General features: G+C 43.8%; 10 protein-coding genes and 1 long non-coding RNA gene across 19 annotated transcripts; 6 read left to right on the forward strand and 5 right to left on the reverse strand.

Annotated features, from left to right (window-relative positions):
* Positions 1–5,052: 5,052 nt before the first annotated feature.
* xpo7 (exportin 7) lies at positions 5,053–28,055 on the forward strand. Of its 2 annotated transcripts, none has more exons than XM_084486627.1 (28): positions 5,053–5,103; positions 7,959–8,105; positions 8,669–8,762; positions 9,262–9,428; positions 9,888–9,956; positions 10,069–10,173; positions 11,246–11,411; positions 11,734–11,807; positions 11,966–12,085; positions 12,274–12,420; positions 12,812–12,984; positions 13,490–13,683; positions 14,437–14,542; positions 15,439–15,574; positions 18,330–18,403; positions 18,743–18,823; positions 19,683–19,746; positions 19,951–20,059; positions 20,527–20,633; positions 20,936–21,024; positions 21,474–21,581; positions 22,066–22,148; positions 23,061–23,275; positions 23,816–23,954; positions 24,247–24,404; positions 24,846–24,950; positions 25,063–25,190; positions 25,901–28,055. In XM_084486627.1, exons 1-28 carry the CDS (start codon positions 5,071–5,073, stop codon positions 25,992–25,994), a joined length of 3,285 nt encoding a protein of 1,094 aa, XP_084342753.1. In that variant the 5' UTR covers positions 5,053–5,070; the 3' UTR covers positions 25,995–28,055. The 2 variants fall into 2 exon arrangements, with proteins under 2 accessions (XP_084342753.1, XP_084342752.1); XM_084486626.1 differs by having other exon boundaries at positions 5,062–5,103; positions 24,846–24,944.
* A 57-nt stretch (positions 28,056–28,112) lies between these two features.
* pbdc1 (polysaccharide biosynthesis domain containing 1) lies at positions 28,113–30,116 on the reverse strand. Its single transcript, XM_084486633.1, has 6 exons — positions 30,076–30,116; positions 29,526–29,591; positions 29,286–29,345; positions 28,993–29,133; positions 28,676–28,787; positions 28,113–28,583 (listed from the first exon to the last, which is right to left on the reverse strand). The coding sequence occupies exons 1-6, from the start codon at positions 30,103–30,105 to the stop codon at positions 28,489–28,491; spliced, it is 504 nt and encodes a 167-aa protein (XP_084342759.1). The 5' UTR covers positions 30,106–30,116; the 3' UTR covers positions 28,113–28,488.
* A 5,142-nt stretch (positions 30,117–35,258) lies between these two features.
* On the forward strand, positions 35,259–44,103 carry dmtn (dematin actin binding protein; the record flags this gene model as incomplete). Its single annotated transcript, XM_084486348.1, has 13 exons — positions 35,259–35,267; positions 35,374–35,454; positions 36,034–36,177; positions 38,138–38,179; positions 38,936–39,041; positions 39,641–39,685; positions 40,038–40,169; positions 40,681–40,778; positions 41,329–41,431; positions 41,887–41,897; positions 43,015–43,080; positions 43,424–43,504; positions 43,803–44,103. The coding sequence occupies 13 exons, from the start codon at positions 35,259–35,261 to the stop codon at positions 43,914–43,916; spliced, it is 1,032 nt and encodes a 343-aa protein (XP_084342474.1). The 3' UTR covers positions 43,917–44,103.
* A 2,970-nt stretch (positions 44,104–47,073) lies between these two features.
* On the reverse strand, positions 47,074–67,992 carry LOC311367802 (serine/threonine-protein phosphatase 2B catalytic subunit gamma isoform-like). Its single transcript, XM_084486628.1, is given in 15 exon segments — positions 47,074–47,283; positions 47,285–47,403; positions 48,280–48,306; positions 49,194–49,291; positions 49,698–49,782; positions 51,783–51,860; positions 53,730–53,855; positions 54,130–54,224; positions 54,461–54,538; positions 55,836–55,975; positions 57,280–57,425; positions 58,110–58,221; positions 60,068–60,192; positions 61,546–61,743; positions 67,252–67,992. Coding segments are annotated over 15 exon segments (1,542 nt in total). The 5' UTR covers positions 67,304–67,992; the 3' UTR covers positions 47,074–47,220.
* A 2,132-nt stretch (positions 67,993–70,124) lies between these two features.
* hpse (heparanase) lies at positions 70,125–78,027 on the reverse strand. Of its 2 annotated transcripts, none has more exons than XM_084486503.1 (12): positions 77,736–78,027; positions 77,234–77,382; positions 76,844–76,969; positions 76,472–76,645; positions 75,464–75,635; positions 74,981–75,028; positions 74,536–74,629; positions 74,224–74,330; positions 72,622–72,736; positions 72,287–72,420; positions 71,908–72,057; positions 70,125–71,364 (listed from the first exon to the last, which is right to left on the reverse strand). In XM_084486503.1, exons 1-12 carry the CDS (start codon positions 77,951–77,953, stop codon positions 71,205–71,207), a joined length of 1,647 nt encoding a protein of 548 aa, XP_084342629.1. In that variant the 5' UTR covers positions 77,954–78,027; the 3' UTR covers positions 70,125–71,204. The 2 variants fall into 2 exon arrangements, with proteins under 2 accessions (XP_084342629.1, XP_084342628.1); XM_084486502.1 differs by having other exon boundaries at positions 76,844–76,972.
* Positions 78,028–78,494: 467 nt separating this feature from the next.
* Positions 78,495–89,286, reverse strand: helq (helicase, POLQ like). Of its 4 annotated transcripts, none has more exons than XM_084486152.1 (18): positions 87,925–89,286; positions 87,133–87,829; positions 86,839–87,017; positions 86,128–86,328; positions 85,621–85,693; positions 85,404–85,501; positions 84,974–85,072; positions 84,048–84,193; positions 83,482–83,721; positions 82,953–83,094; positions 82,492–82,596; positions 81,840–82,047; positions 81,385–81,542; positions 80,805–80,903; positions 80,039–80,212; positions 79,558–79,671; positions 79,203–79,337; positions 78,495–78,720 (listed from the first exon to the last, which is right to left on the reverse strand). In XM_084486152.1, the coding sequence occupies exons 1-18, from the start codon at positions 88,114–88,116 to the stop codon at positions 78,637–78,639; spliced, it is 3,144 nt and encodes a 1,047-aa protein (XP_084342278.1). In that variant the 5' UTR covers positions 88,117–89,286; the 3' UTR covers positions 78,495–78,636. The 4 variants fall into 4 exon arrangements, with proteins under 4 accessions (XP_084342278.1, XP_084342279.1, XP_084342280.1 ...); XM_084486153.1 differs by having other exon boundaries at positions 78,503–78,720; positions 79,203–79,332; XM_084486154.1 differs by lacking the exon at positions 78,495–78,720 and having other exon boundaries at positions 79,076–79,332.
* Positions 89,287–94,671: 5,385 nt separating this feature from the next.
* LOC311368065 lies at positions 94,672–98,417 on the forward strand. Its single transcript, XR_014639865.1, has 5 exons — positions 94,672–95,246; positions 96,783–96,976; positions 97,062–97,203; positions 97,315–97,965; positions 98,162–98,417. It is a non-coding gene; the product is annotated as an uncharacterized lncRNA (long non-coding RNA).
* A 13-nt stretch (positions 98,418–98,430) lies between these two features.
* On the forward strand, positions 98,431–104,398 carry LOC311368066 (uncharacterized protein). Of its 3 annotated transcripts, XM_084486949.1 has the most exons (14): positions 98,431–98,461; positions 98,658–98,767; positions 98,952–99,058; positions 99,140–99,187; positions 99,300–99,374; positions 99,517–99,582; positions 99,799–99,849; positions 100,012–100,045; positions 100,125–100,189; positions 100,440–100,512; positions 100,693–100,824; positions 102,714–102,767; positions 102,970–103,087; positions 103,197–104,398. In XM_084486949.1, exons 10-14 carry the CDS (start codon positions 100,462–100,464, stop codon positions 103,649–103,651), a joined length of 810 nt encoding a protein of 269 aa, XP_084343075.1. In that variant the 5' UTR covers positions 98,431–98,461; positions 98,658–98,767; positions 98,952–99,058; positions 99,140–99,187; positions 99,300–99,374; positions 99,517–99,582; positions 99,799–99,849; positions 100,012–100,045; positions 100,125–100,189; positions 100,440–100,461; the 3' UTR covers positions 103,652–104,398. The 3 variants fall into 3 exon arrangements, 2 of the variants coding, with proteins under 2 accessions (XP_084343075.1, XP_084343076.1); XR_014639866.1 differs by lacking the exons at positions 102,970–103,087; positions 103,197–104,398 and having other exon boundaries at positions 100,693–100,846; positions 102,714–102,795; XM_084486950.1 differs by lacking the exons at positions 98,431–98,461; positions 98,658–98,767; positions 98,952–99,058; ... (6 more) ...; positions 100,440–100,512; positions 100,693–100,824 and adding an exon at positions 101,568–101,623.
* A 5,499-nt stretch (positions 104,399–109,897) lies between these two features.
* mrps18c (mitochondrial ribosomal protein S18C) lies at positions 109,898–111,219 on the forward strand. Its single transcript, XM_084486225.1, has 6 exons — positions 109,898–109,993; positions 110,243–110,295; positions 110,382–110,465; positions 110,591–110,648; positions 110,734–110,793; positions 111,080–111,219. The coding sequence occupies exons 1-6, from the start codon at positions 109,909–109,911 to the stop codon at positions 111,160–111,162; spliced, it is 423 nt and encodes a 140-aa protein (XP_084342351.1). The 5' UTR covers positions 109,898–109,908; the 3' UTR covers positions 111,163–111,219.
* On the reverse strand, positions 111,208–114,601 carry abraxas1 (abraxas 1, BRCA1 A complex subunit). Of its 2 annotated transcripts, none has more exons than XM_084486223.1 (9): positions 114,507–114,601; positions 113,954–114,044; positions 113,824–113,860; positions 113,533–113,599; positions 113,255–113,451; positions 112,359–112,478; positions 112,030–112,114; positions 111,685–111,796; positions 111,208–111,546 (listed from the first exon to the last, which is right to left on the reverse strand). In XM_084486223.1, the coding sequence occupies exons 1-9, from the start codon at positions 114,585–114,587 to the stop codon at positions 111,371–111,373; spliced, it is 966 nt and encodes a 321-aa protein (XP_084342349.1). In that variant the 5' UTR covers positions 114,588–114,601; the 3' UTR covers positions 111,208–111,370. The 2 variants fall into 2 exon arrangements, with proteins under 2 accessions (XP_084342349.1, XP_084342350.1); XM_084486224.1 differs by having other exon boundaries at positions 111,362–111,546; positions 112,030–112,081.
* A 598-nt stretch (positions 114,602–115,199) lies between these two features.
* Positions 115,200–121,507, forward strand: gpat3 (glycerol-3-phosphate acyltransferase 3). The gene is made up of 12 exons (XM_084486222.1): positions 115,200–115,715; positions 115,881–115,947; positions 117,133–117,430; positions 117,876–117,950; positions 118,152–118,241; positions 118,482–118,575; positions 118,674–118,789; positions 119,136–119,191; positions 119,418–119,503; positions 119,906–120,034; positions 120,432–120,511; positions 121,260–121,507. Exons 1-12 carry the CDS (start codon positions 115,572–115,574, stop codon positions 121,396–121,398), a joined length of 1,374 nt encoding a protein of 457 aa, XP_084342348.1. The 5' UTR covers positions 115,200–115,571; the 3' UTR covers positions 121,399–121,507.
* The last annotated feature ends 5,865 nt before the right edge of the window (positions 121,508–127,372 follow it).

The raw sequence follows: 127,372 nt of genomic DNA on the forward strand, positions 1-127,372 counted from the left end.
TCTATAGGCCTACATATTTAAAAAGATGCCTCTTGTGTATATTTAGTGCTCTATATTTTTATACAACCTGTTTTATGTTCTATACAGTCTATTGTGGTGCATGAAAAGTGAAGGGAAGACACTGGCAGCGATCCACATTAACAGACCTATTTCCGACATCATCTTTTTACATTTACTTCCTCTGAATGTCTTTTCGACTCATAACGTTCTCCACTTCCTTTTCCATAACGTGTAATCTTCCCGTAGTGATTGGTTGCCAGGGACATCTGTGGTCCCACTGCAGGTCTGTCACTGTGCCCCCCCCCCCAGTTCTGATAACCACTAAGGCACTCCATTTTCCACACGGACTGAGCGCGTGCGGGCGGGCCGGTGTTTATTTGCGGGGGTAATACCCACAGCGGTAATGGCGGGTGACCTTCACAGGGAGATCAAAATGGCCTCTTTAAATAAAGATTGTGCCGGTCTTTCTTTTCCGCAGGGTTGTTTTTGGAAAGCGATGCAGTGTGCTCTCTCTGCTGCGGTGGAGTATACTTATTATAGGAACGTTTGCTCCCCTGTTCTCTCTGTTGAAAGGCACGGAGGAGCTTGGGTATTTTCGGTTTCTCTTTCCACCGTTTTCGTGTTCAGACGTTGAGGTGTGGGAGGGCTTTGCGAGTTCAAACGGGGTGCGCCACGTGCTCGCGGGAATGAGATGTAATATGAGTCGTCATCCATCGCATGCTTTGCGATTTAGAGGGAACTCAGTAGGCCTAGGCCTACAAGTCATGTGCCTATAGGCTATATATTTATTTATATATTTATATTTATTATATAACACATTATACACTTTATATATTGTTTTGATTAAAATACAATATTCCTTAATAATTTCTTTGTTTGTTTGTTTATTTGTCATTATGATAGGGAACCATATTCACGCAAACGACGGTTAGCAGAGTTTGTTCCTACACTGCCCTCCCGTGGCAGATATCTGCTACTGCTTGACATCATAAAACTTGAAGACCATTTGTTCAACTTTTGGGCTGAACTGTTCTGTGTTAAAAGGAAACCGCCGAGTCTTTAATTGGAATTTGATGTAGGCGAAGCTTTTAACAATGTAAATAAAATTTGTTTTGAGCTGCAATGTTCTGAAATCCTTTGCGAAGACATGCTGCTCTCGACCTATCAGAATCTGAATTTCACCTGGCGGCAAACAGAAATATCTTGAAATTAGGAAACTGTGGATTTAAAGCAGCACCATATGAAAATAGATTCAACAAATCCTTCTTCGTCTTTACATTCATTATCACCCATGCAAGACTTGTCCTTCCCTCTACTACTCACTCCACATTGTCCCACTGTGGGTAACCTTTCAATAAATCATGTAGTAAACTGTTTCCCCGGTGGCTTGGATAATATCAGGTTTTAATTAGTTTCTGTTGCAATCTGAAAAAAGCCCTCCCTGCCTTGCTAAACGGTGTTCCACACAGACTCTCCGATGATGCTGAGGGAAGGCGGGTGGTCTTTTATACACTCCTCATCAAAGTAGAAAACCAATTAATATGCAATGAAAAGAAAAAACGAAATTGCTCTTCACCGGTGGTGGTGACAGTAAATGATAGTGGGAACGGGTTGTGTGTGGCGGGGTTGTGTGTGATTTTTTTTCAGAGGTCAAGGTCCCGATTTATTAAACAAAAGACCCCCACTTTAGTCAGCCTTCTGAATTTCACAAATAATATGCAATAAAAAGCTTTTTCTGAGGGGAATGTTTCTGTTTTGGGAAGAAAAACAACTTTATCTAAGTTACTTAAGTTGTCCATGAATTTCAAAATGGTTGCATTAACACGTATTTCTTTTCCCTCTTCACCAAACACAGATATATGTTCCCTCCCTGGTGTCATCCACACCCGATGGTGTTGGTGTATGTTACTGTAAAGAACAGCCTATTTTAAGGGCTGCCATTGCACCTTTAATTCTTATGTTCTTATTGAAATCTTTTCTTTCATCAAGCGGTAGAAACAGTTTTTTTCCTGCCTAATGTATTCGACTAATTGCCTGGGCTAAGAATAGGCAGTTTAAGGGGAAGCTGAAGTCTATTGAAAACACTTTGTTAGCTTAAGTAAGTTTGAGCAAATAAACTTTAATTGAGCCTTTGCTCATTCTTTTGTTGTGGATAAATGTGTTTGGATGCCCTCCTGGTGCTCCACCTGTGTTGAAACAATTATGCCAGCTTTGATTGCTGTTGTTTCATCCGTCTTTCACCTTTCTCTTTGTGCTAAACACTGTGCCATTTTATAACTTAAAGTTGCAACATGTAACCTTTAAACTGGCCTACAGCTTTATATTATGTGGAAGTATCATTGGCCAATGCTGAAAAATACTGATTTCAATAATGTCAATAAAATCCCATCCTCTAGTCTAAATTATATATTCTACAAATAACAAATGCTGGCCAGCCCATACCTCTCTCTTTGTTTACAAGAATCTTACTATCAACCCTCCCAGAACCTGTTCCACTAACGCCATCTAGCCAGCCGAGCTACGGTACTTTGTGTCTCACAGTTGCACTCATAGTTAAAGTGGTCAGAACCCTTTTATTGAGTTTTTGCAATACTTATAGTCAACTGCCTACCTGGCAGGGGCTAAATCGTACACTAAATTGTAACTTAAATTTACCTCAACACATTTCTATGCATGTATGCTTGTGATTGCATGGTTGTGTGTGTGTGTGTGTGTGTGTTTGTGTGTACCTGCATGTGAGTGTGTGCATGTGTGTGTGTGTGTGTGTGTGTGTGTGTGGGACAGTGTGCTTGTATGTGTGTGTGTGTGTGTGTGTGTGTATGTGTGTGTGTGTGTGTGTGCGTGTGCGTGTGCGTGCGTGCGTGCGTGTGCGTGCGTGTGCGTGTGTGTGTGTGTGTGTGTGTGTGTGTGTGTGCGCTCGCGTGTGTGTGCGCGTGTGTGTGTGTGTGTGTGTGTGTGTGTGTGTGTGTGTGTGTGTGTGTGTGTGTGTGTGCGCGCATGCACCATGTGTGTGTACCATTAGACTGCAGAATGAAACCTAGCCCTCCAGGGCTGCATGATGTAATTACTTTGAGCCTTTTGATGTAAAAACTACCTAAGCTTTGAACAGTCTTGAACAGAGCCTGATTTATTGCTCACGTATTTCATATTCAAACATTTAAAATGAAATGAATGTTCAATATGTTCCCATGACCCAATTTCATCCGTGGGTGGCCATGTTGAAAGGAACCATTTGCATCAAGATGATCCCATTGCAGTACAACTCTTAATACTTTGGCCAAAAGGGACATGATTGTCCGTTTGAAATGCTAAACTGGAAAGAATATAGACATTCAAAGCAGGAAGATTCAAAACTTGTTGTAATTCTTATCAGGTAAATTATACTTCTGTCCAAAGTGAATTACAAATACTGTGAGTGCAATATGTGCCCTGGTGGTTCTGAATCCCTGACCCAGGCAGTGTTAGCACCTTGCTCTATGAGCTACACAGGACCACATAGATACATAGAGTGAAGGCTTAATGGAGTACCATCTCCCATAGTTTCTCTCTCCCTGTTCATCTACATGTGTCAGATACAGCCGTCAGGGCTTCTGCCACTGTTCTTTTCAACGTCTGCATGGTTATTTCATAAGAAAAGGAGGACAACTTTTATGCCCTGAAGGCGTGGTGTATAAAAAACACTAACAACTTTTTTCTTCCATCAAACCTTTACCCCCTCTTTTTTCTATTGTTTTACGGTGTTTAGGTTTCATTCTTTTTTTTTTAATGTGATTATGGAATTATTTTGTCTATCATAAATTGCTTCTTTACTACTTCATTTTCCCCTAAGCACTTTTCAGTTCCGATTGTTTTATTGCCTGTTCTATATGCCAGTTCTATCGGGGGTGCAAATTCCGTATGAAAGGCGCAATGACAATAATATTTAAGTTTTTGCAGTAACTGAGGTTTTATTTATTTGTGTAAACATATAAAATAGGTTACACCCATATGTTTATGTCAGTGGGTCACACGCTTAAAAACATTACGTACCGGTATACATAGGCTGCAGCATGCGTTGCAGAGGCACACCGCCCCTGCGACATCTACACCAATCACAAGATGTCACTATTATCCCTCATCGTATTGAATGCGCGCAAATCATGCATGTGTTCTAGTAGTTGCCAGGTAGAAAACGCTGTTTCGTCATAACAAAATATTCCCTACGTTATATTACTAAGAAATACAACTAGAGTTTAAAAAAAATACATTCAAGGTAATATAGATATTCCAGGTTATTTGTGCGCTACAACTGCAGGATTTTTTGTTCCGACAACACATGGAAACATCTCTGTTCGTGTATTATTTTTTTATATAGTTAATGGAACCAAAACAAATTAATAATGTAATTATTTGTGTTATAAGTTTGTATTTAATTGCCATGTACTACTATCATGTTTCATACAGCGATGATCCTTCTTCTTTGCATTTTCCGGAATAATAGAGTCGTTGTGTTTACAAGGAGGGAACGACATCGCCACCTGGTGGTGTATTCTAAACACAGTATAACGTTATCTTTACAATATTGGGAATACAGAAAAAACACCTACCCTATACTACATATTAAATGTTATTGAACAGAACTCTGGTGAGATGTTATTGTGAATACAATGTAAAATGTTGCTCACTCACTGCTGGAATAATAACTAATTGCTTTGGGAAATCTTGATTTCAGGTTTCAGAGATTCCGATTCCGATTACATTATTAATCCCAGGAAAAATAGTTGCTGTTACTGTTGAAATGCTCAAGATATAAAAATTATAATGGAAACTAGAACATTCAATAGAAAACAAAATACTACATTGACAAGACAATGCAAATGTATATTTAAAAAAAGTATGTAAAACATGATATGATGCATTTATGAATGAATATAATGGAATTAACAATTGATACAAATCATTCACACTGAGAAATATGATTATTCTGAAAGGAAAGTAGACTAATATTTTCCTAAAAAATGAATAAACAACAACCGACCGCTAGAGGCGCTGTTCCCCTCCTCCTCCCATAAGCGGGGGAGTGAGAGGTGCATGAAATGGAGAAAAATGGCGGATCATGTGCAGGTAAGCAGAGCTATATGTTTTTGTAATCAACCAACGATTGCTGAAGGGCAAAGTGTACTCGCACACGGACACGGACGCATCATTTTCTATTTAAAATATAACTTTTAAAGCATGCACAGAGCAGGAAGTCTCCCCGTGCCTGTCCACAGTAAGGATGTGTGTGTGTGTATGTGTGTGTGTTGTGGCCTGTCATCGTGCAGGCGGCTTATTGCAGCAACGTTGTTAGCCGAAGCTATCATGCTATAGTTGTTGTGGAACCACAACAAACCACTTTTGTGGTGTAACGTGATGCCTTTTAGTCCCAGAGTGTTACGGTCGTCCTAGTCCAGACCCTAGTCCTATAACAACACGGTTTATATTCACATTATGAGAGAGGAGAAACAATGAAGCTTCCTGATGATGGACGTCGAGGAGGATGGAGCTGTCAGGGTAGCAGAAGCCCTGCTACAACATAGTCCACTTTACACAATTAGGCGGACGTTATCCATGCACGGTGCTGGGGATTTGAGGTTATTTAGTGGTGTTTGTGGAGCTCTGGGAGGGTTAGGGTTAGGGTGAGGGTTATCCAGGCTAGTCTCGTTAGCTTCGCTCTGACACCAACTTCTCCCGCGCTGCCCCATTCAAACACATGTGGTCTTTATCAGACTCGACTAGTCTCTTATTTTACCTGCGGTCCTGCAACCGAATGTCTTCCTAATGATTCTACACAGACGGGTTTAACGCTTGAGCAATATAACGTTGGGAATGCAATGATAGCGATCTACGGTACCATTGCATTGTCTGTATAGCCGCATCTTGTAAACCAGCCCTGCTGGTGTGACCAGTTCAGGGTTTCTTAGCTGGACTCAAGTTGTGACTTCTTAATTGTTTGATGTCCACAGTTTAAACTATTCAAAAGTGTTTTAATTACTATTTGTTATTGCATATACACCTTGCCTAATGAATGTATTGCAGCCAGTTAAATATATAATTATATATGCATATATGAAGTCGATCTATTTCGATGTCATTATTGCACTGTCCACACCATTTCCTCCATTCGATTGCAGAATTTAGACAAATTTTGTTTAAATGTGACTTCATCATTTATTATTCGTTTTGCCATTTGTCTTGAAATTCCTTTTATGTTTGGAACTAATGCATTGGATAACCTAATAATTAACAGTATAAACTTGTTATAGTAACTTCTTAATAACACTACCCAACATTTTACATGTGCTAAGAAAAGTAATCTTGTGGAGTGAAGATCTAATGTCCTATTTTAACCTGCTACAGACGGATGGCTTGGCACCTTTCACATTTGTATTTATTTTCAAAGCAGATGGGGATGGTGTTAAAATATTAAAGGGTAACTAATACTTTTCAATGGCAATTGAAGGTGTGTAATGGAGCTGTCATAATTTGGTCATTTGAATGTTGATATGAGGCCAATAGAGGTATTTGTGTACAGACCTAAAAACATTGGATTCGGAGCTTGTGATTAAAATGAATTGGTTGTATTGCTTGGGCTTGAGAATTGGTAGATTCTGTTTTATAAATTCCCCCCAGGCTTCAACACATTTTCCATGGTCTTATATCAGTAGCTTATGTAAATGGTTATTATGTAAAAGCTTGCTATTGATATTGACTGTCCCTCAGCAGAACTATTATGGAAAAACAACATCCACTACACTCCCCTCCTGTCATTTTTACATGAATGCCAGAAAAGGCTGCTGAATAATTCGCCAGCTCGCCTGTAATTTAAACCGCTTTGCTAAAGACCATCTGTGGGTGCAAGTGGCCCTACGCATTGTGTCCCCACCCCCACCGTCCAACATATTGAACAAAAAAAACAACAACAAGGACGGTATTTATATTTGTTTTACTCTATTTCCATATTGAGCTTGACACGTAACCAGACCCAAAATGGGCTGTCCTCTGGGTAGAACCTGATTTGTTGGACCCCCCCCCAGTGACGGTTCCTTCAGGAGAGCAGAGGCCAGATGTGTGCGTTCTAGAAGGGTCCCTCTGGTCAACCCTTATCTACTCCCGGCAGAGTTGTACTTTCAGGCAGACGAGTGTTATCTGTGACAATAACTGGGCGTTCCACTCCTGGTCTTGTTCCCCGGCCCATCCACTGGTGTGTGTGTGTATGTGTGTCTGGGAACGCTGTCGCCTTTATCATCAGTCAGCTGTTTAAAAAAAAAACGCTTGTACTATTACTTATGCTACAACTAAATGTTGTTCTGCTCGACAGCCAAATCCTGAAACAAAGAGATGCTAGAACAGTTGTTCCTTGTGTTCATTTGCTCATCAAATGTATATTATTATTATTATTATTATTATTTTTATTATTAGTTTATTATTTGCAGGGGTGTTTATGGGTTGCATCAGAGACATCTCTCTGATGCAACACAATGACTCTGCAATCTTCACGCTGCTCTGCTTCTAGGTTGAGTAAAACTTAGTGGAAAGGACGGCATGTTTGTTACCTATTAATCAGTATACACATTTGAACACGGAAGAAGTCGGTCACGTTTTTCTCACAGTAATTGGGTTTGTTTCCTGGTGCTTGCCTCACATTTGGTGAGGTGTCATCTTTCATGGTGTAACAAGTTAATTCTGGGATGATTCTTTTGGTAGAGCGTTGACGGATTCCACAGGCAACCTGTTTTCTCTGTTTCTTCAGATTAACATAACTTTATATGTTGATCACTTGTTCTTAGAACATTTATTGTTTACTACTTGGTCGTAATATTTGATATGGGGCATACTTGTGACAAATCATCAAGTTAACAACTCTCTACACACTACTCGAGTTTTCTTATAAAAACCATATACATCTTTCTCTAATATGTGTGTGTATGTGTGTGCAGGGCCTTGCCCAGCTGGAGATCCTATGTAAACAGCTGTACGAGACCACGGACACGGCCGTCCGGCACCAAGCGGAGAAAGCCCTGGTCGAGTTCACCAACAGCACCGACTGTCTCAGCAAATGCCAGCTACTACTGGAGCGAGGCAGCGTGAGTAGTACCCTCCCTCTACCTTTCGTTGGTCCCTCATCCAGTTTGCTATTGGTCACCGGGCTGGGGCTCGTGACCAATAGGAGCCCTTCGCCAACTGTAGTAACATAGACCGAGAACAGCCAATTGCAACTAAGCATTGCAACTAAGGTGTAGCCAGTATAAACACTCCAGTAACCAGATCAGGAAACAGCCACAGTGAGTCATAAAATGTTTGTTTTTTAATGTAATTAATAACGTGTATGTCATAGGTGCCCCCTACTACAACCCCCCTCAAATATTAGTTTGTCCTTTATTGTAGGATTATGTGGAATGATAATGGCGGCAAAATAGAATAAATACATCAACACTTCTGTATGAAAAACATGAGACCACATACTGTGGTTGGCATGAGCTCATGAATGCTGATGTACTAGATTTATCTATTTCCAGTACGATGATGCAAGTACTTTATTACCTCTTGTTACATTTCTGTGCTGACACCTTCTCTCTCTCTCTCTCTCTTTCTTTGTCTCTGTCTCTCTCTCTCTCTCTCTGTCTCTCTCTCGTTCTCTGTCCCCCAGTCTTCGTATTCCCAGCTGCTTGCAGCCACCTGTCTTTCTAAACTGGTGTCTCGAACCAGCAACCCTCTGCCCCTCGAGCAACGCATCGACATCCGTAAGTACTCCCCCGGGTACCGAAGCTTCCTCCAATCTTCTGCATACAACTCATTCATATTGAAATGATGCAACGATGCTTGGGAAATGCAACAGAATTATTAGATATGTTGTGTGCTCATTACTTCACACCCGGGCAAGCAACATTTTGGCCAGGTTTGAAACGTCCTGTATCAGGTAATCTGTTCCTGGCGAACACAGCTGGTAGAACGTGGCATTGGCACTGCTAACCACTGGCACTGCAACTGCATGGCATTGTTTTATGGGTTTGATTCCCACTTTTAATTAACCACCCCATGCAGGGTCAAATATTAGCACCTGCCACTGCAATGGCGGATGGATCGGACGATTAACATGTGGTTAAAGATAAAAACCCAAAGGACATTTTGGACACTCCACCCATGCTAACAAATGGGTGCAGTCCCTTTTGTTTTAGTCCACCATGGGTCATAGCCTAGATTCGCTGTGTTTACCCGGTGTCTGCTGTGCTCTTTGCCCAGGGAACTATGTGTTGAACTACCTGGCCACGCGGCCCAAGCTCGCGGCGTTTGTGACCCAGGCGCTGATCCAGCTGTACGCCCGCATCACCAAGCTGGGTTGGTTCGACTGTCAGAAGGATGACTACGTCTTCCGGAACGTCATCGCTGACGTCACGCGCTTTCTACAGGTAGCTGTAGTAGTGGTTTGGTGTGTGAGTGAGTGTAGAATGTACCAAATTTCAAAGGCGGCAACTATGCAAGCCGGCGTTCGCCATAATCATGGCCCTCGTGCACGCCCCGTGAGCAGAGTGTGTGAACGGCCCACTGTCCCCAATAATGTCACGCTGAAATGACTGCTGGCGACTGTAAATGCCATGGCCGTGTGTGGACTGCCTATGTACTTCACCAACGTTGCATTCCAGCAACTCTGAATTCGGACTGTTTGTCTGAGTCTGAATGATCGTGTGTGAGTCTGTATAACTGTGTGCATGTTTGTTTGTGTCTGTGGGTGATATTTCTATGTTACTACCCATGTAGGTGTCTGCACACTGTGTGTGAGTTTACATTGTATGACGGATGTCGGTGTAGTTTCTTCATGCTGATGGTTTGTGCTAAAATCTGCCAACCTATGTGCTCACGCATTGTAGCAGGACAGTGTGGAGCACTGCATCATAGGAGTGACCATTCTGTCCCAGCTGACCAATGAAATCAATCAGGTGAGCCCTCCTGTCCCCCCCCCCCTCTCCATTGGTTCCTACTGAGATAGAGGTGTATCTACTGATCGACTTGATTGATTATTGATCCCTACTGTGTGATATCGATGTGCAGGCGGACACGACGCACCCCCTCACCAAACACAGGAAGATTGCGTCGTCGTTCAGAGACTCATCGCTCTTCGATATCTTCACCCTCTCCTGTAACCTGCTCAAACAGGTACGACGGCTGGTGGGATTGGGTTTGAAGCAAATGCCTCTAAAAGGAGAGTGTTGGTTTACATTGTCATTTCGAGTGAGGCACCAATCAATCATAGACATGAGGGCAAAATAGTCTTGGGGTAATCATCCTAGATGTTCTTGGTCTACCTCAGCATACTAGAGCAAGCGGCCTAACCCCTACCTGCTCCTTAATGACCTGTCTGTACTGTCTAACCCCTACCTGCTCCTTAATGACCTGTATCTCTACTGTCTAGCCCCTACCTGCTCCTTAATGACCTGTCTGTACTGTCTAACCCCTACCTGCTCCTTAATGACCTGTCTGTACTGTCTAACCCCTACCTGCTCCTTAATGACCTGTCTGTACTGTCTAACCCCTACCTGCTCCTTAATGACCTGTCTGTACTGTCTAACCCCTACCTGCTCCTTAATGACCTGTCTGTACTGTCTAACCCCTACCTGCTCCTTAATGACCTGTATCTCTACTGTCTAGCCCCTACCTGCTCCTTAATGACTTCTCTGTACTGTCTTACCCCTACCTGCTCCTTAATGACCTGTCTGTACTGTCTAACCCCTACCTGCTCCTTAATGACCTGTCTGTACTGTCTAACCCCTACCTGCTCCTTAATGACCTGTCTGTACTGTCTAACCCCTACCTGCTCCTTAATGACCTGTATCTCTACTGTCTAGCCCCTACCTGCTCCTTAATGACTTCTCTGTACTGTCTTACCCCTACCTGCTCCTTAATGACCTGTCTGTACTGTCTCACCCCTACCTGCTCCTTAATGACCTGTCTCTGTACTGTCTAACCCATCCCTCCTCCTTAATGACCCGTCTCTGTACTCTCTAACCCATCCCTCCTCCTTAATGGCCCGTCTCTGTATGTCTAACCCATCCCTCCTCCTTAATGGCCCGTCTCTGTACTGTCTAACCCATCCCTCCTCCTTAATGGCCCGTCTCTGTACTGTCTAACCCATCCCTCCTCCTTAATGACCTGTCTCCTTGTAATTGTAACTGTCATATTTAACTAACTGTCCCATGTGGATGTCGCCTGCTCCCCCTCTGGTCCTCAGGCGTCGGGGAAGAACTTGAACCTGAACGATGAGTCCCAGCATGGGCTCCTCATGCAGCTGCTGAAGCTCAGCTACAACTGCCTCAACTACGACTTCATAGGAACCTCCACAGACGAGTCCTCGGACGACCTCTGTACTGTCCAGATCCCCACCTCCTGGAGATCAGGTAACTGCAAGGCTTCCACCAATAGGAAACAAGCGCCGTGAGCTGCGCAAGTTTCATTGGCTCATTGGGCTCATTGGAATGTATTGCATTTTGATAATGGATTAATTACTTAAGTGATTTATCAGGCAAAACGATGGCAACTCTTGGCTGCTTTTAGTTTCGGAAAAGCAAATATTTGTGCAAATATTTATTTTCTTCACAGCAGTTTTACCTCGTTAACAATACCAATTGGGAACCAGTTAAATCATTGTAAAATAAGGTTGCATACCATGTGGAGTAAAATTTGTGACTCTAAAGTTGTTTTTCTTTTATAATCTTTCAGCATTTCTCGATTCCTCGACGCTGCAGCTCTTTTTCAATTTATATCATTCCATCCCACCGTCCCTGTCCCCGTTGGTACGTAAACTCTCACTACATCGTAACAGACAAATCGGATTTGGTTTTACCGAAACGCTAAAATCTATCATCTTTTTGTTGTGAAAACTTTGTTGTGTTCCTTTTTATGTGTTGTCCCTGTTTGAAATGTTAATGTTTGTGTGTCTCTCCGTTGTCAGGTGTTGTCATGTCTAGTTCAGATCGCCTCAGTTCGAAGGTCGCTCTTCAACAACGCAGAGAGGGCAAAGTTCCTGTCACACCTCGTCGATGGAGTGAAGAGGATACTGGCCAACCCTCAGGTACACTCACGTACACACAACTTGTATTTGAAATGTCCAAATGTAATGTCAAATGAAACATTTTCTGATTTTATAAATGATTTTGCAGTAATGCAGAACAATTATTTACAAAATGACTGTCTGGGACCTCCGTGGTCCATCCCTCTGGTGATCTATGCGTTGTGACCCCTGTGCACTCTGTACTCCAGTGTCTGCCGGATCCCAACAACTACCACGAGTTCTGCCGTCTGCTGGCGAGACTAAAGAGTAACTACCAGCTGGGTGAGCTGGTCAAGGTGGAGAACTACCCCGAAGTCATCCGCCTCATCGCCAACTTCACCGTCACCAGTCTTCAGGTATGTGGGGGCCTTCTCTGTCTTGTCTTGGTGACCCATGAGGGCCAGGCTCAGTTAAAGAGTAAACACTAAACGCTACGGTCAAACCAGGGGTTTCTTTAGCCTGGTATTGACCTGTGGAAAGGGTACGTTCAATCCAAACCTACAAAACTGAGCCAATTTGAATAATCTATTAGAATTCTCATCTAATAATCTGATGGATTTCCACCGTTTTTTTATATTGATTAGATTGATCTGAACCAGATTTAACTAGTTCCGATTTAATAATCGGAACTAGTTTAATCTGAACCAGATCTAATAACATGAAGCAGAGTTTTTGATGGTAACCTCAACCAGTTTCATGTGACTCAACTATCTCTCTCTCCCCCTCTCCCCCCCTCCTGTGGCTCAGCACTGGGAGTTCGCCCCCAACAGTGTCCACTACCTGCTGAGCCTATGGCAGCGTCTGGCGGCGTCGGTGCCGTACGTCAAGGCCACGGAGCCCCACCTGCTGGAGACCTACACCCCGGAGGTCACCAAGGCCTACATCACCTCGCGCCTGGAGTCCGTCCACGTCATCTTGAGGTGAGGCTGGGAGGCGTGCTCAAGAACTAGCACTATGTGAAATAGTGCAAGACAGAAACCGGTATTTCGGAGTAAAAGATTACAGATTTATCGGTTGTTGATATATCTGCCAATATTCCAAATATAGATATAGACCTCTTTTTGATTGGGGTGTCTTGGGATTTGCTGCTCACCCTCCAGCCATGCTTCTGGCCACAGCAACATCGCCCTAAAACCATGAGTTACTGGAACCAATAGTATGGGGAGGAGCTACTCACCTTCAAACAGAACAAGATCTAAAACTGTTAGTGTTGGGAACGTTTACGTGGATGTGCTCTGGTTAGAGGTTCAACCACCACAGTAGAGGATTTATAAAGAGGTGATTACGTCAATAAATGATCATTTATTCCCGTCAGACTTACACACATTATCAGTCCTATGATATCTCGGGTGTCCTTGGACAAGTCCACCAGCGACCCGGTGGAGATCCACGTCCTCTATGTAACCCCCCGTCCTCCTACCCCAGGGACGGTCTTGAGGACCCCCTGGACGACGCGGGCCTGGTGCAGCAGCAGCTGGACCAGCTGTCCACCATCGGCCGCTGCGAGTACGAGAAGACGTGCGCCCTGCTGGTGCAGCTCTTCGACCAGGCGGCACAGAGCTACCAGGAGCTGCTGCAGTCCACCAACTCCAGCCCGGCCGACGCCACCGTGCAGGAGGGTACGTGCCCCTACACACACACGAAAACGCGCGCTTTTTATGCGTGTGCGTTGTTGGTGGTGTTTTCTATTATTTTTTGGGGGGCTGTCCAAAAAAAATATTTAAAGGACCTTTTTAAAGGTCTCGGAAATGTGTGTTTATATTCTCAACTCGTGTTTAGTTTTTTTTAGTTTCTTTTTTCTATTTAATTTTCTTTGTTTTCCCTTGTATTTAATCTACCTTTCTAAATATTTACTCTTTATCTGTGGTTTCCTTATCTTGAGCGAAGAAAGTGGTGACCAAACAGTTTTCCTCCGAATTTAATCAACTACTCCAAAATTGACTTCAAACAATGTTTTGTTTGTAGAGAAGAATTAGCTCACGCAAAACAGGCAGGAAGTGCCCATGGTTGGGGATTTGGGGGTCAGACCCGTGTTATTAGAAGCTATGCATGATGGGGGAGGACGACCCAGCAAGGTTGTGTAGAATGCACCAGTGTTGCAAAAGTTGAAATCTTCCCACGTCCTATGTGACGTCACAATGTACAACCTTCCGACCATCTATTTAAGGAAAAATGATCATATCTAAAAATCATCATCTAAAAAGAACCTCACTCACTAAACCAGGTTAAGGCGAGGGTTAGTTGGGTCCACCAGCTGCATGCATGGAGAGCTGTCAACCACACACCACTACTACTACCACTGGCTGGATTTGCTACCACTACCACTGGCTGGGTTCTCACTATAGGCCTGTTGCTATGCGGTTGCTATGCAGGACGGTTGACATGGCTGGTGTACATCATTGGCGCGGTGATCGGGGGCCGAGTGTCGTTCGCCAGCACGGACGAGCAGGACGCCATGGACGGCGAGCTGGTGTGTCGGTAAGATCACTACGTACTACGCTTTGGATTTCTTTAAGGGCCCCCGTTTGTCCCACCGGGTATGAAGATGTTGGCCTCGAGTTTAATTAGTCAATTAATCAATTTGTGACATCACAAGTGGTCGAGCGTCCACTCACAATTTATCCATTTGTGACATAACGAGTTGTGTCCACTCGCATTATTTCCATTTGTGACATCACAAGTTGTGTCCACTCACGTTATTTCAATTTGTGACATCACAAGTTGTGTCCACTCACATTATTTCAATTTGTGACATCACAAGTTGTGTCCACTCACGTTATTTCCCTTTGTGACATCATAAGTTGTGTCCAATTGCATTATTTCCCTTTGTGACATCACAAGTTATGTCCAATTGCATTATTTCCATTTGTGACATAACGAGTTGTGTCCTCTCACATTATTTACATTTGTGACATCACAAGTTGTGTCCACTCGCGTTATTTACATTTGTGACATCACAAGTTGTGTCCACTCGCGTTATTTACATTTGTGACATTACAAGTTGTGTCCACTCGCGTTATTTACATTTGTGACATCACAAGTTGTGTCCACTCGCGTTATTTACATTTGTGACATCACAAGTTGTGTCCACTCGCGTTATTTACATTTGTGACATCACAAGTTGTGTCCACTCGCGTTATTTACATTTGTGACATCACAAGTTGTGTCCACTCGCGTTATTTACATTTGTGACATTACAAGTTGTGTCCGCTCACTGTATGATGGGTCCGATCCGAACCCCGTCTGTACCAGTTGGTACAGTTCACCAGGGAGTTCACTGTGAGGAGATGATCTGTGTCCTTCAGTACTTGTGATGTAATTGTGTGTGTGTGTGTGTGTGTGTGTGTGTGTGTGTGTTCGTTCCCTCCTAACAGGGTGCTCCAGCTGATGAACCTGACGGACTCCCGGCTGGCCCAAGCCGGCAACGAGAGGCTGGAGCTGGCCATGCTCAGCTTCTTCGAACAGTTCAGGAAGATCTACATCGGAGACCAGGTGCAGAAGTCCTCCAAGGTAACTCAAACCATCCCCTTACTGCCGTACAATGGCTCTACATTGGAGACGAGGTTCAGAAGTCTTAACCTTGCGTGGTGGCTGAATTCAAGGGATTACGACCTTGCGAGGAGACATCTTGCCAGGCTTCAAGTTATGCGTTTGTGTCTGCAGCCATCATCCGTTCCCACCAATCAGCTTCCTATGAGTCACTTTGTGATGGACAGATGGTTCATCCATTCACCTGCCAAGTATTTTTGGACCACGCTAGGCACTTTACAAAGCACTTTCCAAGGTTGACTTCCCAGATGGTTCTGTGTTACAAACCATCTTGCGGGTCAGGCTGCAGAAGTCCTCTAAAAGTGGTTCAGCTCATTCTGTGCATTAAGAGGCTCCTGTGGCCAGGAGGATGACCAGGGAGGATATACTTCACAGCAGGGGTTCAGTGGGATTTTTTTTTTTAAAGTATTCCAATGAGCTGAAAACACAGTAGACAGCTAGACCTCCTGGGGTCCAAACATAACACGACAGTCCCAACAACGGATGTCAAACACATTCTGTGAAAGTAGTGAGATCTCATCAACAAAAATCGAAAAAGATGGCTCCTGACAATAAATAAAGAGATGAGGATGATTCATTTGGCATCGCTTCATTTGGCAAAACAGACACTGTTGTTGTCATTATGACACATTTCCTTGGCTAGCAGGACTTCTGGTGCCGCCTGAAGTCCTATTTGACTCATCAACAACAAGTGTTGGTCGGAGACGCCCCGGGCCTAAACTACGGATCCCAGTGGGGGTCTTGAGAGGCTGACCCACCGAGCGACACCATTTTACACCTGATGCGTCACCCCTAAACTAATTATTAGTATCTTACGAGACGTTAACTGGAGCATTGTTCCACACTAAAGGGGCTCTGATGTACATTAACGTTCCTCGTGAAAAGAGAGTTGGATGCTGCTAATGGGGGCAGGATATCTCTGACGGGATCTCTTGTGTCCCCTGGTTCCGGTGTTTATGTTCGTCCCTCCCCCACCTCGACTCTCTCTCTCTTTGAACGCATGGTGACAGACAGAGGGGGGCCAAGTGGACGGAGATGATGAGGTCCTTTGTCCCGCGCCTTGCGCCGGCCTCTGTATACACTGCTGACGGCCGTGCTTTTGTAGAGGACCCCCTATGCGGTGCCTTTACCCCCTCCCTGTTGTTTCAGCGCTGTGTTCTTTGCCCCGTCGACATGACGCGGCGAAGTTCATCACGCCCTGCTGACTGGGCGCGTTCTCCTATGTAGGACGAGTGCGGCAGAGTGCTGACGGTGCACATCAGTGGTGGAGGTCCATCATACATACATAGATATAGATGGATAGATATGTCTATAGAGATGTAGATATATAGACAGATATAGCGATGGATGAATAGATAGATGGATGGATATATCTATAAATGGATAGATGGATATATCTATAGAGATGGATAGATAGATGATATAGCTATAGAGATGGATGGATAGATAGATGGATGGATATATCTATAGAGATGGATAGATAGATGGTATAGCTATAGCGATGGATGGATAGATGGATGGATATATCATTAGAGATAGATAGATGATATAGCTATAGAGAGGGATGGATGGATATATCTATAGAGATGGATAGATAGATGATATAGCTATAGAGATGGATGGATATATCTATATCAACAGATATATCTATAGAGATATAGAGATAGATCTATAGATTGATAAATGGATATATATATAGATGGATAGATATCTTTAGAGATATATAAATATCTATATCTCAATGGGGGGTGGGAGCCAATAATGCATGAATGAGTCCCTAAATTGTATAAAAAACCCAAATGTGACTTCTATGATTCTTGGCTGATGTCCTGGAGAAAACTTAGTTTAATGCGTGCACGGAATGGAAAAGCTGTGTTGACAGTGAACACATCTGTTGTTTGTTTCGCAGAATGCTACCCAAACCCATCCATTTAAAATGAGGATCCTTCGTATGTCACCTGCATCTCAATGCAATGATATGGGGGAAAATAAATAAGTGATTTTGTTGTATTTGTTATTTGACCCTATGCATGAAATTGCACCTCTGTATAAAATCTCAATCCCGGTTAAGATGTATACAAAATGAAACAATCACACAAATCTATGTTCTCCTCCATTGGGGAAAGTAGGCATCTATTGTAATGCTTAGCATGGCTAATGCTAAATAACTGCAATCAAGTAGTGCTTCGGCACACCGAGGAATTATCCCATTGAAATCTAAGCGTATGTACCGCAGTGTCCATCCACCCTCTGAAATGCTTTCAGGGTTATTTATCAAAAGGTGTCTCGTCTCTAGAAAGTCACTCGCGTCTCTTCTGAATTATATGTCTGGTGACCTTGATATTGTGTGGTTTATAGATCTCTTGATAATGGCAGATCTCAAATAATGACGATAGAAATATGCGTATGGGTTAGATATAAAAAATAGCTCGACCTTGCTAGATGCTGTGGTTTGATTCACTTCCCTTCCAAAGACCTTTACCCTAATATTATATTTATTGTTCCGGTGGATTCAGAAAGGTCATTCACGGGCAGGTAGAGGACATTTTCCAAAGATGCACACAGGTAGAGTGCGGACATGGGCATGGAACCAAGTACCTTTCAGCCGGGAGTTAAACACCCTGACTGCTAGGACAGCTTGCACTGATGTAATGGCTGCCTGCTATTTTTAAATCATAAAGGATCAATACACATCTGTCATGTGTTCCTCCTTCAGCTTTACCGGCGCCTATCGGATGTTCTGGGGCTGAATGATGAGACCATGGTGCTTAGTGTCTTTATTGGTAAAATGTAAGTAGGAACCCCTATTGTCTGTTTATTTACTATATGTTGTGTGTTTAATTGACCTACCAACTGTGTTTGTTTGGAAATGTTTTGTAGACTAATACATGAATTGATGCTGCATTTTTGATTATACAGTATTTTAAACCGTAAAATGTTTGCTATATTGGGATGCCACCGCTCTGAACCGAATGTTGAAAAACTGAAAAAAGCTTTGTTTAATTACTTCGGTAATTATCCTTGTCACAGTGGCTCATTAGCTTATGGTGGTGTTGTTTTTTTCTATTTTTGTAAAATGTCTTCTTGTTCCACAGTGGTTAAGTAAACATGTGTTTGTTCTTTCAACAGCATCACCAACCTGAAGTACTGGGGTCAGTGTGAGCCAATCACCTCCAAGACGCTGCAGCTCCTCAACGACCTGTCTCTAGGATATCCTTCACCGCCCGGCCCCACTGGGAGCGGGAACGGTCACGTGAACGTTCACGCGCTGTGTGTATGTTCACGCGCTGTGTGTATGTTCACGCGCTGTGTGTATGTTCACGCGCTGTGTGTATGTTCACGCGCTGTGTGTATGTTCACGCGCTGTGTGTATGTTCACGCACTGTGTGTATGTTCACGCGCTGTGTGTATGTTCACGCGCTGTGTGTATGTTCACGCGCTGTGTGTATGTTCACGCGCTGTGTGTATGTTCACGCGCTGTGTGTATGTTCACGCGCTGTGTGTATGTTCACGTGTTTGATTCAGTTTTGTATAAACTTTGCATAATGGCTAGGTCACCTACTATTGTTCTCCACATCAGTTCAGTCCGACTTCTGTTGTGAAAAAGTAACTTGACACAATCACGCCAATGTAACGATATAACGAAACAACCGTGTTCTAGTTAAGGAGCCGCCCCAGTGGTTCACATCTGGCCTAGCCTAACGACCCACATGGTTCATTAGTTATTAAGTCACAACCTAAAAATAAATATAATTTACTTGTATTGCAGCAATGCAACAATGCATTATGTATTGTTAAAGACATAGAGCGACTGAATATCTCCTGCAATTGGGCCAAACTCTAAATAAAAGCCATTGAAACATGAACTTACTTTGAAACTTTAGTTAATTCAAGGGCTTCTTTCGAAGATGACGGTTTTGCAGATGTTCTGCGAACCTCTCAAAAGGCCCTTGCGACCCATTTGGGTTCTGACCTACTGAACCAAAGGATGAGGATTGTTGATTATTTAATGGATTTAAAAGTGATTGTTTTCCTCCATACTGTTGTTCTCCTTGACGCCATTTTGCACATACAGCAGTGTGAGGAAGTTGGTCAAGCTCACTGCGGTCCAGTTCATGTTGAACAACCACACAGTGAGTACAAGAGTACAAACATCATAAAGTGGACTAATTAACTAACTACGATAATACAGAAAAAAAAAAATCCATATTCTATAAAACCTATCATCGTACTACAATGGCTGAAGTTTGTAGTTAAGATTATTTTTGATTGATTTAGAACTGAACTGTAACATGTTAATGATATTTCTAACGTTTTTCAAATCTCTTCCTCTGTAGAGTGAGCACTTCTCCTTCCTGGGAGTGAACAACCAGTCGAATCTAAGCGACATGCGTTGTCGCACCACGTTCTACACGGCACTTGGGCGCCTCCTCATGGTGGACCTAGGTAATTACAACACTGGTCAAGTTTATCAGCGCTTTCTAGTAACCACTGGTTCAACCAGCTTTAGGTGGCAATATATGCTGAATGGAAATGGATACAAGAAAAGTGAAATTATGTTATTTATTTTTTATATATTTATTGTTACTGTTAAAAAAAATCATGTTTCCATGGTTTTAACCAATTCAAGAAGAGGGCAACAGTAAAATCTGATTACAAATATCAGCCGATTTATAGAGATGTCACGATTTCTCACTGTCTCCAAGTTTAGCAATGCATATTGGATTTGGTCATTGTGGCGGTGATAGGGATATCTGATGTGTGTTTCTGATAATTGTGGTGGTGGTGTTTGATAATTGTGTTGTGGTGGTGATGTTTGATGTGTGTGTCTGATAATTGTGATGATAGTGATGTTTGATGTGTGTGTCTGATAATTGTGATGATAGTGATGTTTGATGTGTGTTTCTGTGCAGGGGAAGATGAAGACCAGTTTGAACAGTTCATGCTGCCCTTGACGGCTGCCTTCGAGACCGTGGCCCAAATGCTCAGTACCAACACCTTCAACGAACAGGAGGCCAAGGTCACACACACACACACACACACACACACACACACACACACACACACACACACACACACACACACACACACACACACACACACACACACACACACACACACACACACACACACACACACACACGTTTGAACAGAGTAAAGCACACGGTACGAGTACGAACATTGTCTGTATTATTCACCTGCCTCAAACAGGATTTTGGATGCGAAAATTCAGTCAACATTCTCCGTCTGCCCAGACGCGGCCGTGTGCTTTGGGCTTAGCTGTAACCACAACGTGTGGCCGTGTTGTTTTTCCCCTTGCAGAGGACTCTGGTGGGTCTCGTGCGTGACTTGAGAGGAATCGCTTTCGCCTTCAACGCCAAGACCAGCTTCATGATGCTGTTTGACTGGATGTATCCTCACACCCCCTGCTATACGGACCACCCACCACCAGGGGAGCCGTTGGTTCTTAGAGTCTGTCTTTAGATTACATTTTGTTTCAAATGATATACATGATCTGATAGTATTAACTGTAGTCCCGCTCATACGGATTGGATTATATAGAGTGAGTGTATACGGATATGAAGGCTAGGTTTATAAACGCTTCGAAATCCTCTGAACTTGCTATACGTTACCTAGTATTTAGCAGACACTTGTATCCATGGCAACTTCAAAGCAACACAGGTGAATCACAAGTGATTAAGGAGCCGGTAGGGGTGAGGGCATCTTGCTGTGGACTTCCCACAGGGAGGATGTAGTCATGGGGTGTAGGGGGGATGGGGATCGAAACCCAGAACCTTTCTGCGGGGACTTGAACCCCTATCATGTTATGTCGAAGTCTCCCCTTGACCCAGTGCGTCAGATACCCGGCCTACATGCCCATCCTGCAGAGAGCCATAGAGCTGTGGTACCACGACCCAGCATGCACTACACCTGTCCTCAAACTTATGGCTGAGCTCGTCCACAACAGGTGAGTGACGCCTGATTGCCAGGCGGTGGCGTGTTTTCAATGTTGCGTGGATGTAGATTAAAAAAATTAATTTATCGCCATTTTGAAATCGTCTAAGTCTTATTCAGAATGTTAATTTCCCTTTCTTTGATAAATACTCTTTCATTGACGGTAATAAAAGGAATTGAAAGTTCTGAGGTCTAAGCTACTGCTGAGGCGATTATCCAATAGACTTGAGATGGAGAGTAAGATTTGTATAAAGTTGATGATTCTTTGATTCATCAAAAATGTCCCTGGATCTAAACTAATAAGTAATTATCCACTAAACTGTCTGGTGTACTGTTCTTCATGGTGTTCCTGGAGGTTTTGTAGAAGGTGTTGGTTCTCAGGTTCTGTGCTCCACCACTCTGGTCTGTACTGAAGTCATCTTCTCGTATCTCCTCTCCTCTAACCCTCTAACCGCCCTCGGTCGCCTGTGGGGCCCACCCCCCCGCCCCCCACCCAGGTCCCAACGGCTACAGTTTGACGTGTCCTCGCCCAATGGGATCCTTCTGTTCAGGGAAACCAGCAAAATGATCACTACCTACGGTACCTGCACCAGACCATACCTACCCCTCCCTGCCCTGCCATTCCTCTTCCTCCACCACCTCCTCCTCCTCCCCACCCTTACTCCAAACCCTCTCCTCCCACCACCACCACCACCAACCACCTCCTCCTAACTTTCACCTCTGACCTTTTGACCCCTTTCGAGGTGAGCTCCCCACAGTGTCAGTGTGTCTCAACAGTTTTTCGTTCACGTTTGTTCGTTGACACGTTTGTTTGTCTGTGTTTGTGTGCTCAACCGTTTTTCCAGTTTAATTTTTCCGTGGATGAAAAACACATTATACAGATAACCAACCTTAGAGTGAAAGTCTCCAAGATCTCTGTTCCTCTTTGGGGACACCCGTGGCTAAAAGAGCAACACGCCGCTACACACAAGTGAGCGAGTGTGTCATCCACCGCTGGGTGACAAAACGCCTCGTTAACGGCACCACTCGTGATTTGAACGCACCGTGGGAATATCTCCATCGACACCCATTTAGTAATATTTACAGCGCTAATGTAAGGGCTTTCATCAGTAGGTCGTAGGCTCAGTCTCCATGTGTGTTCGCTCGTTCAGAGCTACGTAGGGGCTTAACTGATCTTTTAATTGACGTGAAAATCTTTCGAGATGTTCGAGATTACCACTTTGAGTTGTCAGTGTTATCGTCAGCTTTCTGTTTTTGAACCACTCAGAGTGAATCTGATTGTTCTGCCATCGCTTTCGCCTCTTTCCTTCATTTCCGGAAGCATGTTTCCATGCCTAATTTCATCCATTTCTTTGACACGTTTTCACATAAACAGCAACATGTTATTGTGTGGAAACACAAAATGTTTATTTTTTTTTTAAACAAACCAGCGTTTGTTTTTTTCGCTCTCTAACCCCACCCGTTGGTCCTCGTCCCTGCCCCCGTTGCCCAGGTAACCGCATCCTGACGCTGGGCGAGGTGCCTAAGGACCAGGTGTACGGGGTGAAGCTGAAGGGCGTGTCGGTGTGCTTCGCCATGCTGAAGGCGGTGCTCAGCGGCAACTACGTCAACTTCGGTGTCTTCCGTCTCTACGGCGACGACGCCCTGGACAACGCCCTGCAGACCTTCATCAAGCTGCTGCTGTCCATCCCCCACAGTGACCTCCTGGTCAGTACACTACTGTAATACTACTGTAACACTGATACTACAGTAAGCTGCTGCTGTCCATCCCTCACAGTGACCTCCTTGTCAGTACACTACTGTAATACTACTGTAACACTAATACTACAGTAAGCTGCTGCTGCTGTCCATCCCCCACAGTGACCTCCTGGTCAGTACACTACTGTAACACTGATACTACAGTAAGCTGCTGCTGCTGTCCATCCCCCACAGTGACCTCCTGGTCAGTACCTAACCCTAAACATACTGTATCACTAGGATTACAATACTGTAACACTAGTACTATAGTATTCATCAAGCTGCTGATATCCCCCACAGTGACCTGCTGGTCAGTACACTGTAACACTACTGTAACCCTAATACTACAGTATTTAGCAAGCTGCTGTTGTCAATATTGTATGCTACAATACTACGGTCATACTACTAGAGTAATGAGATACTACTACAACTCTCATCAACTGCTGCTGTACATCCAATATAGTGATGTGATTCTCCTCCCTGATGTGCTCCGGGCTTGTGTTTTTACAGGACTACCCCAAGCTCAGCCAGTCGTTCTACTCCCTGCTGGAGGTGCTGACCCAGGACCACATGAACTTCTTCGCCAGCCTGGAGCCTCACGTGGCCGTGTACATCCTGTCCTCCATATCGGAGGGACTCACCGCGCTGGGTAACACACTCTGTCTGATCCCCATGTAGACCGTGTCCACACTCACACAGATGCATGTGAACACTTTTTCCGGTGTGACGATGCCCCCGGCCACACCCCATGACTACTTCCTACCAGTGGAAATTCCACAGCAAGATGCCCCTCACCCCTACCGGCTCCTAAATGACTTACACCTGTGTTGATTTGAACACAAGTTTCGTCCACCCCTAAAAAATAACATTTTCCCATAGTTTGTACCTCTGCTACTTGTACATGTTGTGATGATCGTGTGTGTGTGTGTGTGTGTGTCCAGATACGATGGTGTGTACGGGATGCTGCTCCAGCCTGGACCACATCGTCACCTACCTGTTCAAGCAGCTGACGCGCTCCACCAAGAAACGGCCCGCTTCCATGGCAACGGACGACCGCTTCCTGCACATCATGCGGCAGCACCCGGAGATGATCCAGCAGGTGGGTAGTTGTTGGGGATGTGATGGAGTTCAAAGGGTCGTGTCTAGGAAACTGACTGCTAGTGGATCATTTAAGACTCTTCTATACCAAATTTGTTTATTTCTTTCTGGATTTGGTAGATGGCCTTTTAAATGTATATGACCTTGCTTTTACTATCCCTCTTTATTCGCTTATTTAATCGTTCCTCTCCAAGAGACTCAAACTGGGAGCAGATCAGAGGGGATTTCAAAGTGTTTTGCAGCAGCGTGCCTTAACTCGTGAATTAAATATATCATTTGTTTTATTATAATTCATTGAATTTTATACCGTCCTTTTTATTTCCCCCCCCTTTATAAATGTTTTGGTAGTCTGTATACTTGGCTGTCCCCAATCTATTTTCGGGAGCTCCAATATGATGCATGGAGGCCTGCTCCTCACACTCCCCTGTCCTCCCGTCCCCAGATGCTCTCCACGGTCCTGAACATCATCATCTTCGAGGACTGCCGTAACCAGTGGTCCATGTCCCGGCCGCTCCTCGGCCTCATCCTGCTCAACGAAAAGGTACAGGTTAGAGACATCGTTTTCCTCTCTCCACTCAGCGGACATGTTACGTGTAAGGTCGATTCGCTCGTTCACATTGTGTGTGTGCGTGTGTCTGTGTGTGTGAACTCGGCGACAGTATTTCGCCGACCTGAGGAACAGCATCGTCAACAGCCAGCCGCCGGAGAAGCAGCAGGCCATGCACTTGTGTTTCGAAAACCTGATGGAGGGCATAGAGCGCAACCTGCTTACCAAGAACCGGGACAGGTAGGGCGCACACACACACACACACACACACACACACACACACACACACACACACACACACACACACACACACACACACACACACACACACACACACACACACACACACACACACACACACACACACACACACACACACACGTCGCCCCTAACCCCTCCACCTGACGACGTACCGCAAAAGATGGGAGGTCATTTAGAGGGTTTTTTTTGTGTGTGTTTCGTCTCTCGTGTTTTAAAAATAGTCTCTGTGGTGGGTCTGGTTGACGTAAACTGTGAACTGAAAGTCCGGAGCAATGGCGTTTAAGCGGGGCCGAAATAGAGGGGATCGTGGTCAGGGTCCAGCCGTCGACCCCCGCTAGACCCACGGTCAGACCGCTGAGTGTCTTTCGATTGCAGCTTGAGTAGCTTGATTGCGGAGCGTGCATATTCATTTAATATTCCTCGGTTCTCGTGTGACGGCTGTGACAGTCAACTTGTTCCCTAACCCATAATAGCCGGTAAAACTGTAACAAAATATCTATAGGTATAGATCGATGGCTAGATCGATTTGTCGACCCTTTTTTTCCTGTTTGCTTGCTCCGTTCCATCCCTCTGAATCATTTAGTGGACTACATTTCATCCTGGTAAACGGCGATGCTCGGCAAAGTGCCGATCATCTGTCTGTCCGACGCTAACACCGGCGCTATGCTGGCGCTGTGCTCGCTCCCCAGGTTCACGCAGAACCTGTCTGTGTTCCGCCGCGAGGTCAACGACAGCATGAAGAACTCTACGTACGGCGTCAACAGCAACGACATGATGAGCTGACATTCCACACCCCGAGAGTCGGACCCCTGCGGACCACCACAGTCTCCCCTTCCTCCTTCACCCACCTCCTCCCCCTCCTCCTCCTCTTCCTCCTCCTCCTCCTCTTGGTTATACCTCTGCTAGCGTTTTCTCCCCCTCCTCCTCCTCCTCCTCCTCTTCCTCACCCTACTCACACCTCATTGGCTGTCGCAGTCTCCAACATTCTTTTTTTGTTTGTTTTTTTGCTCACCTTGGGCCCGGACGCCCAGAGGACTTTTATCTTTACCCCTGGCCGGGCGTAGGAGGGGGTATCGATCAATAAAAACCAACGTTCACCACACTTTTTACGTTGTACATGTCCCAATTTCCTGTTTATGGCCCCCCCCCCCCCCCCCCCCCCCCCCCTCACCTCACCCCTTGGTCCCCGACTCCCTCGCCCCCCCCCCCACCTTTTTTGATATGAGCATAATATAAATATATACAGATCTATTTTAAAGCCAGTCTGCAGAGGCTTCCATAGGCAAAGTCCTCTGGCGGGGGGGGGGGGAGGACGAGGTTTTGCGGGGGAGGGAAAGGGGAGAAATCATGGAGGGAGGGAGGGGAGGGCGCACTTCTACGCATTCTGGACAGAGGAAATGATAGTGGAGGAATGGGTGAGCGCGATTAGAGAGCAAGCGAGAGAGAGAGAGAGAGAGAGAGAGAGAGAGAGTGAGGTGAAAGTTAGATTTGAAGAGCGAGACGAGAGAAACATAAAGCCGGTAATCGTAGTGATCTGCTTCTGCCTGCCTTGTATAGAAAAAAAAAACACCAGTAACAAAAAAAAGTGTACATTTTTTTCTTTTTTTTCGTAACATTTTGAACAATGTTTATAATGAAAAAAAATACACAAGCATAATTGAGTGTGATTGAGTGAGCTTTTTTTCAGTAATAGTGAGTTAGTTCAACAGTGTCTGTTGGGGGGGGTTTTCCACCCATTAGAGGACAGGGAACAATAGTGTAAAGGAAAAGGGGGCGGGGGGGGGGGGGGGGGGGCACCTGAGCTCTGGATTGGGTAGAACATCACCATGTCAACACAAAAGAAGGTTAAAAACACTAAATGGACGCTGTGGATCCAAGCTCCATCTCTGTACATTTTACCCTCAAGTGTCGAGGTGTGGAAAACGGCCGCCGTCCTGTCCCGCCCGCAGGACTGGGAACAGCGATGACGACAGTCCTCCCGGGTTCCTCTTCTTCCTTCCTCTTCCTCCTCCTGAACCGTCTGTACACACCGGACCCGCCCCAACCCCTTAACGGCGAGGGGTCTTCAGTGGGACACCTTCCCCGGTCCCACTCTGCTACGGTTGAGTCAGGGTCGTGTTCGGGTGTGTAAGCAACGTGGTGTGGGCTATGTTCTCACCCTCTGGTAGGACATGTATGGGTGTAGCTTCCCGCCATTTTGTTTGCACTCCTCCTGTGGCGTAGAGGTCCTCCGTGTGGAGTCCTTTTTTGAGTGGGCGTGTTTGTGTGCGTGTGTGTGTGTGTGCGGCGTGGTGTGGTTTCGGAGGATCGGCGTAGTGTTCTGTTGCCTGGTGTGCATGTGGCGTTTCATGGTGGTGAGACTGTCGGGGTTGGGGGGGCTTTGGGTCGGGGGTGGTCTCCGATAGGTCCTCATTGGACCACCCGAAGACCACCCCCTCCTCCATCCCCCCCCCCCGAAGCATCGCATTCGCAGTGTCTGGTCATCCATGCTCACATGAAGGAAATGTTTTAATTTTTAAAGAGATAAAGAAAAAAAAAATAACATCGAGCTGTGGTAGAGATCGGAAAAGTGTAAAAAAAAAAAAAAATAGAAATGGAATACACAGCAACTTGGTATTAACCCTGCAAAGTTGCGGCTAACTTGATTTTTTTTGCGACGACTAGCGAATCTCTAACCAGTGTCCGCACCCATGGATGTTCATTTCGAGTTCCTTTTTTTATTATTTGGTTTCTGTCCCTGATGTGAATGTGTGGGGTCCATAGTGTGAGTAGCTGAATTGTTTGGATGTCTGCTGCATATAGTGTAAGCATTGTGACTGCAAATAAACCTCATCGGTTTATACAGGTGCTGCCTGTGTCTTTTTATTCTACGGAAGGAAAATCAATAAAGATGACAAAAGGTTTCGTAGATTGTAAAATGTTTTTCATTTCAGTTTTCCGGGGAAATCTTGGGAGGAGGAGAAGGGAGGTGGGGTGGAAAATGTTACCACAAAAACAAGCTGCTATGGTTGGCACAGTGTAATGTACAATACATAGAAATAATTGGGAAAATATAAATATCAAGATTTATGGATAACGTTGGAGGGGAAAACCTTATGATTCCAATAGTATTCTAGGGCAGTCACCACTGTCAAATAAAAAGGAGCAGTTTCAAATTAACGGATTGGGGGGGGGGATAACCTTAAGACATTACTTAAGTTTTTTTTTTTAATATTGAAGTCCATGAATTCTTGGGAAGGCTTCGGGGATGGTCTGTGTGTGCAGGGTCAGTCAGAAGCTAACTCTTATTGTTGGTCTTGGCTGTAAAGACGGGGGTGTTGAGTCCCTCTCTGTTCCGGGCGATTTCAATGGCGAAGAACTGGATCCGGGTGGCTGAAAGACACAAAAAAGGGTTCACCGTTAATATCACCATTTTAGCATGGATATAATGGATTATTTTTGGGGGTCTGGTGGCAGAGACGTACCGAATATCGTGTTTTCCTCTGTGTAGTCTTGCTCACAGTTCAGACGGAGGAGGGTTCCGTAGTTGAAGTCTTCGATGACGTCCTCGAATTTGTTACAGAACGGACGCCAAGTCTGTACAGAAACAAGGTTTGAATGTACGATCAGAAATGCTCCAGTTACCCAGAAGTAGGGGCTCTGCACCATGCCCATGTAGTGCATGACAAAAAAAAAAAAAAAAAGGTGTGTGTGTGTCTACGTGTAGACACACACACACACACATTCCCCTTGTACGTGTAGACACACACGTACACCCACACCCTTGTGTAAGCACACACACCTCCTTTGCTTCGGCAGACTTAAGCAGGTCTGGGTGGAGCAGCTTAATGTCCATGTCCTTGAAGGTTTCCCTGAAAGCTGTGTAGATGGTGTCATCCACCTTGGTCAGGTTCAGGAACTTGGGGTCCACGGAGGAGATGAGCTGGAGAGAAGAAGATGAGGATTCGGTGATGGCTATGTTTTGAAGGAAACACGTCACAATAAGGGGTAAAAGGTCAGCTGAAAAAGGTCCTGAGTTGGATTCCCTCTACAATGTGAGCCGTTCCGCTTGCAGAACATTACTTCTACACTTACGTTGAAGTAGACTTCTGCGTGGTTGTAGGCCTTCATCGCCCACATAACCTCCACTTGGGGCTAAATGGAACAAAAACAGATTGGTTCCATTTAGCAAGTATGATGTGAAAACAACCATTTTCAATACTCATGCCATGATATTTTGTAAACGTCAATTCTATTTTAACACTTCTGGTGGATAATCTGATACAACACACACAGAAAACTAAACATCTGGACAGGTTGCTTATTGACACTTACGTTATTCCCAAAGGAGTCCGCCGGAAGAGACAGCACATGTGCCGCTGAAGCTGCACCTTCAACCCCCTGGGACACAATAACAAACACATCGTTTCAATATTAAAATACTATATCGATTTCACAGTCGCTTTCACTATACTATCGTCTCGAAATGCAGGTTCTGCAGGTCGCTGGATCCCCCCAGTGTCCCTAAATACATGGACGTCTCCAAATGATAAATAACCAGCAATGAAAAATTCAGTCATATATTCAAACACCGTCTCAGAGTTCAATATTCCCTTACACCACTGTACAATATGAACTGATATGCAATGTGACTGCTAATCAACTGAATCGATGGTACCGATCAGGGATCACCCTGCACCCTGTGTCTGCGGTATTATTGCACGTGTTTACCTATCACCGTACGTCTACCCACAAGCGACGTGACGGTCGTCTACCGGTGTCACTGTTTTTATACAACTAACCGGCTATTAACACCGATAATAAGAGTTAGCAGAGGATCAGTTGCATTGGGTTGACGTGATATGTTTTGTATTTAGACTCTTACCAGAGACGCGATTCCACTGTCCGACGCCATTTCTCTCGATTCTGCTCTACGCAGAAACAGGACGTCATGAGATTTAAAGAGACAGTCCCGGGACGCGCGTCTCAGCCAGGTGTTGCCAGATTGGGCCAGATTTCCCGCCCAATCTTGCAACACTGGCTGAGACGCGCATGGTCCCAGCGCGTTTATTAGATGATGAAGGCAGAGAGTATGACTTATGCCCATTTAAATTAGGGAAAGATGTATTTGATGCCATTTTGATGACCACACAGGAATAGTGTAGCAGTGTGTCTGCCACCAATGATATATAGACTGCTTTGTAGTCGTATAGAGGTGCTACTTGCATTTTAATGACAATGTTATCTGGGACTTGTCCTCCCCTTGTAAATGAGCACTCTTCTTCCTTTATGTCTTTTTAGATTTGAAATAAGGTTGGTTCAATTATTTTGGTTACAGTTTGTTACATTCCGCCTATTTGTGTTTGTTGTTATAGAGTTCTAATGGGGGGGGCACACCGTGGCTCTTGTCGCCCATCCACTAACACCACCTTTTATACTTGTAGGCCTAACGTGCACCTCCCTCCCTCCCTACCCACCCCGCCCTACCTCTCTCCCCACCCCGCCCTACCTCTCCCCCTCCCTCCCTCCCGCCCTACCTCTCCCTCCCTCCTCCCTCCCCTGCCCCACGCATCGCAAGGAGCGTCATCGACGGTCTTCATGTCCCGGAGTGATGTTGGCTTTTCGGATGCTCTTTAACCGGATCCGGAGCTGAGCCAAACACGTTATTTTCCCCGTGGTCTGAGGGTAGGACTGTCCTCTTATTGTTGTTGTTATTGAGAACGCGTTATTTCAGCGCATTACTGGTATCCTTAGCGTATTTTTGTTATTGCTGCGGATGCACTCTCTCCTCCTCTTCATCCGCGCTGTGAAGATATCGATAGGCCATTATAGCTATATTGAGCTATATATCTGAAGCTATATTCCTTCCGAGAACCAGACTGCTGGCCCTACAAGCTGCTCGTAGCTTAATATATTGGTACATAATAATTAGGCTTCATACGAATTGGACACAGACTTGTGTTATTTTGTAGGCCTAAGACCTATTTGTATCATTCAATTATAGTTGTGCATATATAGCCCAGTGTGTAGTATAGGTACTCCTACACCTCAAGGCCTGCGGATCTCGCCTACGGTGGACAGGCCCTCTCCCTTGGCCAGATATAGCGCCACTAAGAACCGCGATGGATCCTACCAGTTTATCCATTAAAAATCAGATTAAATGTTTCCCAAGCTGTTACACACTCTTATTTTGAACTCCTTGATGTGTGGGACATCTTGGGCTAATTATCCACTAGCCCAATTAAATGATGATGAATGAATGGACATCATACCATGTTTTGATTTCCACCCTGTAGGCTATGTGGATTTAGCAAACCACCCCTTTGCTCGTAAAACATTTGCATAGCTACTCTATTTAAGAAAAATCCATCAATTTCAGACAGATATCAATGTTGCTGAGTAGCCTATAGATATAGCAACAAGTCAATTTGTCTCCTCCATCATTTATAAAAGCAGCTAGGCAGACTTATAAATCAGTACTTAATGGGATTATTAGGCTATTGTTGCTCCGTTGACCTGGCCCGTGTTGCTGTGTTTAAAACCAATGGATTCTGCAGCGGTTTGGCAGTTAAAAGCTCTTAGCGATAAGAAAACGGCTCCGTCTCTGTGCCGCGGTCAGACACACGGCTCCTCCCCCACAGACAGGCGGACACACTATCCCCCTAGCGCCGGATCACTGTCAGGTTCCACCCCGGCCAACGACAGGGCAGTGGAGGGCTTGTCAGTCCAGCTTGCACTATCCTATAATCCCCGCTGCCTGCCGTAGTGACGTTAAGGTGGTGCCGAGGTGTGTTTTCTGTTTTTGTTCTTACCGTTTATGCTTCTCAGAAACAGAAGTTTGGAAACAATATATAGTGAAAATGTATAGGGTGTCCTGGCTTATCTATTTTGTCAAAAAACGTACTTGCATTGCCTCAACCTTTCAAGGTCTATCAAAATAGTGTTGTTTTTGGACAGCAGCTTTGTGCTCAACACCCATGTTAATACGTTTTGATTTGCTGTATTTTCAGTGTGCACTCAATGTGATGTTACCGCTATAAACTGCTTCTGAAGGGTTGGATGTGAAAGTGATAGGCCTGTTTCTCTGGCCTGGAGGGGGTATTCTCCAAGGGAGGAGCGGTGTAACCGTAGCAACAGCTGTGGAGCCCTGGCTGGGCGTCAACCTGACTGGGCAAGCAGATAAACAGCAGAGAGGAGGAGGAGGAGGAGAGAGGAGGAAGACTCCAGACTGAGAGGATGGAGGGGGGGAGGTGGGTGGGGGTATGAACACAAGAAGACAGGTTTTGAGAGAGAAAGAGGGGGGGGCACTTTAAGGGGAGGTGACTGCCCACAGGAAGTTTGCATTATTCAGCAGAGGATACATCTGTATGAGGCCCGCCATGTTGTCTGAGCACATGGTTTGGTTTCCCGCTGGTTTCCGGAGAGTTCCTCAACCAAAAGACACAAAAGAGCACTTCATTTTTTAGCTACACTACATTTTTAAGAACGCTTGTTTTTCAAGCACACTTCAGAGTAATCTGATTTGTTTAGTGAGTAGAATCGAGTTAGACTTTGGGGATTTACATTCCTATTTAGGCTTTTATCCAAAGCGACTTACAATAACTACATTTGTCAGAAAGAAGAAAAAGAAAAGAGAGAGAAACAACAATATGTTGCTGTCGGTACAGTAAGGATGTTGATAGAAATGCCAAGAACTAACAATTGCTAGGTTCATTCCCCGTAAACAACAGAGATAGCTAGGATAAGATGCTACATGATGCTTAGCACAATTTTTAAGTGCCAGGACGTACAACATACAATAAGTGCATATGCATACACTAAGTGCCAGGATGTACAAACATATACAATAAGTGCATACGAGGAGTGTTTTTAGAGTAAGGGAGGATGGGGGTAAGGAGGGAGGCTATGCGGAGTCCAGGTTGACTGAGTCTTCATTGAGCTACACTGCTGTAGGTAAAGATTTGAGAGTTGTAAAGAGAAAAATAGCAGAAAATAGCAGTGGAGAGCGAGATTATGAAACTAAACAACCAAAAGATTTCCCCTCCCTCTCTGCCCCCTCCCCTCTCTACGTTTCTCTGCCGTTGAGAAGTTTTGCATTTCCCACACCTGTGATTGATAGCCAAGATGGATTCCCTGAGTCAATCAAAGAAAGGATAAAAAACGAGCCAGGAGCTGTCTAAAAATCGAAATTGGCCCATACAGAGGCAGGCACAGTCCACCTGAAACATATATTTTCACAGCGCATTTCACTCACTAGGCCATTTCTAAAAAGACACACTCAAATAATAATAGCTCTTAAATATACAGCACCCTTAATACCTAAAATGTTACTCTATCATACATGTAATTTATACAGAATAGGAAATAGAATGCCTTACGTAATTACTTTTCCAAGTTTGACTTCCAATGTCCAGACAAATCCAAGTGGGATTTGGGACTTATTAAACAAGACCTATCACATCATGACGAAGTGTACTTCAATTGTAAGTTAACAGGAGTTCATTTGGGAATTAAACTTGCTAACTTCCGATTGGGAGTCAAACACACATCCACTAGGCTATCATTCAGTTTAGGCAGAGCTATTATAGAGAGCTGTGTCACTCCCATTGACCAAAATGTGACAGGAAAAGGAAATATATATATATATATATATATATATATATATATATATATATATATATACTGATATATATATCAGTAGAGATGCTTTGCTCTATGAAAAAGAAGAAACAAACAAGATGGCGGTTTCAAAGGCCACAGCAGATGGTGCAGAGTTCAAGTTCTGGTGAGGGGCATCTCCATGGAAACCAAACGTACCAATGAAATTTTGGAAGAATAACTATGTCACATGAATTGTTTTGCCAAATATAACTTCTGAACAGATTGCCGCGGAACTTCAGTGGATAGTGTCGACTTGTTGGTTATCAGCTGGGGACCCAGGTTCAAGACCCCTTATTTCTACGTTACGTGAATAGTAATGTTATATACATCATTTCCAAACAGCTCCTAACAGATGTCCTGGAGGCACAGCAGCGAGAGCTGTTGCTTTTCCACTCCTAACTCACGCCCACCTCTAACCTCTGGACCTTAAAAACTGAAAAAGTGATATGGGAGTCAACAGAGCAAAATTAAAAAAAGTCTTGATTTAATTTCAATCTCCGGCAGGGTTTGTCTAATTTACAAAGAAATATGTTATTTGTTTAAAAATTGGCATGGGTTGCACATAAGTCAGTAACTCTTATTCATGAAAGTACTCACTTAGTTGGTTTGAAGGTTTTATTTTCAGTTCTAGATTCAAGGTAAGGGTTAGGGTTTATTTCAGATGGGTTTGAGGTTTGGTTTTTGGTTCAAGGGTTAGGTTTTCAGTTCTCTGTTTAGGGTTTCCTTTTAGGGTCAGGTTTTAGTCTTTCTTCTTTTTGTTGAGGTTAGAATAGACTTGACTTAACAACAGGAGGATTCCTCTGAGGCCATCCTCAGTGGGACTCGAGCACGGGTCTCCAGAGCTCATCGGTAACGAGCGGAGCCACAAAGGGAGCAGTTAGGCTTAGGTGTCTTGCTCAGGGACAGCGTGACACTCGGCTAGTAGGAGCCAGGGATCGAACTAGGAACCTTCCGGTTGCCAGTCAACCTGCCCTGTCTCCTTTTTGTTAGGGTCATGTTTTCAGTGTTTGGTTTTGGTCCTAAGGGTTGGTACTAGCGTAGGGTTAGGTTCAGGTTTTAGGGGTTTTGTATTTAGTTGGAGGGTTTGGTAGTAGGGTTATGGTTTCTTCAGGGGTCAGTTGTCAGGGTCATGGGTTAGGGTTAGGTTTGGTAGTATTGGTAGGGTTTTCTATGGGTTGGGTTTTAGGGTTTTGTTTTTCAGTTATAGGAGTACGACTTTAAGGTTGGGGTTTGGTTTGCTTTTAGGGGCCAGCTGTCCCCCCCCCCCCCCCCCCAGAGTGTGTTTTTGTATCTATCTGAAATAGTACTTGCACATTATTTAAAACTTTATTCTCAGTCTCTCTGTCTCTTACTTCCTCTCTTTCAGAACATTTCGACCCAACTAAGAGTACAGATTTTCCCCTCGTCATGCAGAAGGTAATGAACAACGATTAACACACACACACACATTGATGCACCGTCAGACAACGGCTGACAGTCCACCTCTGTTGAATGTATTTCCTAAACAGTTTATTATTCCCAGGTGGAGGGAGGCGGCACCCATGTTAGCCTCACTTCTTCCCAGGGTCCTAGTGCTCCTGGATCACCTGCCACCAGCATCACGGTAAATACACAACCCTTTTGTTTTGCACCTCATTTAAATACAAGTAGCAGTAGTGCGAGTGTTCAACCTAGGAAGACAATGACAACTTATGTGACATCGCAAGTGGGATTGTCCACTCGCAGAGTAATATGATGTATGGATCCACTCCAGCCTTCAGTCCACCAATCATATCCTTCCAGCCTGTTGGACACTTCCACAATGGGATGTCACAAATTGTGATTTCAAGTTTGTAACTGTGTTTGTGTGTGTGTGTGTGTGTGTGTGTGTGTGTGCATGTGTGTGTGTGTGTGTGTGTGTGTGTGTGTGTGTGTGTGTGTGTGTGTGTGTGTGTGTGTGTGTGTGTGTGTGTGTGTGTGTGCATGTGTGTGTGTGTGCGTGTGTGTGTGTGTGTGTGTGTGTGTGTGGGCATGCGTGCGTGTGCGTGTGTGTGTGTGTGTGTGTGTGTGTGTGTGCATGTGTGTGTGTGTGTGTGTGCGTGTGTGTGTGTGCGTGTGTGTGTGCGTCTGGGTGTGTGTGTGTGTGTGTGTGTGTGTGTGTGTGTGTGTGTGTGTGGGCATGCGTGCGTGTGCGTGTGTGTAGACCCGTGTGGATGACGAGGTGGTGGGCTACCGGGACCTGGCAGCCATCCCCAGGGACAAAGCCATCCTGGAGGTGGAGAGACCCGACCTCATGACCTACCGACCCCACCTCAGCTTCTCCTCCCTGGACCCCCCGCGCAGAGAGGTACCGGTCCAAAAGGTTCTGGGTTCGAGACCCAATGTCCGCAGTCTGCCTGTAGGCATCCTTCAGCGAGATGCCCTTCTCCGGGCATCTAAGGTTGCATCAGCGATGTTGGGTGACGTCACTTCTCTTTGTATTTGAAGCGAGATCCCAAACAAACAGAGCCGGCTCGCCCCTCCCTTCCGTGTTCCGTGCATCCAGTAAAAAACGATCATGAACGCAGCGCAAACCCCCCACAACACCCACCCCTTGTCGGTGATTGGTTGGAACACTATTTCTTTTGGTTTTGAGTGGTTGGTAGTACCATTTGTTTTTGTGTACGATCTCGGAGCACAGGCTGCCTACAGAGACGTGGTTTTTGACGGCCTGCTTATGGGGCGGGAAGCTGGCGGAACGTGAGGAAAGATCAGATGAATGTGATCATTTATGTTTCGGCCTAGAATCGCTAATACAACCTTTAAGGACACAAAGTCACTGTATGTTTAAAAACATCTGCTGAATTAATAAATAGTTCAAACGTAATAGTACCAACTAGTATAAGCACCTATGTTATGTACTGTATTGACATAGGGAATGAACCAACGCGGGCTGTATCCGTCTTGGAAATTTCATCATACATTATTTCCAACAATGGGATGGCCCAGAGTGGTTTATTCCAGTAATTCCACAGTTCCCAATAATGATTAGTTATGGCTTACTTCATCTATATCGTTGCTGTTTTTTTATCTAAAAATTCAGCTGACATGTTCTTCTGCATTGCCAGAGAAACATCTGGTCGATTGTTGTATTTGAGCATTGTCAATGTAGAATGCATTGACTCATAACTTTTAAAAGGCAGAGATGTGCTGTTGTAAAAAAATAAGCATACCCATGGAACTTTATTGACCAGGATAGAGCAACCTGATCTCCAACCTTTACGACCGAATATGTCCTTTGGCAATAAGACCCCGGACGACCCAATTGAGCTGGTACAGCACCGCCTATTGACTGGTGCCAGAAACAGCAAGACAACTAAATAAAACATTGGTTTTATTCAGAGTGTAAAATTCGACATTTTAAGAAAGTTTCGGCATTAGAAAGTTGTTATAACATTTGTATTTTTTTTTTTCATAATGGTCTTCTATAGTTGCCATGGGGATGATTATGGTCGCTGCTACCTCTGAAACCATGCAGTTATGGGTTAGGGTAACCCTAACCCTAAATTCATCTTTATATGTATTGTAGTGCCTATTTATTTCCAATCCATTTCCATGGCACATTTGATTATGTTTTTGAGTCACTTCCTGTTGAACTAGCGCCCACAAATCAATCATCCTTCATGTCATTGAGGCCCTCTGTCATGTCAAAGAGACCCAAGGCCGCTAGTTCAAGTGTCCTTGAGCCCTAGGTCACCTCCCAAATATATCACTTTGAGTAAGGATAGAATCTCCCAATTGATAATTCAGCCCTTAATGCCCTGATTCATATAAAAGAGACCAGGCGTCTCTATCATACTTCATAGTCCTCATATGACCCCATTAATGGTGTGTTTGCACCACTGCCTATAGGTCTACTACCCCCATGTTGGTAATTTTAGAAAACCCATTTTGTGTGCCTTACTTAATAAATTTATTTATAGGGTTATGAGTCTGTGGAAAACTACTGGGATGCCCCACAAAAACACATCGGCCGGCCCAAAGAAGGAGAGGAAATATCAATTAAATTCAGTTTTCTTTGTATAGCCCTTAATCACAGGTGCAGTCTCAAAGGGCTTATATCATCCCTGGGTCACTCTAAAATCGACATTTGAATCAAACAACATGCGAGCTGCAAGGTTTAAGGGGTAACAGCGTAATATCGTTTGGCAAAGATAGAAAACGTTGCATTAATAACAGACACACTTAACATCAAATACCGTACATTCACTGAACACTAATGCCATTGCAATGACATGTGGGTTCCTTTTGTGTCATGTGACCTCCAGAGATCCCTGTCCCCCACGTCCTCTCCACCGGCATCTCCTGAGGTAATACTGCTTCTTTAAAGGTCCCATGACATGCCACCAGGTGTGAGCGTGATTAGCCATTACAAGCCGTTTTGAAAAATCTGGCTCTTATGACATCACAAGTGGGCATGTCCACCTAGATGGATGTGTTGATGGATAGATAGATAGATCTTGGTGGACACGCCCACTTGTGATGTCATAAGAGCCGGATTTTCAAAATGACTTGTAATGGCTAATCGCACTCACTCCTGGTGGCATGTCATTGGACCTTTAACATGTCGGAAAACCTCACCTACACTCCAGTACTGCTCCTTTAACATTGTCATTTGGTTTTAGTCTGACCCATTGTGTTGCTTTTTTTTTATTGATTAATTGGCCATTGGTCCGTCAAGCTGCCGTTACGCCCTTTGACTCGTGTCAAGACCAATTGGCTCAATCACAGTTCAAGCAATGATTGGTCCAAACTGTTAAGGTCCTCCTCCAGGCCCCCTTGTAAAACAGAAGTTTCACAAGACAGTGCTACTTCAAACACGGTTCAAACCTGGTTTGCCTTTTAGCTAAATTCTATATGAATCAAATACATTTGAGGCTATTTCAGTTTCACTCGTTTTAACTTACTTACGTACTATATACAGATAAGACAAAAACTCATATCATAAACATATATCCTCTGCGCTCATTGTGTAGAGTCTAGTGTAGTCCCAGATGTGTAACCATTATTTAACATCTGTTGAAATGTTGAAATGTTTAAAGAGAATGAAGGTGAGTTGTGAAGAGGTTCAACTGAAGAGCAGAGCAGAGAGTGAGAGTGGCTCCCCTGGTGGCTCATCACTGCAACTACACCAGGGCCGCAAGATCAGCATGCAGCACTTTCACACACCAGGTACACACACACACACACACACACACACAGACACACATCATGCAGGTGTGCAGACATATACTCAGACACATACACCATGCAGGTGTAGGAACACACTGACACAAACATGCTCGCACACGCACGTATACACACACACACACACACACACACATACACACGACCATGCAAGCATACACAAACATTTGAACTTCTTTATTTATGTTCGCAATTCATAATAAATGTTCATAAGGACACAAATGTTACAGATACAAAACCTTGTTCAGGCATGATACAGCAGTGGGTCTGATCACCTTCCCCTCCAAATGTGGCGACTTCAAATAATGGAGGATATTGAGCAGTATTTGGCAAGTTGTTTTGCCCTTGCTTTTGTAAAGCCAACTATCCTGAGACCCCTAATGACAAGCTTATGCACGCACACACACACACACACACACACACACACACACACACACAAATAAACACGCACAGAGGACAATTCAGCATTGCTGAAGTACACACATAGAAATGCATTACACCATTGAATGATTAATGAAATAACACACATGTGCGTTACATTAATATATGGCTTCACCTCTTCACCTCTCTGCTCTGTTCTTAAGATAATGGCTCCAACATCTATAGGAAACCACCCATCTATAAACAAGGTATGCATCTCTCTCTCTCTCTCTCTCTAGCTATAACCCAGTGTATCTCGCCCCTTCTCTCTAGCTATAACCCAGCGTCTCTCGCCCCTTCTCTCTATCTATGACTCAGTGTTTCTCTCCCTCTCTCTAAATATAACCCAGTTAATTTCCCCCCCTCTTTCTTTAGCTGTAACCCAGTTTCTCTCTCGCCCCATCTCTCTCAAGCTGTATCCTAGTGTCTCTCGCCCCTTCTCTCTCTAGCTGTATCCCAATGTCTCTCGCCCCATCTCTCTCAAGCTGTAACCCAGTGTCTCTCGCCCCTTCTCTCTCTAGCTGTAACCCAGTGTCTCTCGCCCCCTCTCTCTCTCTCCAGAAGGGGCTAAGCATGGTGAGGGGAGCATCATCCAGTCCTCTCAGTTCCCTGCGGCCCAGCGGCCGGACCCCAGCCTGCCCTCCAAGATAGAGACTGAGTACTGGCCCTGCCCCCCCTCCCTGGCCTCCATGGGTAACACACAAATAGACACACACACACAAACAAGCATGCACACACACACACACAGACAGACACCAGAACGCACAGACAGACGTGTTTTGCTTTATAGTCTACCTAATTGTATGATCAGTGTTGACCGGCTAATACAAACAATATATTATTATTGTTTGTATTTTTTACTTATTGTATATTGATGTGAATTAATGTATATTCAATTATGCAATTGAAGTTTTTGCATGTAGCATGTAATTGTGTGTACAGAATGTCAGCTGTGGACCCCAGGAAGATGAGCTGATTTCCATGGCATAAGCTTATTGGGATCCTTTAAATAAACAAATAAACAACCAAACACACACACACACACACAAACATACAAACGCAGACAAACAAAAGCAATAGGAAATCAATACTCTGGATGGATAGTACATAGTACATATAGTAGTACACATGGACATATAGATAGTACATATGTCCCGCTGCAGCAGAAGATCCCGCGTTGATCGTCTCTCTCCGCTTTTCCCAGAGATCGAGTGGAGCAAGAAGAAGCTGGAGGAGGAGGATGACGAGTTTGAGGACCTCACTGAGGAGGCCAAGAAGCTGCAGGAGCAGGAGCTGGAGAAGGTGTGTGTGTACACACGCACGTCTCCACATGCATGTGGGGAGAGGATGTGAGGCCGTCTCCCAGATCAGACTTTAGATTCATATCGAAAGTCTGGAGGCGGTGGAAGCTGTGTGAAATTGGTTAACACAAACTCTCATGAATATACATATATCTTCATAATGCAACAGGAAACAAGGTTTAATTCCACCCCTTGCAGTTTCTCCCCCCCAGAACATCTGCTATAAAATAGTAGGACTGCTGTATCAGAAGTTCTGCTATGACATAGTGGGACTGCTGGATCAGAAGTTCTGCTATGACGTAGTGGGACTGCTGGATCAGAAGTTCTGCTATGACGTAGTGGGACTGCTGGATCAGAAGTTCTGCTATGACGTAGTGGGACTGCGGAAGCTGTGAAGTGAATGACGTGTAAATACGATACGATACAACTTTATTAATCCCCCGTAGGAGACATTTGTTTGTTGCAACAGCCAAGCAGCAGCATGAAAAAACACAGGATAAAGAATACAATACAAACAGAAGAACAATATTGTGCCTCTCTCTGTTTCTCAGATCAAGTCTAACCTGGGCCGTCTGATCCTGAAGGAGGAGAAGGAGAAGATCTCCTTCAGGAGAAAGACACAGTCTCTGCCAGACAGAACACACATGCACACCAGTGAGTCACCCTGGTTTCACGCCAATAACACACACACACACACACACACACACACACACACACACACACACACAGACACGCACACACACACACACACACACACACACACACACACACACACACACACACACACACACACACACACACACACACACACACACTTCATACTGATTCCTGTCTTGTTTCACTTTTTTTTTTACAACATTTTCTTTGTTGCTCTGATATTGATCCCTCTCAGCCTCACTTGTAAATGGTTTGTCTCCCCTCCTCCTACACTTTCGAAATACAATGTTTCAGTCAAAAGGTCAAAATCCTTTTTGCAGACAGGAAAGTATCAAAATGTCCACCCCACCTTAATGATGCTTCCACCACCCTTGCACTCTTCTAACAGCTTGTCAATTTGTCAGGTCTATCCTCCGGGATCGCACAGGGATCACACTCTCCCTGTCGCTCAGGCCTGACCAGGGTAAGCACTTCTTAGCTTCTGGTCGCTAGGAATGAATTGACTGAAATGAATTCTGTATAATTATATATCTTCTTTTTTTTATACCTATTATTAATATATATAGGCCTATACATTTTTTATATTCAATTTTTTTTATTGATATATCCTTTATATTATTCATGTAGTTGTTAAATTGTACATTGTGATTTTCCTGAATAGTTTCTATATTTTGAAGTAAATAATACATCGGATCATTATTTCAGATGCAGTCTGCCGAATTTCCTATAGAGAGCGACAAAGGACCACTAGGTATGTGCTTTTCGTGACAGACGCTGCATTAGAGAAACATATGTCTAAAACAGTAAAATGTCACTTTCAAAATACAAAATGGTGGACAGTCGAGAAATACAGAGCTGTGTGGAGTAGAAGGGCAATGCACCAGGCCTCACTGATGAATCTATCTATCTCTACCACTCTTATTTCACAGCAGCTCAGGTGAGTTCCATGGTTTAACTGTTAGTGTGGCATGCGCATGGCAAATAACCTGCTTTTGCTGCACTCACTTATTTTGACATGAACATTCAGTGAAAAAGCTTTGTTTATTTTTGCTTTCTTGATTTTCTTACAATCCTCATTTTTTCCCAACTGGGATGAAATAAGTGCAAAATAGGCTAAGTCTTATTCTGCATTATCACTTTTGGTGCACAATCTAACATTTTTTGGTTTGCATCTCGTGCAATGCATGCACAAGCACATGCCCAGTGTATCAATAGGGATATACTGTGTTGCTCTGCCGGTCTGCTTCCTGTTGTGTTCAGCTATCTCTATCTTTGCTGTTCTGTTTATATGACCCTGTGTGTGTGTGTGTGTGTGTTTGCTTGTGTGTGCCTGCTTGTGTGTGCCTGTGTGCCTCTGTGTGTGTGTCTGTGTGCGCGCCTGTGCCTGTGTGTGTGTGTGTGTGTGTGTGTGTGTGTGTGTGTGTGTTTGCTTGTGTGTGCCTGCTTGTATGTGCCTCTGTGTGTGTGTCTTTGTGCCTGTGTGCCTCTGTGTGTGTGTCTGTGTGCGCGCCTGTGTGTGTGTGTGTGTGTGTGTGTGTGTGTGTGTGTGTGTGTGTGTGTGTGTGTGTGTGTGTGTGTAGGATGGGGAGTCAAGGAGGGAGAGGCTGGACAGAGGGAACTCACTCCCTAGTATTCTGGAGCAAAAGGTGACTGCAGTCTTCCGGTCCTCTCGACTATCAGGTCATCTGAGGACTTTACAGAGTTAGGACGTCCTGCTCAAACGCCTCTATGCTTTGTCATGCTTGAATGAACTGTGTTTAGCAATAAAAAATAAATAAAATGTAATCTGTATATTACAATATATAAATGTAAATTGTTACTGAAATCTGTAATCCTTTTAGAAACAAATAGTTGTATTTTAAATGAACGTATTTTTAATTCGACTTTATTATAAAATGTAACAAAGCCTTGATAGTCTGAACATTGGCTTTTAAAACGGTTGACCTGTCCTCCGTTGGTGTTCACGCGTGTGTTTGTGTCTCCGTCCAGATCCACCCGTATGAAACGCTCATCGTGACCCACAGAGGGCGCACTAAGCTGCCGCCGGGAGTCGACCGGACCCGACTAGAGGTATGAGTCTCACCGCAGGAGGAGCAGGGTGTAGCCTAGTTAAAGAGACAGAGGGTGGGGTCGGGGTGAGAGAGAGAGAAAGAGAGAGAAAGAGAGAGAGAGAGAGAGTGGGGAACAGAGAGAGATATCAAAGTTTGACACGTATGAGCGGGATTGTGTGTGTGTGTGTGTGTGTGTGTGTGTGTGTGTGTGTGTGTGTGAGAGAGAGGTAGAGATAAAGAGATCATGAAAGAGGTGGGGCGAGGGAGGGAGAGAGAGAGAGAGACATACGATACCAACGGTCCTTCTCTTTCTTCAGAGGCATCTGTCTCCAGAGGATTTTCAGCAGCTGTTCGGAATGCCCATCGCCGAGTTCGACCGCCTGTCGCTATGGAAACGAAATGAACTCAAGAAGAAAGTCTCACTTTTCTAACAGGAAGTGACATCATTCCTTGAAATAAGAGAACCACTGGTGTGTGTAAACCAAGGACCACTAAAGGGTAACCAATCGCACCCATCAACCAAACGTCAGGGGCGATCTAATTGGCTGAAAGCGTCACCCGCAACTTGTGGCAATCACGTGGCAACCGAATAGTGTGTGCTGATGTCTGCTTGCTGGGGATTGGTTAACCTTTTAACCCAAATACTAAATGGAACAACTATAGTATAGTATCTGCCATATTAGTCTATACTACTAACCCAACCAAAACCTCCCGTCTGTGATCCCATCCTATAGGCCCGTATCTGACGCCTCTGCAGAGTGGACTATATATAGTATGATTGGAATATGATTATTATATCCTCTCTCTCTATATATATATATATAGAGAGAGAGAGAGAACGCCGGCTCTTACTAACCTATGACTCGGACACTAACGAACCTCAACTGGTGCACTGGCAGTTGAGCGGTCAGCATTCCAAGGGGAGATGCGCAACTCCGACATCACTAGTGCTGCACTAACAATCACCATAGCTAGCCGTTAGCCTCTCATCTCGTAGAGTACTCTGTGTTTTGTCCGTATTCACAGCGCGCCATCACCCTCACACATACATTTTGATTCATTAAAAGAACATGTTTGGATGTTATTACATACTGCCCTTGGGCGAATATCGCTTCATCGCTTTGGAGGGAACAGGATTGTAAAGTTTTGATTAAAGGGGGGAAATGTCATCGATATCCAGTAGGACTCGTTTTTCAAGTTTGGAGTGTGTTCAGTATAAGTTGCCATGGAGTGAATGAGGCTCTGAGTGGGAAGTTATTTATTTAATGATTGTGTTTGACTCTCATCTGCCCTAGGGATGCTGTTTGTAACGACATTGTTATTACGTTGCTTTTTATATTGTAAGGAGAAAAACTTTCTGTACAGATTTTTTTTTCATTTTTCCCCATGAGCCACAGTGAGTGGGGGTGGACCATTCCCAGGAAATTGCTTTTTTTTTTCATTTATAAAAAATATATTTCAAACAAAAACGTACTGCTAATCAATTAGGTGTTCAATCATGTGATGAGGTAGCTTATCCAATAACTGAAACGCACTATGCCTTCGTCGTTTTGTGGCGTGTGTTCATTCATTATCCACAATGATAGCTGCATCCTGCTTGCTTTGCTCTGCCAAACATCCACTCTCCTTTCTGTTGGTTGTACAATAAAGCAAATAAATTAAATACGACAAAAAAAATTAAAAAGGTTAGGATTTGGTATGGTTTCCTTTTTTTCTTTTCACAAAACAATGGAGTATCCAATGAAATTCATGAGTATGAAGAGCCTCTCAAGCAGATAACAAAACAGTGCGCCTCATGAAAATGTGAGGTACACTTCATTCAAAGCGCTGCATAAATTACCTCTCCATTTGTCTACCGCGGGTCCCTGCATAGTGTTGCTAAGCACCGCTTGCTCTGTACATAAACCGTGCCATCTTTGAGAGTTCTCCCCGTCATTGGCCGACCCTTACAAGTGGATCCTCCAATGATATCACCTGCCACCCACACGTCAGTGCAGAGCACGGCCAATGGGTGCATGTCAGAAGTGTAGGAGCCCGAATATACACGACAACGCAACTTCTTTTTAATTTTTTTTATTGAATGGAGTGAAACATCTACATAATTGAGAGGCCTTGCGGTACAAGTACTTGACAAAAAAAAAAAAAAAATGTATTTCCCCTCACCCCCCCCCCCCCCCCCCCCCCAACCCCTCCGCATTTTAGCTATAAAGAAAATCTTGATTATCCATTTCTGTACATTCTGTGAGATATGCTCCACGTACTTAACAGAAGTCCGAAGAAAAATGACCTCAAAGCGTAAACACCCCCCCCCCTCCCCCACACCCAAACATAAAGAAATGTCAAACCCACCCTCCCTATTTGCATCCTTCAGCATCATACACTCACACACACGCACACACCTGAAAAAAAAAACGAAAAAAAAAACACCTTCTTGCAATTACAACCAATAACCGTCTTAGGCTGTCGTCACCTGACCAAGGAAGTGAGGACGTGAAACTAATCTCCGCTCTTTGTGTGTACCTTGGCCCCGCCGATCACATTCCTCCTCCCCGTGACATCACTTCCTGTATACCATCCTCTCTCTCGCCCTCTTTGAATGGCCATTGTGGTCCTGGAATCACCCCACAACTTTACAACTAATCTCTCTCTGTAATAATTCAGCCGTTCCGTCCGCTTCTTCTGTTCTTTTTTTTTTAAGAATTGTAAAAAAAAAAAAAAAAAAAATGAAAAGAAAAAAGGAAATAAAATAAAAATGAAGTCAACGTCACATTGAAAAAAAAAAAAGGAAACAATTATAAATGTACATGGAGAATATAAATGTCAATACTCGCTCGGACATCGGAGCTGTTACACTATTATTGGCATAAGAAAAAAAGAATGGAGTCTAAGCGATGGTGGGGGAGGGGGGGGGAGGAGGGGGGAAGGCAGGGCGCTCGATGCGTTGCGTGGGTTTCTCCGAGTTAAGTGCTTCTCTGCTTTGCCCTTTATAGCGTGGACACAGACACCGCTCTGGTAGACAAACGGGCAGCGACGGATGGTTCTTTTTGGATCCAAAAAACAGGTGTTCAGAGCATTGTCCCAAATAACCAAACTCATATCTAGAAAACGTCGGAGTCGGAGGGGCAGTGACTGCCGTCAGCTCCAGGTCCCGCGGCGGAGCGAACCGTTTGAGATTCCCTCGCGTCCCCGCGTGTATTTAGCTTTTTTTCATTTATTCATATATATATATATATATTTTTTTATTTTTTAGTTTATTCTTAAAACAAGATATCACATATTTAATGATATATTAATAATAATAAATAAGCATGGAGGGGGGGAGGGGGGGGTTTGGGGGAGCGTCTGTCCGTCTGACCGACACACTTCCTGTACCCTGCCCTCACTTCCTGTTTCCTGCCCTCGCCCAGCGGGGCGTGGCTACACTGCACTACGAGGAGGCAGGGGGCGGGGCATGGAGGTGGAGGTGGTGGAGGTGGCGTCGGGGTAGGGGGGGGGGGGGGGGGGGGGGCAGTACCAGCACAACCTCAGAGACCAGCAGGGGCAGTGGGGGGGGGGGGGGGGGGGGGGGTGAAGGCAGCAAGGAAGGAAGCAAGGAAGGAAGCAAGGAAGGAAGGAAGGAGGAGCGAGGAAGCAAGGAAAGAAGATCCCTGGAGAGCATTGGTAAACCGTTGGGTGGAGAGGGCGGGTGGGGTGCGCGGGGGGTGGGTGGGGGTGTGGGGTTGGGGGTCCGCGGCTCTAGGCCTGGGCGCTGGTGCCGTTCTTGTCGGGTGGGGGTCCGGGGCTGGCGGGCAGGTTGTTTAGGGAGGGGCTTGGCCTCGGTCATCTTGCTGTCACGCCGCGGCGGCATGCGCTCGTTGATGCGGTCCAGGCCGCGCGCCTCGTCGAAGCTCTGGATCTTGTGCTGGGGGCCCTGGACGGCTGCGGGGGGGGGGGGGGGGGGGGCACAGAGCACAGGGTGAGACCGGGCGAGGAGGTGGGAGCCGACACCGCTAGGGTTAACCCTAACCCCCCCCCCCCCCCCCCCCCGACACAGGGTTCATGGGGTATGTAACCCTCCGCACCAAAACATGACATTCTGTGGGGGACCCCAAACTTTTGAACGGAAGTGTATAGTCTATATACATATCATACTGTGATGTGTATATAGATTCAGGGTACACCCTAGCCCTACTTTTATTTATATTCATAGCTATAGAATCAAGGCTTTTAAGCCTTTATGTTGTCGATTTCGTTTTTCTTTTAGAAATATTGCCCATACTTTAGGAAGTGATGTCATAACAGCACCATTGAAGCAAGCACTGTGAACCAATACCAGGATATATCTTATCCTACTTTTCTATCACGGACAAAGTAATTGTGTTGACTCACAAGTCTCCGGGCGACACTTCTTTTTATTTTTATCAAGTAAGTTTATCTTCCTCCTTTGTGGGTTTTATCTCAAACAATTAAGAGTTAAACACAGGGGGGTAGCCTGGTAGACACACGTGCACACAGACACTGTTTGACTAAGTAAGTTAAACAGTGCCGGGTTAAGTAAAACAAAGAGTGTTGAGAGGTCAAAACCACAGGCCTCCCTGGGATTAACTCTGTCAATTTGGTATAACATTCCAACTCTGTTTGGAGGGAACACTACATAAAGAAAGAAGAGAGATGTATGCTACAAATGGCAAAATATACACGTTAATAAAATGGTTAGTTATAGTCAACACTTCTTTAAAAAGAGGACAGTGACACATGACTTGAAGTCAAGGAGGAGGAGAGGAGAGGGAGAGGGATTAAGGATGAGTTGCATACCTCTGGCCTCCTCGGCCTCTACGGTGGCTGTGTGAGGGTGAGAGGAGGGGGGCCACGCCCGATACCGACCGGGGGTGGGGGGGGAGAGAGAGAGAGGGGTATCGTTATCAATGTATCAGTCAGTCCTGTCATCAGTCCTGTCATCATGCCTGTCCCCCCCCCCCCGGTCAACCTTCTCCACGCAGGTCGAAAAGTAAAAAGCATAAAACATTAATGATGGATTCTACACGCCCCCTCCTGTAGCAATGATGATCATCAACGATGATACTAAAACCAATACTACTTCTAATACTATATCGCCGATACGACAAGACCCAACGGACAGAGAGACGCGCCGGGGACTCTTCCTAGACTGCAATGGATTGAGAGGACTTGCGTCACTCCACGAGTTATCACGCTCGCGCTCAAACTCAAGGGGGGGGGGGGGGTCGTTGCGCTCGGCCGTGCTCCGACGTTACATAGCGTTGCCTCATTGCGGCGGTGGGGTTGAGATAATGGAACGGCGCTCTTCCTGTAGTTATGGCTGCGGAAGCGGAGTCGATGGCGCGGAGCGTGCCGGTGAAGCGGTACTGCCACTGCCCCCCCCCCCCCCCCCCCCCCCCCCCCCCCCCCCCCCCCCACCGTGTTAGAGAACAGAACAGGCCAGTGCGGAGTTTCCCCCTCTCAACGAACGCCAACTCAGAAGGCGCCGCTAGACAGAACGTCATGTAAAGGGTGAGAGGGTTTTGAAACCATGGTAACCGTTCTCTGGGGAGGGGAGGGTCTCTAGGGGGGTCGGGTCCCAACTGACAAAAATGACAAACATTACAGAACGTGTTGGTTTCTTTTTCATAGTCACACAGATTCAGCTGCGTGCGTGCGTGTCTCTAATCGTCACATGCATCAGTTTGCGGAATGGCGCGAGCCGAACATACCGTTCTGCAAGGTCTGGCGGCCTCCGGACAGCACGCCTATAGGTAACGTCCCGGTGGGGGTCAGCCCCTTCAGCTGTAACACACTCTCGTTCTCCTCTCTGTGACACACACACACACACACACACACACACACACACACACACACACACACACACACACACACACACACACACACACACACACACACACACACACACACACACACACTTTCAGAAAACAGTAAAAGATGATTTCATCGCATGAACCAGCCCAATGGCTGGGCTGAGATCCAGCGAGGTATGCCATTCATCTAGACTTAGGCAAACCGGCTTACAAGTTATTTCAACAAGCTTCTCAAAATGGCGGTTACCACCTCAAGTGAACAAAGTCGTGCGCGCTCCAAACCTCAGCACACAGAGGAGGCACGAGACCCCTAACGTGAACACACACACACACACACACACGAGACCCCTAAAGTGAACACGGGAGCCTCCTAAAGTGAACCCAGGGGTGCACGGTCCGTACCTCAGCACAGAGAAGACGCGAGCCATCTTCCCAATGGCCCTGATCTTATTCCGGATCACCTCCTTCCTCACAGCGGGGGTCCCACCTGGGACACGACAGGGGAGGGAAAGTGTGTTTAAGGTTAGGAGACCACCAAATATTCCATATTGGTTTATTGCCATGCGCACAAAAATAGAAGAATGAGCAGTAGTCACCGTGGGCAATATATTCATATTTAAATAATTAAAAAAAGAGTATTGTATTGTGCAGTCACACAAGGGTATTTCAATGTTTTGTAGTGGTTATGTTCTGTGTCTGTCTTTAATTTGAATTGAGCAAGATGCATAACCCCTACATGGTCTTTAATAAGAGGAGTCTGTATTCACTGCAAGTTGTTTTAGATAGAAAAGCGACTCATGAGTAAATAGCAAATGTCTATAAATAAAGTGAACAGTAATATTCAACCAATGGGCAAAGGGGACATTTACTCCAACACCAGCCACCGGTATAATGACTTAACTCTGTTCACTTAACTGACTTAAAAGGTTTCAGGTTTGATCCCTTGATCCTATCCACAATTTACCATCGCTGAAAGAGATTAAAACACTCACACCCAAATCCTAATCCACCCCAAATGAGCTCTCCCCCCATCTCCCAAAGAGACATGAGTTGTAATCTTTAACAGATTGCATTGTTCCTCAGCGCATTTTCACAACCAGAATTCCTGCAACTATAAATATCCCCCCAAAAAGACGTGCCGGTGCAATTAGCTTAACTCAATAAAACTATCACACTTGTCACAGGACCAGTCACAGGGAATTATACTTAATAAAAACAACAACCATGAAAATACCCTTTACATATCATCAGTCATTTTACAGGGGGGGAGGAGCCAAACCCTCACGGCTAAGCCACTCTCTCTCCGTGGGCCCGACAGACTCAAAAAGAGAGCGTCGCTCACGTGACTCGCGGAGGACCAGCAGGGAAGGAGACTGTCCTGCTCCCGTTCCGCTAAGCTGCCATGTAGCACCAAACCAGCGCAGAACTGGCCCACCCGAACACTCCCCGCAAGACCCTGAGACAATCATGTTCTCAGACCAGAGGACGAGCCGACGCAACACCACCCAGAGCCCCTTTAGAAAATGGTTGCCTCAGCTTTTGTTTCGTTCCTCTCACTCTTTCGTTCTCTCTCTCTCTCTCTAGGATGAACTCTGCTTGAACACGTTATCTGTTCAAAGAGATCCAAGGCAGAGGTAGTTGCCAAGACAACTTGAATTATCCTTTTTTCTTTTTTCTCCTCGTGTTGGCTGGCCGGCCTGACTGAGTCACTCTGCTGGAGAGCAGGGGGAGGGCTCCAAGGCCAGCAGAAGAGTCTGCCTCGTAACTATCTGGATGTGGACTGATCCCTGATTCATGGTTTTCCATCGTTTGTCTCACCCCGTGTCATCAGAATGACGGGGATGATGAGGGTGACAAAGCATTCTCCCCCACCCCCCCAACTTCGGCGTGATTGAAAATGTGGGATTAGCCGCGTTGCCGATAAGCATGCGGCTCCGCTCTCTGTGTTACAGGACTTATCGCCATAGTTACAGAGGTGGAAAACGCGGCCCCGTGCCGTGACCACGTCCCAGGAACATCCCATCATACTAATAACGACACCGGTGATGGCAAACCTTGAGCAATGCTGGAAAGTCGCTACTTTCAAACTCATCTCCTAAACAATGTCCTTAAAACTTTTGCATGCAGTCATTTAGCAAAGATGAGACAAAACCACAGAAAACAGCATACAAGTCAATAGTGGAGCAACTCCAAATCCAAGTGCTGCCCAACTTTGTAAAAATACCTAAATAGAGTGCACGCTATAGGGCTTTGACTCAGACACAATGGTCAGTCGATGGTTCTGGTTGGGCAGTCAGTGCTTTCCCACATTGTCGCACGTGGTGTCAAAATCACTGACCTCTTGGCTCCAACAGAGCATCTGGTGTCTATGAAAGAAACTAAAGCCAGAATGCAGAGGGACGTGTGCATTCAGACGTGTGCACAGACACACAGACTGTGTGTCTGCGTGCGTGCGTGCGTGCGTGCGTGCGTGCGTGGCAGTCGTACCCTCGCATGTGTCGTCGCCCTCCGACATGAGCTCGTCGTCGGAGCAGATGTTCAACACGTTGACCAGCATCTCCGTCACTAGGGGGAGACAATAAAAACACATGTTTTAAAGACACGCGTCGCACCCTGGGGCCACTTGCAATGACCGGAGGGGTATTCCATCAACCAGGCTAAGCGCAAAGCCGGGCTTATTTCGCTTCGCCTGGCTTCTTTCAGCTAGAGTTGCGTTCCATTAACATGACTTAAGGGAATCTCCGCTAAGTAACCATGGCAACTTATCCGACCAAACTAACCTGTAGCAGGTTAACTGTCGGGCTAACTTGAGTGGTGTTTCAGAGAAATCCATCTGTCGGCAACAATCGTACCATCAGAAGGTTCCGCCAAGCCTAGTCCTCACGATTTTGTCATAAATGTACATATATGAAGTTAAACAGCGTATATTTTCACTAAGGGTCTCTAGTAATCCTTCCTATATTACTAATTGCGTGGGGGGGGGGAAAAATAACACGTTTTTTTAAATAAAATAGTTAACAAAAATAAAAAATAAAATGAATAAAATAAAATAGTTAAAATATTTAACAAGATAATTGTTGACAAGTCATGCTGAGACTAGGGGTGGGAATCTCTTGGCACCTCACGATTCGATTCAGATGTCAACGACTCGATTGTAAAACGATTATCGATGCAACAATTTTTTTTATGTAGATCTCCATGCGGGATTTTCCAAAAAAATTATATATATATATATATATATATATCTGAGTTTGCAAATCACTTCCTACTTGTATGATGATCATTAAAGACAATCAACAGATGAATTACCTTATCTAATATTTTATATTAGATAAAGTCGGTTCTCTGCGCAGAGAACCCCCAGGCAGAAAGGAGTTTTCTGTAGCGCTCTGCAGCAGGCGAATAAATTTAATTAAAAAAATAATAATATATATATATATATTTTTTTTTATTAAATTTGTTTCAGATTATAAATTTTTCTGCATCGAGACGGAATCGTTCTAGAGAGAATCGCGATGCATCGAAGAATCGATTATTTTTCTCACCCCTAGCTAAGACCATAGCATAAGTAAGTAGGCGTGACCAATGATGTTTATAATGGTTTCCCAATGCAAGCACTACATATTTATGGGAAGGAACAATTCATGAATAAATAAATAGCCACTTATAGATAAATAAATATCACACCAGTGGAAATAATAACACCACTTTGTTTGGGGATTGGAAGAACAGAGGAAGGAGTTGAAGTCTACTGGTCTGCAGCACAGTGTGCTGAAACACTACTGGTCTGCAGTAGAGGGACTGGGATAATGTCTACAGCAGAGACAGGGTGGTTATGGTACTGGTCTACAATAGAATAATGGTTAGGGTACTGGTCTACAGCAGGCCGTGGTTATGGTACTGGTTTATAGTAAAGGGTGTTTAGGATACTGGTCTACAGTAGACTGGTTAGGGGGTACTGGTCTACAGTAGAATAATGGTTAGGGTGCTGGTCAACAGTAAAGGGTGGTTATGGTACTGGTCTGCAGTAGACTGTGGTTAGGGGGTACTGGTCTGCAGTAGACTGTGGTTAGGGGGTACTGGTCTGCAGTAGACTGTGGTTAGGAGGTACTGGTCTGCAGTAGACTGTGGTTAGGGGGTACTGGTCTGCAGTAGACTGTGGTTAGGAGGTACTGGTCTGCAGTAGACTGTGGTTAGGGGGTACTGGTCTGCAGTAGACTGTGGTTAGGGGGTACTGGTCTACAGTAGACCATGGTTAGGGGGTACTGGTCTGCAGTAGACTGTGGTTAGGGGGTACTGGTCTACAGTAGACCGTGGTAAGGGGGTACTGGTCTACAGTAGACCATGGTTAGGGGGTACTGGTCTGCAGTAGACCATGGTTAGGGGGTACTGGTCTGCAGTAGACCGTGGTTAGGTCCAGGCGTTTAGCTCTACCTTTCTCGCCTACGAAGGGCAGGGACCAGGTGAAGACGTCCATGAAGTTGGGCAGCCAGTATGGATGAGGAGAGCAGTTGAACTGGCGGATGTTCATCACGTTGTTCTCATACTTCAGCACCGCCGCTATGGTGGGTTGAGGGAGGGAGGGAGGGAGGGAGGGACACACACACACACACACACACACACACACACACACACACACACACACACACACACACACACACACACACACACACACACACACACACACACACACACACACACACACACACACACACACACACACACGTGTATATTCACGAGGCCAGGAGAAGCCCTTGTTGCCAAGGTTTCCAATAAGCGTTGCCATGGTTTCCATTGCACAAAAAAAAAAAAAAGAATAATCTTCTTCTCTTACCTTTGTTATTGTATACGTCCAGGTAGTTAGGAGCAGAGAAGATGGTGATTAAAGATGGGAAGCCTGTTGTTTGACTTTTTCTGTACATTCGATACCTAACGAGAAGGCAGAGAGGACAGTAAGGGCACTGTATGGGCAAAATGAAAAACTTTATTCAAATACATTCAAAACCTAATCGAGGAGAGACAATAAAAAGAATAATGGTACAGTACATATGGTAATGCACTGATAAGAGAGAGAAGCCAATGTTGGCAGTGTACTGAAAACAGATAATATATATATACACATACACATTATCAAACTGTACTTTCGGACAGTGTTGGGTACGTACCCAGCGTCTTGCGCCTCGTGAGCTCGTATTACTGACAACAGATTATTGTTCATCAGGAAGTCACATACTGCAGGGTAACTGAGGAACAAACACATTGATGTAGAATCAAACTACCAAAGCTTTATACAAACACGGCACATTTCATGAAAAAACACAATGGGGAAAAAAGCACTCAAAAGTAACAAGAAATAAAATTTGTTTAACATAATAGAGATACATCGGTTGAAGAGGTCATCCAAACAAATCTCCAGATAAACAAAAAAAAAAAAGTACGCTTTAAGAATACGTTCAAAAATATTGCCAGACTCTACGACGCCGTCAGTTCCTCTGGCAGACTATTCCGGAAGCCAGGACCATAGAGCTGTGCGTATTGTATTAAATATATACAAAATCATGAAGAGATCACCATTCACTGGTCTGCCCGTGTTTAGTGGCTTTGCTGACAGTATTTTCCGGTGGACCAAGGCTAATAGAGAGAGCGATTCACTGGGATATTACATGGACGAATATGCAGGTCAAACCCACTGCAAGCTCTTTCCAATGACCTTGGTCCTCATGAGAGTGAAGGCTTTTAGAGCTGAATGCCATATGGAAATCATGGCAACAGAGAGGAAAATAGACCTCAATTGCGGGGAGGTTGACACAGAATATATAAACCGTGTTTCATACTAAATGCAACCTTTACAAGATATACACAATATAAACATGCGTTAGCTCTGGTCTGGAAACGACTGAGCCAGCTCGTGTGAGAGGATTTCACACAAGCTGCCAGCCTAAGGGTACTGGGTTCAATCCCTGATGTCTGCAGCCTAGGTGTTCGCATCCGTAATAACGTAACGTAATAAGTAAATGATGACCGCAAACTGCAAAAGACTCAAGACTCGTCCAGAGTTCACCTAGACTGTGCATAGCCTCCCCCCTTACCCCCCCCCCCCCCCACCCCTCTTACACACTTATTGTATGTTGTACGTCCTGGCACTTAAAGTACGCCCTTGTACCTAGTCCTTAGCATTGTGTAGCAACTTATCCTAGCTGTCTTTGTTGTATACTGGAACCGGTTAACCTAGCGATTGTTTGTGCTTGACATTTGGTTCTATGAACATCCTGTACCGACAGCGAAATATTGTTTCACTTCTTCTGACAGATGTATAAATATATGAAAAGTGTCCTCTTCATGCCCTAAATCCAAATCAAGCAGACCATGAACCAGAACGAAACAGATCGCTCTCTGTAGTTTGGTACGGGGAAGAGGAAGAGGACGAAGAGGTGAAAGAAGAGGAGTTGCTAAAGGAGGAGGTGGTGAAGGAGGAGGAGAAGAAGGAGGAGGTAAAGGAAGTGAAGGCAGAGGTAGAGGAAGCGGTGGAGGAGGAGGTACCTGTAGAAGTAGGAGCAGCCCCGGACGCTGTTATGGCAGAAGTGTTCCTGGGTCTTCTCCGAGCCGTAGTCCTCCCCGGGGTCCGACCACAGCAGGTCGCACATGGGCCCGAACGCCGGCGGCTCTTTGAAGCGGTCCAGCTAGGAAAACAATAAGAGGATTTACTGTGAAACCCAATTAACAAGGAGCTTTCCACGCGGAACAATAACCGCTCTAAGCCGATTAAGACGATTAGACGGCCTGTAGTAATTAAATGGTTATACATCCCAAGTCAGGTCACAGCTTACCATACCGGATCACTTTGGCAACTCAACAAACTCTCGCCAAAGATAATTCCACAACGGTAAAACCTAATTTAGTTGCCGTGGGTGCACAGAGCCGGCCAGGCGTGAGTAAAACTGTCACAGTAATCACGGCCCCCTTTGCAGCTCTGCAATCGGGGGTGTGCAAACCGCCGTCCACGGCAACGTTATAAAAGCCATGGAGACGCATGGACCGTCCACTCAATTCACCAACCACTGCAACTTTAAATGTCGGTCTGTATTTATGAGGCGATTCTGCAGCCAGTAACACAATTCTTGCTTGTTTTTGAAAAACACATTTTCACATTCCCACACCAACCGTAGTATCAACCAGCTCTTCAATAGAATACCGGTCAGGGGGGGTTTGACTCATGAAACCATCCCCTAAAGCCCTAGCTGCTCAATAATAACAAACATCTGATGTTGACGGATAATAATAATGCTTTGGTCAAAAATGTGTTCTGCTAAATTACTAAATAATAAAATGAGGGACCGAAAACACCTCAACAGTATCGGGAAGGCATCCAACCAGCAACCCACCAGTCCACAGACCTGGCTCTACCGCCTTTGCTACCATTTTCACAATCTAACACAAGTAGCTTTGAACCAAGGCCAACAGTGAATTAAGAGGCCTGTCACTCATGAACCAGTAGGGCGCTCTTGAGCGGCGGGCCATCGCAGTAGGGGCAGCCTACTTACGGATGCCTGCGAGCTTAGCGTACATTGTGAGATTGAACCCGGGACTTTTTCACCCTAACCCCTAGAACTATCCTTCCGACCTCCATACAATATTTTCGTTCAACCCCTTGAATTAAAAGGGCGACATATTATACTACCAGGTGTGAGTGTGATTAGCGGGCGTTTCCACCTAGATGTATGACGGATAGATGTGCAACGTTTGCTACAATCCACTGGGTAGGCCGGTAGACTGATCTATCCAGCACACATCTAGGTGGACACGCCCACTTGTGATGTCAGAAGAGGCCGATTTTCAAAGCGGCTAATCACACTCACACCTGGTGGTACAATATGTCACCTTTAAAGCTGAAAGACGGCAATTCAATTGCATCTTGATTGTCTTTGTTTCCAATCCATTGCGGTGGCGTACAGTAACTATGTGTGCACACAGGTGTGTGACCGACCTTGCGTATGTCATCCAGACAGGTGATCTCGGGGCTGAGACCCCCGTGGACGCAGAGGAACTGCTGGTTCAGGAGGGCGGCCAGGGGCAGGCAGTCGAAGGCCTCCATGCAGGCGTCGTACACTCGCTCAGAGTACTTTATTTTACCTGCAGAGAGTGACACACACACACACACACACACACACTTTATGAATGCCTGAACTATGTGCACATACCATAGAACCCTGCAGGTTGCAACAAGTTTCAGCAACACCTTAAGATCGAGAAGAACCATAGTCTGCGGGAGTCTTTGATACTAGCGGCAGTGAGAAGCCGCTACATAGAACTTTGGCACAACATGATGAGCAAAAAAAAAAGTTTGTATTATCAAACATAAAAACTTGCACAAATAAATGTGATACTTTTTCATACCTTTTAAGGCCTTATATTAGTAATTTGGGAAGTTAATCCTTGTCAATACCCACGCAAGGAGGGACCCTGTTTATATTAACAAGAGCAGGAACTGTACAACACAGAACCATAGTGGGTAAAACTGGAGGAGGAACATGTAAAATGGGAGTTGGTCATAAAGCAGGATGATTAAGCCACAACCGCACAAATTGTGCATGCTGCAAGGGTCATCCTTAGGCTAGGGATGGGACATTAACAGAAGCCTCAACCCTGGGAAAATGTAAACTGATGCAGTTCATACACACTTCACAATTAACATAAAGCCTTAAGATATTTTGGAAATTCTACCACAGGCACCGTGACAAATATTACGGTTGCCTTGCCACTGATATCACCGCGACGTTGACCCCATGAACGCGTGAGACGACCACAGCCACTCACATTCCTGTTTGAAGGTGAAGTACTCTGTGAGGTGTCTGCACTCGTGGTTCCCCCGCAGCAGGAACAGGGTGTTGGGGTGGTTGATCTTCAGGGTCCATAGGAAGAGGACACACTGCATAGGAGAGACACGGACAGAGAGAGAGGGACAGACGCAGAGACAGAGAGAGACCAAAACAGAGAGACATAGACAGAGAGCGGAACAGAGAGACAGACCGAAACAGAGAGAGAGAGAGACAGAGAGAGACCGAAACAGAGAGACAGAGAGAGACCGAAACAGAGATAAAGAGAGAGACAGAAACAGATTGAAACAGAATGAGAGACAGAGAGAGAGAGAGACAGAGACAGGTAGAGCGTGAGAGGACATTGATTAATATTTGATTTATTGAACTACATGCTGGTTCTCTTTTATATTATGATCGTGGGTGGGACATGGGTGGCCTTAAAAGGTAAGAATTGTGAATTGTTAAAAAAAAAAAAGATGCTGTAGGCAAGATTAAAGAGCCATAATTTGAGTGTAATTTGTTAGAAATCCCATAGCAATCCGTCAGCCATTAGTGAGTGAACTGCTCTGTGACAATATAATTTCTGGTTGACTGCGGCTGCCTCCGTATGAGACCGTTTAGATTTCAGCCCACTCCCTACTGATTTCTGAACCAATCAGGGCATCTCTACCCTGATTGGTTCAGAAATCCATCTTGCCTGTCTGTCACACGCCTGCCCACAGTGTTACCATAGCTCCACCACAGGTGCATGAATGCACCACTACTCAATATCAAGAGAAACTAGGGAGGGAATAAAGCAGTGGAGGGTTTCTTTTCTTTTTTAACTCTACTCCTTGAGCCCTTTTCCGCTCTCTCCCTTTACAACTCTCAAATAAGCTTTAAAAAAAAAAAAGGTTGGTTTTTTCATTTGCCACCACATGGAGACAGACTTTGCAAGAGCCAGACCTCAATACAGTCAAATTGCGGTTTCATTTGAAGTGCAGGGATCAGCAAAAAAAACGTACGGGTTGAAGTGCCAATGTCCCCAAAGTCTGACCTGAACAAGAAAGCTGCTCAGCCCTACCTGCTCCCTAAAGACACAACTATAGTCTCTGCTAAACGATTAAAACAAATGGCAGTCATTTGTTCCACTCGTCATCATCATTCCACAACTCTTGTTTTTAATTCCTAGTTAGTGTCCGGTACTTTCGGCTGTGACACAATCGTCTCCCATCTGGGATTAATAAACACCTTATCCAAGGGATTTTTTTTTTAAATCAACAATACGCAGGAGAAAGACAGAGAGACCCAGAAAGATAAATCATGTTTGTGCAGCGCGGCTCCAGCACTCCTCACCGCGCTGCCCTGAGACGCTCTCAAAGTGGGACAGGGGAGCCAGGAGGCAGCATCCAAGGCTGATGTGAAGACTTATTAATAGGCTTGTTTCTGTGGAAACAAGCCTGGCATGTGGGGAGGACAAAGACAAACCTGTTAGATCTTCTCCATCTTATTTCCTATTCCCTTGCACTAACCAGTTATTTCAATATTTTTCGCTGTTCATCGGTTGATCCAGTGAGTCACGGCGGTATTTGAACCAACAACATCTGGCGCCCGAGGTCAAAGTCAAATGTTGGAAATTGGGATTATGAAAGCATTCGTTGGGGGAGAAGGGGAGGGCAGTTTCCTGCAGCACTTTGGCCTCCCAAAACCAGAGACAACAGACTACTTTATAAAGTGACATGTCAAAAAAGGTATGCAGAGGAGGAGAAAGACCACACACAACAAATTATTCCAATATTCCATCCCTACCCTGACTGAATTGCGGTACCGAGACCCGCCCGGCCTTGGTGGGATTCGAACAGACAACCTCCTGCACTCGAACACCAAGTCCAAATGATTGCAATTGTTTGCATCTGCGATTACACAAAATGGTATTGTGGGGGGGGCCAGTGCCCCTTTTCTGCAGCAGGGTCTTACCTCGATGCTGAAGTAGCCCCGGTCTACGTAGTCCCCTAGGAAAAGGTAGCGGGTGCTGCTGGGGGACCCGCCCACCTCAAACAGCTTCATGAGGTCGAAGAACTGCCCGTGGACATCTCCACACACTGGGAAAACACACACACACACACACACACACACACACGATGAGACATAGGCATCACAGCAGGGTGAAGCAGCTAGGTCCATCCTGCTCCTAGGTGATTTCTCCAAATTGCCTTCCTATCTGTAATAATGCATCTGAACTGCGAGCCCCTTCGGATAAATGCAACGGCTTACAGACAAAACGGTACATACTGAATGAAATACAGATAAACTGGAGGTTAAGACACCCTAAATGCCTAGATAAATATATCTACAATATACATCTATTAATTTATCCATACATACATACATACATAACAATACAATTCATTCTCTGCATTGATAACAGGCCATAAATATTTGGCCTGTTAAGCCCTTAGTGTGTCATGGTGATTAAGGGCTATACAAATAAAATGGAACTGAATTTAATAAAATATATATTCAAGTCTGTACTGCAACAGCAGCTATTTATGAAGAAATGCAGCATGCAAATAAATGTGTTGCTCAATGTGCAGTCGAATCCTGATAAGACCAGGATGAGGAAACGCTGGCCGTAACTAACAACAAGAAAACAGCCAGATTGTACTGCTCTATTTAGTGATAAGGAGAACACTGCGGTACTGTACTACGCTAACCGGAACCCAGCCAAAGCTAACCAGACTGCAGAGTGCTGCTGCTGTTCCAGAACTCATGTACGTCCCTGCTTTTCAACAGGCATGCAAAACACCCACACCGCACATTATTACCCACTCACTGCCCACACTGTACTCTATCACTCTGCTGCAATCTTCCTCCAGAATACCAGTTCAACTAGATTTTTTTTTTGCCGCATTGTTGCAGCCCGTCCTGATGTGAATTAACAAAAAAAAAAAAAAAAGGGCCATCATTGTCTCCAGAATAGAAAGGAGGCACCCGAAAATACAGTAAAAGTGTAATTTTCCCCCACTGTGAAGGAAGCCAGACTTATCAGAGCCTCTCCGATAACCACCACCAGCAGCTCGCTGTGGCCCAGGGGTCGAATCCCGGAAGGGATTGAACCCAAAACCCATTGTGTTGGGCGTCGAACACCCGATAGTCACTAAAAAAACCGACTAGATCCACTCCATTGATCCCAGGTAGTACATTCAGGTGTTTGCTCTGCCACCCTGTTCCATTACCCCGCCCTGACACTAAAGGCTTAATTATGGTTCCCGACGCAGAACCAAAACAGGTTCACGACTGCGTCGAAAGCGGCTGCGTGTTCATTGCGCTGCGTCGACGTGGAACCATAACAGAGAAACGCCCTTTCTCAAACAGTCAACGCCACAACAACCAAAAGATCGTTCCATGTTGTTGTTGTCGTCGTGCTGCAACCCAGCGTGTCCATACGGCCCCACCTGTGATTGGGGCTTCCACCTCCAGCATGCAGGTCTCCTGCCGCAGGATGCTGGCGCCGTCGTTGATGATGCGGAGCGCCGCCTCCTCCTCCAGCCGCCCCTCCTTCACCAGATGGCCCTTCAGCACCTCCACGCTGGGCTTCCCGTCCACGTACAGGTCACTGACCGTCAGCGCGGTCCCCGGGGGGTACGGCACCGCTGAGGTGGGGGAGGGGAGAGGAGGAGGGGGACACACACACACACGGACATAGACACACACACACAGAGACACACATACACACAGAGAGAAATACACACACACACGGACAGAGAGAGAGACACACACACGGACAGAGAGAGAGACACACATGGAGACACTCGACACGGACACAGACACAGACACACGCACACAGACACACACATACGAAACGAGGGGAGCACACAGAGGACACAGATAGAGAGAAATAGAAGGGGAGGGTTAAAACACTGTCAGTGCTGGTCCTGTGTCAAAATACTTCCAACCCACTTATTCAGGATTGGGGGGGCCATAAAGTCAGTTGCATGACTGAACTTGCGTGTCAAACTCTTTAGCATGTAACAGGAAAAAAAAACAACAGTGCCGTTATGTGTGGTAGTGTCATTCTATTAACCGGCATAACCCCGTCGTAAACACTGAATTCTTTGTTGCGTAACGTGAAAGACATCACACCGTTAGCAGTTTGAAAAGCTGCACACTAGAATTATGAATTCATTATTTTCCCCCCTCAAATTCAACCACGGCTATTTCCTGTTCCCATTGGGTTCTCCTTTTGTTGATTCAAACATGAATCATGCCATCAAAATTCGCCTTCACCACAACCTTTATTTCACACGGAGCTCTGCTAAGCAAGCCCTGGCTCACCAGCCCGCACTGTTGATACAAGTTACAATGGGAGAGCTGCGTGATTAAAAGAATAAATCACTTGGGCACAGCAACTGATATTTTACTATTATTTAATAGCAGAACAGGAATTGTAAATGTACCATTGGGTAAACAGTGTGTGTGTGTGTGTGTGTGTGTGTGTGTGTGTGTGTGTGTGTGTGTGTGTGTGTGTGTGTGTGTGGGCTTGCGACCTGCTGAAACCTGTGCATACCAGGGAGGGCTGCCAACCCAAATACGAACCACCCTTCTTGTAAAGACACCGAATTCACGCAACACTCTCCTGCATCCCCCCCGACAACATAATGCGCCCGGCCATGTTGTTCAGATGATACAGCCCTAATGACCTTCTCTCGCAGGTTTAGTTGTATCTTAGCGAGGGGGAAACCCTGACGCACCGGAATAGACTTATGAGCTACTAATGTAACGTGTGCATGATGCCAGTGTTCGCTTGGCGCTGTTGTTTCCAGAGGTCACCCAGCAAACCCGTCCGAGTCACAAGGCTCTCGTTGAAAGGAAAATTACAATTCAAATTAATAAAAGCGACCTGGTCACTTTTTAAAAATACTGGAGCTGCGCAGGAATTCGGGGCGAGAGGGATCTTGACCCGAGGGATGTGACATTGGGGTTTGGCTGGGAGTAAAACCCCTCCCCCAGACTAGACGACCCCGCCCCCTACACCGTACACAGATCCACTTCATATTTATTGGACCACCGCCCAAAAAATTATGCCTGCACATATGGTCATATAATTAAGATTGTGCAGGCACCATCTGACAGAAAGTAGTGAAAATAAGACGTGGGTGGGTTGGAATATTCCAAGGACAAAGTAGTACTACACCAAACCCAACACATCCAACAACTGGGTGTTGAGTCACAGCGTCAGGGCAAAACCCAACGGTGTGAATTCACACATACACACGGATGTCACGCTCTCAAATCCCACTCTTAGTGAGCTGGGAGTGCTGTGCTTCTTTCAGTACCCTATCCCTCGCCATCAATTTGGCAATCACGCACAAACAAATGTGCAAACGCACACCCCCAAACGCCCAGGCTACACAAGACGCAAACAAGAACCCACACGCAGAGAGGAGTGCGCGCACACACACACACACACACACACACACACACACACACACACACACACACACACACACACACACACACACACACACACACACACACACACACACACACACACACCCTGGATGCCTTGCCTTCATTCTCGTAGACTGAACCTATTTCAGTGAGCGTCTGAAACGCTGTGGTGCAGACACACAGAAACCAAACCAGGTCGCGGGATTGGCCAATCATCTCTGAAGCCAGTGAACTGGTTCACGTTGGGATCCGTTGGTCATTAATTAATTGAGTTCTAGTGCGAGACACTAACCGCCGAAACAGGAGAGGTTGCGCTGTAGTAATAGCTACTACCTATGTGATGGCGTGAATTTATGGCATATGCAAATGATACAGGAAGCGATGCAGAACTAAAGACTGTTTTATGATCAGCATTATTCACTTACTAAATACATTGAAATCAGCAGTTTTGCAATGTATCATTCAACCAACTCATTGTTTAAAAAATGACAACTTCTTGAGGAAGTGCTGGTTACCTAACAAAATCTGTGATGGGTGACATCATCAAAACACAATTGGTTTCGTCCCCGACTGTTTGAGTGACAGGAGAACCCTGCATGCATAGATTGACGGCTTCTCCTTTGCATACTCTGCGGTGGTGATGGGAACGTGTGTCCTACCTCATGCTAAGAATGCTGTTCTTCGGGGCGTTCCCAAAAGCCCATATGTATTGTGACAGACTTTACACTCATGAACTTTATACACATGGAGGATGGGAATCCTGGTATGTGTGTGCGTGTCTATGTGTGCATGTGCTTGCGTGTGTGTGTGACCAACAACTATGCTAAGGGGCCCAATACAACCATTAATGTCTGCTATGCAATCATAAAAAAGGATAATTAAATGTGCTAACCACTGCCACGCCTGTAGCATCATATAGCTAATCTGCACTCCATTGGATGCTTACTTATGTTTTGTATCAGTCTCATTTGTAACACGCTTCAGATCCGAGTATCTGCTAACATAACTGAATGTAAAATGCCTACCCAGTGAATTGCACAACATAAATCTTCCACTGAATTACTGTACATTTCCGTCCCTGGTATTGAGTCAACAAATACGTTCAAAAAAGGAAAAACAACAGTGTGTGAGGAAAGCTTTTCTCCCGGGGACGGGAAAGAGTAATAGAGTACTCTGTGTACTAGGGACCACCTACACAAGCAGCATAATTTCTCATCTGTTACATAAGATTTCTCTCTTCTAAATCTTGCACGTTTATAATTCATGTAAGGCCTAACCCACACTGGGTCCTAAGCTAATCACACATCCCGATACTGCCTGCTAAATAGACGGGGCTCCGCAGGGTCCATTTAGTGATTACAGAGGATTATATTTTCAATTGAGTTTCAAAGATTGTCAAAGATTTGTTATTTCTTTAAAGAGCCAATGAACCCAAAATATATATTTTTAAAATCACATAGTGGTCAAATTCCATCTGAAACAGTGGATTCACTGGCTCTTCAATGTTATTTTTTTTATTCGTTTTTGACTTGGAGCAATGTGACGTCAGTCAAATACATCTATTTGTTTAGTTCACTTTTAGGCAAAAAGAGTAATCTTCGAGCGATTTGTTGGGGAACAATTGCACAATTAGTCCCCCAAAAGATCAGATTACTCAACAACCATACAAATCACAAGAATGCTTTGTTGATAATGTTGTTGCATGTTGCAAGGGGCATGTCTTCACAAGAAAAAGCAGTGTGGTGAGACACGCCTTTTCCAGAGACAAGGATTTGCTACATTTTGAGCTTGTTGCCGAGTGTTCTTTAACCAAATGTGTGACCACAAAACAAAAGGCAATAACATTGGTTTGTAATAAAAGTAAAGCTAAATAAAGGCTATTATTTAAAAGTACCACACTACCAAACAGCACTGCATGTCACGACAGTACAGCAATAAACGGCATACAACTGAATGAACATACAAGGGCGGTGCTGCTTATTTATATATTCATTTGAATATTTCGTTTTGAATGTGGTCAGTTGGTTTTTAGTCCACAGCACACTACAGTGAAAGCATAAAACATGTGTTAATCTTGTTTCCTGCTATTGCCCAACTGTTCATTGTTTGTGTTTTCACCTTCATGTTGTCATTTCCATTTCTCAAATCTACTCCTCCACGACCCGCAAGCTTTCCCATACGGCGTGGGGCGTTTCTAAACTCAAACATAGTTTACCAGCAGGACCTCGTAGGATGATCAACTGCTTAATAGCAGTTGCTTAGCAGCTCTGCCATTCTAAATTTACATTACATTTTTTAACTTGGAGTGCAACCACAACACTAACTGTACCCTCTTAAACAATAAGGATATCAAAAGTGATAAGAAGTGCTGGCGTATTGGTGTTTTTGTAAGCCTCCTCAATAGTACGACCTCCTTGCTATGTCCCTGGTGCATCAATTATGAATGAGGGCAGAATCCCTACACAAACTCCCTGATTGCAAATGCTAGACCTGATTCAATTACCAATCAGTAAATAAGCAGTACACAGCACAGAGGAAGACTCGAATCATTGCCCACGCACTACAGGAGGAGTACAGAGACTGTGGAGGATGACTGATCTGGCTTGGCCTGTGAGGACGACCTGGGCTTTCTGCACAATGGGGGTGGTAACACCCCAGAGTTGAGTAGGATTGTGTGTGAAAACGTGTCACTTCTCCTCCCTGGGTTGGATTACACCTGATCTCAGGCATGAAAACAGGATTAGCTATAAATCATTCAATCTATCCAACAATAAATGCATTACACACGCCTACCCTCAAATATTGACGTAGCTATTTAATTGTATATCACTCTATACATCTTGTAGTGCTGCATTCTATATACCATCACCATTAGCATAGACAGAGTACCTGATGTTCTACATGAATAAAATATATCGATTACGTTCTGGACGATAGTTTAATGTCACACTACTTGAACAGAGACGGCCCAGGTTGTGCGCGCCTCGGTCGGAGAGGAGAGAGTTCTCTATCCGTCTGGCAATCTCTTAAGAAGGGAGATTTTAATGGTCTCCCGTCAGCTTTGCCCTTCTAAGCCTCCCATAAACCAATCAAACATACCCACTAAAGCCAACAGACACACCTTGGACTACCAGTGAACGTTCATTCATTCCACAGTGGAACCCCACCTTGTGCACCCAAAAGCACAGTAGTCTGAGAGCAGGCAGGCGGGTCCGGCTCTCTCTCCCCTGGCCAGCTGCACACTGCGGCATCGCTGCATTAAGTGTCGTCCGCTGAACCAGCACCCGTTCAGCTGCCTGGCTCTACCCCCGGGTCAGAGACAATGGAGCCTCTGTTTAAAAGAAGCTGTCATCGCACGGTGGCTGTTTCATTAAAAAAAAAAAAAAACCGACTCCACGTCTCCACGTTCTGTATGTGGCTGACATTTGGCACTCAGAAGAGACACGTTAGCTTCCCTGCTAGGTGATTAGCTCCGGGTTGATTCATTTACATAACCTCGACAGTCTTCCTCGGGGGGAGCCTCCACGTTATGGTCTACAAGCATTCATTTTACACCCATCGACGTGTCCTCGGGGGTTCAAGCCAAAGTATTACATTAATTAAGTTGGTATGGAGGACAGCGTTCTGCTGAGTTGATTGTAACTTCCTGTACCGAGGCAGATAACGAGCAATACTTCAGATAACACTTTGTGTAACACGACATCACGAACCTTTGATGGGTCTCTCCACCGTGGACAGTTTGTTTTGCTCTTTCGTCGACATCTTCCTCTCTTCTGGATAAACGCCACACACACACCTGAACACGGGTCCCTAACTGGACCAGATATCCCTTATGAGCTAGCTAGCTCGCTAGCCTAGCCGTGCTAGCTAGCCGTGTGTTAGCACCTCGGGATCCTCCTGCGACAGGACCCAGCAGACCTGAGAACACAGCACAGCCCGGGTCCGGATCGCGGTCTAAACCCTAACCTAAGGGGGGGGAAGGGGAACCGGGTTGGTCTCGTTCAGCTGCCAGATGAAAAGCTGTATTTTGCCTTCTTATGGGGGTCTTCTCTCGGGGTGTTGTGGGTGTCTCTAAAGATGCAGGGATGGCAGAGAGAAGAAGAAGAAGTGCTGTCAGGTTCTCTCGGAGGATGAATCGACTCGTCCAGGAAACGACTGACTCCCTTCAGGTCCTCACAACGGGCGTCAGATCGTGTGCTGGTCTCATCGCTCGGGTTGTGCGGACGGGGAGCATCTGGTGCAGCAGCAGGCCGTGCGGTGAGGGGAGGCGGGGGAGCTTCGGGATCTGGTCGTGATCCGACGCGTCGTCCAGACTTCTCTTCAACTGTCGGATTACAATAATCCACCTCAAGAGGATTTCCTCCTACAACATGGCTGTGTGTGCCGACGCACAGCGCTGTGGGTAGTGTAGTAGCAGGGTGTCGAGGCTTGTCCGGGTCTCCCGCGGTGGTCATTCACTGTTTACTTTGCTTTGTGACGGGAGGATATCAACGTGAACGGCAGTAGATCACCCGATGCGCAATTAACCCGACATGGACCACTGCCACTGATTGCCTAGGCATAATAAATCATTTGAGATATGAATTATTATATTCCATTATGTAAAATTGTATGACATTATACACCGTACTAAGTAGGTCGTTTTGACTCTAAACAATTAAATTGACCTATTTTATGGGGGCAAATTGGGAATATCTTAACAATTTTTCAAGCCAACCGCAGGTAGGCTGTGGCTTTAATAAACTGCTTGAGGTAGGTTAGTGCACCAAATACAAAAAGGTAGCTGGCAAATTGTTGCATAAAACGAATCTGGTGCAGATCCCTTTTTATTTATTTTATTTTATTTTAATTTGCTTTGTTCTCAAGCGACACCCAGAGGCAATTTGCTCATTAGATACTATGCAATTACAAACCAAGCGTCACACTCTCCCGCCAATAATCACCCATAACAATATTGCAATGCAATAAAGCATTCTACTGTTCGATTGATATAGTTGTGTTTTCAAATGGACCATGAACAATGGTCCATGATCAACACGTCTTATTTGATGGACCGTGCACACATCGCCTGTTGCAGTAGGCATATACTGAATCGAATGCATGCATACGCCTATATAGTCTAAGAGCTCCCTATAGGGTTCAATCCCCCAACCTTTATTTCACCATCCCCCCCCACCCCCTTCAAGGGATACTCGGCTCCAAACCATTTAATGGGGTTTACATTATGAGTAGCTACATTCGATTCAGTTCACAATGTCAACGATAATAATGATAGGAATATGCTACATCTTTCAGTGAAGAACGCTTCACTCAAAACGAAACAACAGCATGACCTTGTGGTCATTAAAGGCAAGTAGGACCTACTCGTTTTGGGTTTATGTGAACAAAAATAATAACGGGACCTTTAAATGACCTCAACTGCAACGAAAATCACGCTAAATGTCCTCAACAGAAAATGACATTTTTTCTAACCAATCACACTAAAATGTTTGTCTTTGTTTTTGACAGATATTTTATCTCTCAGCCCCATAAACACATTTATGATCTCATGTCAACTTTTAATACATATCTATATTTCATGAATAGAATAGAACAGATCAGACCTGGTTCTTTTTGACTTATTACTTGAGCATTTCATTATTTTGTTTACCAAAGTCATGTCATTACAAATAAGTGTATTTGTTTGTATATACTCCTTATCACAATTCATTATCTAAAGTGGATCTCAAAAGTCTAAGGAAAGTGACCGGACCAAGACTTTTTAAGGCCCAAACATAATGAGTCAGGAGTTAAGAGTTGGACAGTTTGGACAGAGACAACATCTAAACAACAAAACGTTAAGAATATTCAAAAATACATATGAAGACAAAATCCTAAGTTGTTTTTTTTGCTATTTCTAGGGGGGGAAATAGTAGCCCAACATTAATTGTATTAATTGTCAACAACTGTCCGGTCTCTGGTGAAACCCGGATGGAGTACCCTGTTTTTTGCCTAGACTACTTCACTGTGTAAGGACAACTTCTGCCGGGCTGGGGGTCCAAATGACGACCCCCCCTAGACCCTGTTCCACCATCTACCCTCATCCCATCGCCTAGTCCACCTCGTCCTCTGCAGCGGTTGTATCACCACCTACCATCCTCACATCGCCTCGTCCATCTCTGTCCATCTGTAGCTGTTGCATGGCAGACCTACCATCATCACATCGCCTCGTCCATCTCTGTCCTCCGCAGCTGTTGCATATCAGACCTCTGCCGTGGGACGGCATATATGCAATGAATGATTGGGTTCATTGCATATATCTATCCATGCCCATCACAAGTGGGAGTCTCCACCCAGATGTATGAACTTTAGCCTAGCAGTTGGTATTGTCAACCAGGAGTTCAACATAGCTCTAGATGGACCCTCCCACCTGTGATGACACAAATTACTACAAATAAATTAAAATGGTTTGTATTGACTATTTACTATGGAGAGAATAAATGTGGGGATCCATTTTAGATGAAACACTCTCCCGGTCACCCCTAAATACATTGTGGTATTGAATTGAATGACCTCATAAATCCATGGGAAACATTTTATTAAATCAATTCACATTTGAATACTTCAGATTGACCATCTAGTATAGGAACAAAATAAGATATTTCTGTACAAACCACAATAACAATTTGTTGTCAAATAATATCCAGTTTTGCGTGTCCGTGCTAGCAGTGGAACAAGTATGGCCTTTTCATTAGCTTTCATTTTCTTTTGGCCGTGCCGAGCCGTACCATTCTGATTTGCATTTCCACTACCAGTATAAACCACTGGGTCGGACCAGTGTGAGCACCTCCAAGTGGGCTGCGGTGACGTCAGAGATTGTAGTTTGGAGCGAGAAGTTATATCTTCATTTGTAGGCATATGGACACTTAAAAATGCAATAAACTTTATTATTGTGTATGAGACACATACCATGCACGAAGAAGCATGGCTAGAGTTCTAAACTGCTTGATTTTTAATTATTCGGTCGTTCCCTATAGAACTATATAAGCCTGTTTAAAAAGGGTAATAAAGGTTTAATAGAGGCACATCGCAGTGACGTTAGATTGACAGTATTCTCTCGCAAAACCAAATTGCTTGCTGAAATAGGACAGATTCCTTTCAGATTAGTCTTGGTCTAAAGGACATTGGACAATATTTCACAGTATTATATCACTGATATTGATATTCAACACTTTTTTTTCCTAATATCAAGGAAATCATGTGGCACCCTGGGAAATATGTAAGGAACATTTTGTTATGTTTAAACAGGACTAATAAATCGGCAGTCATTGAGCTATTAAGATTAGGAAGCAATCAAACATCAAACTGATTTCATCCTCGCTGATATCAGTGTGTGTGTCGCCGTCCATCTGAAACCATTTAAATATATTAAATGTCTCTTAAATTAATAAATCCGATTTTATGGTGGGATATAAAAATAAATAGGCAATAAAAGTGTGTGTGTTGTTGGGTCAACGACTCAAGCAAAGTGCGTCATCAGTTGAAGGCACACCTTCAATCTGCAAGCCCGGTTGTAATGGAAATGCAAAACCCAGCCCGCTGAGCGTGCAGGGACAGTATAGTAGTGGAAAAACGCCAGTAGTGTGACATTCAGTGATGCTCTTCTTACTTTGTCCAGCAGAGGTCAGTGACAGGCTACTGCCTTGGCCTCGGTAAAGACAAAGAAGGCCAAGGAGAATCCAGGAAGTAAGAGATGGTCCGCTGGGGGCAGGATATTACCCTTCAGCTCGGGGAGACTTTGGTCATCTAACATCTGCAGCAGTTTCTCATTGAGCATCACAGACCTGTCAATCACAGCAATCAATCAATCTTTATTCGTGTAGCACCTTTTGTGCAAAACTGCAATTCAAGAAAGTTTCAAATAACAACACAAACTAAGAATCAGAGAGATATTCTGCAAGATCTTAGCCAATTATCAAAGGATGTGGCTCAGAAGTGCATGCAGAGATTAAGAAAAATGCAAGCTTTACTCAAGGGCCTGTGCATCGGACAGATGAAAATTTTCTGCATTCTACTGTATGAAATATATGCTGCACCTCACCAAGCAAGGCATCTCAAGCTCAGATCGCCTGTTCTTTTGCTACCTAATGCATCATCTCATCGCCACATCTTCTAGCTGTCATTGGAAGGGGGATAACTATTTTAATTTAGGGTTAGGGCGTTTCATGTATCCTTACCTATGTTCTACACATTGAAGAGCACCACAGACCAGAAAACCAAAGTCAAAATCCCTAACATGTGTCAAAGCATACGGCTAGGCCAAAAAAGCTGATCCAGATTCTGATCAGTCTTAAGTTAGTAATGCATGGGTAGGTGGGGAGGGGTACCTAGAGTAGAGTCCTGCCTCGTTTGGCTGGTCAGACTGCAGGACAAAGGTCTCCACTGTGCTGCGCGACAGCTGGGCAGGCAGAGTCAGCCTGGAGGGTCTAGCAGCCAGATTCATGGCCATCAGTGTGATGGCTCCTTTACTATAGCCTCTGGTGAGAGCAACAGCATACCATATTATAAATAAACCATAATTACAAGAGTACATTAAAAAAATATATATATATAGATCAATACAAAGTCACAGAAAGAGGGTTAGAGATGTGATGAGGGTTAGAAATTAAATGCAAGTATTAGAAACACTTAATACATTGGTTAAAATGTAACAAAGGTCTAATGAATGAATTGAGATGTACCATTGACATGTGTTTGACATCTTACCTGTTTCTGTTAGCACAGTGAAGATAAACCCGCACTTTCTTCCTCAGGTTTTGGAGGCCAGCAAGAGGAATTCTTTTTACCATCAGAACCTCAGGGCCAACAAGTCTTTTGTAGAGAAGCGAAAGCCAATAGTCCTGGAGAGCGGGCATGAATAATGATTGGAATATTAGAATAGCACACTTTTAGAAATAGGCTTCTTTTGCATTACAACATTGATAAGACTTTTAAGAGTTGTTTCCAGCGTCCGATACAGGTTTCTGCTAAAAGACTACATAAAAAAATGATCGGATTAGAACAAAAGAGTTCAGAGAAAGCAGAACATGGACTGTGCTTACAGGAAGGGGGTCTAGGTTGTCGTCCACCAGGTGGTATGTTCCAGAACCGATCAACACCTGTCTGATGACAACGTCCAGGCCCATCTTAGCAGCAAGTCCCAATTTATCCAGCCACCTGCATGAAGAGATGCTTTAATATATTTTTTTATTTCTGCTTATTTATTATTAAATGTCTATTATTTTGCGTTTAAGATCAATACAATTAACCTACGTCAATGTTATTAAAAAATTCTAATTCTGTTTGAAAATTTGAGACAAATCGTTCTGGTAAAAAAGGTCAAAAGGGTGTAATAGTGTTTTGTAAACACATGCATTTATTCTTAATATTAATTTAAAATAGATGATTGATACAACACAACATCCTTTTAGCAGACTATAGACTCTTCCCACTCTAACTATACAGTTAACACGCATCTCCGGAGCTCTGCCAAGTTCCACTTGTTGTCACGAGACCAGGCAGTCCAGGGTGATGAGTTAATCTAATAACCAGGCCCCGCAGCCCATCTCCTCCATGGAAGAGCCTGTCCCATGTGACCTGACCTTGGGCCTCCACCCGTTTCTCATCACGCGTATAAACAGAGCTGTACACCAAGGCCATTAGGTATGCGTCTCTAAATAGAGCTGTGTGAACGTCAGATAAACTACTCGCAAGAATGTGAAATATTTACACATACAACCTGGATTTTGTATATTATTTATTCAGATTCCTTTAATTGTTCGTGCTGTGACTACAGCGGGATGCATCATTTTTTTTCATGAGCAAATAGTTGGTCATCCCCCATTTATTAATACGCATGTCTTAAAGAATGTATTAATGAGAGATGCCCTTCATTAGTACGTTCATTAATACGCATGAGCCCTGGGCTTCAACCTCGGCCACATTGGACAACAACCAATCAGGTCTCTCCTCTCACACAGACCTAACATGGGTCAACCAATCAGGTGTATGGACTTGCAAGAACCTCAGCCACAGGACAACCAATCAGGTCTCTGCACTCACACAAAACTCATCCATGGGAATAATCAATCAGGTCTCTGCACTTACATGAACCCCTGTTGGAGGTCTCTTCACTAACACAAAGCTAGTCCATGGTACAACCAATCAGGTCTCTTCACTCACACATACCTAAGCCATGGGACAACCAATCAGGTGTCTACACTCACATCAACCCCTGGTGCGAGAACCAATCAGGCCTCTCCACCGACACAAGCCTCCCAAGCATCCCATGTTCCCAAGCAATGGGAACATCTAATTAGGTCTTCCCACTCACATTAACCCCCGGTGGGACAACCAATCAGGTCTATACACCAAAATTTGCCCTGGTGTGACAACAAATAGGGTCTATCCAGCCAAAAGAACCCTGGTGGGACAACCAATCAGCTCTCTCTCCACTCACATGAACCCCCGGTGGGACAACCAATAGGGTCTATCCACCCAAATCAACTTGTGGGACAACCAATCAGGTCTCTCCAATCACATGAACCCTGGTGGGACAACCAATCAGCTCTCTCCAGTCACATGAACCCCCGGTGGGACAACCAATCAGGTCTCTCCACCCAGATGAACTCTGGTGGGACAACCAATCAGGTCTCTCCACTCACATGAATCCGGCTGCGAAGGCGTCTGACAGCCCCTCTGCTCCCCCCCCGTACGCTGAGCTGCTCTCCCCCAGCCAGCTTCTCATGCCCGGGGACACCACCTGGACGCTCTGTAAGGACAGAACCATCATCAAAATATAATACCAATGTTAATATTAATAATAATAGTAATAGTAATAATAGTAATAATAATAATAATAATAACTTTGTTGGGCTCGCATTGATGTCAAAATCCTATATTATACAATAAAAACACAAACCCCCTTTTAATGCTCTACGTTAAAAGATTCTTAAATTAATTACGTTTTAAATTACCTCCAGAACTTCGCTGATCTTGACCCCTAGAGAGTCTAAAACCTCTGGGCTGATGAAGTCGGCTAGTGTTGCCTCTCTTCCATTCACATAGTAGCTAGAAAGAAAAGAAAATGCCAATTACAAAAATAACTTAGATTTATAACCTTTGCAAGGGACGTCCAGTGACTTCAGATAAATGCCATTAGGGCATCTTAGGGCATCTTGCTCAAGGATGCCTACAGGCAGACTCCGGACATTGGGAATCAAACCTAGTACCCGTCGGCTTGGCATCAAATGCTCTAACCATTGACTGAAGATATCCAAACAAAGCAATACCCATATCAATCAAAACACAACATAAAAATATCATAAAGCATGACTGTAGTATAATGTACTGTAAGCTTCAAAGTAAACATCCAGAAATATTTGGGACAAACTCAGGATTTGTGGCTGAAAGATAACTTACTGGTGCCATGTGCATGCATTAATCGCCTGTGAGCCAGTACTCAGGAACCTAGGAAATAAAAAACACAGTTGACAGTTGGACATTCAGCACTAGTAGTGTCATCAGAATCACAGGAAGTAAAACTTTAGCATGATTAAACAGACATGTGTATTGACATCCCAAACCAAACTGGAATAACATGGTTCTATCAGTCTAGTACTCGCAGACATACAAACAAGAAGTAGTCATGGGAATAAAAAAGCGTATTGTATTAATTCAGCTAAAACAGGTGACTAAGAAAGGTGCAGGTGATCCATGACAAAACTGTAAGTTCTCAGAGTTTAAAACTCAAGTCCCTTTTTGTGTTGTACTGATCCTGGGAGTTCACCCGGTGTGTGAAAGACACAACAAGGAAACAGGTTAGGCTTGAATGCTTTTTGGCACCAGTACCATCAGGAAGGGCTTAACTTATTAAAGAAGCTCTTTCTTTTTCTTGTCTCTCACCCTTGCAGCAGGTCTTTCCGGTGGTCCCGTGGTTGGCTGATATCTGGCCCATACAGGCCCGTGTTGTGGTACAACTTGGAGTCTTGTAATATTTCTCTGAGATTAACAAAGTCCTCCCCTAGCTGGGACCCGGCTACCCGGATACCGGCCTTCTTCTCGTAGCTGTTGGGTTCTGTTGGGAAAGAATACAGGAATGAATGGCATTTGCTGTACCTAGGGGATTTCTAAACCTCTCACATTCACCCAGGCACAAATGTATGTTGAGACCAGTGGCTCTGGTGTCAACAAAGCATCAACGAATCCCCGTCCCGCAGCCATCTCCTGCCAACGATGTTCTATAGTTACACATTGAGAGCAATAAAGATCACTTCCTTGCTGCATTATTCAATGTGGTGGGTCAGGGCGGGATGACTCGCAAAACAAGGAACTGAAATAAATAAGCTTGTGGAAAGGGTTTTCTTGTGTCCAGCACAAGAAAACACTTGCCTATAGTTGGTTTTATAGGCTAAGTTGTAAAATTCAAGGGCCATATTCGTTTGAGAGGAGATACTGGCATTGTAATTAAACAAACAAACGAATAAGGAATAAAGTGGTAGAGAACTCTACTTTGCGCGTATGTTGATGTGAGTCAACACACGTACTTGTATTTGATAGCCTATTGTTAAATTTGATAGATTCGTTCAAAGAACATATTATATAGGCCAATGTGGACAGAAAAATCCATTATAGCTGCAACAATGAATTTGGTTTGACATTCGATATGCAGCTTTTTGCTTCCCAACCTCAACAGCTCATTGTCCATTGCGAAAGTGTACACAAACACTAGTCGCATGGTTTGGAGCATGTGTCTTTTGCCCCGTGGGACGTTTTAAGCGCAACAGGAACTGGGAGTTCTCTTTTTTTGGTTTGCTGATTAGTACAATTGTTAAGTTTATGGGAACCTCATTTATCAACAGACGTGAAGTCGATGAGCCATGATAAGCCGTTTTTTTTTTTTTTTTGTCGTACCGTTGCCCAGCTCCCAGGAGATGCGGTACTGCTTGGACTCACAGTACTTGATCAAGGACCGGGCGTTGCTGCTGTTCCAGATGTTGTCCGTGGTGCGCAGCAGGGCGTTCAGACCGAAGATGAGGTCCATCTCAGTGCAGTTGGCAAAGGAGCTCAGGAGGTCCACAGAGTACTCTGGAGAGATTGATGGGGCGGCAGTGTGGCTTTAGTTGTATCTAAGCCATACTGGTGTTTAACATTGGGCTACTGTCATAGCCGACTTTAACTGTAACTTTTTCAGCCATTAATCCAAACTAAGATTTTCTAAAAATAATTTTCCACATATATTTTCAAGAGAATAAAGCTCTCTTCCTCTTCCTTCCGGTATCCTACCTGTGAACTTAACACCTCTGTACTTCATCTGCAGATCCTCTTTTCGGAGTAGGGCTTGCTGTCGAGTCCACTGCTTCTTCAACCTCTCCTCAAGCAGCGGAGGCAACTCCATCTTCTTACAACTATCTTCTGGTAATATACAATGAATGTATGAAAAATAAAATAAAAAAAACTTGATCACAAAAAAAAAGGAATGGGAATCAAAGTCATTAACCTGCAACGAGCACTTTGGTGTTAGCAAAGCATATGGTAGTTAGATGGCGTTATTTACTTTGCAACAGATAAAGGAAATGGCATTGCTTTAGATAGAAACCAATAGACAGCAGAGCCAGAATGAGAGATCACAGATTATTTTGGAGTTGAAAACAGTGTTTGTGTGTGATAACTCACCTACCCTCAAACCGGGTTTCTGTTGATCATAACCATGGGACCGCGTGAGGTACTTCTCTGGGTTGAACACCATGAAATCCTGCCTGGTCCCTCCGAATCTCAGATATGACGGGGATAACGCTTTGGCCAGCGTCCTGAGTTTTGGGGACCTTGACATTAAAAACGAAATATAACGTGAATGAGATTTAATCCTTTAGATTGCTGTGCATCTGATTTTCTGAGCATGACTTTAAATACAGAAACGGCGGATAGATAGCTCTGTAGAAGACAGAGGGTGCATTGAAACGTGTGGAGGACCAGAACGAATTGATGTAATCAACGAAGAGATTGAAGTATTGCATCTCCAGCTGCACATGACAGCACAGTTCATAGTTCGCTCTTGTCAATATCATTGAGCTCTGGAATTCAATTTGAATCATGGAACATGAACTTCAGCCCAAATCGAGGGGTGTTCCACTACCAAATATAAAAGGTTATTATTAAAAGGAAAGCGAAACCTTACCCTAGCATATACATGAACTTTTCCTCGGCCACAAGGCTGGCATCGATAGCCACGGACAGAAAGCGCTCGTCCACCTCCCGGACCGATCGCGACAGATCCACGCTCAGATCAACCTCCAGGGAACGGGCGCCCACCCCGATGGCATCGTGATCTGCTCCAGCGTGTGACCCTCGAGCGGGCCATACACTTACAACCAGTATCACAACAAGCGATATCATGACTCAGAATCGCTGTATACATCCGACACAGGTCGTTGGATTCCAGCGGTGTGATCGTCAACTTCCTGGACAACAGGATCGTGCAGCAGCACCAGCGTGGATCTGAGGGCGGGGAAGGACGACCTGTGCACAAATTGTTGTGCGGGGGCGTGTTTTACATGTGTTGGGGCCCCATGATCTCACCGAAATACAAGCAGACTACATGGGACTAGAATGTGTAGATTCAACATTGACAGTTTTATATTGAACGTGTTGTGTTTCTGTTTGTCTCCATTACTGGTGACGCTTACTCAGAAAGTGACAGGAATCGGATGCACAATGACCGCATCTCGACTCTTCACACCCTTATGGGTTTACCAATACAATTTCTGCTAGACATTCTGCTAGATATACAGCACATTCATATCCTGAGCTACGTGCGTTTCCGTCCGTCGTTTTTTCTTTTTTTTGTTTCCACCATTACCATGTTTTATTAGATAAGATAAAACAAACAGAATAACTTAGTCACTAAAAGAATAACTAAAACAAAATTCTCAACATTGTTATTTTAATCAGATGTTTTCTTTCAAGTGGCAAAAAAAACATTATTTCACATAAATTAGGACAACACATTCCAATATGGTCGTGTTCATTATTCTTATAAACATTTAAAACATAAATAAATGCGGTGGACGTATTCAGTGTCACGCCACGGGTAAATCCAGCGGCAGCATCAGCAGCTCGTCCACCTCCTCCTGCAGAGCTGAAGCCTTGTCGTTTAACAGCATCTGCCAAACATCAGAAATACACACATCCAAATATAATCATTTTATTTAATATAAATAGTTAATATTCATGGGCTAGACGGTGAAGACAAACAGGAAAGTAGGTTGCAAGAGATGGAATGGCATTTCGCATAAGACCACAGGAGGGAATCGAACTGCATGGCATTTGGTTAACATGGTTTGTGAGTTGAACCACTACTACTATCGACCCTGAATACCATACCATTTCTTCATTGAACTTTGCTTTGAATACAGGAAATACTTCCAAAAGAAAGTTAATCATATCCACATTATATAATTAATAAAAACAATAGATCAATAAAAGCATGAAAGCAGATATAATCTAATAAATGCCACTGTGTGGAAGCACTTTCATCAACATAGTCTTACATCATAAGTGTATACATTCCTAGCACGGGGGTCCCCAGTGGGAGTGGAACCCCTCAGCCTGGCTCGAGTTAAGGCCTGGCTCTACCGGTGCTTACTTTAGCGGAGGCCACCATCATGGTGGCCTGCTTCTTGTTCAGGTTCTCCACGGCGTTGGAGAGGGCGTTGGGGTCGGCGTTGGCCAGGTGAGACAGCGTCTTGTATCCCGCGTTGAACAGCTGCTTCGCCCTGTACTGTGACACACAGACACGCACGGCCATACAGAGACAGTGTTTAATACATTGCTTCGACTGCTGCATCAAACTGACCCTTTTTTTTCCCACCATGGTGTGGAGCCATTACAAGCCTTTTTTCTTTATCCATCTGTCTAAAGGTGGTTCTGACGGAGCAACCTGATCGGTCTACTGACCATTAGAAAGTGATCAAACTAGCATGACAACACATGTTGCTGACCTCCAGGACCCCAGCCACCTCCATCAGGGGGACCAGCTCTGCCGTGACGCAGTAGCTCAGACGTTTGGACAGCTCGGCCAGCAGGGACTTGAAGGGCCAGAACTCTTCAAACTCCTGGTCCCAGGGGAAAGACGCAAAATATATTTTTTTAATTCACTTATTTTCATCTCTATCTACAGATAGATATATATATTTCTATATTTCTCAATATGTTGTTTTTTTTATATAGATAGTAGTATAATATATAGTGGATTTTACACTTTTTCAATATTGTTTGGACTAATCTCGTGGGGTTTTAAATGCACTGTACGTGTATTCTAAACCTCTTCCCCAGACTCTCATTGGGCGGTAGGACCTACCGCTCAGTCAACAAATAAAAACACTCCCTTTGGCTTCGACCAGCCGTCGTCATGACGACACCCAAAGTCACCACAGTGAAAGGTAAGCGTACGTATGCGCGTCGCGTCCCTTTCGTCCCTACCTCGGAGAAGTGCAGCACGCAGGCGCAGAAGGCGGAGGAGGAGCTGAGCAGGCTCTGGATGAAGCCCCGGCTCAGCGTGAACCTCTCGGCCACGCTCCACAGGTTGGTCTCCTTCAGCAGGGTGTAGAGCACCAGGGCCAGGTACAGCCGGCGCACCGCCTCCATGTTGACGCTCTGGAGGGGAGGGGGGGGGAGAGCCCGTCTGTGAGCACACATGGAGGTGACACCACGTGGAGGTGACCCCGTATGTGGGTGACCCCGTATGTGGGTGACCCCCCCCCATGTGTTTGAAATGATCGTTAACACAATCAACCTCAAATTAGCTGGATTAGAAGAAGAGAATGCAGAGCTTATCCAAGGCCCTTATCCACGCCATGGAACCATGTGTAAAGGCATCTTTTTTGGGGGGCTTTTGTTCTGAACACACTAAGCTCAAAGCTCAACACTAGGCAAACCAAAACGCTGATACGTTAAGAACATTATTCCATTTTGTTTGATCAGACCTAGTGTATAAACAGCCTGAGATATTTGAGGTTAAGAACATATAAAAGCTGGAAGAATCCTGGAACATGAGAACAATGTGTCAGGACTCTCTGATTAACAGAGAGAACATACACTGTCAATAACTAGTTCATTGAAGCGACATGGAACATGACTTGGAAACGCTTGTTTTCAGCTAGGGGCGGTGGCGTGTGTTTGAAATAGAGCAGAGCAAGATTCACTTCCATGCTGCTATCTGAAATATGCTCTCTCCTCACCCTCCTACCTTTTTCACCGTCTGGCCAGCAGCCTTCCTGGCCACAAAACTCTCAGGCACCCCGACCGCCGCCGACATCTTCTGCTCTGAAGCAGACAACAGGCTGAACTGAAACAGGCCGGCACAGACAACACAGGGTTTTCAGGGTGTTACAGGGCGGTGTCGTGGTCTACGAGGGTATTCCACTACCAGGCCTATGGTCCTGGGTTTCACACAGAACGTGATGTCAAACCCTTAGTGTTGGGAGTGTTTACGTTGATGTGCGCAGTTAAAGCATTTAGGAGGTAAAACCACCACAGTAGAGGATGTATAAAGAGGTTGTCACATTTATAAATCAACATCATTACTAACGTTTTTATATCTGTGAATATCGTCGAACATATACGCTGATACCGATATATCTGTGATAGGCTAATATCGGCCGATAAAAATCACAAAAAAAACGTAAAATTGGCCAGGCTCCATAATTCACTGTTATTTGCTTTGGGTAAAAGTGTCTGTGTGATAACTCCATGTGAATGCTACATTAAACTTGTGCAGAGTAACTCCCCACCAGAGGCCCACAGAGATCTTCACACTCGCCCCCCACCTGTCTGAAGAAGGCCATCCAGTCGGGCTTGCACTGGGCGATCATGTCGTAGGGCGTGACCAGGTAGAGGAGATGCAGGTGGCTGTTGAGCATCAGGCTCTCCAGGCCTTTGGACAGGTCCTTGTAGAGCACGTCACACTGGGTCAGGTCCACCGAGCCTGGGGAAGACCCGGGGATTTAAACGGTAAGTAAAGCACACAATCCCTTTTTTCAGTTAAAAAAGGTTCCCATTTCGGTCTCACCAAGGGTTGCCGAACATTTCAGTAATTTCAGACATGTTTTGTCCTTCATGCCGTGGTTACCATTTGAATAAAGTAATCATCATCTAAACAAAACCTAAACAATTAACTCCTACTAAACAAATTCAGGGCTTCGTTAACCAAATCCAAAGACTTCTATATGGCTGGCCAGTGAATTAAAATAATGCGTCGCTCTGTGTGGCTCTTCTGACTCACTCTTGTACGTGGCCCGGCCCAGCGTGGTGATCTCCAAGGTGTCCCCCTGGGAGCCCTGGGTCACGGTGATGAGGTTCTTCTCCTGTAGAAGGACCAGGCTGTCCTGCACCCGGTCCCACAGGCTGCGCTCCACACACAGCTGCTCCTGCTGGACGCACAGCAGGGTGCCTGACATGAAGTCCTTCACCTGCTCCAGGGTGGTGGTCATCTGCATGGAGAACAAGCACCACTCAAACTCAAGCCATCATCATAGTGTAAACTATTTACTGCTAGTTACTGATCAAGCACAACTCAACATCAAGCCATCATCATAGTATATACTATTTACTAATTACTATTTAAAAATACCTTTTTAAATCAGAGTGGCTTGCAGTGATTATTTATTTGACTTTAGTTACTGTATTTGTTGTGGGGGGAGAGTTGTTGATTGTCTGTAAGTTGTGATTTGCTGATCCTACGCCTCTCTACCCATATGATATCACCAACCAGCTCTTTGACTCTTTGAAGAGCTGGTAAGGGTTACTTCCTCTAAGACTTAGAGGAAGTCATTATCTTTATCATAAAAGCCCTCCCTGTAAACCACTATTACTATAAATAATATTACACAAGCAATTTGAAATGAGAAATGGGAAAAATATACAAAGGTACTTGCCTTTAGTCCAATGATGGACAGGATGAGACTCAGCACACCCTTGCCATCGTTGTGTGTGAGGTTGCTGTAGCAGGTTTCCATCGGGGCAGAGAGAAGCTTTTTAGCCTAAAACAAATGTAATATATCAGTTGAGCGGCAGAAGCAATATCTACATTTATAAGTCTGATGTAACAGTTGCTCAGCATAATAATAATTCATAATAATAAAAGTAATGATAAGCATAACTATTCTATGTTATACTATTACTGTGTGTGTGTGTGTGTGTGTGTGTGTGTGTGTGTGTGTGTGTGTGTGTGTGTGTGTGTGTGTGTGTGTGTGTCAAAAACATTGACAGCCACCAGTTGCGTGACGAACATCCATTCAGATTGTGCTAGGCTTTTGCTACAGTCACCATATTCAATTCAATAGCCGATTCTAAATTAACTGCTGAACAGAGTGGCTGTCCCGCTAGAGGTAGTCACCATGACGGTGTCCTTGTCCTGTAGGATGAGGATGCTCTCCCCCACGGTGTCGATGCCGGCCCGCCCGGCCCGGCCCACCATCTGCTTGTACTGGCTCCTCTTGAGGAAGTCTGCCGCCATGTAGGGAGACCGCAGGATCACTCTGAGGGGCGGACAGCACACATGTACCGGGCATCAGAGGACGTTAGGTCTGGACTCTTAACCACATGACTTACTGACCGTGATAAGGATTTCATGTGGCTTCTGCTAAACTGTTAAATGAAATGTTCACTAAATGAATCAATGAAAACTAATAAAATGCATAATTCAATTATGTTTTATGAATTCACAATGACATTTCTTTTATATGGAATTCAGATTTTACAGACACAAATTCATAATGATGCGTATCTATTTATCCAGTTATGTTTTGTCATCTTTTAAGAATTGATAATAAAATACATAATCCTGAATTCCAATTTTCACTACGCAAAAAAAATAAAATAATGACATCATACCTCACAGTGAATCCCCCCCCCCTCCCCCATACCTGCGGGCGGGCAGGTTGATGCCGGCGGCCAGGGTGGAGGTGCAGGCCAGCAGGCAGAGCACCCCGCTGGAGTAGGCGTCCTCCACCAGCCTGCGCTCGGCGCTGGTCAGCCCGCTGTGATGGTAGGCCAGGCCGTAGGGGATGACCTTCCGGAGCACGGGGCACACCATGCCGCTCCCGCTGGCCTTCAGCTCGCGCAGCAGCACGCCCTTCTCCTTCTCCTTCAGCACCAGGAACTCCCTGGGGGTTGAGTGTGACTCACTTGCTAACATTTCAGTGATAACTTTGAAAGGTAAAAATCTAAAAACGATCAAGTAAAATGTGTTATTAATTCTATGTGGCAAGAGGAAGAATAAAATCGGAATGAGATTTGACGGACAATGCTTCATATGAAGACAAAAAAAAAAAACTATGAGTAGGAAAATGATTTAAAGTTACAAACGAGATCAGCTATGTTTAAGCTGTGGAGCTGCCTGTGGGTCTGCGTAGTTATTTATTCTTCGTCTTCATTTCTAACTAATGACACTTAAATAATATCTCTTGAACCTACAGCACCTTTAACTTACTCTCTCAGATACTTGCAGATCATCCCCGCTACATTTTCACAGTTCTTCTGGGTGGGGCAGAAGACAAGGCAGGAGTAGGCTGGAATGACCTCTGTTACCAAGGCGATGATGTGGTCCGGGTCCATCCTCTGCATGCTGCTGGAATACTGAGGAATCACACACCTTAATGAATGGATCAATTCATAACCACTAAGAGGCCCACTAGCAGCATATCCTGTTCAGAGTAGGCCTAAAGAAGCCGTCCTGTTTGAGCCTATAGAAGCCTCTCCTGGGCAGAGTTAGCCTATAGAAGCCTCTCCTGGCTTGAGTTAGCCTACAGCAGTTTCTCCTGGCTTGAGTTAGCCTTCAGCAGTCTCTACTGGCTTGAGTTAGTCTGTAGCAGTCTCTACTGGCTTGAGTTAGTCTGTAGCAGTCTCTACTGGCTTGAGTTAGCCTATAGCAGCCTTTCCTGACTTGAGTTAGTCTGCAGCAGCATATACTGGCTTGTGTTATCCTAAAGCAGCCTCTCCTGGCTTGAGTTATCCTAAAGCAGCCTCTCCTGGCTTGAGTTATCCTAAAGCAGCCTCTCCTGGCTTGAGTTATCCTAAAGCAGCCTCTCCTGGCTTGGGTTATCCTAAAGCAGCCTCTCCTGGCTTGAGTTATCCTAAAGCAGCCTCTACTGGCTTGAGTCAACCTTTCAATTGTTATTTTAGGGAACAGTTGTTTGACAAAACACACAGGCTGAAAAGACTTGACACCAATGTCCCATGCTATTACGGCCTTGATGGAGACACAGTAGTCTTGTGACCCAGGTTTTCTGTGGTATGTCCGGAACCAGAAATCTAAACCAACGGGGGAAAGAATTGACAGACGCAGTGTGCTCATGAGGAACTACAGTCAGTGTCTTACTTGTTCTACACAAGTTCAACTAAATAAGTATTGATTACCTTAAAGTTAAGAGGACGGGAGAACTTAAAACAGTCCTCTTCTTTGGGGGCCACCTCGTAGATGGTGGTGCTCAGCTTAACATACTCACTCAGCTGGACCTGTGGACCTCAGAGAGCATCACAACACCACACTGACTAGTCACATGCATTCAAGTATAGGTCTACACACTATGTTTCATGAAAAGAGTTGAGTATTGACTATTAAATAAAATCATAAGGATCTTGATTCCTCTGCAGCTCAACTGAATAAAAAATAATAACTGTCCTGAGAATTTCTCAGCAATCATCTCAGCAATCATTTTTTACAGCTTGTTACGTTAATATAATTAATTTTGTATTTTATTATTATATTATAAATATTAATACACAGTAAGGCCCTATAGCTGTCTTTTATTAAGTACGTTTGAGAGCAAAGACTAAAATGACATACAGGCCTGAAGTCATTGGTGTAATTCTCTGCTCTCAAAAACTTCTGAATGTCTTTAATATTCCCCAGGGTGGCGCTCATCCCAATAATCTGGGTTGTTTCTGGAATGAGGGAACAATAACAGAAACAATGATGAAAAATAATCATTTAGTTTCATTAACCTTTCACAAAAAGCCACTAGGAACTATACTAAAATATATTTGTTTCCTAGATCACTCACTGCTCATGTATAAGACTTTAGCCAGGGTCATCTCAATGATGCCCCCTCTGATGCCATCTCCCAGCATGTGAAGCTGCAAACAAAATGCAAAAAGATAAAATAAAATAAAAATAAAAAAATAGCAGAAGTACTGGACAATAAAATAATGTATGTATGCAAAGAACAACATGCAAAAGAACTACAAATAACATATCTTTCTACACCATATGACATGAAAAGTAGAAGCAAAACACAAATGCAGATTGTTAACCTAAACATTATTGGCAGTAATAAATAAACTAAATTAATCAAATCACCAATATTTGAAACCTCTAGGTGAAATTCAATGCAAACCCAGAATGTACACATAAACATTAATGTCTTTAACAAATAAACAACCAATGTTTTAAACCTCGTACTGAAATGCAATGCAAACTCATGCGGTACATGTAACCATTATTTGCTGTAATACATAAAATCCCTTAACTGCCTTTAAGTTTAAGAGGAGTAAATTAATACTCCACCCACCTCATCCACGACCACCAGGCCCAGGTTCTCTAGCCTGTCGTTCTCTATCAGAGAGTTGACCAGGCTGTGGCCCTTCTCTATGGTGGCGATGTACAGAGAATTCTTGTTCCTCCGCTTCACCGGGGGGAACCGTCCCTTGCTGCCAGCGTACTCCTCCACCATGAAGTCCAGCTCCAGACCAAAGCCTGCTAACCCACGCACCTGCATAAAGTAAGGGAGGATAGGTTCATGAATGAGGAGCAGTATCTTCTACGATAATCTGGAGGATTGAGACATCTCCTGGGGTTGTCTAATATGCATATTGGGTCGCATGAGATGTACTCATCGTTTAAAGATATTTGATGGTATTTGTGTTTACAAAATACATTAAATGGTTTGAAAGGTCTACTAAAGGCCTAATACAAACATACTGCTTAATGTTATACTTGGAAGTGGAACACTTAGTATGCTGTGGTGTTGGAGTAAAAACAAGCCCAGAAAGGATGGGAACAACTGGTCCAGTGGTAAGGGTTTAAATCTCAGCCCGGAAAATCTGCAGTCTACCTGGGCATCCTTGAGCAAGAGGCTCAAGGCGGTCATTAAGGAAATGTATTTTAAAAAGTACAGTAGGTCACTTTGGATTAGTCTCTCTCTATTAGTAAACAGTAATGTAGGGAAGCAATGATGCTCCCGTTTTATTGCATATGTATTTCCCTAAAAGGGGCCTTTTACCTTCTCTTGGACCAGTGATATGTAGGGTAGAATGAACAGGCAGTCCTTCTTCCTGCACAGCAGCTCCTTTAGGATGAGGACCTCAGCAACAAGAGTCTTCCCTCCGCTGGTAGGCAGAGAGTAGATCAGGTTCCTTCTCTCACGAACACAGTCAAGGTTCAGACACGTTTTCTGCCAGTCTGAAATGTGGAAAAGACATCAAAAAAATCTTTCAGTTTTTTTTTTTCACTTTCTGCTGATGAAACATTTGAGTGTTCATTTTAAATAAATAAAACATGTGTCACATTAAATCACCATATAAGTCTTTTATTCCTCGCAGTTTGTATATCAGTTCCTTCACTTTGGTGGGAAGGCCAAAAAAGGGTCCGAGGTCCGTCGTCACCGTGGATACCGTTTCCATGGCCTGCATGGCAACGTTGATTTCCTCAGAGACCACAGCCTCCTTCAGCACCTTTGTACGTGAGACATTGGATGGAGCCCCGGCGTTGCTCAACATTGCCCTTTTCAGGTGATCCGTCATACTGCGCCTGGCTTTAGAAAACCCAGCAGAAGGTGGTCCTTCTGGAGTATTTTTAACCCCCATCTTAGTTCTGTATTCACTAGTCCTATCCTTTGTCCTCAAAGGTGTGGATGTTTTGTCTTCATGTAAAATTCCACTCGTTTTCAGATTTTCAAGAAGATCCTCTTCAAGGTCATGCTGTGGGGCTGCTGGGATGTCCCCAAAGGACTCGTCTTTGAAGACGTCCAGGATAGAGTCGGTGAGATGGTCATCGCTGGGCCTCTGTAAACTGGTGTTTTTCAGAGAACGCAGCTCTGTGAATCCTCTTTGTGGCTGGTCCACTGGTTTGCTGTCCGCTGGTTTGCTGTCCACAGCCTGGTGAGGGTCTTGTGTTCTTGCTGTTTGTTCCACGCAGTCAAGTTTAGCCATGAGAGAGCTGTCCCCCAAAATACTGTCATAATCTCCAAACAAGTCTTCATTGTCACTGCAAAACTGATGAGAAATTCGAAGTTATTGAATGGAAAGTATTATGGTAAAAAAAAAAAAAAAGGGAAATACATGACATATTGTTATCTTGCTTATCTTACCTCAGTGGGATTTTGATCAGCCATTAAGCCGTTTAGTATCCCTTTGTCTCTACCAGATCCCTTTTTCCTAGCAGGTGTCAGATGGCTTCGAAGACTGTCTCTTGGCCTCTTCCTTGTCGACACCCTTTTGACTTTTAGTTGTTGTTGTTGCTCAGCATTCATTGTTAATGCCTTGATACAGAAGCTATCCATCAGAGAAATGCATCTTCAATAGATTCAGCTTCTAACATATACAATAACACTTTTCAAAGAGGATGACTCTCCAGTGGGCTGAATCTAGCTTTGTTTGGACAACCACAATTCACTCGTTCAATGCTATATCCAAACATGACTATAAAGGACAGTTTGATGGCTAGATGGGTTAGTTTACAAGGATGCTGTAAACACACACACGAAACCACAACGCTAACCGTAACTACAACCAGTTAGATCAATAACAAGCTCTGGTCGGAGACCAACTAATGGTCAGTCTTAAGTATTTTAAATGATAGAAAAAAGCAGCATATTTGACGGTTGAAAGTTTAGACATAAAGACTCGTAAATGATTTTCTTCTGATTCTGTAGTAAAGCTAACCCAACAGGAGGGATACCTTCATCGCGTCACTTCCGTTAACAGAGACCCCCTTTTTAAATTAAATACATTAATTAAACGTGACAATTCTGAAAATTAAAAAAATAATTAATCTTGAATAACGCAACCGATTCAAAGAAGAAAAAAATCAAGCAAATGTTTTACTATTATCCCGTTTCGAATTGGACCAAGTACTAACGGCTGCGGCCTGCGGGAAGGCGGAGTTGGACGTCCAACCACGCCCACATCCGGATTGGAAGGGCCAGCCCCGCCCACATCCAATACCTTTATCGTGCTTCATTCAGGACGAAACTTGCTGCATTTACGAGACCTGCGAACTGTAGGACTTCGTTTTCTTTTGGACTGTTTGGACGCCCCCGTAAATATACGTATTCTTCACATATTCTTTCAGTGAGCGGTGATTATTTGTGAATTTGTGCAAACGACAGCCTTTTCAATGCATTTGGGGAAGGTGGTAGCATGTAGTTAAAGCTCTCAAATTGACGCTCGTCTGAGAAACAGAAAAAAATGTCAGCTTCGGCTATACCTGCTAAAATAAACAATGACTCAGGAAGCGAGTCCAGTGACGAGTCCATGGGTTGAATTTGTTATTACCCAGTGTGCTTTGTGGAATGGTTTCAATGTTTTATTGTTTTATTTCCTTACTAGTTTACTAGTAGACCTAGGCCTTTTTTCAGAAAGCAGATGTTCGTCACACGATGTCATTGATGTGAAATATTAATAACTGACCATTCGTCACTCAATATTTGTGATGTGACATATTGAGTTGATGATGAATTGTCCGGGTGGGGGGGTGGGGGTCATATTAATTCTGCCATGTCGATTGCAGGGTCATGTCAAAATAAAATGATATGGCCGGGGGTACGTAAGTTACGTAAGTTGCAAGTTACAAATTGCAAGTAAGTAATTGCAAGAGACTTATGCGGTTTCACCAAAAAATCGGCTCCGTGTGGACGGGGCCTCAATCTCCCGGAAGAAATTACAGCGCATCATTAACAGAACAGAGCAAAATGAGTCTCACCCATCCAATCTCTTGAACCACTTTACCGCAAACGGACACTACGTAGAGCCCACAAGATCATCTCTGATCCCACACACCCTGCACACTTTGCCTTCCAGCTACTGCCCTCTGGGAGGCAGCATAGGAAAATTGCCTCGCCAACCCGCTTCAAAAACAGTTTTATTCCTATTGCAATTAACATTCTGAACTCTGAACGCCGAGGATTAAGCACGGCCCTCATGTATTATGTATATCTATGTTATGTTTTATGTTTATTATGCTGCCCTCGCAATGAGTTCCAGTCAAAACTAGACAGCTAGTTAACACTTTTTTATAAAGAAGTGGAATCCAGTACGCAAGGCTTTCTTTTCTTGATTCTTTACTGAATGTTATTTTCTTCATAGATTTGTTTTTGTAAAACTGTAACAAATACCACAATAAAGACGTACGTGAGTTTACATGTCTCTTTGTAACACAGGAGAATCACATTTTCAACTTTAACTCGATCAGAATCTTACGGATTTGGCGTAATTCTTGTAAATATTAACACAACTAATATTAAATCATCGGATATTTACTTACAGACAAATGATTTCCAAAGTTCAAGCGTGTTTGTGATAGATTGCAGGAGCGATATTACAACGTGGTTTTCTCTGTTGAGTGAATCAGTAAAAGAACTAAAGTAGGCTTGCAGTTGCTTATACTGACGCCAGTACCACAATTTGACCACAGGGTGGCAGTATTTACCAAACTAGGGTAAGATGTACACGAAAACAAACTGAAAACAATGCATTTCTTATGGAAGGCAGAACATTTATTGTAATTTTGGAACCTGTAAGGAGTTGTACTGAAAACAAATTCCACCAGCGTGGCTGTGATTGTACTGATTCAGATGAACGAAGTGCATAACTAATACATTTTTGTCTGTATCATTGATTCCTTGGAAGTAATCTCTCTTCAACTCACTAAACTGTTTTTGTTTTTACTATTCAGTAGCTTTTAAATTTGTTTTTCATGATTGATGGACGAGATGCATTAAATATTGATTTGATCCAATGATGGCCGTTTATCTGTCAACTATCTTCAAATCTCACGTTTTTCTGGACACGCATATGTAATATTTTGTGTGCCTACTATACAATATCTTGTATAGTCTTATATCTTTATTGAAGCGAGTTTAGAGGCTGTCATAATGTTGGCCATAACTGTAAATGCACACCAGTCAACCATCAGCAAGTCCCAGAGACAGAGTTGGGTCAGATATGGGAAAGGTATGTTATGCACCTGGCCTAGGGGCACCAAGCTACACAACAAAAACGATGGGAGACAACAGTTTTCCAAACAAAATAAGTATTTATTAAATAAACTAATTTAAGTGTTCAAATCATTATTCAAAATATGGGATGTGGAAGTCAGTAAATCAGTGTGTGGAGTGTGTAGGCATGAGTGGATTGTGTGTGTGTGTGTGTGTGTGTGTGTGTGTGTGTGTGTGTGTGTGTGTGTGTGTGTGTGTGTGTGTGTGTGTGTGTGTGTGTGTGTGTGTGTGTGTGTGTGTGTGTGTGTGTGTGTGTGTGTGTGTGTGTGTGTGTGTGTGTGTTTTGTTTCAACAGAACTGTTGAAAGGTGTGCATGGCTGTGGAGCTGGAAATGAAAGGAACAGAGAGAAGGAAGGACTGGGGAAGCAGGCTTTTATAGGGCGTTGGCACCCGGGCCCAGGTGCACGCCAATTGCCAATCAATTATGTCACTGCTCCCCAGTCCTAGAAACAAATAGACAACAGAATGAATAGGGGACAAAGCAAACAACAACCCATAACCAATAACCATAGAACCTAAGAGTGCAATGACAAAGTACTATAACACAATATACAGGGAACCGTCACAGGTATATTAATTATGTTACTTACATTTGACATGCTTTATGTTGTGTTTTTCAACGAATGTTTACTTTGCTAACTTGCTAAGCAACGTGGAACCAGTCAGCTTCAGATATGATCCATCTTGTGGAATCTGCGCAGTCAGAAGAGCTTTGGGCCCGGTTTCCCGATAACGTCCAGTCTTAACGCGCTACAAAGACTCCTACGTTTAGACGTATCATTTGTTTACCTACATAGGCTGTAGGTTCCCGAACGGTCTCCTGCGACCAGTTCAGTAATGCATTACATTAGGCTACTCGCTGGCGTGAGATTCTGTAGAATCTTGTAATGCATAGGCCTACCTTATAGCAGGGTCCGCGGGTGTAAATGTTGACTGTAGGGGGGGGGGTCTGAGGGGGTCTCTCATATCTGAAGGTGTCTGCCATATTTGGCATCATCTTAAACAACGCTCATTATCCATCCCCGTGCGGTCTCTTACCATTAAAGACGTTAAATTAAAAATATCCTAGCCTACAATACGTGACGTAGACTGACTAATTTCACGGATTCCTGTGAGACCGGGTTGCCTTAATTATATCGGTCGCATTTGTCAGGTGAAAACTAAATGTCAAGGGAAAGAGGCGGTGGTTGAAAAAAGTATTTCGATCGCTTATTAAGTTCACTCGTTGCGTGTAATGGTTTATTCGTTTCACTGTATCATTTCCTTAATTTAGAAGACAGTTAAAAAATAATAATTAAAAAATTATTTAAAAAATTTTGGAGCTGCGCGCGCATCATTTTTTTTGGAACGTTTAGACAAGACAAAGCTTTTTCTTTAAAGATCGCACACGGTTAGAGCATTTTGGGCCATTCTCCAGGAACACCTTTTGAAGTGTTTCAAAGGTGTACTTAAGGTCCTCTGGATAGGAAATATTGAGTGCATAAATGAGGCCGGATTCCTCTCAGATGAGTGCGATGTTTTGGATCTTGGGGGATGAGGCTTCAGCCACACAGTCCTCAAGGACATACAGAATTCCCACAGTGACTCCCTTGGCAGCCACGTCATCTGGATCAGTTTCCTGTTTGAGGACATAAAGAAAAATGATTTTCAATTCAAACTACTAGACAGTGCAGTAATAAGTGTAAACAGTTATACAGTGCAAGGCAGTATAAGTAAACAGGTGAACATTGCAGAAAGTGAGATGCAATAGGTAAGCAGGTAACCATTTGAAAGTCCAGTGCTAGACAGGGGTGGTACAGCAGGTACAACAGTGATACAGCCTCTGGGAAGAAGCTATACTTGTGCCTGCTGGTGTGGGAGCGCAGGCTCCTGTATCGCTTGCCAGGTGGGAGAAGGGTGAAAAGTCCATGGTTTGGGTGGGTGTCATCCCTGACAATGGATTTGGCTTTGTTTAAGCAGCGGTCATGTGTTGTGGATGGGGGGGGGGAGTAGACAGCCAATAGTCCTCTGAGCAGAGTTCACTACTCTTTGTAGTGCCTTGTGGTCGGCAACGTTGCAGTTACCGTACCAAACAGAGATGCAATCTGTAAGTATGCTCTCAGTGGTACAGCGGTAGAAGTCTGATAGAATCCTAGGACAAAGCTGTGCTTTCTTAAGGGTCCATAGTAAGTAAAGACGCTGATGCGCCTTCTTCACCAGACTGGAGGAGTTGAGGGACCAAGAAAGATTATCTGTGATGTGGACCCCAAGGAACTTAGCTAGACACACACTCCACCTCAGCACCGCTGATATGGAGGGGGGGGGGGGGTGTACCCTGCTCCTGGGTCTCCTGAAGTCCACAATGATCTCCTTGGTCTCCTTGGTGTGGAGTTCCAGGTTATTGTTTTTACACCACGTAGTTAGATGTTGAACCTCCTCCCTATATGCTGTTACATCCTCATCTCTGATCAGGCCCACCACAGTGGTGTCATCTGTGAACTTGATTATGGCATTGGAGCCATAAACAGCCATAATCATTAACAAGGCGTGGAGTGTGGATATCAGTGGAATCAGTAGTATGAGGGATGATGTTGTAAGGTGCATCCCAGAGGTGGGTGGTGATGTAAAAGCCCACGACCATGTCGATGGAGTAGTGCTTGTTAGCCGCCACAATGAATCAAATCCCAAACCGGTTTAACACCCAGGAGATGGTGTGCATCAGACACACCCAAACCGGTTTAACAACCAGGAGATGGTGTGCATCAGATTCAAAGTTCGTGGAGTGTCTGCAATTGAAAGGAATCATGAAAGGATAAATCTAGTGATATATACTTTGTCAACAAAAATAGATGAATGATCCTACTAACAAGTATTATTTCTGTAGCCAAAGCCTGGTGTGGCATAAACATGGACACAAAGCATTTTCATATATATTTATGAATAAAAATAAATAAATGTTCACCCACCAACCCATGGCCCATTTATTGTGAAAGCCCTGCACAGAGCTGGCAGAATTGAGAGCAGAAGCCAGGGTGCGAGTTCTGAGTAGATGCCCTGCAGCCCCCCCTCTTTTCCCCTTTCCTGTAGCCTGTCGCTAAATAAAAACCTTGTTAGAGGGCCCCCCTTTATTTTCTATGGATTATCACATTGAAGAAACCCTTGGTGTCTAGAAGTCCTCTGGTCAGTATTCTACCCATACTCACTGTAAGTTTCTATTTTTGTGTCTCTTGGGTTTTATTACTTGTAATTGCAATGTTTACTTGTGTCAGTTTTAAACGGCTACAATTATTAGTTATTAAATTATTTATATCCATATTTATTCTTTTTATTTTACTACTGCATGAGACCATCATTATTGCCTTATGGATGCCCATGGAATAGGAATAATTGAGTTTTCCAGTACTTGGTCAACACACTATGCAACAACTTCTATCAAAAGTTTTAAAACAAACAAGCATCTGGCATCGTTAGGTAGCAATACCTGAAAAGAAGTACTCATTACATTTCCATGCACAATTTTTCATACCTGGTATGCAGATTTTGAATAGCACCTTGTCCATCAGCACAGACAATCAATTGCCTATTAATTGGCTTCCATATATATATATATATATATATATATATATATATATATATATATATATATATATATATATATATAAACCAGGATGTAAATATGTATACGGTCTGAAAAATATGAAAAAGCAATAATAATGATTATTACTACTTAATACGTGACAAATGAGTCTATTTAAATAAAGGCTAGTCACCTCCCAAATAAAGTTGCGAAAGCACACGGTGCACGGCGTGTCTGATTTTGTTGTTACTTACATCCTGATTCTACTGTACTGTTGTTGCATATTTTGTATTGTAAATAATGTTTGTTGCATTTTCTGATATTGTCCTTTTCTGCACAATTTCAGTAGGCATTGCCACTTTTCATTTCACTACACATCCTGCATGTGTATGTGACAATTACAATTCTTGAACTCTTTTGTTGTTTGTTTAGTTGGTGAGGAAGAACGAAGAAGATGGCGGCGCTCGGCGAGGTCCCATGCTGACGGAGATTTCGGTATGATTGATCAGTTGAATAACAGTTTAGCTCTTAGTTATTGCGTGTGCGACATGTTTTAATCTGAGCTACGGAACAGTTACGGCTGGAGTGGCGTGTGGAGGAGCGGAAGACTCCACGCCATCAGCGCTGAAGATTCATCCGGGGTCGTATTATTAACAAGTATAGTTCGCGTAGTGCGAGTCGACCGTCCTCGCTAGGTAGTGCAAAGTGTTGACTATTCAGTTATATTACTAGCCCGTCGCCAACGTTGGAAGCTTGTCACGCCAGAGGACGAAGAGCCAGCCAGTTCACTGCTACAGACCGGGACGTGTCTGTGGCTCCTGCTCTCTCCCTCTCCCTCCATTGATGCACGGTGCGGTGGGTGAGTAAATAGGCTACCCTGCTGCCACACATGGCTATCATTCTCAACGGACAGCAACGCACTCGTGATGGACATGTCTAATTGGTGAACGGTCGGCACACACGTAACGTGGACAATCCGAACCAAAAGGAACATTGAACCGAGAGTGGACATATTGTTATTGAGTGTTATTATGTGTATGGTGCAAAACCGTTTCTGATGTTACAATTGACATACTTGTTACTGTTGTGTAATAGTGATAGTGTTGTTAAGCCAAACCGTGAAAGTGTTATTGAGCCACTCTGGTGAAGTGGATATTGATGTAAGGTTTTGAACATTATATGGTGGTTACAGGTTGATAGGGAAGCTATTCCTCTATGCTTTACATTTGATATATATATATATATATATATATATATAGGCCTATATATATAAAAAATAGAAATAAACATATATATATATGTTTATTTCTATTTTTCATTTACTTTTCTATTTTACTTAGCATAAGAAAACTAGTATAATAAATAACCACTCATTTTTCAACTTTTACACTATTGCTTTTATTGTGGAGTTTTTCTTCTCTGAAGTAGGGGCGTCTCACCCTCTGTCCTTAAAGTGTAGTAGTTAGGGGGAATACAGGGTAAGTCACACACACAGCTACTTACTGGTATTCTATTCTTTAGGTCTTCACTGTGACAGGTCTAAATTCTGAACCGACGAGGCTGTGATCGAAATGCGGGACAGTTGCGCAGCATCGTCTTTTTTTATAGCCAAAATAATTCCACACAACTGATGTGCCGCCCCTCTTTGGTACCAAACTTTCAGCTGTGCGCTCTTCTGACGAGCCTGAGGCCATTGTGCAGCAGGTTAAAGCGCAGTGTCTCTCCCTGCCTGCACTGCTTTGCTCCGCTCGGCTCACTCGCAAGTCACGTGACCAATCAAATCGTAGCCTTTGCGGTTAGAAAATCTCGTTTTGTCATATCGTAATATTATCGCAAATGCAATTAATCGTTCAGCCCTAGTAGAAAGGAGGTTCGTGCAATAATTGTAACTGAAAATAAACATTTGATGAACCAAATTACAACCAATAGCTTCAGTCATTGAGGGCAGATTTTTTTAATTTAGTTTTACAAATCAAGAGTAGGCCTGATTTGACTAATTGGCTTTGCATCCTTTCCTTCTGCCCTTGTAGTCCAAGACATGCTGCCCACCAGCTTTCAAATTACAATGCTGCCACTAGTGGCGTTGTATCAATTTTATTCACATAATTATCCCTCCCTGCTATTTTGTAGTTCACCAAAACACCCTGAAACAATTTGAGTCTCACATTATTATGCCACCATATGCCACAAATAGTGCAAGCAGGCCAATGGCAACCAAGCGCGCAGTCCTTCCTTCCTCACTTAAAAAACCACCAGCCGCCACTGGTATGAACTACATCCAGAACCAGAATTTGTCAACATCCAAAATATGTTTTGAGTGACATGAATGAAAATCCTACAGGTGCTGCAATGAGAGTAACATTTTCTGTACTCTTCTTCTGAAATGTTCCTGCAGGTTACAAGCAGAATCCGTTTGTGGTACGGCCCAGTTACCATAACTGGGCACCATGGATTGGTCCCCACATAAGAGGCTCCAGTGTGGTGTCAAACACAGAACACTGCAAAATCCACACACCAAGGAACCCAGTTGAAGAATCCGACCTCTTAATTACAGAGGACCGGCTCACTGACGAGATTCTGAAACTGAAGGTATTTGCACACTGTGGAGTATTTGTATGGTTTTTCTCATTGTTAAATCTATCAGGGCTGTAATATTTGCTATTTAACATCATAGGTGGAAGCTGTGCGAAGTCTCTGCAAGGGGTGTGGCATAGACTCCAAGGGCTCCAGGATGGACCTTATTATGAGGCTCCGCAAAGAAATGCAGAACCGGTCAGCATATGACAAAGTGTTTGCAAAGGTCTGGGGGGCTTCTGGTGAGTTGATTTATATTCAAAAGTGTTTGCATCAGTAATAACTTTCAGACTTTCAGACTACATTTCACTGTAATGGTTACTCATAGCGGTACGATAACTTTCTTTTACCAGGTGGATGTGCTGTGGTCACATGCCCTTGTGCTGTTGTTTATGGAGTTAAATTCAACCCAAGGGCTGAGAGCCCAAGAGATTGTGCTGATCTGCTGCTATCAATGAAGCATTTCCCCAATGTAACCTTGTATGATTTTGCAAGGGGACTGGCAACACATACATACAAACATAAGAGAGCCATAGTCCTCGCCCTTAAGCCCTCATGAGGGGAGACTGCTGGATCCTACTGATGACAACATCAGATTGGCCTCTGCAAAGAAAGTGAAAGTCAGCTTGCCTTGGCTAACTACAAAGAAGCCAGTACCTGATGAAAATGGCCACCCTATTACAGGGTCATCAGAGCATTATGCTCTTTATGACCGCTTTCATGAGGAACACCAAAGACCCAAAGGATGTTCTGCGCAAGGTAGAGCTTGTGCCTGAGTTACGTGGCTGGGCCAATAGCCAGTGTGCCGAGCAGCTCTTCAGTGGATTGAGGAAGAACAACCACTTCTTAGACATGATGAGTCTATCGTCCCATATTTTTTTTAATGAAGAACATTTTGCACCACTACAACAACGGATGCAATGCCAAAACAAAAGAGAACATGAAGAAAACATTGGGGAGTGCACTGCAAATCCAGTTGAACTCCAGTGGGCAGACGGTTTTAGGTATGTACGTGCACAGTATAGTTGTGACATTCGGATTTCAAACTGGTATTGTCTTGTAAAGCCATCTCCTGCAATAAAAAGGCTTTATTAATCCAATGTGTGGAAATTCCTAGCAGTAATTGTTTGTTTTGGTTAACACGTACTGTTTAGAATGTCAAAGGTCATAATCTTAATCGTTTCCCTTGCCTGCTGACAGCATCAGCAGCCACTGCTGCATCTTGCACAGCTGCCCAGTCTGTAAACACTGCAGCAGCCTCTGTTGTGACACAATCCGTGGCACCCCCTGCGAACCAGGCCGCTGCCATCATCCCACCACCGACCACCGGTACGAACCAGGCCGCTGCCATCATCCCACCACCGACCACCGGTACGAACCAGGCCGCTGCCATCATCCCACCACCGACCCCTGCTGTCAACGTAGCCCCTACAATTAACGTAGAAGCTTCTGGCATGAGTGCAACAATAGCAGTGGAAGCTCCAGCTACAACCACAACAGGTATTCCAGAGATCATCACAGTACAAAAATGTAGCACCTAATACTACACTATTTAATGCACTAAAATATAATGTTGTACAACTTAACATTATTTACTAAGTCAGTTGCTGAAAAGACATGCTATGGTGCAAATTCCACACATTGCTTATTATGCTCCTGTCATTTCTGAAATTGGGCTTCTCTGACCATATTGCAGGAGGTTTTGAGGTTTGCAATTAACACTGTTGTGGAATGAAGCACATATACCACATATGTGCAAGAAGGGAAGTAACGGAGCATGAGATGGACGAAGGACAATTGACATGGGTAAATGTATTTTTTTATTTTTCTTGATTTAGTTCTAATAGGCCTAATATGGCCCACATTAAACAAAGTGAAGTATTTTCTTCATATAATTGAGTTCTAAAGAGGTTTTCTATTGTCGTTTGTTTTTTGCTGTCAAGTATGATATACTGTAGTAGTAAGTACTTAACTGACTGTCATTTTAAAGCTTGATGATGTGTTGGATGACACAAAATCACCAGACGAGGCGATTTCAAGTGGGCACCACTTGAAATCTTCCTGTCCCTGGGATTGGACAGAGAAGTGGAGGCAACAGTAAGTAATCACCCAAATATTTGAAAATTGTTTAGTAAAATGTCTTTGCAATCCATAAAACATTCTGTTGTTTTATTACAGATCGTCAACTGTTGTTTATCACTGGTCATCAAGATTGCCAGGCAAAAGGTGTGTATGGATATTTTTTGGATAATTTCAAGGTACAACTTTCTATCATTGATAGTGCTTATTTATTTTATGTAAACCCAAATAATTTAAACTGGTGTTCTGTGATTTACAGGGAAAGGATGTTCATGCTGTGGATGTTATCCCCACTTGGAGACCTCTCAATGTCGACCCGTTTCTCTCGCTGCCAGTAAGTTCTATGCATGTGTTGTGTATGGCTTAAGTTTGTTAACCCTGTACATAGTGACAGTATCTCGTACTATGGTTGCATATCTAAAAATATCTTCACATTGAAACTACAAGCTCTTATTGTTGTCATTCGAATGATGCAGGTAGATGCAGCATCTAGAGACTGCATCCTTTTTCCTGTATGGAAACCAGGACACTGAATACTAGGTGTAAGTTTAACAGGCATCATGTCAGAGTTTTTTATAAGAATGTCACCATTTTATTATTTGGTCACATGACAGACTTTTCAAATATTGTATATCTACTTTTAGTTTTTAAATTCCAGCCACAAATTGTCATGAGAAGAATAGTACTAAGAAATGTAATTGTATTAAATATATTTAAATATAATTGAGTTGTCAATAACTTCTGGCTTTTTTTATCAGAATATTCCAGAACAAGCAGGCAGCGCGGACTGTGGCGTGTTCATGCTAATGGTAAGTGATGGGATTGTGCACCTCGGCATCAAACATAATAACATAAGCAGGTGCCAAGAGAAAAGGATCATTGACATGGTTTATATGTACAGTAACAACTGTGTATCAACTGTTCTATCATATGAAAAGAATGTTAACCGTTGTTTATAATATGGATTACAGTATGGCACTGGACTGGACCTTCGACTTCACTCAGGTCAGCAATTTAAATCTGAAATTGTTAATGTACAGATTTTAGGATTGAAACTACAATGACATCTTTCTTCATCTACTAGCATGATATGCCACATATAAGGAGATGGTGGTGCCAGCTTCTGTTAGACAACATTGGACACTAAAGGTATGAACAACTTCTTACTTGATAACTACGATGTGTTTCTGTGGGGGGGGGGGGGCGCTTAAAGGAACAGGAAAGGTACTGTAGTTTGTATTAGTCCCCAGCAAGAGGATTTTGTCAACAATAATAACACTTTGTTTTCCTGTACCAAATGGACTCTTAAACCGAAATATGAACCAAACCATGTGTACCGTCAAACCCCCCTACATGAAAAGCATCTTGCTAATGTCACCCCTTTGACATTTCTACGTAGGAAGAGAAGACGGCTAGAGCCCATGACACATGGAAGAGAGCAGGAGCAGGAGTTGGCAACATGTATTGAGCAGGTCTTTTATTTATTAATAATTTATTTTTGATTTTGTTTGTTTGCATGTGTTTCTTTTTTGGGGAATATAATATTTATTGAATACATTCAGTGCTCATGCTTTCAGTATTTCTATTAATGCTGTTTGGCTTAATACTAACTGGAGATGATGTATTCAATAGAAGAATCTTATTTGTTTCAGTTGCCATCTTGCCTGTTGGAGATCATCTTTGCTGAGGTCGTTCTTCATGATGGAGACAGAGCTCTAATGACCCTGTCCCTGGTGCCTTCCTGCTTCAGAGAAGTGGTGGAGAGGGAATACTTCAAGAGAAAAGTGCATTTTCTGTGGCTTGACAGTAAGATTACAAAAACGGTCGTAGCTATACTGGTTGCATACTGCATGTTTTCCATGTTAAATCAATTTGAGAAATCATCTTATTCTCAAAATTGTTGTAACAACAGGTGTTGCAACAGGTGTTGCAAACTGGACCATGTTCTCGGCACAATACAGGGCAGACTTTTACAAAATGTACACTCTGGATATGTGTGGAGAGTGCAGGGTGACTTTCAAAAACTGCATACCAGGTATGAAAATTATGCATGGAAATGTAATGAGTACTTCTTTCAGTTATTGCTACCTAAAGATGGCAGTGAAAACTTGTTTTTAAAACTTTTGTAGAAGTTGTTGCAAAGACTGTAGTGTGTTGACCAAGTACTTGAAGACAAATTTATTCCTATTCCATGGGCATCCATAAGGCAGTAATGATGGTCTCATGCAGTAGTAAAAGAATAATAAATATGGATATAAATAATTTAATAACTAATAATTGTAGCCGTTTAAAACTGACACAAGTAAACATTGCAATTACAAGTAATAAAACCCAAGAGACACAAAAATAGAACCTTACAATGGGTATCTCTATGGGTAGAATACTGACCAGAGGACTTCTAGACACCAAGGGTTTCTTCAATGTGATAATCCATTGAAAATAAAGGGGGGCCCTCTAACAAGGACTGTTTTTATTTAGCGACAGGCTACAGGAAAGGGGAAAAGAGGGGGGCTGCGGGGCATCTACTCCGAGAACTCGCACGCTGGCTTCTGCTCTCACACACAATAAATGGGCCATGGGTTGGTGGGTGAACATTCATTTATTTTTATTTATGATTTTATTTGGTTGAAAAGTTTCCAGGATGCTGTGAATGTTGGTCGAAATAGGATCTACAGAGGGGCAACTCCAAAATATATATGAAAATGCTTTGTGTCCATGTTTATGCCACATCGGGATTTGGATACACAACTAATACTTGTTAGTAGGATCAATTATCTATTGGTTTTTGTCTTCTCATGGAATTTGTTGACAGAATATATCACTAGATTTATCCTTTCATATATGTCACTCAATATTTCTGATGTGACTTATTGAGTTGATGATGAATTGGGGGGGGGGGGGGTCATGCAGGGTCGATTGCAGGGTCATGTCAAAATAAAATTATATCGCCGGGGGGGGGGGGGGGGGGGGTTATGCATAAAGTGATCAGAGGTCCAAATCCCTCTGGGATAAATAACCAACAGTCCCTAAGTTACGTAAGTTGCAATTTACAACAGTTTACAGTTACTTGTGGAGACCACGAGTGGTTTTACCACAAGTCCATTGGGTTGAATTTGTTATTACCCAGTGTGCTTTGTGGAATGGTCTCAATGTTTTGTTTTATTTCATGTGAATAGCCTAGGCCTAGTTTACTAGTAGGCCTTTTTTTCAGAAAGCAGATGTTCGTCACACAATTGTCATTGATGTGAAATATTAATGGAGGCTATCGGGTGACAGCGGCAGAGGGCTAACCTGCTGTGGGACTCCCAGCATCCTGCTCTTAAAGGTGACATATTATACCACCAGGTGGGAGTGGGATTAGCCCTTACGAGCCGTTTTTTAAAAATCACAAGTGGGTGTGTGCACCTAGATGTACGATGGTAGACTGATCTATCCAGCGCACATCTAGGTGGACACGCCCACTTGTTCAAACTGCTTGCAACGGCTAATCGCATTCACACCTAGTGGTATAACATGTCACTTTTAAACACGCTGACGCTGGAGGGGTGTTCTGACAGGCAGTGTGGTGTCGTTCTGATAGGCTTTCCTTTTTTTGTGATTATTCATGTGAGTCTTCTCTCTCCCCTGCTCTCTGTCTCTCTCCCCTGCTCTCTGTCTCTCTCCCCTGGACCAGGGCAGGACGCCCGCCTACTACTACAACTGCTCCAGAAAGGGCCACTTTGGCCACGTGAGTCGCCGCTTCAGTTTGCACCGCAGCATCCTCTCCTCTTGTCCCTCCCTCTATCTCTTTACCCTGCTCTCCCTTTCTTCATTTTCTTCAAAGCAAATAATGAATCAAATTTATGATCTAAAGATGAATATTATCAAAAAATATAGCGAGCGTGTGCCCTTTTTGCAAGATCAGTATTAGGTGTTTGTGTGTGTCTCAGGCATGTACACGGCGTCGGATGTGTAATGGGACCTACCCCAGCACGCCCTTCATTAATCACTACGACACTCCCGTCAACTTCAACCAGAGGGAGCACAGGGTGAAGTGGAAGGTCAAAGGTAAGCTCTGTCTCTCTCTTCTCCTCTGACACACAGCACCCTGACCCCACTAGTTTCAGAATGCCACTGAATAACATTGTGATTTTATTTACTATTCCCCCCCGTCCAGAACTTGAGGAAGCCGGCCTGCTCGGCACCACACCCAAACCCCCCCACCGCCCCGGGACCACCGAAGAAGGGGCAGAGGACCAGCCACTACCACGACTACAAGAAGAAGAACCACCACCGGCAGCAGGAGAACAGAACACCCGCCCCTCCTCCGCCAGGGTCCCCACGCCCGGCTCCAGCTCCACCCCCACCCACACCCACGCCCTGCTGGCCGGCCGTCGTCTTCAAGACCAAGATGTCCGCGAAGCTGAAGCCGACGCCCGTCAGCGGCGCCGCCAACCAGTGGAAGCCCAAGCGTCACCACCACCAAGGCTCCGCCCTCCTCCTCCTCCTCCACCACCACCGCCGGCGCCACCACACCACAGAAACGCACGTTCTACGAGGAGGAGTGCTTCCGGGGCGGGGAAGAGAAGGCGGCGAAGAAGAGCAGGAACAAGAAGAACCCCAACCGGCTGAACTGGGGAGCGGCGGCGACGGAGCCGCGCACGTCGCCCTTCAAGCGAGAGTCCTACACCCTGCAGCAGCTGTACGGCGGGCGGGGAAGGAGAAGGGGAAGAGGGCCGGCGGGAAAAAGAAGAGGTCATCTAAAGGCGGCGGCGCAGACATGTACCCCGCCGACGAAAACCTCTTCACCATCAAACAGAGGAAAGGGAAATGCAAGCAGTAGAGCAACACGGTTACCGCTACAGAGCTGAGCTGTTGGTCTTGTCAGCCTGAATTCTGTTGGTTTATATGAACACACACAACACAACACACAACTGGTTGAAACACTGCAGTAGCAGAAACCTCAAAGATGAATGGAAGGCAGGTTCAGAATAAATGTGGAGATGTTTCTTCATGGTCTTCTAAGTGGGTTGGTTTATTTACTTCCATGATGTTAAGTCAAGTGAAGGCGAGTTAACCAAAATTGATATTGATAAGTGGCTGTCAAAGGAACCGATTGTTAATGTTTTACCTTAATTTCCTTATGAGTCTGCTCAACCTCTGTTCAAATAAAAAAGTTTTTGGCTTGTAAATCTGTCAAGCCTATAGACTTCTCTCTCTTCGTCTCTCATTTACTTTCATGCTGTGCGTTTGCAAGTTCCAACTTGGAGATTGAATATAGTATAGGAGACTACCATTGTGCCTCTGATATAAGCTGGTAGTTTTCAGTGCTTTACAGTCTGCTTATTCTTGTAATAGGCCTATAAAACAGTCTACTGCAACACCTTGTGGTTATATTCTGCTAATCAAGTTCTCGAATGGAGGACCAAGCAGAGGAATCATTCACGTTGGAAGTAATCTCTTCAACTCACTAAACTCCATGCTTATTATTATTATTTTTTTTACTATTCAGTAGCTTTTAAATTTGTTTTTCATGATTGATGGACGCGATATTAAATATTGATTTGATCCAATGATGGCCGTTTATCTGTCAACTGTCTTGAAATCTCACGTTTTTCTGGACACGCATATGTAATATTTTGTGTGCCTACTATACAATATCTTGTATAGTCTTATATCTTTACTGAAGCGAGTTTAGAGGCTGTCATAATGTTGACCATAACTGTAAATGCACACCAGTCAACCACCAGCAAGTCCCAGAGACAGAGTTGGGTCAGATATGGGAAAGGTATATTAATTATGTTACTTACATTTGACATGCTTTATGTTGTGTGTTTTTCAACGAATGTTTACTTTGCTAAGCAACGTGGAACCAGTCAGCTTCAGATATGATCCATCTTGTGGAATCTGCGCAGTCAGAAGAGCTTTGTGCCCGGTTTCCCGATAACGTCCAGTCTTAACGCGCTACAAAGACTCCTACGTTTAGACGTATCATTTGTTTACCTACATAGGCATGGTTCCCGAATGGTCTCCTACGACCAGTTCAGTAATGCATTACATTACTGGCGTGAGATTCTGTAGAATCTTGTAATGCATACCTTATAGCAGGGTCCGCGGGTGTAAATGTTGACTGTGGGGGGCGATCGTGATTGTTGACGGGGGGGACGGACGGACCGACGATCGGGATTGACGGGGGGGGGGGGGGGGGGGGGGGGGGGGGACGCGTGTTTTTTGTTTTTTTGGCCGTGAGAAATTGGATGTGTGGCGTGTGTAAGCAGGCAAAAACGTGTGTCACACGGTGAAACCGTGCAAGTTGGCAGCTCTGAAATGTATAAATCGAATTACATGGGAGCCAGAGGGAACCAAGCTCCCAAAAAGGCAACAAAGTCAAAAAACTGGGGGTCTCTCATATATCTGAAGGTGTCTGCCATATTTGGCATTGTTATTTCATCTTAAACAACGCTCATTATCCATCCCCGTGCGGTCTTACCTATTATTAAATAATAAAAAAATATATAAATATATATAAAAACAGATTAAAAAAAATAATGAAAAAATAATAATTATTAAAAAAAAATGATATAAAAAAATTTATATTAAAAAAAATTATGAAAAAAAAAATATATAAAAAAAATATTTTTAAAAAAAATTATATAAAAAAAAAAAAAAAAAAAAAAATTATATTAAAAAATTATTTAATTTTTTTTTATTAATTAAAAATATAATTAAAAAAAAAAATTGGACCTGCGCACAAATGTTTTTTTTTGGACCTGCGCGCGCATCTTTTTTTTGGACATGCGCACGCGCATCTTTTTTTGGATCTGCGCGCGCATCTTTTTTTGGACCTGCGCGCGCATGTCCAAAAAAAGATGCGCGTGCGCATGTCCAAAAAAAGATGCGCGCGCAGATCCAAAAAAAATCTGCGCGCATCTTTTTTTTGGACATGCGCACGCGCATCTTTTTTTGGACATGCGCACGCGCATCTTTTTTTGGACATGCGCGCGCAGGTCCAAAAAAAGATGCGCGTGCGCATGTCCAAAAAAAGATGCGCGCGCAGATCCAAAAAGATGCGCGTGCGCATGTCCAAAAAAAAGATGCGCGCGCATGTCCAAAAAAAAACATTTGTGCGCAGGTCCTATTTTTTTTTTTTTAAATATTTTTAATTTATAATTTTTTTTTAAATAATTTTTTTTATATAAATTTTTTTTTTTAATACAATTTTTTTTTCATAATTTTTTTTTATATAAATTTTTTTATATCCTTTTTTTTTATAATTTTTTTTTCATTTTTTTTTTTAACTCTTCTAAATTAAGGAAATGATACAGGTAAACGAATAAATCATTACACGCCACGAGTGACCTTAATAAGCGATCGAAATACTTTTTTCAACCACCGCCTCTTTCCCTTGACATTTAGTTTTCACCTGACAAATGCGACCGATGTAATTAAGGCAACCCGGTCTCACAGGAATCCGTGAAATGAGTCAGTCTACGTGATGTATAGTAGGCTAGCCTATATTTTAATCTAACATCTTTAATGGTAAGAGACTGCACGGGGATGGATGAGTGTTGTTTAAGATGAAATTACAATGCCAAATATGGCAGACACCTTCAGATATGAGACCCCTCAGTTTTTTGACTTTGCCTTTTTGGAAGCTCGGTCCCCTCTGGCTCCCACGTAATTCGAACACTGATTTATACATTTGCAGGGCATGTTAAATAAGTGCGGTGTAAAACCAAAGATAATACCGTTAGCATCTACAACTTGTATTTAATAACCTAAATTGTTGTGCTGTGTCCTGATTGGCTGAAGAGAAATAGCCACATCGTTGCGTTCTAAAACTGGACCTGGCGATTTGACATGTTCAATCTTTGGGGACTCCTTGCAACTTGCGACGACCAGTTCACACTGCTGCAACTTTTCCCCTGCGACGTCCCAAAAGAGTCTCGTTGCGTAGCGAATCTTTGGTCTGAACTGGTCTTAGGAGACCGTCTATGGTATCAATGATGAATTTACCTTAACATGTTCGCTGTAACTGTTGTAATTAGAATAGTTGGTTGAATAATGGACTAGGCCAACATGGACGCAAGATAACCTAATGTGCTATGACGATATTGCTTTTGATAAGGGTGATGTGTACCTTTTTCTTAATATTATGTTTTATATATATATTTTTTTTTTTTAATTTAAATTTAAATATGGTATCACTATTAAAATGTGACTATGTTTCTGTATACAAATGTTATATCTCCTGTACATGTTTATATATAATCGTGATATTATAGTACCTGTGGTGTAACTTTGGTGATTTGGATACACTGTGACCCCAAACACACTCATGTGTCTTGGGGTGATTGGGTGATTGGCAGGCGAGCCTATAAAAGGCCGCTGCGCCCTGTGACGCATCACGTACAAGGAACACGGATTAAGGGCTAGACCCGAAACGTTTCCCCTTGTTTATGTGTCCTGTAATTGTTGTTTCGGCTTTTAAAATACTTTTGGAACTTCTCAGCCCTAGTGTGCGATCTCCCCATTCTTCACTTGATAAACACTTAAAACATTAGTTTGCCAGCTGCTGGTCAGAGATGACTATGGGCATCAAGAGAATTAACATGAAAAAGTCCAGTGTTAAATTTCACATGACATGTCATTCACAGCTGCTAGTCAGTGATCAAAGTGTGAATTTCAAATTCAACAATATGGCCAAATATTCAGGTATAACTTGAAAAACATTCTGCAGTTACACTTATGCTAGAACAATAATCCCTGCTCAGATGCATCTAAAATACAATTTAAGACAATAAAATGTGTGATAAACACTTAAAACATTAGTTTGCCAGCTGCTGGTCAGAGATGACTATGGGCATCAAGAGAATTAACATGAAAAAGTTCTGTTAAAATTCACATAACATGTCATTCACAGCTGTCTTGACACGTATGGCTTCACAGGTCTAACTTGAAAATACATTCTGCATTAACATTTTGCTAGAACAATCAATGTAGCAATGTAACAATGTAGAAAAATATAAATAAAATAAATCAATGTCAAATTTCACGTTGCCTTATTAGCAATAACTACATAACTTACAAATGGGTGTAACACACATTTTACAAACTTTTGAGTTATTAACCAGCAATTAGTCTGAGAACACAACACACAACAATTATGTGAACTTGTCAAATTTCACAGCTGCTAATCACAGCTGACTCCAAGAGGGAAAACCTGTTTCTTTATTTCACTTTTCTTTTTGCAACGTTTAGACAAGACAAAGCTTTTTCTTTAGAGATCGCACACAGAGCATTTTGGGCCATTATCCAGGAACACGTGTTTCAAAGGTGTACTTAAGGTCCTCCGGATAGGAAATATTGAGTGCATAAAGGAGGCAGAGAAGGTAGGCCATGGGAGTATCCGGAAGGTCCTTTACTACTATGGATTCCTCCAAGATGAGTGCGATGTTTTGGATCTTGTCCTGTGAGGCTTCAGCCACACAGGACATACAGAATTCCCACAGTGACTCCCTTGGCAGCCACGTCATCTGGATCAGTTTCCTGTTTGAGGACATTAAGAAATATGATTTTCAATTCAAACTCACATCATATACTACATGTCTTGTAGGGAGCCAGGCATCTCAAATTGGATTGTCATATCCAATATGAAGTTGTCTGTCATTTTAGCTTTGTTGTTGAAGGACCATTCCGGTGTATACTGATCCATATCCCCGTCATTCAAGCCTATCTGGTGCTGTCCATGGGAAAAATTAGAACATTTGTAAAGCTGAATTAATGTGGTATTCAATAACACACAAGTTTAAGCAAGCACAGTGAGCCGTTTGACGGGAGAACAAAAATAAATAGGCGGTCGACTGATCGCGGCACTAGTCTCAATGTGCTACGACCTACAACTCCAAGGACAGAGCTGGTCACGTGCTAAGTGCATGATGCCTGTAGTGCTAAGGCGAACTCACCGACGAGAAACTGTGTCAATTTCCAATGGATAGAGTAGCCCAGGGGTCCAAACTTTTCACCTACCATAATCTAAGATCCGAATCCTCAAGCTGGGGCTAATATTCAGATCTTAGCTCCGCCGCCGGGGGGCTCCGCGGTCGGGGTTCCGCCGCCGGCCATAGGCCCGGTCAGGAATCTAGCTAAGATCTGCTAAGATCTGAATGGCCCGGTGGTTGGGGACCGCTGGTGTAGCCTATCTATGGGCAATTAAAATGCATGAAAAGGCCATGCTGTATGGATAACGCGAACACATTGGGTAATAGAAAAGTATTCATCGAACCGCAGGCCTTGACTAGGCTAGTCTACATAAAAAGACGTGTGCAACTAGCCTAGCTAAACACCGAATTGTGTTCTCATTAAACAACTTGCGACACGAGAGTCCTGGTTGCACAACGATAATAACAAATTAAGTGAACAAATGAATGATATAGTTGGTTGCATGGTTGAAACTTTTGAACAACTCTTTAGGCTATTTGTTTATTTATTTCGTTTAGCTCTCCTTAAATTAAATTCACGCTTCAAAACGCACGACTTTTACTTCTAAGGCGAGCTTCACTTTGAAGGCGAGCTGTCTCTGTTTCCGGCTCTCGACTTCCTTGTTCAAATATCATTGTACAACTTGGTTAAGCTGACGCTTTGGCGCGCTGAATTGCATTGCACGTCTCGGACAATGAAATTAGGCAACGGTTCAACACTCAACACTCACCGACATGAATCTGGACTTTCAGTCTTCCTTCTTCTCAACCGGAACAGGTATGCTAAAATAGTATTGTGGGCGGGGCTGGACCTTTCTAGGCAGGGCTGGTAGTCCAGCCTTCCCGCAGGCCGCAGCCGTTAGGTTTGCACCGGAACTGACGTCAGATAACATCCGGCACAGTATATCCATGCAAGTCCCCTGTCAGGTCAACATGTTGGCTTTTAGAGGAATTCAAACATTTAGGCACTTTTTTATTCAGCGTGGAGCCACAAGTAAGATACCTTATTATGTTTACGATAATCGGATGAAGTTGACTGTGAAGTGTCGAGCAGAGTAAAGATCATACGTTGATTTCACTGAGTGTGACGCTAATGCTAGGTGTTACGAATGTCATTCAATTGTAAGACATCACAACATGCGTGAGACAAGAATAACATTATGAATAAAGCTTGGCTTTGTCTTGATTATGGTATTACAATGATATGTATGTGCAATTGTATAAACAAGTGTCTCCATCTCAGGGCTACAAAGTTCATCCACTGCCGCAAATGTAACCCCAAAAAAGGACGACATGGTATGCCTTTTATAAATAATGAAAATAGCATGGACAGATTTGTTTATATTCAATATGTCTAACGACTTTGTCTCACCATCCATAAGCCTGTACAGATGGAAAACCCTTACAAGGAACCCCAAAAGGGTTGTATTCTCTGCAACATCACTTTGGATTACAAGAATATACAGGTATGTTATGGTACTAATGCTCATCTGAAATCAGCTGTCTTTTGGAATATATATGTGCAATTGAACGGCCTGTCAAGTCCCTTTTATAAAGCCACGTTGGCTTACTATTACCCTTTCTCTTGCAGTTGCTTTCCCAGTTTATATCCCCACACACTGGTAGAATCTACGGCCGACACTTAACAGGTCAGGAAAGATCCATCAATCAAATATTTGCCTATTGGTTGGATGCAATGATAGTTTATCTGGTTAATGTGCTGGGTTTTTACAGGCTTATGTGGAAAGAAACAGAAGGAAGTGTCCAAAGCTATCAAAAAAAGCCAAGCAATGGGTGAGTCTTCTTTTTAACCACAATTTTGATGAGGGAATCCTGGTTTGAAAACAGCAGACAACCATTTAAACAAAATGTTAAAGATAGCCATAATGCTTCTTAACAATTATGGTTGGATTGATTTACGGTTGTCCCAATCGTTTCCAAATATGGACTCCTTGGCCATTTCCATCTAAATTACCTCGTGTGAATGCATTTAGTACATAGCAAGGTAGTTTGATTTCAAGATATTTTACTGTGGATCCATAGTCCACCATAATTGTCGATTTTTGTTTTTCATTTTCAGGTTTCATGTCAGTGACCCACAAGCACCCGCAGTTTATGAAGGATCCCAACATTTGTGCTGCAAAAACTTTGAGTGGTGCATAAAATGTTTAGTTTATTATTTCTTTATAAAAAAAAGTAAAAGCTCTGAATGAATTGTTATGTATGCCCTTTGTGTACCGATTATTTTGTTGATCAATAAATGTATTTGAAAAAAAAAACAATTTCAAACAATGCATTGTTAATGTGCCTTTTGTATTGGCTAATCAAGGTCACATGCAAGGGGCCTTAAGTGAACCACTGTCATGTCGTGCTACGGCTCAGGATCAACGTGTGGGCAAGGGGTCGTTAGAGGGGGCGGGAGGCGTTCTGCCACAGGGACGCCTTGGAGGGTTAGAGTCTGTGTGTGGAACATGGGAGAAAGAGGGAAGTGGCTCTTCAGGGAATTTTCAAGCAGCAAGTTCTCTCTGATCGAAGGCCTGAGGACATCTGGTGAGGGAGAATAAGCCAGTTTGAAGACATCAGACGACATCTTTTAACATTTTTCAAATCAGAAAATGAAACAAGGTTTTTACCGAAACTAACCTAGTAACGTACAGAGGACTGAAGATGTTTGTTTAACAATACCTTTTTCTGGGATAAGGGACTTCTTCTTTGAGATCAGTTTCCTGAGTGCAGTCAACTGTGCGAGCAACGTCTGGACCTCCTGTTCGCTCTTCTCCACCTTCTTGCATTCCTTCTGTTGATGGTGAAGTCAACGAGACCAGTGAAGACCAAAGCCACTGACAACTCGTCATAATGTACCACAATATCCTCAAAGGGCGCCTTAAGTTTGCGTACTTAAATTGATTAAGCCAGTGGACTGTACCAAAAGGCAGGCTGAGATGTCTCAAACAGGTAGATTCTGAAATAGTTTTGTGGAGGCTAACCAACACACACCTGTGCATGAAATGGGGGCACTTTATATCTTACCTGCAGTTCAGCCTGCATCGAGCTGTACATTTTGTTAATCTCCATCACCTCTCTTTGCGTGTCGTCAGGAGAGAAGAATTTTGATCTTTTGGAACAAAAAGATATGAGTAAACGGCAACAAAAGAGCAATACACATTAAAGAATAGCATTAGCAGTATCTTTTATCCAATCTCAAAGTGATGGAGAACAATCAAGACTATCAAGATTGGAAAAAAATACAATCTTGTGCGGCAAGGTGTAGCAGGGTAGCTATAGGAATCAGAACACAAGGTTAGCATTTTATATTGTTATTATTATTACTAAGTACATGAAGGCCTTGGACCACCTACTTGTGTTTTTGCACAACGCGGTGGTAACCGGCGGCTGAACAGGGTGTGCAGGACGTCCGGTACACCACGTCCTCCAGGGAGCCCAGGTTGCTGACGACGACCGGAACCTTATGGAAGCGTCTAGGAGTGAGGGAAATACACATTCAGTTACAGCAATGTAGACGTCTCAGATCCGTCTTTGAATATTGAATAGACGTGATCGGGTGTAGCTCAATGGGTAGAGCATGATATTAAGGCCCTGTCCCAATTCTCCCCCTTCCCCTGGTTTGAGCTCTAACCCTAGATTTTGCGTGTTCCCGCAAAGGGGTAGGGTGTCTCAATACTTAAGTGGAAGTGCTGTTTTTCCCCTTAAAATCAACTCTTGAACGCTAGCCAGCTCGGTAGCTGACTTGCAGCTAAGGGCACTCAAAGCAAGTGTTCTTGTTAAGGGGAGAGAAACTGGGCCTAACAACACTAGTCAGGGTTAGGGGCTTGCATTTAGAGGATTAGGGCTGCTTGCTCAAGGATGCCTACAGGTAGATTGCAGACATTTGGGTTCGACCCAGAACCTTTGGGCTGGCGATCACCCTAGCACTAGCCCCCTAAGTTACGCCTTGTTTCCACTTTCATTACAGAGATATTCTACCGATGAGAAATCATTTGTTGAAGCTTTCAGAAGGGGATTTTAATATTTGTACATTGGTGATTTGAAACCTATACAGAGTACTATACAGTGTACTACTGCTGACCGAGTTTGTGTTTGCCAATTACAATCTTACCGATCCCCACCACCAGCAACATGATTGGTCGAAACTAATATGAAGCGAAAGAAAGTAAAACATTTGTTTCCCCCAGATTTGAGCACGTCTGTCATCAGACCTGAGATATGAATCTCAAGTCTGATGTGGTGGACATACCTGTTGTGTGACCTGAAGGTGGCGAATTCAGTTTCATGGGTGGAGCAGGCGGACGTGACCTCGCTTGGCGTCAGCAGCAGAAAGATCAGATCGGGATTGGCCACGGCGTTCTTCAGGTTTTCATGGACCAGCCTTTCCCGTAAGGTCATTCGCTGCTCTGTGTTCCTGCGCTGTCTGTACCAGCCAATTAAATGATCCTAACATGAAACATATATCATATTAAAAAAGGGTTGTGTTTGAATTACCTACTGATTAATGACAATGTTCTATTGACTCACCTGCCTATTGTCTGGCAACATCTTCCTTAATATAACCATATCCACCTCCCCGGCTCCATTGTAAAACCTTCAGACAGACACAAACCATAGCATTAGTCAATGAATTTTAAACATTTTGAAAGCGTGTGTTAACTTTTAAACACAAACAGACAAGCCTTTGGAGCAGCAGTGTTGTGTTTTTCTTCTGAACATTTATTACACTTCCACCAAATTTTTGTAATTTGTGTAGTGATGATTATTTTATTTGATCCAACTATAATACCAAGATACATAAGTTACGTGAATACTTACTTATTTAGTCTGTTGCATGGCAAGTGTTTTTGTACATCTTGAAGGAAAGTTGAATAAAAGTCAATGTTACATTTCAAGGTGGGAGTCTGTTGCATTTGGTGCATAATGAAGATGAAGGGGCCTTACTTACGAATTGTGTGCTCAAAATAAACATGATCGTTGGTAGAATCAGTGATGGCTCTCTTCTCTTCTTCTTTGCTTTCTCCAAGAATGAATCCCTCCTAGGAAGTAATAACGCATAAACCATCAATACTAACGACTATCAATATAACCATTTTAAAATCCACTTCACCCCAATGTTGACCGTTTCTACCATATTATATTATTATATTCATTTTCATGTCAACTTCCTGATTGACTGGCAGTTTGTTCCATGTAGAACTGGCGACTATTTCATTCTGAAGGGAGAAGTTGATTAACCTATATGATATTAAAACTATCCTTTACCATGAGGGGTACTCCTTATCAACAACCTGAAACCAGACGCACATGAAACTAAAAGTGTTTCCCGTAAAACGAGTTTATAAATGTTGACATTATACTCCTTGTGTCAACTAAACTCCACCTGACGATGAAATGTATCTGAACAACGCTGGCAGTCGAGAAGCAGCTCTCAAAGCACATTTAATATTTAAATAAGATTGTTTATTAAGGAATAGTGTCTGACAGAGTGGTGAACTTACAGCATCTGAGTCTGTGTTTAGATGTTGAAACATCACCGAGGAGAGAACAATCCCTGGCATGTAAACAGTGGAGTCCGCCATTCTTGAATCAATGCTTCCCGAATCCCTACAGCGCGGGCTGTCATAAACTACATTACCCAGAAGCCCCCGGAGGCGTGCGAAAGAACTACAGCCTGGAAACTTGACACGCTCTTTTGGTTTATTAGCGTAGGCCTACTAATTGTAACGATTTAGACTTTAATGTTTTGTCACATTATGGCACTAAGGTCAACTAATGGTTGGTTCTGCATCATGTAATCATGATGCAGAACCATTTCAGATTATAGGCTCGCTAATACTAAATAAATCATTAATAAACGATAGATATAACATGCCACTGAATACATCACAATTAACCACGATTTCTCGAGTTCCTCAATAGGCATCGTTTGATAACGGGATTTAGCGTTTACCACCTTTCTTTTACCTTTCCTGGTGATCAGTGTTTTAGTGAGATGGGTATACTCATACAAAACTGTTAAAAAAAGAATGATTTAAAAAAGAAAAAGTGCGGGAAAGGTGTTAATTCATGACCATTCATGGTCGGAATGTGTGTTTATACACACGTCGTTATGTTGTCAAACACCAGGATTCAGCTGACCTCGGTACCAGAGCGCTGATTGGCTGAAAGTATAGCGGTCCCGAGAGCGTTAATGTCCAACTTTTCACCAGCACTCTTTTTCCCTCTCAGCTCTAAATGCTTTGCGCTTGGACTTTTCGGTCTTCATTCTGCGAAATATACGAGTCCAACAATAATTCAAGACGACGAATGAAAAATATATAATGGACTTTTGCAGCATGGGCGTTGTCCATTTTCTCGAGCCAACTTTTGCACTATGATTTTTATGCAAGTGTGGGATATGCCCCTTTAACTCTGTGGTATTTCCCTTTGCATTGTACTGTCTAGCACTGCTGCACTTCCTACGATTATACCAGAGGGACTCCTTTCAGTGAAATCCATTTGAATCGAAAAGACGACTTTTCTCGTATCTTAGCGTGTTGCCGCGGTGCGTCCGGCGGGTCTCGATGGAGGACCCCTGGGGTACAGCTATTGCACTGTTTCAGGTGTGGATATCAGTACTTCTGTGTCTCGTCATGCTACCTGCGATGTTTGGTCTCTCCCTGGGCGTCACAGGGGTCTATATTCAGATATTAGTCCAGATTTTAGAGGTGAGTACTATGCTTTTATTCCTCCCCCAATGTCTAATTGTTATATGATTGATATTGTAGCCTCAACAATGGAACAATATAAGGCGACCAGAACGTTGTCATTATTCTGAAAAGAATGCAGTATGGTATGTCGAAGATTGTAAAATATACCTTGCTTTTGGACAGTGGGCCACACTCAGAATCCAACGAGGACGCAAAGAGAAGCCCAGTGTGCCCATTCCCCTACCCAACGGTGAGATTACAACCTGATCTGTAGTAGGAAAGCTGTTGGGTCCACAGGCTTCACAATGTATTCGGTAATAATTAATATATAACGGCTCTTTTTTTCCCCTCCCATGTTTTGCATGTGACCGAGACATAACGTTCTCTTGTGTGTTGAACGTTTTAATTCAGTTCCAGACGCTGACACTGCTCATGTGACTGTGTGTGTGTGTGTGTGTGTGTGTGTGTGTGTGTGTGTGTGTGTGTGTGTGTGTGTGTGTGTGTGTGTGTGTGTCTGAGAATGCCTGGGTGTCTGTGTGTTCTTTACAATAGTCAGTTATTGCTGTCCACCACCGCTGGCTCTCTCTCCAGCAATATAATACACTGTGTTCCTTGGGTCAGTGATGCAAGCCCTAGTTACACAACCACAGCACAATATTCAACTCATGCCCTCCACGCATGCAAATTATATTACGCTGTGTATGGTAGTGTTTGTGTTTGAAAATTGACTGCCGTCTGCTTCTTGCAAAATAGTATGTTTAGGATTGGTGAAGCCTGAGAGATCAGGTCACACGTATACTTTAGGAGTGGCAGCTGACAGAAAACTGGAACTGTTTAATGTTAATCTTGAGATTTAAAGAGAAGTTTTGGGCTTGGTAGCAGTTGGACAGTAGAAAGTCATATTGTGAACTATTGATCAACTCATAGTACGACTTTGCAATAAAAAAATATGAACGGACAAACTAAGGTCACCAACTGTTGCAAATGAATTGTGACTTCCCCTATACGGACAGCCAATGTTGTTTTAGCGAACGTTTCCTTGGAAATTGAAATTCAGCACTTTGAGAAAAAGAAAAGAAAAAAGGAATGATTCAAATAAAGACAGACAGCAGTGCCTAGCATCAGTAAGTAAGTTAGTTACAGTATAAATAGAGGGAAAGTGTATTGACTTGGATTTTCACCTCGCAGCCGAAAGGTCATGGATTCGATCCCCAATGTCTACAGGCATCCTTGAGCAAGATACGTTGCATAATACAATAAACTAAGGTTGATGGGTTTAATAAATTACAAAATGTTATATTCATGCCACGATAGGCATGCTCTAGTAAAATAACGTTCAGTGTTTCCGGAAGGTATTTTGAAGAGTTCAGTTTTTTAATGTTGAAGTTTAGTGTATCTGGGAGTGGTGTTGAAATGTTCAGAGGTTGTCCCCCAGGGATCATACATCGCGACGGGGGCTCCATGGCGCAGGAGATGCTGGAGGTGCGGGGGTCCCGGCCCGGAGGGGCCCCGGCGACGGGGGACTTTACCCTGGGAGACGTCTTCTACTTCCACAAGAAGGGCCTGGAGAGCATCGTGGATGACCAGGTCACCCAGTGCTTCTCCTCCGAGGAGCTGGCCTCCTGGAACCTGCTCACGCGCACCAACCAGAACTTCCGCTACATCAGCCTCCGCCTCACCGTGATCTGGGGTGTGGGCGTCTTTGTGCGCTACTGTGTTCTCTTCCCCCTCAGGTTAGTGCGAAGAATGGGCCTGCCATCGTCAAGGTAAAAAACCAAGATCTCTAAGGGCAGGATGGCGTGTAGATGCGTGACTCCCAGATGAAAAGCCTCTGGGTTTGATTCCTGATGTCTGCAGCCCAACGTGTCGGCATCCTTGGGCAAGATGCCCCCTGAATTCACTTACCATCTGCCATCCGTCATCTGCTAAGCCAAATAGTAGAAGCAGTCATCTTTCGCAAACATCTTGGCTTTCAGAGAGTACAAATGGTTCTCTATATGGTTTCACCCTCACACGTATATTTCCAGAAGGTTTACCCAAAGAGGTATTTTACTTCAAAAAATAAACACTCACATAACACATATTTAACATATCCCATTCCTAGAAGGTTGAGGAAATGGGTCATTTGTTTGTTGCACGTTAACTTCAGTAACCGGTCTCCCCTCATCTGTTTGGTAGGATTACACTGGCTTCCATTAGCTTCAACTGGCTGGTGATCAGCACCACCCTGGTGGGGTTTCTCCCTGAGACCAGGTACAGCATCGCACTGAACATCACTCTCTCTCTCCAGGCAAAAAACACAAAACTAGGTCATAACCATGTTAGTCTCACTACGGTTTATGGTTTTAACACTGTATCCCTTGTGATGATTGTGTATGTGTGTCTGTGTGTTTGTATGCCTGCATGTGCGTGCGTGTGCGCGTGTGCGTGTGTGTGTGTGTGTGTGTGTTGCAGTGCAAAGCATTGGCTCAGTGAGGTGGCCCATCTGATGTTCTACAGGATCTGTAGCCGGGGTCTCTCTGCCACCATCCGCTATCATAACAAGTGTGTGCATGGGTCGTCACATGCACAGTGCACGTATCACATTGTATCACATGCACAATGCACATATAAATTTGATTCTTCGTTACTCATATTTTAGAAATGTTACATATGTACAGCAGTTATCGTTACGTGTGGTTTTATTATTCTATTATTATTTATTTAACTACAAGGGTTAGTAGGGTAGCAGAGAACATCAACCGTATCTTTTCACACATTAAGTTGTTAATGATGTTTTTGTAGAGAGAACAGACCAAAGAAAGGAGGCATTTGTGTGGCGAACCACACGACACCGATCGATATAATCATACTGGCCAACGACAGATGCTACGCCATGGTGGGTACTGTCTGATTGGCCGGTTGAAGACGTACTGGGCATTTCATTGGTCAGCTGACGTAGGAAGTGTCATGCTATTGGTCCGTTGTGGTGCTCAGGTGGGCCAGATCCATGGGGGCCTAATGGGGGTCATCCAGAGGTCGATGGTGAGGTCGTGTCCCCACGTTTGGTTTGAGAGGACGGAGATGAAGGACCGCAACACAGTCACCAACAGGTGAGAACTGACCACCACGGGGGACGCTGATGGAGGATTAAAAGGGGTTTTGATATTCTATTTTAAAGTCAAAGTGGTAATCTCTGTTGGTAAAAAAAAAGGGACATGAGACCTGGTTTTTCTGAAATTAAATAATTATAATTTGGCTGGAAATGTTGGGCTGGTCCTCCAAGACAAATTAGGATGGATGTGTTACTGAATAGTCCTAATTCAAATAACTTCTCCAACGCCAACATATACGATGATAGCACACACACACTGATGATATAATGGTCATTTTTTACTTTCTTATAACGGTATCGGCCCCTAAAATCCAGTATCGGTCAGGCTCAATTATGTGTTACAGGTTGAGAGAGCATGTGGCCTGTGAGAACAAGCTGCCCATTCTGATCTTCCCTGAGGGTAAGTTTTATTTTAGTTTTTTCGTTTTTTTTAACAGCTTAAACACATTCTGTCACACACACACACACACACACACACACACACACACACACACACACACACACACACACACACACACACACACACACACACACACACACACACACACACACACAAAATCTCACATGCATACACACCTATACACACAAAAACACACATACATACAAATTCATATTTGTCTCAACAGGAACCTGCATCAACAACACATCAGTCATGATGTTTAAGAAGGGAAGCTTTGAGATCGGAGGGACTATTTACCCGGTGGCCATTAAGGTAATGAATGATACCATGAAGATAATGAGTGTACACACTGTACAGTTAATTGATCATTAAGCCACTGCCGGGATAATGAGTGTACTGTTGATTTTTGGTAATGACGAACGTAACGATCGATCTGGCTGTGTCTGTCTTCATTCTTTCCGACCAGGATGTTTTTATAAGAGGTCTTTTAAAGAGCTTCATCTCTGTTTAGAAGGCATGGCGGCCATTAGGTTAGTAACAAAGTGGGAGTGGACGTCAGATGCAAGGGACAACCAGACTTTATAATTGACTTAAAAGCTCTCCCGAAACAATGTAATGGGTTTCAATAGATTCTCTTTTCCCCCACTTTTGCTGGCTCTTAACTCCAGTTTAGAAGAAAAAAAATGTTGGTTTGTTTTTTGTCTGCGTCGGCAGTACGACCCACGGTTCGGAGACGCCTTTTGGAACAGCGCCAAGTACAACATGGTCAGCTACCTGCTGCGGACGATGACCAGCTGGGCCATCGTGGTCAACGTCTGGTACCTGCCCCCCATGACCCGACAGGTAGGTGGGGGTGGGGGGGGGGACAGGTGGTCCCCTACCGCTCTCCCATTCAGAGTCAGAGTACTTTAATCCTACATGTTCTCTGCTCAAGATAGTTAGGAGTGGAAAAATATAAAATAAGTGTACCGGCAGGTAAAAGTATGAAAACCAAAAAAAATGCCATGCCAGATATACTACACAGAAATACACAAAATATACACATACATGAAGCAATCACCACTATAAAGTGGCTCAAGCTTATTTATTACACATTACATATTTAATATCAAAGTATTGCGTTATTGCACATTTCAACAATCATAATATTGCACATTGAATATGGCATGTATGGGTAAGATGAATATTGCTAATAAGTCTCTGATTGGCTCACCTCTCTCTCTCGGCTCTCCTGTGATAGGACCAGGAGGATGCCTCTCAGTTTGCCCAGAGGGTGAAGTCAGCCATCGCACTACAAGGAGGGCTCATAGACATGGCATGGTAAAGAAAAGACATACTAATAACTTTAAAACGCTTGTATTTTTTGTAGTTGCTTTACCTACCTTACAGGTACTGTGAACTATGTGTTATGTATTGTGTAGTATATTTTATATTAGGTCTTGAATACATCTTATACATAGCTCAAGGACAGGTCTGAAGAGGGCGAGGGTGTATAATGTATAAATACTTATAGTTATAATTATTACTATTTCATGTAAATAGAGTGTGTGCCAATGGCAATGTAGGCCCAGTAGTAAAAAGGAATATGTACTGTATGACCACGGTATACCAACTACGACCCTGGTCATAGCAATGTACGGTCATAATATCTTTAGAATAATAATACAATTCTTTATCTTATTGTTTCTTTTCAATGACTTTTGTGTATCTTAGTATGGTGTCCTTGAGTGCCGAGAAAGGCGCCTTCAAATTCAATTTATTATTATTATTATTATAATAATGTGCCGCTGCAGGGACAGTAGTTATAAGAGTGTATACTGTATGGCCACAGTATTCTAACAATGACCCTGGTAATAGTAATGTATTGTCATAATAACGTGTTGCTGCAGGGACAGTAGTAAGACAGTAGTAGTAATAAACACTAAAATACACTAAAATACCACGGTATACTAACCATGACCCTGGTCATAGCAATGTATCATCATGAGAATGTGTCACTGCAGGGACAGTAGTTGTATGAATGTATGGTAATGGTAATGTACAGTAATGCTATGATCCATGTCTCTAGGGACGGCGGACTGAAGCGGGCCCGGGTGAAGGACTCCCTGAAGGAGGAGCAGCAGAAGATGTACAGCAGTATGATCGTAGGACCAGAGGGACCTAGCGACCTAGCCGCTACTCCGCCACTCCTCGACGCACTGGACTAAAAGCTGCCGACTATGGGACTAGCGCACACTGGAACACACTGGAACATACTGGAACACACTGGACAACGAAGGTGTTGGACTTTAAAAATCTTTTTTTTTTTTTATCAAAGACTGCATAAAATGTCTACAAAGCTACATGTTATGCTTGGTTTATTTGTAAGAATATGTGACAGTGCTCATTGCAAATTGTTCTCTTGTGATGATTGTTATGATACTGCTTTTTTTGGTAATGAGACTTTTTAAATGTACTTTTTGAGCGAAATATATTCTTTTATCTGTACCTCAAACAGTTAAAACCCGAAGTCCCAGATCTCTTTCTTCACATAATATGATATCTTAGCGACAGATAATAATAATATTTCTTCCTTGATCTGGAACATTTCAAGAATTTAGTTTCTTGATATTTCACAACATGTTGTGAGTAATGGTAAACATTTCAAAATGTATCAGTAGTGCCGTGTTCGTACCACTAGGAGGCAGTGTTTACTTACATGATGCGCCTATGAATAATACTGGCCCATTCAACAGACTGCCTTATAGACTTGGGTAATGTCTCGTGACGTCAACAAGATAAATTAATCAAAAGTTTTGAATGTAAAATTATACATTTAACCTCGGCCACTGATAATAATCACATATGAGTTCCATGTCTATACTGGACAAAACATAGTTTACTGAATAAGAGGAAAACAAATTCACAATTGAATCCCGACATATCGCCTAATACTAACACTGATGTTGACATCGGTCTTATTTAATACTACTACTACTGAAAATACCGATTAATCAAAAACGATGAATCATGCATATATTATTATCACTGTAGACCTAATAATAAAAAGAAAACAGCCCTACTGGGGCGTGTATATTTTATGTAGACAAATCTAAAAACGCATAATTAATACATTCTTATTCGATTTTCTTAGGGGGTACAGATATTACAATATTATAGATTCCTATTTCTATTTCTTAAAAACCACTGATGGAAGATGTACGAGACATTTTTCCCATAGGCCTAATCCCTGTACCTACCCGGACAGTCAACTCGCAGACTTCCTTAACTAAAAAATTTACTTTTTTACAATATATATATTTTTGTAAACATAACGCCAGTAAAAAAAAATACAAACCAAAAAAGCGTGACAGAGAAAACTGCAAAAAGAGTTTAAAAAATCGGGAATTGTGCAGCAGATGTGAGTATGTGTAGGCGCGACATGTTTAGTGTGACCGTCCTTTAATAAAGAAACCAGAGACTGTGAAATAGCGCCGAGTGATTCCTGCACACACACACACACACACACACACACACACACACACACACACACACACACACACACACACACACACACACACACACACACACACACACACACACACACACACACACACACACACACACACACACACAGTGGCAGTCAGAGACGGGGCTCACACACTCCACAGGCTCTGTGTCTCTCACGGTGAGCCCCCCGTCTATAATAACACTCCGGCTCACGGTTTCAATTGCTTGAACAGAAATGTTTGTTCTCCCCTAACAAGATAGTGAATTATTAATAGGATCTAAAGCCCCGTTTTATAACCCGATTTCTTGAGGTGGGATCCGTGGCGAGCCGTGCTCCGCCACACCATTTACTCTTGATGTATGTGTCTGCACATCTTTATATCCAATTGAATGTGATTCGGATATATTTCAAAGATACATCATAAAAAGCCATCGAGGTGACCCCTGTTTAGGGCCCACATCACTGTGGACTACTGTGTATGTCTCAATATATGTTGATTAGGTTAGCGCACTTATTGTTCTTACTGCTCTCAAGTGATCCATACAAACGCAATGCAGGTAAGGCCTACACTATAAGTTAATATGAATACATTTTTTCCGAAATCGAATCACTCTTCCCAGAGAATGTAGTCCAGGGATGGAGGGTGGGGGGGGGGGGGGGGACATCATTTTAAATCACCGTTTGCTGGGAATAGAGCAGTTTTGACCAGCGGCTAAATGACTGACTGAGGCTTTTTTCTCTCTTTCCAAAGACCTGCATTACTTTACAAACATAACGACTTTAAATAGACATGTTCTTCCTCCCGGTCCCTACAGCTGCTCTTGAGGGAGGGCCCGCTGTGGGGGAGCAGGCCCATCACGAGGGAGGAACCTCTCAAAGCGTGACGCGCAGATTGAACACAACTCGGTGCCCCCATAACCGCTGGACGGCTGGAGACGTCCTGTCCGAGCGCTCCTGTGTCGAGCGCTATAAACCGTTTTTGAATTATGGTCTGCGATCATCTGAGAGATATTAGCTCCGCTCTGAGCGGTGTATAGCCTATCAGCCCTGGGAATCTGGGCGATTCAAATTAAAGATGCAATTGCACAGATTACCTTATGATCATTAATGAATATAGGCCTATAAGACTTCATAACACATTAATTTAGCAAGCGGTGCATGGGACGTTCTCCAAATAGGCCGTCAAATGAAAAAATCTGTTTTTGGTAGCCTATTCATATATTTCCATTTACAGACAAAACATATAGGACTAGCCTCTACCACATTTAATTTATAATATTCGATAAATGAGAAAACCCCAGAAGAAAAACAAAAATCTGAAATGATTGATACAATGACTAATCTTAATCTTTATATGTACCTGCTCATTACTTGGCCTATGCTTAAAGGTAGGTTAGGACTTAGGCCAGAGGATGGGATATAGGATTAAGGGCATAGGACGTAGGATAACATAAATTCATAGCTAAAGTGATACCGTCACAGTGAAGTAGCTAAAGTGATACCGTCACAGTGAAGCCAAGACCAAACCAAGTTCACCGAGGTGACTTTACACACCAACCAATCTCTGTTGTATACAAATACACACATTTACAGCTCGATCCAGCTCGATACTCTCACAGCAACACAAAGTGAAACAAAGTTTCATCTGAAGGACAGGTCCGTTCGGAAGGCATTTGTGTGTGCTCATGTGGAAGAGGATGTCTGTAGGACTATATGTGTGTGTGTGTGTGTGTGTGTGTGTGTGTGTGTGTGTGTCTGTGTGTGTGTGTGTGTGTCTGTGTGTGTGTCTGTGTGTGTGTGTCTGTGTGTGTGTGTGTGTGTGTGTGTGTGTGTGTTTGTGTGTTTTTGTGTTAGTGTTTTTTCTGTATATTTCTGTACGTTTCAGTATGTGTGTGGGGGTGTGTGTTTCTGTGTGTGTGTGTGTGTGTCTGTCTGTCTGTGTGTGCAGTGCATGTGTGCGGGGGACATAGGACTAAATCATTGAACGCACTGATCTGCATATACTAATTGCTAACGCTGTGATTGGTCAGAATTGATTATTTTCTTCCGTTTTGATTGAGCTGCAATTGAGTCTAAAAGTTCCTCAAGTGTGGAACTCATTGGTTTGCGCTTACATTCCAGATTGTTTAGTTGATTACCGCGTATTAAGAAAATAATAATATACGCGATGATGTCCAATGGAAAATAATACGATAATGCACATAGCATTATTCATAAGTATAATGATTTTGTGTTTGAATCATGCACATGCGTACGTGCCCAAACACAAACACAGATTGTCATACAACATTATGGACCAGATCATAAATCCTTTAACAAAGTGATTGTGAGCTTTTCTGCTGCGATAAAAACCTCAAGAACTCATGAAAAATGTCCTTGGGCGAGGTCCATGAAGGTGTCAAATTACAAACTACTCTTTGACCTTGGCTCCGTGTGCCTCAAAAGGTATTTCTCCCTTTATTGACAGAGAGGTAGAATTCCACCTTGATGGTTGTGGGTCTTTGCCGACGACCGGCAGCCTCCCTCTGATTACTTTTGTTTCCAGGTCACCTCCCATCTCTGCTTGCAACTTTTTCAATTTCTCTGGGCTTGTTGTATGAAGACACAAGGCATTACTATCATGCGCTGCCAGACACACTGTGTGTGTGTGTGTGTGTGTGTGTGTGTGTGTGTGTAAATATACATGACACAAAAAAAGAGTACAAACAGTACCAAAGAAAGACCCCACATTCAGATCTGCTCAGTGCATTTCTTGGGGGCCATCGTTTGATGAGCTTGTCATGGTGGTGGAAAGACACACACACACACACACACACACACACACACACACACACACACACACACACACACACACACACACACACACACACACACACACACACACACACACACACACACAGTTCATCAAAGGAATAATCAAATCAACGTCCCGGTTCATTAATATGAAATTATCTCTGCGTGAAGATTAATTGCGTTAAACTTATGAATGTGTGTTTTTTTTTAACGAATCCACACGCCTGCGCAGCGCAGGGGGGGGTTGGGGGGGTCTGTGTGTGTGTGTGTGGGGGGGGGGGGGGGGGGGGGAGGCGGGCGAGAGAGAAATGATAGATTGTGAGGCTGGTGGTGATGAATGGAGAAAGCAGAGGAACTAAATTGAAAGTGTACTCATCCGTTCTCCCCCTCGCCACTAATGATAAATTGAGCATGTCACGGCGAACAATACGCGCTATATACACGTTAAAAGCCCCATCCCGCCACCCCCAGACGGCGAGGCGGGATGGGTGGGGGGGGCAGGGGAGGGCGGGGGGGGGGGGGGGGGGGGGGGGGGGGGGGGGGACGGTCGTCAGGTAGCGACGTGTCCGGGGTACGGCCGGGCCGGGCGAGCAGGATGGGGAGGGGGCGGGGGTCGTCCGGGGTAGGCGGTGAGGTTCCGGCATCAGGGAACACATGTTCAATCCGGTTATGGATGCTCATGTTATTACGATCATCCGTATGTCCAGTGTGTTATTATGACTCCATGCATCCATTGGGATGTTAGAGGTTGGAGTGTTTGAGTCTCAGCTGAAGGGTTCTGGGTTGAGAGCTCGATGGCTGCGCTCTAACCTGTGGCTATCCTTAGCCAAGACGCCCATACTCTACCTGCTCCTTCAGGATGCAACTTAGAAGGCACTCGGAGGAACTCTGGATAAAAGTATCTGCAAAAAAATGACATAAATAAACCTTGTTTCCCTTTCCACCCCGTCCGGCTATTTGTCAATGTGTTGCTGAGTGTTTAATCCCCCCGGGGGGGGGGGGTTCATATCCAGCTGTATTCGTTGCGGTGTGAAGCGAATAAGACAACCCTCCCATGAATGAACGGGAATCAAGCGGTTGATTTTGTTTTCAGAAACCAATGTGTCAGGCGAAGGCAGCCGGAGGTACAGATGATCCCGCTGATGTATCAGGACCGCACCTGGCCTGGCGCCATCTGGGGACCCTGCCGGTCATGGAGGAGAGGAGACGCGCTCTCTCTCTTCGTTTCTCAGACGCCTGTTCACACCAGACGGAATGACAAGATCGCTGATGGCATCTTGCAGTGGTACTATAAGCGGGGTAGCTGGATAACTCGGAGCAATATCGACAGCCACTGAAGAATGGTAGCTGCATACTGATAGTAGTATACTGTCTGTAGTATTTACTCAAACTCTGTTCTCACTATTCTGAATTTGTTGTGAATATGTCTGTATGTATGTATGTATTTTAAAATGTGTTGTTGGTATAGTACTGTTTGGAATGGTCGGTGCAGCAGTCAATGTGGGTCTTAAAAAATGTCTTGACTGGGACAATTAAGTTTATTTTAATTCTTAAATTGAGAATTAATTTCAAAGAGAAATGACGTTGAATGATTTTTAATTCTCTCCAGCAGGTTCATATTTGGCGAGTCCATGCAAAATGTTTCCCTCCAGTGAGCCCCTCTGATCATTCTCTCTGGAGCAGAGTGTTTCATTTGTCTTTCCTCCCAACCGAAGCCACCACCTTCTCCACCACCACCACCACCACTACCACATACACAACCTCCACCACCACCTCCTCCGTTGCCATCCCCTGCACCAACACCACCACCTCCTACACCACCTCCACCACCACCTCCGCCACTGCAACCCCTCCTACACCACCGCCACCTCCTCCACCGCCAACTCCTACACCACCTC

This window comes from Micromesistius poutassou (assembly GCF_964030765.1).
Source record: "Micromesistius poutassou genome assembly, chromosome: 22".
Lineage (NCBI taxonomy): Eukaryota > Metazoa > Chordata > Actinopteri > Gadiformes > Gadidae > Micromesistius > Micromesistius poutassou.

What these genes read in the sequence shown, in the direction of transcription:
- xpo7 (XM_084486627.1), top strand. Translation starts at nt 5,071, where the DNA reads ATGAAATGGAGAAAAATGGCGGATCATGTGCAG. An exon ending in GACGGCGAGCTGGTGTGTCG is followed by an intron (nt 14,543 to 15,438) that starts GTAAGATCACTA and finishes CCCTCCTAACAG; the next exon opens with GGTGCTCCAGCTGATGAACC. An exon ending in CAAAATGATCACTACCTACG is followed by an intron (nt 22,149 to 23,060) that starts GTACCTGCACCA and finishes CCCGTTGCCCAG; the next exon opens with GTAACCGCATCCTGACGCTG.
- pbdc1 (XM_084486633.1), bottom strand. Translation starts at nt 30,105, where the DNA reads ATGGCGTCGGACAGTGGAATCGCGTCTCTG. An exon ending in CGGACTCCTTTGGGAATAAC is followed by an intron (nt 29,346 to 29,525) that starts GTAAGTGTCAAT and finishes TGTTCCATTTAG; the next exon opens with CCCCAAGTGGAGGTTATGTG. An exon ending in ACGCAGAAGTCTACTTCAAC is followed by an intron (nt 29,134 to 29,285) that starts GTAAGTGTAGAA and finishes TCTTCTCTCCAG; the next exon opens with CTCATCTCCTCCGTGGACCC.
- hpse (XM_084486502.1), bottom strand. Translation starts at nt 77,953, where the DNA reads ATGATATCGCTTGTTGTGATACTGGTTGTAAGTGTATGGCCCGCTCGA. An exon ending in AAGTTCATGTATATGCTAGG is followed by an intron (nt 77,383 to 77,735) that starts GTAAGGTTTCGC and finishes TTTAATGTCAAG; the next exon opens with GTCCCCAAAACTCAGGACGC. An exon ending in CGGAAAGACCTGCTGCAAGG is followed by an intron (nt 75,029 to 75,463) that starts GTGAGAGACAAG and finishes TTTATTTCCTAG; the next exon opens with GTTCCTGAGTACTGGCTCAC.
- helq (XM_084486152.1), bottom strand. Translation starts at nt 88,116, where the DNA reads ATGGATAGCTTCTGTATCAAGGCATTAACAATGAATGCTGAGCAACAA. An exon ending in AGGAATAAAAGACTTATATG is followed by an intron (nt 87,018 to 87,132) that starts GTGATTTAATGT and finishes TCCACATTTCAG; the next exon opens with ACTGGCAGAAAACGTGTCTG. An exon ending in TGATGGTGGCCTCCGCTAAA is followed by an intron (nt 78,721 to 79,202) that starts GTAAGCACCGGT and finishes GATGTTTGGCAG; the next exon opens with ATGCTGTTAAACGACAAGGC.
- LOC311368066 (XM_084486949.1), top strand. Translation starts at nt 100,462, where the DNA reads ATGACACATGGAAGAGAGCAGGAGCAGGAGTTGGCAACATGTATTGAG. An exon ending in GAAAGGGCCACTTTGGCCAC is followed by an intron (nt 102,768 to 102,969) that starts GTGAGTCGCCGC and finishes TGTGTGTCTCAG; the next exon opens with GCATGTACACGGCGTCGGAT. An exon ending in GGTGAAGTGGAAGGTCAAAG is followed by an intron (nt 103,088 to 103,196) that starts GTAAGCTCTGTC and finishes CCCCCCGTCCAG; the next exon opens with AACTTGAGGAAGCCGGCCTG.
- mrps18c (XM_084486225.1), top strand. Translation starts at nt 109,909, where the DNA reads ATGCAAGTCCCCTGTCAGGTCAACATGTTGGCTTTTAGAGGAATTCAA. An exon ending in CCCCAAAAAAGGACGACATG is followed by an intron (nt 110,296 to 110,381) that starts GTATGCCTTTTA and finishes ACCATCCATAAG; the next exon opens with CCTGTACAGATGGAAAACCC. An exon ending in TGGATTACAAGAATATACAG is followed by an intron (nt 110,466 to 110,590) that starts GTATGTTATGGT and finishes TTTCTCTTGCAG; the next exon opens with TTGCTTTCCCAGTTTATATC.
- abraxas1 (XM_084486223.1), bottom strand. Translation starts at nt 114,587, where the DNA reads ATGGCGGACTCCACTGTTTACATGCCAGGGATTGTTCTCTCCTCGGTG. An exon ending in CCATGCAACAGACTAAATAA is followed by an intron (nt 113,600 to 113,823) that starts GTAAGTATTCAC and finishes GTCTGTCTGAAG; the next exon opens with GTTTTACAATGGAGCCGGGG. An exon ending in ACCTTCAGGTCACACAACAG is followed by an intron (nt 112,479 to 113,254) that starts GTATGTCCACCA and finishes CCTCACTCCTAG; the next exon opens with ACGCTTCCATAAGGTTCCGG.
- gpat3 (XM_084486222.1), top strand. Translation starts at nt 115,572, where the DNA reads ATGGAGGACCCCTGGGGTACAGCTATTGCACTGTTTCAGGTGTGGATA. An exon ending in ACCATCCGCTATCATAACAA is followed by an intron (nt 118,242 to 118,481) that starts GTGTGTGCATGG and finishes ATGTTTTTGTAG; the next exon opens with AGAGAACAGACCAAAGAAAG. An exon ending in GGGCTCATAGACATGGCATG is followed by an intron (nt 120,512 to 121,259) that starts GTAAAGAAAAGA and finishes CCATGTCTCTAG; the next exon opens with GGACGGCGGACTGAAGCGGG.